Source organism: Scatophagus argus, chromosome 7, assembly GCF_020382885.2.
Source record: "Scatophagus argus isolate fScaArg1 chromosome 7, fScaArg1.pri, whole genome shotgun sequence".
NCBI lineage: Eukaryota > Metazoa > Chordata > Actinopteri > Scatophagidae > Scatophagus > Scatophagus argus.
In genome coordinates, this window is record NC_058499.1 from 2,317,518 (window position 1) to 2,427,160 (window position 109,643).

At 45.2% G+C, this 109,643-nt stretch overlaps 5 protein-coding genes and 1 long non-coding RNA gene across 10 annotated transcripts; 5 read left to right on the forward strand and 1 right to left on the reverse strand.

The window, feature by feature from the left end:
* The first annotated feature begins 718 nt into the window (after positions 1 to 718).
* Positions 719 to 6,430, forward strand: gtse1 (G-2 and S-phase expressed 1). Of its 2 annotated transcripts, none has more exons than XM_046394322.1 (12): positions 719 to 868; positions 1,122 to 1,194; positions 1,295 to 1,352; positions 1,667 to 2,318; positions 3,184 to 3,345; positions 3,505 to 3,640; positions 3,916 to 4,299; positions 4,541 to 4,595; positions 4,966 to 5,190; positions 5,310 to 5,523; positions 5,922 to 6,038; positions 6,143 to 6,430. In XM_046394322.1, exons 2-12 carry the CDS (start codon positions 1,173 to 1,175, stop codon positions 6,230 to 6,232), a joined length of 2,115 nt encoding a protein of 704 aa, XP_046250278.1. In that variant the 5' UTR covers positions 719 to 868; positions 1,122 to 1,172; the 3' UTR covers positions 6,233 to 6,430. The 2 variants fall into 2 exon arrangements, with proteins under 2 accessions (XP_046250278.1, XP_046250279.1); XM_046394323.1 differs by having other exon boundaries at positions 6,146 to 6,430.
* A 1,380-nt stretch (positions 6,431 to 7,810) lies between these two features.
* LOC124061958 (hatching enzyme 1.2-like) lies at positions 7,811 to 16,143 on the forward strand. The gene is made up of 10 exons (XM_046394325.1): positions 7,811 to 8,098; positions 8,468 to 8,708; positions 8,965 to 9,105; positions 10,012 to 11,703; positions 12,079 to 12,124; positions 12,808 to 12,960; positions 13,641 to 13,758; positions 14,181 to 14,359; positions 14,781 to 14,862; positions 15,495 to 16,143. Exons 4-10 carry the CDS (start codon positions 11,452 to 11,454, stop codon positions 15,622 to 15,624), a joined length of 960 nt encoding a protein of 319 aa, XP_046250281.1. The 5' UTR covers positions 7,811 to 8,098; positions 8,468 to 8,708; positions 8,965 to 9,105; positions 10,012 to 11,451; the 3' UTR covers positions 15,625 to 16,143.
* Positions 16,144 to 17,193: 1,050 nt separating this feature from the next.
* LOC124061959 (hatching enzyme 1.2-like) lies at positions 17,194 to 20,590 on the forward strand. The gene is made up of 9 exons (XM_046394326.1): positions 17,194 to 17,239; positions 17,361 to 17,439; positions 17,883 to 17,928; positions 18,176 to 18,323; positions 18,994 to 19,131; positions 19,529 to 19,707; positions 19,946 to 20,027; positions 20,163 to 20,293; positions 20,479 to 20,590. Exons 2-8 carry the CDS (start codon positions 17,374 to 17,376, stop codon positions 20,287 to 20,289), a joined length of 786 nt encoding a protein of 261 aa, XP_046250282.1. The 5' UTR covers positions 17,194 to 17,239; positions 17,361 to 17,373; the 3' UTR covers positions 20,290 to 20,293; positions 20,479 to 20,590.
* Positions 20,591 to 21,746: 1,156 nt separating this feature from the next.
* On the forward strand, positions 21,747 to 27,258 carry LOC124062520. The gene is made up of 3 exons (XR_006843938.1): positions 21,747 to 22,015; positions 26,695 to 26,833; positions 27,129 to 27,258. It is a non-coding gene; the product is annotated as an uncharacterized LOC124062520 (long non-coding RNA).
* On the reverse strand, positions 22,396 to 27,409 carry LOC124062519 (high choriolytic enzyme 1-like). Its single transcript, XM_046395347.1, has 7 exons — positions 27,199 to 27,409; positions 26,667 to 26,760; positions 26,066 to 26,215; positions 24,601 to 24,718; positions 24,257 to 24,435; positions 23,562 to 23,643; positions 22,396 to 23,239 (listed from the first exon to the last, which is right to left on the reverse strand). Exons 1-7 carry the CDS (start codon positions 27,256 to 27,258, stop codon positions 23,107 to 23,109), a joined length of 816 nt encoding a protein of 271 aa, XP_046251303.1. The 5' UTR covers positions 27,259 to 27,409; the 3' UTR covers positions 22,396 to 23,106.
* A 2,157-nt stretch (positions 27,410 to 29,566) lies between these two features.
* Positions 29,567 to 105,765, forward strand: cttnbp2 (cortactin binding protein 2). Of its 4 annotated transcripts, XM_046393474.1 has the most exons (24): positions 29,567 to 29,777; positions 29,892 to 30,022; positions 42,257 to 42,364; positions 69,362 to 69,592; positions 74,355 to 75,786; positions 78,957 to 79,244; positions 82,367 to 82,466; positions 84,278 to 84,428; positions 85,475 to 85,678; positions 86,289 to 86,406; positions 87,033 to 87,323; positions 92,848 to 92,943; positions 95,178 to 95,257; positions 95,931 to 96,017; positions 96,987 to 97,086; positions 97,994 to 98,155; positions 98,531 to 98,703; positions 99,138 to 99,316; positions 100,143 to 100,390; positions 100,499 to 100,690; positions 101,727 to 101,778; positions 101,955 to 102,054; positions 103,406 to 103,528; positions 104,243 to 105,765. In XM_046393474.1, exons 3-24 carry the CDS (start codon positions 42,272 to 42,274, stop codon positions 104,603 to 104,605), a joined length of 4,863 nt encoding a protein of 1,620 aa, XP_046249430.1. In that variant the 5' UTR covers positions 29,567 to 29,777; positions 29,892 to 30,022; positions 42,257 to 42,271; the 3' UTR covers positions 104,606 to 105,765. The 4 variants fall into 4 exon arrangements, with proteins under 4 accessions (XP_046249430.1, XP_046249428.1, XP_046249429.1 ...); XM_046393472.1 differs by lacking the exons at positions 29,567 to 29,777; positions 29,892 to 30,022 and adding an exon at positions 34,548 to 35,131; XM_046393473.1 differs by lacking the exons at positions 29,567 to 29,777; positions 29,892 to 30,022 and adding an exon at positions 34,554 to 35,131 and having other exon boundaries at positions 103,406 to 103,513.
* The last annotated feature ends 3,878 nt before the right edge of the window (positions 105,766 to 109,643 follow it).

The following is a 109,643-nucleotide window of genomic DNA, read 5'->3' on the forward strand; positions in this document are numbered from 1 at the left end:
TGCTTATTAAAATGATCATTATTAGATTTCAAAAGGCGCAAAGCGTCTGAAATTGGTGTGGTGAGAGAAAACTTGAGCAACACTTCATGCACAGCAGCTGTTGTACATCAGGAAATTTCCTGACAACTGGGCAAAGTTCATACACTGTTGAAATAAGAACGAAAGCTCCAAATATGAATGCCGTGGTGGGTTTTTTTGTTTGCTTTTTGGATTTTTTGTCAACTTCAGGCTTGTTTCTGTGTGAATGTGGCACAGAATGTTTTCTTAGCAAGTCTATTTTCTGTTAAACCTGTTTTATTTCTTTCTTTTTTTATTTTGTTTTCTTTATGTCCTTTTAAAGCAACAACAAAAAAGAACAGAATGAAGGAAAATTTAACCGACCAGTTTATAGAATATCAAACTTAAACTAAAGACCTTAAGAATACCCACACAATGCAACATTCCTGTTTTTGGAGTACTGAGATGTGGAATCACTGTTTATTTTTATCTTTTATGAATATCCTTTGAATTTTTGAATTTATTTCGGTTGCTAATTTAAAAGATGAACGACCCCCAAACTAAAAACTAAATAAATACAGTTTTGATTTTGTATTGCTAAAATCAATAAGGCATTGCTGTAAATAAATTATAAATTAATATTTTTTATTGCTTTGTTTAAACCCAGAAATCAATTTTAAACTCTATGGACTACAATCCCCACAACTCTGCTCATCTCGTCGTCACACACTTTCAACCAATTGCGGAGCGCGTCTGAAACACGTGACCAGCAGCGCAGGAGATTTGAATCGTTTGGATGGTTGTGTTTTTCTTCTCGCATTTTGAGTGCGGATTATTAAAGAAGATTTGTGAGTTTTCAGAAGAACTTGAGGTTTGTAGTTTTTGTTTTAATTAAAGAGTGACTCTGTGTACGCCCCGCGAGCCGCCAAATGAACCAAACGTCATGTTGAAAACTCGTATGAGTGATCGTTTGCGTTAAGCTAGCCGATGAACAGGCTAACCTTAACGTTAGCATGTTGTTTGACGCTGTTCAAGTTCGCTTTCTCCGTTGTTTCTCAGAGTATTCGTGTAAAAAACCCAATTGCCTTTGTAGTTTAATGTCAGAGCCGAATGTCCCGCTGCAGGTCTGAACCGGATCCGATTGTTTCCCGTGGAGAAGAACCAACAGCAGCGGGATGAACTGTCGAGCTAACAGCGGTAGGTTAACACTCACTGACCCCGTGTCAGTCACACGGTTAACGCCACGTTAACGCGGTTTATTAACTGATCTGTGAACCGCGGTTGTCTCTGTGAACAGATCTGTTCTTTCTGCCTGATGAGAAGTTCGACTTCGATGTTTCTCTGTCACCTGCCAGGTAGGAAACGCATGACAGTTTTTGCTGGCATTCATACTCACATCAAACCTTCTTTTTATTTAAAAGCGCACATGCGACACGTTTATAATTAATCTGCTAAAAGTATCATCGACGGGTTGCTTTTGAGTACATTTCTTCCAGTAACATCAAAAGGTGACATATCTACAGGCAATGTTTCCAGAAGCCCATTTTGTGCCTACACTTTTCAGTTTCAGCGTGACTTGTTACACCTGTTCACAGCAAAGGTATTTTGTCATCTCACCGATGTCTTTTGTCTGATGATGATGTCAGCGATTTCTCTCCTTGTTTTACAGCTTCAAAGGTGATGAAGATGAAGACGAGGTGTTCATGGGTCCGCTCAGCCATAAAGAGAAGTGTGTCTCTGTTAACGTGGAGTCTCGGCATGAGGGCGGCGTACGGACGAGCTGGAGTCCACTGACCGGAGATCAGCTGGAGGCTGTGTGTCAGGAAGCCCACAGAATAGCCAATCAGCTGCAAAGCGGCGAACTGAGCCGGCCTCATAGTGAGGATGATAAGACCAACAGCACGACCTCTGACCCCACAACTGACAGGGAAGAGTTTGTCCAGGATGCTGAGGCCAAACTGGGTGTGCTCGGTCAGACCGCCGGTGCGCTCAGCCCCATCAAACGCCAGACCTTCTGTGTGCAGGACAGTCCCATGAAGCAGCTGCCGCCGGCTATTCAATACCGCCTGCTGAGAGGAAGCAGCACCCACGCAGCTTCATCCACCCGCGCTGCCAACACAAATTCATTAACTCGCCCAGCTGCATCCACCAGACTCAGCACCTCCAGCCCCGTGGCTGGAGCCAAGTCCCAGCCCAGGACGGGGCTGCGGGGGAAAGCCCCGCTGGGCGTCGTGCTGCCTAGCAAACCGGCTGCCCCAACAGCCTCCTGTTCAGCCACAAAGAGCAGAGTGGAGAAGACCAAACTGCAACCACCGAGCAAAGTATGAGAGGAGATTCTTTTTCACTTTTCAATTTTCAGGTGAAGCATTCAGTCTATTGGCACCATCTGGTGTCAGCCGGTGAAAGCAGCTCTCTTGTAGGCATCCTTTTTCCTTTTCTTTTCTGGTTTTTGTCACTGCAGGAACTCACCAACTTGTAATGTGGTCCGCCCCAGAACCTCATGAGTCTTTGGTATGAGGCTCCTCTTTATATATCTGCTCTGTATTATCAAACCGGCCTGTGGCTCAACACTCCCGAATCAGTAAATGAGGAGGTGCGGTGATGTAGCGTTTAGTTGCAACATGCGTGTCAGATATTGTGGCTCAGAATTTCACCTGCATGTTCACACACAGTCAAAAGGCAGAACCAAAGACTCGTGACAGGTTAAGTTCTTGCAGTGAAAAGTGTGTTTATGTTTTATGATTTTGCTTTGTATGTGTTTGTGTTATCAACTTTTGAAAGCAGAATTTGTCTGGACTAAATCTTAAAGCAGTCGATTTAGGGAAATACTCTGCGTCTCTTTCTTGTGGACAATTGGATAAGAAAAGTGACAGCACTCTTATGTCAGTATGGTAAATACTTCAGCTAGCAGCTTCACTTAGCACAGATACTCAAAACAAGGACAAACAGCCTGGAGTCTGTCACAGGGTCGTCTGCCTCCCACCACCTCGAAAGCTGATTTCAAAACCAGAGCGTAAAAATCCAACAGTTTGCACTTTTACAAGGAGTTATGTGTACAGTCTGTCACTGGCAGAAGTTGCCAGGCCACCAGGCGTCCCAGCCCACAGTTCAGGTGATACAGCGTTAAGCGATGAATGCAGATGCTGTGACGTCATCTCTTGGCTCTTTTTTTTTTTCTTGTTTCAGGTGGTGGGGGGTTGGAGGCGCAGCCCGACCTCTCGCCCCTCCAGCAGGGCAGAGTCCAGTGAGGATCTGCTCTCCGATTCTGCAAGTTTGGCTTCTGACATCAGCGACTCGTCCCTCAACTCCAGTCTGCTGGGAAAACGCACCCTGGCTCCGCCCACCAAGGTAACACACCTGTCCAAAACTGCTACTGGTTGACTTATCCTGGAATTCAAACAGCTCCACCTGCTGGTCAGCCACTGCAGGTCATATTGAGTATGTATTCATGTATATTATGATGAAAAGGTGTGGAGAAAAAAAACATATATTTTTTTTCTCCTTCAGAGTGTCGTTAGGAACCTTTCAGGTGTGAAGGCTCCGCCCCTTCAGAGCAGGAGGGTGACGGATGGGAAGAACACGTCCTCGTCCTCGTCCTCAGTGTCCAGCTTCAACTCCAGCATGTCCCTGTCACCTGCTAAAGGTACGCTAACTGCTGTTACCAGTTAAGTGTTGGTAGTCAGTTTGGCTTCCATAAGAGCGGAGTTGCTTCAGCCACACGTTAGTGTGTATACTTCCTGTTCCTCGCACTGGCAACGCAAACACAAACCAACCTTCCACCTGCAGCAAACCCTAAATCAACTGTGTTTTCACCTGCTCAGACTAAAATGCCAATAAACCAGTTAAATTCACTACGGCAACCTGCTCTCATCATCCAATCAGAACATGCTGCAGGACAGGTGTTTTCTCTCCTCACAGGTAAACTGAACTCTTCTTTGAACCGGAGTCTGAGCAGCTCCACTGCACCCGCCCCCAGCAGCATCACCAGACCGCGCCGCTCCACCGTCGACGCCACCACGCAGCCGTCGTCGTCCTCCGCCGCCGGGCGTCGCTCGCTGTGCGGCCGAGTCAGGAAGCTGCGTGAGGTGGAACCCGTCAAAGCCACAAGGTCCACACCGCTAAAGAGAGCTGAGGCCACGCCCCTCCAGATGACACCCGCCAAGAGAGTTTCGGAGAGGACCCCCTCGATCCCTGCGCCCGCCTCAGCTCGGCAGCAAAGCGGATTGAAGACTAAATCCAAACCCGAGGCCCTGGTCCCACCAACACCCAGCGGAGGAGTCAGGGGACCCCCCCACGGAGGCGGCAAGTTTTACATCAGCTTGTTTCCACATTTATTCAGGAAAAACTGTTTGCCGATCAGAACTGAACTGAGCGGTTATTGAATTTATATAAATTTAAATAATAAATATTGAATATTTATTTATTATTTAAATCTTTTGGTTTAAGCTGAAGTAAGTCTTCACTTTCTGTGATTGATTGTCTGCTACACCTGCTATTTGTTTCTCACTCTGTCTGTCTGTCTGTCTGTCTGTCTGATCTCCAGACGTCTCAAAGACGTTGAAGCCAAAGAGGTTGACGTCAGTGAGCAGTGTGGACAGGTAGACACACACTCCACCTTCACAGTAAACATGTAGTCAGCATAACACACACGTATGGAAAAACCTCCCTTTGGACCTTACTGTTGATAGGCTCTTATTTTAGACATTCAACCAACTGGAAAGTGAGAATACACTTTTATTTTATTTTCAATTAACATATTTTATGTATTTCACAGACACTGACTTGAAACAAAATGCAACTGATTATCTGCTCTGTTTTATCTCTCGGCCCATCACTGGTGATAACTTCACATACTGGGTTTTATTTCTAATATATGTAAGAGTCGTCCGGCTAAAACCACACCTGGAACACCTGTCCTGTTGCTCTGTGCTGTCTTGGATCTGAATTTGGTTCCGTCCTCTCCTGCAGTCTCCCTCAGAAACCTTCTGCTGCTCCTCTGACTCCCTCTGCTGGCAGCTGCAGGTCTCTGCAGGTGAAGGCTCGGCGTCCCTCTGCACTCCCCACCCCAGTGAGGCGCAGAATGTCCGCCATACCTGTCGCCACGCCCACCAACCAGACCCGGAGCACAAGGCCGCCACCTGCCTCTGACTCTGACCCCGCCCCCCTCCCCACCTCAGACAGGAGAGAGAGAAGGTGAAATGCTTTAACGATTTAGGGTGTTGCCCTGCTGCATCCGATCACCCATCTGTTACCATGACAACACCTGCAGAGGTCTGATTTTGTAATTTATTGTGGTGTTGTTTTTTTTCTAGCCCCACCCCCTCAGGCACGCTGGAGGTGGAGCCTGATATCCAGCCCTTCTGCCTGGAGGTGGAGGGGTCTCCTGCTGCCCCACCCAGCACCCCTCCACAGCCTGACCAATCAGAGGTCATGGATCCTGGAGCGCCAAGTCAGGGCAAATCAGAGCCCAGCAGGAACCTGATGGAACTGGAGGCTGCAGAGGAGAGCAACAACAAGACACAGGAGGTCACACACATCTGCTCATGATGTTTGCAACCCGACAAACAGATTCATTAAAACAGTTTTGCAAATTAATGTCCTGCAGATCAGCAAACCATAAAGGCTGGACTTTACGGTTTTCTGAGTTTTTGGCCTTATTGGAAGGACTGACGAACTTTCAGGTGTTCAGTTCAGTTTGTAAGATGTTTGGTGATGAACCTTCAACCAAAATCCTGAATCCAACAAGTTTGTTGCCCCATTAGAGTCTCGTTGGTCCTCATGTAAAGCCTTTACTGGTCCGACTCCTGGGCATGACGGTGTCCCTTTTGTCTCTTCATTGTAAATAAACTTTATGGAACAGATAGGGTGAACTGAGTCTGAACTGAATGTTCTTCACTCTGACGTTCTCTCTGTTCTTTCTTCAGGTTCTCCTGCTGGATCTGCCAGCTCCAGCTCTGCAGCCTCAAGAGAAACTCCTCATCGACTTGACCAACACCCCCGACCTGATCCGGACCGGCAACAAGACCTGCACTACAACTCAGGTAGGTGACATGTGGTTACATCCACGACCTCAAAGGAGTGGATTTGTGTTTGTCGCAGAACATCTCTGCAGGGGATCTTTTACAAAAACCCTTTTTGGTTTCAGCAGCTGATTGACCTGAGCTCGCCGCTCATCAAGTGGAGTCCAGAAGACAAGAGGGAGAACAACGCTCCCCTCATCAACCTGTCCTTCTGATCCAGATCCTCCTGAACACCTGGATCTGGTGGTTTCTGACTTAATTCAGTCAACTTAACCATAGAGTTTATGTCAGTGAAGTCCTTACGTGAAGCAGAGCGTTCTTGTTTTAAATGATGAAAATATTGTACTTTAACTCGTCTCCGTCTTGCTGCTCTTATTGATGTCTGAATAAATGTTGTTAATGTCAGTCCTGTACACGTGTCTTCGTGCGCTGCTGGCCTCAGTCCACCAACACGTGAACCCGACCGAACGTCTCTGAGCTCATTCCAGACCAGACTGAAAAGAAAGAAAAGTAAAATATTAGAGTGAATTTTTTTTTATGAATGGTAAAAAACAGATTGAAAGTCAAACGCTGACTGCAGCCAAAGTCCACACAAAGCTGCCGATTGTGCAATAATGGAAGAAAAATCGGAGAAACAAGGCGTGTTTTTCCAATGAAATGCAACCTCATCGTTTCAGTTGTACCAGAGAGGCGAGTTCATGTTTCTTCATTGTTGGTTTCTTTATGGAACAGATTAAACAGCATTTGTAGTATTCACAAGATTCATTTTAAAATGTCAAAATCGCACCAGCGGAGGTCAAATTTGTGCAGGCTGCATATGAACGAGCAGATGTATATAAACTAATGAATAAGTAACCATAAATATATCACACAAATGAGCTTTTGATCGAGGCAGACTAATTATCTTCGGTCACTAATTTCCTTCTGTTTGCTGCCTTTGCCGTTTCACTGAGCACATCAGAGGTCTGACTGACATTCGGCCCACAGTTGTACAGTCTGATGTGCTTCATCACTTCCTTCTGCTCTGGATCTGCAGATTTCTGCTGTCTTACACTCCACATCTGCTGGAGAAGCGACCACCCTGTCGGACAGACGGCCTATCAGAATCGTAGCACATCATCCATCATTTCGGTTATCAGGTCTCAGTTTGAGTTTGTGCTGGAAGTCCACCAAACAAGAATTCATTCCCAATCAGAGGTCATGGATCCTGGAGCGCCAAGTCAGGGCAAGTCAGAGCCCAGCAGAAACCTGGTGGAACTGGAGGCTACAGAGGAGAGCAACAACAAGACACCGCATGCTCTGGTGTTCTGTGGAAAGGATTTCAATATCCCAGCTGCCATGACTGAGAAACTTTCTTATCAGTTACGTTTCTGTATTCCAGAATCAGGGAGCACCAGCAGCACCACCACACTATGGATGTCTTTCAGACCCCTGAACTCAACACTATTTGAAAAGCTCATTTGTGTGATATATTTATGGTTACTTATTTGTTAGTTTACATACGTCTGCTTGTTCGTGTGCAGCCTGTACAAAGTTGACCTCCGCTGGTGCGATTTTGACATTTTAAAATGAATCTTGTGAATACTACAAATGCTGTTTTCTGTTCCATAAAGAAACCAACAATGAAGAAACATGAACTCGCCTCTCTGGCACAACTGAAAATATGAGGTTGCATTTCATTGGAAAAACACGCCTTCTTCCTCTATTTTTTTCTTCCGTTGTTTTGCAATAATGCTTTATCTCCAATAGGAAGCTTTGTGTCAGTATTTCCTGTTGAGTTGCTGCATCACTGACGAATAAACGTTAATAACGTGTCAAAGTCTGTGCCTATAAATGTGAGCACCCAGCAGCAGTGCAGGACTCAGACTTTCCTTTCAAGGCAGACACTTTATTACATTCTTGGCACAATAACTTGCTGTAAAGATGATTGATAAAGATGTTGCCCTTGAAGCTTTGTGCACACTTTGCCATGCCAGTGTGACATCTGTTCAAAAGAGATCATCATGTGGTGCAAGCCGAGCACAGCAGCAGCTGCTCACCAGTCATTTCATCTCTACAATCTTGCATGCAGATGACAGCAGGTAATTATTGAAGATGTTGTTTATTTATATATTGTTATGATAAGATATTTCTGACGTGAGAGAGTTTGTGAACTTACAGAAAACTGTTTCTGAAAGCAGGTTTAGACACATTAGCGCCTCCAGCACACGGTGGTGGCCATGATGAATTACTTTTAGTAAAAGCAAGAGTTTTCCTTCGTTCCAGTTAAATACAACACAATCATCCAAATGCTCTTTCAGCTGTTTGATCGTGGCCTCTGTTTGTCTCTTCTGCTCCCATCTGTGCAGAGATCAGACACAGATGTAATTCAGATGTGACTGACAGTAAGATTAGGCTAATAATCTGTAATAATCTGCCTTGGCATTTCGTTTCCTTACTTTACATCACAGCCAGGTGTCAGGAAGGAACTTCTGCCGCCTCCAAAGCGCCTTGCAAGGTGTTGATGCCGTAGGAGGCTATGTGGTGAACGAGGTGGCCCCTCCTGCGGGACGAAATTTCATCATCGACGAGGATGAATTTTTTGATCCAAAGTTTGACTATGATTTCACCAATCTGAAAGACACCGAGACTTATTACCGAGGCGGAGAGACATATGAGCGTCCATGTGGTTGGCAGCGTTTTGCAATCAAGGTAAACATGCTTTTACCCTAACCCTAACCCTAACCCCCACAACAACCAGAAGCCTTTAGTAGGTAACAAGTTGTAGGAAAGGAGGTAAGACTGTGAGAACTTGACTTTTTGCTTCACTTTTGGGGAGCTGTCCTGTCATCCAGCTCAACAATGTCAGTTTTGCTTTGCTTGCATATTTTTCCTTCACAAATCTGCGAATGAAGCAGCGAAGCGGCAGGGTCCAACAAAACCATCTGATGTAAATATTTTGTCACAGGTGCTGAATAAGTACAGTGATGGAAACACCTGGCTGGGAACCCGATACCGCAGCACAGAGTCAGTACCTGGAGAGTGGCCTGTGTCCTACCACGGCACATCGAAAGCAGGAGCTGCTGGCATCATCCATGATTTCTTCAAGGTTGGTTGGTTTGAGTCTATACGAATACCTGTTAACCCATTAGAACGTAATACCTTAGTCATCACGTGAGTGCATGAGCTACACTTAGTTATGGCATGACACATTGGGCAAACAAACACCACCCAAATGTCTGAGCTGTCAGAGCTTCCTGTTTTAGTCCTCCTCTAACTTAAATGGAGATTAAACGGTTTAATCGTGCACTTCTGCTAGACTTTTCAATTGTCATCAAACTGTGTGGATCAAATTCTGATACTGAAACGAGTTGTTTTGAGGGAGTTGTGATGCTGTATCCACCATTTTTCAGCCGTTTCTTCACAGCTAAGGGGAAAACTGGTCCGATGTACAACATATGACGATGTAATTACACGGTTTGGCCACAGAACGTCCAAAACTTTATAGCTGCTGCTACTCTGGCAGTACAGCAAACAACTAAAGTCACTACTGCTTTTATATACTTCATTGTGTTGGACCTTTTAAAGAAGGTTTTCTGTTGGAAAGCAGCAGAACAGGCCTTTTGAAAAACAGTCCAAATCAGGAATAAGTCTAACAAATCCTGTGGGAGACTTATTCACCTGCTGATGACTTTTCTTTTCAGTTCTGTGTAGGCCTTTTGAAACTCATGACAATCAGTGGAGGATGAAATGCTGATAAAAACAGGTTCAGTACAGATTTTCATGTCAACGTTTGTTTGCAATGATTGGATGAACAAAGTGTCAGGCTCATTGCACATTCACTGACATGCCTTTGCCATCCTGCAGAGCAACATATTACAACTACGGATTGAGGATTACATTTGTACTTCATTCGTTTCGAGTAACTTTTTTCGATAAATCTGCTTTTTAAATCTAATAAAATCACGGAGACCTTTTATCATAAATATTAAAGAATCCTAATTGTTTTTAACAGCCAGGCCCAGGTGCGCGATACGGCAGAGGGGTTTATTCTACTCCACTCATAGCTGAGGCGATCCACTACGCCAAAACATTCACCTACAACAAGACAGGCAAGAAGTACCAAGTTATTCTGCAGAATCGCATCAACCCCAAGTACAGGCAGAAACACTACGGAGGGAAGTACTGGCTGATTCCCATCCCTGCTGGGACATCGAAGGCTGAAGAGCAGAAGATGGTCGAGGAAGCCATCCGTCCTTATGGCCTTCTGCTGAGAGAGGTCTGATTGGTGTCCTGAGCTTTATTTTGAAAATCCAGTGAGTCTGTTGTCCTTGTAGAAGAATCATTTCTTGTTTACACTTCTAAAAATGTTGCCCTCTTTGTTTTTCTTTCTTTTTTCACTCTTTTTTGTTATTTTCATCATTTCTCTCTGTGAATCAGTTCGTATTTTGTTTTGATAAATTCTCTCTCAATAAAGTTTATTATAATCTTAACGACTGTTCCTACTGTGCTTCATTAAACAGCGCAGTAGAATGAACACAAATAGCTTAAGTTGCAGAGCAGGCAGATCTTATGTCTACTGACTGTCAAATAAATATGTAAAGTAAACTGGACACTGAAATGACAGAGAGATAAAATGGTGAAATGATGATAAAATGGCATTTTGAAGATTAAAAGAGAAATTGATAAACCTGAAAATAAATAAGTAAATAAAGTGGATGTGGAGGCTCGAACTGAAAGCTTAAATTGAGAGGCTTTTCAGTTTGTGCAACAGAAAAACGTAATTAAAATGAAATTACAAAAACAATTAAAGATTCATACCTTGACACATAATTTAAAGTAAACTTTTCCACAGCGAGTCCCTCACTTTGTCTGTCACCAACCGACCTGGAGACAAAATTTGTGTTCACCTGCATCACATTAAAAATTTTTTACTTTTGTGGGTTTGGAAGCCCTTTGAATTAAGCATTAACTTTAGTATTTTTCAGCCTGGACTCGTTTCACTTGTTCTTGTGTCTGAAGTGTCTGATCGGGACGAGACTCTCTGAAACTGGTCCAGTGCCGAGTGAGAGCTGCTGCAGCCCAACAGGCTCCACATGTGTTTCTTCGAGACAGTGTGAACAGCACAAATCACATGGAATCTGGTCTGCTCAGGTCTGATCAGGGCCACTTTCATATGTGGGCACAATGAGAGACAGATCAAACCAGTCGTATCTGAACTCACGAGACTCTCGAGGTCGACGTTTGTCATGATTCTGTGCTGAAAAATCAGCCTCCCTTTGTGTAGTCCCAGTTTTTGAGTTAAGGCCAAACAGAGTCCTCATTTTGTACCATAAACATGTAAATGTGAGCTGGTATGACAATAAAAGTTCCTTGAATCCTTTAAAAGACTGACCTGGTTTGTCCATCGTGCAGCTCAGGATCCAGCAGGTGTCTGGAGGGCCTTCAGTCTCACATGGTCAGAACAAGTTTTCACTACCACATTTTATTTAACTTAGTTAAGGTGGGAATTGACAGCATGTTTTCAAGGCAATGGACATGTTATCACCGAGGGGGGTGTTTTTCACAAACTGCAGGCTATAAACTCCGACTGCAGCAGGACTCAGGTGTTAACTCTGTGCACCTGCAGGCTGCCGACATGGTTTTCTTCAGGCTCAGTGTCCTCGTCCTGCTGCTGGTCTCCGACTGCTCCTGGGCTGACGACCAGGTGTGGAAGTTATACATAAAGATAAGTCAGGATGAAAGATTTCTTATTGGAGGAAAGAATTTAGTCGTCCTGTTTTTTGCTTTGTGACATCAAGATGATTCTGTCCCTTTAGTCTCTTGGTTGATATACATGCCCATATGCTATCATTATATTAATACATGCATGTCATTATCTGCTGTTTCTAAGTATTAATTAGCCTTTATTACTTGCTGATTACTGTGAGGTCAGAATATACAGTGATGTAAAACAGTGGAGAACATGTTATCATACTTTGAAGCAGATTACGGGACAATTTAAGCAGAACAAAGAATATACAGCAGACTGTGCACACCAGCTTGCATAAATGCTAAGAGTGATGTCATGTCCCTGATCCAGGATCTGCCTGTGTCTGAGCTCCTGTGGAGGGCCAACAAAGATGTTGGTAAGACACCCAGCGTTTTGTATAACACCGACAGTGTAATTAATAAACAGCACTTTAAAATTCATCTGTAGTCCCTGCACAGATTTATTAAAGTCTTCGCCATAAAGGAAGCTTGAAATGACAAGTTACTGTATGTTGTTTCAGTTTAATTCCCACATTAAGCTGCTGCTAACTTTAGCTAACAGCACCAGCAGTGATGGTAGAAATCCCTGCGAGATGTCGTCGCAGTGGTAGTAGTAGTAGATTCCAGTAGATTTCTGCAGGATGTCAATCCTAATCTGTTATAACTTTTAGCGCTCGAGAAGAGTATTAAATGTAAGCTACTGGAAGTTAAAGTATTGAAATGTGCTGTGGATGATGTAAATATAATGCATGCATTCCGTACCACATTTCCGAGGGCTGCTGCCAGTTGATTAGCTGCTTTGTGCTTTATTAGTAAGCAAAATTGCTCCATTTAGCATCCCTTTTAGGGATAAGCTACGCTAAAGCTAATGTTGTTAGCTTCTGCGGCGTTGTCTTAAAAGCTAAATTGACCCATCAGGGTTTTGTATGACCAGCATGGGTGGTTTCCATTGCAATCCAATCAGAGAGAGGAACATGACTGATGTGGATCAGATGGAAAACAGATGAAATGCTAAATCTTATACTGATACATTTGGCCTTTAATGTCCTCCTTCCCGCAGTGCGCAGAGCGGACGAGCCGTTGGTCATTGATGACATTGCTTATGACAGCGAGAATGAGAGAAACGCTGACCCCTGCACCTCCTACAGCTGCATGTGGAGCAAATCGGCTGATGGAAGGGTCTACGTGCCCTACGTCATCGCCTCACATTACAGTAAGTACGTCAAATGGATGTCATCAAAACAGGTTGACCAAAAGATCGGCTGCAATCTGGAGCCCAGTTTATAAACCCTGTATGTTTTGAAGGTCCCGTGTGTAGGATTTAGGAGGATTTGGGATCGAGCCATAGGGTGTTTGTCCTTGTGCAAAACTGGGTTGTAGTATACAGTCGCCAGAAACTAATGTTGTTGTTTTCATTACCTTACATTTAAGCTTGTACATCTACAGAGCGTGCAGGTCATCTTCCATAGAGTCGGCCATGTCGCAGCGCCATGTTTCTACAGGAGCCCAGAACAGACAAAACAAACACTGGCCTCCGAGAGCGACGGCCTTTCAGGTTTTAGCAGGCCCTGCAGGGGAGGGTGACACAAAGGGCACTAAACCCTCAGATGACTGACGAAACGTTGAACACTTTCATCTTCATTGCTGTTCCTCAACTGTAGTCACGAGTTTGTTATTGCAGCCGTGATGATGAAGGTCCCCTCACTTAAATGAAGAAGGAATTTTCTTTCCCTGTCCGTGACGTTTTCCCAACCTTAACTAAGTAAAAGGATCTTGTTTTTGTGCCTAACCTTAAGCGTAGCGTCGTCGTCGTCCTCTTGAGGGTTTGTTGCCTGCAGGTGGATGTACGTGTTGTACACGTGTGTGTTGTCTTACCTGTACGTGTCTTCCCAGCTTCTCGTGAGCGCTCCATCATCGAGCGCGGCCTGCAGTCCTTCCATGACGTCTCCTGCATTCGCTTCACCCAGCGCACCGGCCAGAGGGACTACCTGTACATCCAGTCCGACAGCGGGTAACAGTTTACTGTGGGCAGGCTGCACGCAGCTCACCAACTCAAACCTCCAATTGAACTCTATGTGCTTTCCGTGAAAAATGTTGCTCAGCATGTATTTATGGCCGTCCCGTTAGCATATGTCTTATGTTCCATGGGTTTGAATAATTTCTACTGAATGTGAAGCTGTTATGAAATCAGAATTTGTTAAAATAAACTAAAATTAAAAAATAATTTTGTCATTCAATACAATACATGCAAGTCACAGCTGTTTTCATCTTCAGAAGGTAAACCCTACATAAGTTCAAGTCTTTTCTTCAAATATTTCTTTAACATTTGAAATCGTGTCACTTCCACAGTCCCCGTAAATCTTAGAAATGAGTTATGATCTGTCCCTGCCTGCTTCAATTATTGATGTCTTTTATGTCATCGCTTCAATGCAGCTGTTACTCATACGTGGGCCGCCGTGGTAATTCCCAGACGTTGTCTCTGGACCGTCAGGGCTGCATCTACCACAACACCGTCCAGCACGAGCTGCTCCACGCCCTCGGCTTCAACCACGAACAGTGCCGCTCCGACAGGGACCAGTACATCCGGGTCCTGTGGGAGAACATCCAGTCTGGTCTGACCTGCACACACACACACACACAGCATTTTAAATGATCAAACTAATCTGAGCTGCAGCTAACTATTATTTTATCTATTGGTTAATCTGCCAGTTCTTTTCTCAATTAACTAAATACTTGTTATGTGTTCCTGAAAACAGAAGTTAATGTAAATCACACAAAAACCGACAAAGTTAAAAACCTGTTGTTGCTTCAGAAATCTAAATTTTCAGCAAAATTATCATTTATGAAAAACCTTGAGCAACTTTATCTGCTTTAAACTGTCCACCTGACCAGAAGAGATTAATGCACTAATCACAACAATCCTTATGCAAAACTTACTTGCAAAGATCAAATGTTCTAAACAGACACACTAAAAGACGGTTTAACACATTTTCTTGTTTCTTTGCTGACTCTATGGGACTTTTTTCTGCTCAGGTTTGGCGTACGCCTTCGACAAGTTGAACACTCTGAACCTGAACACCCCCTACGACTACAACTCTGTCATGCAGTACCACAGGTCAATAATGCTACCATTCATTTAGCAGCTTTTTGATTTAGCTAAACTCATTGACTGCATATAAAGATGGATGACATGAGAGCTCCCTAAAAGTGAACCCAGAACATCTGGATCGCCTCCTGGTGGCCAACTGCAGTACAGGACTGGTGATTGGGTCAGATGGACATGTGGGCGGGAACTCGATACTGTGGCTCCACCTCCCAATCGCCACTGGACAGACTCTGGTTCTAAATGACATCACCAGAACAAGATGGCAGGCCCCTCGTATCCAGGATATTTTGGCTTAACTTTACAGCGTACATTGGGAGGAATCTCACAGTATTATAACCATTTCAGCCACGGAGCTGAATGAGCTAACACTCAGCAACGCTGTGGCTGCTGGCGGATTTGAGCTTCCCAATATTTTCTACCCCACCCCGATTCTGCTTGATAAAAATAAATATGAATTAGATCAGATGATTTACGCCCCAATAATGTAAGTTCACAGATGTCCAAAGTAAGGACTATATAACAGTGATATAGTATCCATGTCAGGTGGTCATCTACACATAGGAAAAACTAGCTTACAATGCTTCAAACAGTACAAGTTTCTCTGATAAATATTTCAGCCTCTGTACTCTGTATGATTGCAGGTATGCCTTCTCCAAGAACGGTTTGCCCACAATGGAGCCTATCCCCAACCCCAATGTCGAATTCGGCACGGGCACCCAGATGAGCAGGAATGACATCCTGAGACTGAATACTCTGTACAAATGTCACTAGCTTTAAAACACTGATGATGTTTTCTAAGCCTTTAATGTGACAATAAACCTTCGAACACAGAAGAAGCCTTGTCTGTTACTGTGCAGACACTTTTGTACCAAATGTTCCTCAACTGAAGTTCGTATAATGAAGGTCTAAATGCATTCAACCTTAAGGAGTTTCCTCCGTAGGGTGTCTGGACTCAGTCTTAGAGACAGGATGAGGAGCTCAGAGTGGAGTCGCTAAAGGAGCCATCTGAGGTGGTTTTAGCATCCAGATATGCCCAAGTAGGTGGAGACCCCTGGCGTAAACCCAGACCTCACTGGGGGGATTAGAGATCTGGCCTGTGAACAACCAAGGATCCCCCTGGAGGGATCCTTGGTTGCAAACAAAAGCGTAAGCTGTGTGTTGTGATTGGTTAATATCTAACAAATTAAACAGGTTGAGTTTGAACCTTCACAGGGAGCCACACAAAATGTGATAAATCACTTGAGTCAGTGTCAACCGTGACTCATGTAGGACAAAGTATTAGAACAGTTAATAGCTTCCTGTGTTTTCTTATTACAAACATGGAATGATACTTAGAATCTGAGCCACATTGTTAAAATTAAGTCAATTAATGCAGATCAGTTTGTGGTTTGTTGTTTTTTTTCATGTAGCACCTCTACAAGTTTAATGCACTCTCTCCGTTCGTCCACCTCTAACACGGACATCAGCCAATCACAAGTCAAGACTTTGGGGCTGCTGCAGCTGGGTTGGCCACTCATACGCTGTGTTTATCTCTCTCCTGGAGACACCTGTCAGGTTCCTAAGCCAGGAACACACCACAAGATATAAAATGAAACATTGAGCTAGTTGGGTCTGGTCAGACTGAGTCAGATGGCCTTGGCCAGCTGGAATCTGGACAAATCTGAATATGAGCCCACGCTCTGAGCTGCTTATCAACCGACGAGTGTTTACACAGTGTTGTCTGTTGGCTCTCAGCTTTAGTCTTTTTCATTGTAAGCTTAAACGTTCTTTGTCCATGAACGTCTTCAGTACAACCAGTTTCGTCCCCGTGAAAAACAAGCATCAGTAATTACATTCCTAAAAAGATTATTCTAAATTGGACATTTAGCTTATTGAGTACTTTTACGAACTTGTGTGTGACAATGAAGTGAATCCATTCAAAAGTCAGAAAACCAGATGACAAAATACAGCATGAGAAAAGTAAAGGAACAGCAAAGTGTACAAGAGAAAGAAATGATGTTCAGAAAGAAGAATTTTTTCCGGTGCAGTAGATTATAAGTAGATTGATAAAGATTAAATGATACTGTGCTACTTATACAGTTTCAGTGAATCAGTTTTCCTTTATTTATTTATCCCCGAGGGGAAATTCTTTACTGAAATGATGACAGGAAACATTTGAGGCCAGGAATCTGGTCCAACTCAAACAGGATGAAAAAGGCTCTTGTTGTGGGATAAGGCAATGTGGCATCAAGGTGAAATATTCTTATCCAACGCTCACTTCTGTTTCCACTCCGTTTTCCCCCTCACCGTCCAAAATATCCTTATAAGGATTTTATTCCGGTGCAGCCGATGCTTTAAAATGTGATGCAGCGGCGATCACTGCATTTCTATCGCCTCAGGGGTGGCAGTAAGTATCATTCATACATCTTCACCCAAACTGTTTTAAACGCTCTTCTCAGGTTTCTGACGACAGGAAAACGAAGCCACTGATTAGATGGTTGGATGTTCTGCTGGTTTTCTTGCTGCAGGTTATTTGTTGACATGGAAGTAAAGTGCATTCTGGGACTTGTGGTCCTGCTGGCTGTGTCAGCTTGGGCTGAGGAGGAGGTGAGTTTTACTCCAAATATACAACATATGCACCGTTTCTTCTCTTACAAACATTTACTCAAGTGCTGTACTTTATTTTAGTCATTCCACTTTCCTGCTACTTCATACTTGCTTACTTGAAGAAAAGTAAAGAGAAGTAAAGTAAAGAGTGTTTTTACACTGTAGTATTGCTACTTTTACTTAAGTGAGTGATCCAGCTCTGGTCCAGCACTGATTAGAAGTATATAATAATAATAATAATAAAGATTTCTTAGTTTAATTTGTTTTCCTTCCTCCTTTTTGTCTTCATATGTAACATCTGGAAATCCCCCGATCCTGTAAGTTTGCTGTCTTTTATGTTTCAAACACAATCCTGAGTGGTGTCAGCTGAAAATAACATGCACCATATGATATTAATGCTAAAAACATTGAACATCTCAACTGATTTCCTGTAGGTCGTTAAGCCTCTGCCAGCTTCAGTGCGGATTGAGAGAGTCAACAGGGATATCGGTAAGGATTTTTATAAAGTTTAGCTCAGGTTTTAACCAAAAAGGAGCTGTTTTTTATTTGAAATATGTGAATGTGTTTTTCATGTTTAATTTGTTCGGATACTAAAATCTAAAAATGTTTGAGCCCAATCTATGAAATGTCCACCCTGTGTTTTTGTAGTCAGGAGATCACATTCTTAATCCTCAGATTCAGTCAAATCTTATTGACTGAATGACTCAGTAAAATGTTTTCCCCCCGTGTGCTGCAGTCCGTTCTCCTCTCGAGCCCTACGTAGAGGACGACATCGCCTACGACTTTCAGGATCAGAGAAACGCTGACCCCTGCACGTCCTCTAACTGCAAGTGGCCCAAGTCCTCCGACGGGAAGGTCTACGTCCCCTACATCCTCTCCAGCGCGTTCTGTGAGTTTCTCATACTGTCACTCTTAAAGGTCCAATCTGAGATTAAACCAGGAAGTGGAAGTGAATCCACAGACAGCAACTGTTTGTGTGTTTCCCAGCAGCACATTGAAAATGAAGGCTCATTTATGAACGTCAGTTGTAAGCAAATCTCTAAGAATACACAACAGCAATAAAACAATAAAACATAGATTTATTCTGTCATTGACTTTGCAGTCCCAGATATCATGCTGTCTTTGGCGCATCTTCATTCCTCAGATGTTTGAGCTGCAGTCAAGCCGTTTTAACCCTCTTAAATTAACTTGCAAACACCTGGTTGTCCATTTGAGGCACTTAATTCAATGAATAAAACTAACACATAAAGCTATAAAAGACAGAGAAAAGACATCAACACTTTCATCCTTAGCCTTTCTTCCTGTATGTATAGCAATCAATTTTCATCCGCCATCTTGGTTAGTGAAGACTCACGAACCAGTGCAGAGAGGAAAAGTTTGGCCACACTAACAACAGGAAAAGATACAAACAAATGGACATGATGGCGGCTTTTGTGAAGCTTCTCGACAGCAGCTGTCCAGCTGTGTGTCAAAACAAATGACAGCAGAATCCAAAGCGCCCACTGACACTGTGTAAAAGAATCATACGTATTGTCATTATAAAATGTCTTTTAGATTTTGTACATTTGGTCTCACAGGATCATGTTGGTCCGTCATCGAGCGCGGCCTGCAGTCCTTCCACAGTGTCTCTTGCATCCGCTTTGTGAGACGAACCAACCAGAGAGACTACCTGAACATCCAGTCCCTTAACGGGTCAGCGTGTATTCCAGGACGTGCAGAAAACACTCTGCATGTCATCCTGATTTGTTGTGGATTGCTTGTAGCAACCAAGCCAGAATATCCAGGATACAAGCAGCACTCAGCTGTCAGTCATGACGTTTCACCTGCTTGTTATCGCATCAAATAGCTAATTAAAACTGAACAGAAAATTGAACACTTGAACAAACACCAGCGTGATAAGAGCTAGCTAAAATGACAAAAACCACCTTTGGGAAACATTTATTTGACTTGTACTTTGAGTTTTTATTTTGGCTCATATCCCATCTGCTAACATGAATGGGAGGATTTTATGAGCTGTACTGCAACCAGCCACCAGAGGGCGATACAGATGAAACGACATAATCAACCATGCTGTCCTGAATTGTCACAGGTGCTACTCCTACATTGGTCGCCGTGGCAACGGGCAGGCCTTGTCCCTGCAGCGCTCGGGCTGTGTTTACCACGACACCGTCCAGCACGAGGTGCTCCACGCTCTGGGCTTCCACCACGAGCAGAAACGCTCTGACCGCGACCAGTACATCCGTGTGCTGCTGGAGAACGTCACCTCTGGTTTGTGATTTAATAATTTAATCACTCATTTGAAATGCTTTAATTTTGTGTACGAGGGGTGATTGATAAGTCAGTGGCCTAAGGATGGCAGCATCAGAATTAAACTGGAAATTTGCTTGTGATTAAAATACTATGTTTTGATCGTGTTTTGCTGCTCCCTAGCGATGATAATGTGAGCCCCACGTTCCACTTAGCTCATACGTGAATAATGAAAGCTGTTCTGTTTTCACCTCTTTAGGAATGGAGCACAACTTTGACAAAGTCAACACTCTGAACCAGGGAACCTCCTACGACTACGGCTCCGTCATGCACTACTCCAAGTAGGCCACACACTGTGATGGAGAACATTTCAAAAGCAAGCAAGAAATTTGATCCAGGAAGTCCAGTTTCGGTCACAGATTTAGATATTCAAAGAGCATCAGCTCTCACTCATTGTTTTTTTCTTGTGCTTTCAGGTATGCTTTCTCGAAGAACAACCAGCCCACCATGGTGGCCATCCCCAACTCCAGTGTCCAGTTTGGTACGGCCACCGAGATGAGCCAGAAGGACATCCTGAGGCTGAACAAGCTGTACCAGTGCTGAACAGGTGAACGCGTCCTTTCTTCACTTTCTCGTTGTCTTCATGTTGATCTGTGTGGTTTTTTCCATTGGTGCAGCAGCCAAATGAAAGATTAATCTTCCTGCTTTTGACTCCTCTATGCAAATACGCTCATTAGATTAAGTAAATATGTGTATAAGTCAAACTTTGTTTATCCTTCTCTTATTAAACAGGTGTCAATGAGACGCCGCAGCACTTCAGAAAGAGAGTCCTCATCATCTTCTCTGTGTCAACAATAAATTCAAAATGATTTAATGAGCATCAATAAAAGTGGCATAAAGCTCATTTCAGTTTCACTCTTTTACTTGTGTATTTGCTTGGCGTCCCCACCAAAAGCAATCGATCACTTATCAGTACAACAGAGCAGGGGATCATGACTCGTAGTCTTCAAAACAGCTTATCGTACAAACTAATGAACTAATCATTAAAATGTGTAAAATAAAGCTAAAATATATATATATATATATGTAGCTGAGACTCAAAACTACACATCCTGAAGGAAGTTAATATGAATCTGATGCCAGTAAAAAAAAAATGATACGAAGTGATGATGATACTAATGATGTGGATAAAACATATCAATAAAATATCAATATTATGTTGTTCTACAGTTTAAGTTCCTGTCCACATGTTAATAATCCCGCAGATCACGTCCTTTAGATTACACAGGACACAATGCAAACTGTGATATATGAAATAGAAGACAGATTAAGTGGAATATAATTTGAAATCAAAGAAAATTAAGTATGTTTAAAAATAACTTACAATTTCTTTTAAAAATATGTTAAATAATTGCTAATCCAGTGAATATGATTGTGGATTGCTTGAACCCTTTCGACACGTATTACATGTCTACATGCCAAATCTACTTGGTTGTCCATCATTTTATTCTTTGCGTGTAAATGGGATCATTTACTTTTCAGATTGTTTATAATTATGAATATGATTGTAAAAGAAAACCCCACAATATGTTCCAAACTCTTTTGGGAAACAACATCACGGGAACGAGCATCTGGCATCAAGGTGAAATAATCAGTAATCAGCTTCGACAGCTTTATTGACATTTCCAATCATTTTTCTCCCCAAAGTTTGGAACCCAACACAAACCTGAAAGAGGAATCCAAACACTTCTGGTGGCCCATTTGTTGTTTTGTTTTGTTTTTGTAGTTTACCATTCAGAAACCTTTGTGAACACACCATTTTTTTATTTCAATGATAAAAACAACCTCAGGAAAAGTTTTAACCCCATAATCTTCACGTTGTTGTTCAGTACGATAAAGACGGTTACAAAACCCAGAGCCTCCATGTTCCAGCTGTGGTGGAACAGCTGACTGTGTCAACAAAAACAGTCTGCCGATAGAGCAGAGCGAGTTATTCTCACGGCACGGCTCAGTAACGAGCACATTTCATTTGCTCTAGCTGGTTTACAGCTCAAAGAAAGCTTTTAATGTGGCCGGCAGCAGGAGTCAGTAGATCAAGGCTGAAGTGTGAGGCCACAGAGAGTCGCACACACACACCTCGTGTGGTGGCGGAGGTTGGCTTTGGCCGTGGACGCAGTGGAAATACATGTGATCAAGGCTGGGCGCAGCTTAAAGCTGTGGAAACAGATCTATAGCCACACTTAACTTGTTTGCTCTCCTCGCAGGCTGGGACCAACACTCTGAACTTGGCTACGCCCTCCGACTACGACTCTGCCACGCACCACAGCGAGTAAGTACAGAGACGCCATGCACAGTTTGTCTTCTTGACTTCTTCTCCTGCACACACACCACCACGTTTTTATACACCGTTTATCACCGGATGGTCTCAGCGAAGTGTCCTCCTGAGGGCTTTACAGAACCAACACTGCATTACACTGGAGTTATCGATGTGTTCCACAGCATTCCAGCTATTGAGGCTCTGAGTCTGGCCCACGTTTAAATACAGGTGTGTCTTCTCCAACAACAACCAGCCCAGCATTACTGGCAGTCGGCCTCCAGGTCGTCCTCCATGTTGTCCTCCAGGTCGTCCTCCAGGGCAGCTCCCTCTCTCTTGTTGTTCCCCTGACCTTCCTCCAGCTCAGCTCTATCTGCCAGAGTCCAGACCTTCACCTTCCAGACCTGCTCCAACCATCGGTCCTGCCCCCAGGCTGTCCACTGAGGACATTTTTGGTTTTGTTTTTGAAGGGACATCTAAGAGCCATAGGTTAAATGAGTGCTTTATTTATTATGCTGAAGGTTTCACTCTCATGTCATATTCTGTCCTCCACTTCCTGTCACTGATAAGTTTCACCTGTCCCTGATTAGCCTCCTGTGTATTCAGTCCATGTGTTTTCCCTCCTTTGAGTGTATCAGTGTTGGCGTCCCTGTTGCAAAGACAACAGGACCAGCGAGGTAGGACGAAAGTGTGAGTTTATTCATTCATTTAGTCTGTGATGGAGACCTGAAGGCAGAGTGAAATGGTGCCAGCCTGACTGGATCATCAGTCAGCCTCCATTTTCACTGGAGTTTTGGTACCCAGTGGCAAACAGAATGAAGTCAAAGTGAGGTTCATAGGGAGCCGGTCTAAACCCTGATGGTGTTTTTGTTTTATAGCCGTCCTATTGTGCAGTCAGCATTCACTTCATAATGAACACGTTAAAGTAAAAAGCGTCTACCGTCAGTTTAAAGGCATCTTTGAAGGAGTAAGTGATCATCTGCGTAGCTCTTTTAAATGATTCATCGCAGTGTGGTGGCATCTTGTTGAACCCGCCGTGATAACAGATTTCTCCTACATACGTTCACAATATCGAATGAGTACCGGTCAAAGAAGCTGAGGGAGGACTAGTTTGTGCAGTACAGCAGGTTGATGCGGTCGATGTCGCTCTGGCTCATCTGCCTGGCCAAGCCGAACTTGATGTTGGGGTCTGGGACAGCCTCCATGGTGGGGCTGTGGCTGTCCTTGGAGAAAGCCAGTCTTCAAAACAAAGGATGACCAGAGTCAGTTATTTTAAATTGGATTTTTTCCTGTTCAGGGAGTGATGTTATATACAGTACAGATGTTTAACAGTTCATCAGTTGATCCTCTTGATCTGCGGAAAATAGTCCCTGACAAATATACTGACTCTGGAAAATAAACCAGGCTCTGTCGCCTATGAATCACAAAACAAGAATAAAGTTTACTTAGGCAACAAAATAATGTGTAGCATGAAATTATGGATCACACAGTGTTGACAATTAAAGTGCTAACTGGAAAGAGAATTTTAAACAGATTAACTGGATTTCGCAGTCGAACTGACCTGCCGTAGTGCATTACAGAGCCATAGTCATATGGAGTCTCCTGGTTCAGAGTGCTGACCTTTCTGAAGTTGAATTCCTGACCTGCAGTGGTGGAAGAGTTACAAAGGTGTGATACCTGAGTAAAGGTAGCAGTGACACTGTGTAAAAATACTAATCACAAGTAGGAGTCCTGCATTTGTGACTAAACTTTGTGAGTTTTTGTGCATCAAAATGTACTTAAAGCGGAAAGAGACAAAGACGACCTGATCGCAGTGCGGCTGCTGCGAGCAACACAGGACAAAAATGTGAGTTTATTCATTCATTTAGTCCATGACTGAGGCATGAAAGCAGACTGAAATGGTGCCAGGATCTCGATCACCAGTTAGCCTTCATTTCCTTCAAGATTTCAGACCCAGTAGCAAACAGAACTGCATAGTGAAAGGTTCAACTAAACCACCAATGTTGGAATGTATTTTATTTTATAAGTTGATCGTAAGGGGTTTTGTCAGAATCTCTAATGTAACTGCAGCTGCCATTTTAAAGGTATTCCTCACTCAATGTTTTAAAGAAGAAGTCGGCGACTGAAAGTCAGTGAATGAAGCAGCACAATGAGGACTGTGGTCGTCTTTATCACGGCTGATCACAAGTCACAAATGCTGTTCACTGCACTGACGATTAGTGTAAAAACAGTCCCGACGTCCCGGCTGCAGCCTACCTTTGATGACGTTCTGCAGCTGGACCCGGATGTGCTGGTCCCTGTCGGAGCGGCAGTGCTCATGGTTGAATCCCAGGGCGTGGAGCAGCTCGTGCTGGACCATCCCATAGTGAACGCACCCCTGCCGACTCAGAGAGACCGTCTGAAGGTTTCCCCGGCGGCCCACGTAGGAATAGCATCTGCACAGATGTTGGATTGGACAGTTCCTCAACAGGACACTTTTAAACACAACTGCTTCTTTACAGCATGTCGTTCCGGATACGACTGCCACTCACTGACGTGAATGAATGAATATGAATTGTATACGTTATTTGTATTATATTACATCAACAGAACAGGCGTACCCATCCAGAGACTGGATGTAGAGGAAGTCCGTCTGGTTGGTGCGGGGGAAGAAGCGGATGCAGGTGGAGTAGGAGAAGGAGTTGAGGCCTCTTTTGATGACATCCAACTCCTGAGAAGCTGGAGGGGAAAACACAGAGATGGAAACCACACTTACACAGTACAGTACAGTACAATCCACACAATGCAGTATCTTCCAGTTGTTTTCACATTTCCATCACATCTCCATCAAAAGTGAAGTACATTCCCAGACAGTGCAAGTAGAAGACTTCAGCAGGGAAACTGGCTGCTTTGCTTGTACCTTCCGCGTCTTTGTATAACAACAGCAGACAGCGAGGTGGGTGGGACTTTCACCCAGGTGGAGGACGGTCTAGTAGCTGAAGGAGGTGCTGTGTCAGAGGACCTGACCTGGACCACCAACACCTCCAGTCTTGTGAAGAAGGCTCACCAGTGCCTCTTTTTCCTGAGGACACTGAAGAAACACCATCTGTCTTCAGCCATCCTGGTGAACTTTTACCGCTGTGCAATTGAAAGTATCCTGACCAGCTGTGTCACAGTATGGTATGGGAACTGCTCGGTTGCAGACCACAAGGCGCTACAGCGAGTGGTGAAAACCGCCCAGCGCATCACAGGGACTCCACTTCCAGCCCTTGAAGACACCCAGAGGAAACGCTGTCTGCGTCGAGCTCGCAGCATCCTCAAGGACTCCTCCCACCCTGCTCGTGGTCTGTTTGCACTCTTGCCGCCTGGCAGGCGCTTCAGGAGCCTCAAGGCCAGGACCAGCAGGCTGAGCAACAGCTTCTTCCCCAGGGCTGTCTCCTGACTGAACTCAGCCCCCCACTAACACCCTCACCCTACACCACACTCCACTACTCCACCCCATCCTAACTGAGTACTACGTACTGAGTGTTGCACTAGTTCCTCCACCTCACTGTTAATATAGTTAGCCTACTGCCTATCGCTGTACACTCCATATTGTCCACTGCACTAGTGATTTATAGTTAATTTAACATCTGTAAATATCATTTGTAAATTGTGTTATAGTTTCCGCCTACACTGGATGCACATTTAAGCACATATCCATCTGTATAGTATGTTCATAGTACTTAGAAACCCTGTATATTATGACAACTACCTGTATATCATGTTTATAGTATATCTGTAGCATAGACACCTGTACATACCCTGTACATACTGTAAATGATTGTATACCTGGCACTTACTGCTTATTGCACTTCTGGTTAGATGCCAAACTGTGTTTCATTGCATTGTACTTGTACATGTGTAATGACAATACAGTTGAATCTAATCTAATCTAATCTAATATGGATAAATTACTTATGTAAAGGCGGAACCACTAAGGAGGCGTTTCAGCCAGAGGATAACTGTGGACTTTGGACTTTTGTAGGAAGTTGAGCCTTTAGAGTTACTGCAACAGTTTACAAGGGAACACATGGATGTACTCACTGTAGTGCTTAGCGATGGCATAAGGAATGTAAACTTTGCCATCGGCAGCTTTAGGCCACATACAGTCACGCAGGACGCAGGGTTTGGTGTTCCTCGGAGTGCGGAGATGAGGCACAGCTACACCACCAGTTACCTCAGCGCTGTTCTGATCTGCAGAGAGTGCGAGGAGCAGTGACAACAAAGCCAATCAGAAGTTACATGTGACAGTTACACAGACACTGGGTCTGTGCGGTCATTATTGGGCTTTAAAGCACAGAACAGAGCTTTGTTAAACGGTTCAGGCGTGCGTCTGAAAGTCAGAATACTGATCAGCCTTCCTCTGTGGATTTTAAGACATGTTGACATACCAGGGAAGGAAAAGCACAGGTGTGAAGGACAAACCTGACGGCTGAATTCCATTTAGCCGCAGCAGTTTCACTGGGAACAGTCCAGGTTTATACAGCTGTGACTTGAGAAAGGTCACGCAGCTCCACCACATGCAGTGAAGTCGAGCTGGAAGAAGCTGTAGTTTGTTGTGGTTCCTTACAAGCTAGCAGTGACCCACTGATATTTTCATAGTCTGTGTGGTTTGAGTGAGTATGATGCATTCACTGTGCCTTACCTGGATTGTTGTTGTTGTTTTTCTCCAGCTTCTGTGCGACCTTCAGGTCTCCGTCATCTTCATCGTTATCGTCACTACTCACTTTCTTCACAACCTGCAAACAGAGAGTGACGGCATGTCTGTCACGTCAGGAGACGACCAGCAGAGGAGGAAAATATTCCTGACAGGTGAGGGGAGTGTGTATGAACTGGAGGTTAGATGATTATGTCCTACGAGTACTGATATGATATTTGTCTAAATGTGTTTATTTTCGTATTATCAGATATTTGTGACTTTCAAAAATATTGCAAAAATAATGAAATATGTCTATGAGACTGTTTTGTCAACTTTAAACAAGGTCAACAATGAGCTTTTAACCCCAACTTTAAGCCAGCGTGGATGACAAACATAATTTCAATCCCATCAGCACTCAGCAAAGATCATGTGGCGAAGCTCATCGACTTTCTGCTAATATGTCTGCAGCCAAAGTTTCCTGCTGAAATCACTCTTAACGTGTTAGCGGAGAGATAAGGAGACCAGTCGTGGTACTTACCCCGGACTCGGTCCAGGCTGAGACTGAAAGCAGGACCAGGAGACTCAGACCGCACTTCATCGCTGCAGCCCGAAACAAAAGACCAGTCAGAGCAAAGCACAAAGCAGCTTTAACGTAAACGGTGTGAGGAGCTTACGTCTTCATGTCAGGTGGGACAGTGAAGGCACAAAACCTACAGAGTCCCACCTTCAGCAGAAGCTTATATGCAGGCCGTTGCCTCCTTAATCCTGCAAACAGGGAGAATGTTTACCTTGTTAAACCTTGATAAACTTCAAGTTAATTTTTCTCCTTGTATTGAGGTCCACCCTTAGCAGATAAGGTACGGTACTAATCCAGGGAAACCAGGACGTTGTTTAAGTGTTTAATTGACATTAATCTTGACAGAGTGCCCTAACTGCTGTGAGAAGTGTTCACTCCCTGGAGAACATATAGAAGTCTGGTCACAGTTGCTTGAGAAGAATTGTTGAAGGCTGACAGCAGGATGTTGTCTGGAGAAAGACGGCCAGCAGGTCCATGAAAAGACTGAAACCAACAATCAGGTCCCTCTTAAGTATGTCACAGTTTCATCTAAGGAAAAGCCTCAAACAAAGACCATCTGTTAGGATGCAGAGTGTGTGTAAATACAAATGAAGGAACATGTGTGAACGGTGTGGCTCGCCGGTTGTGTTTTTAACAGTTTTAGGACAACGATAGAGCTGACCTGACACCCAGCAGCAAACAGGACTCTGGTGGTTCTGTCCACCACCTCCTCCGGTGAAGACATCAGAAAGGTTTGTTCATCTCCGTTCTCCATGAGCTCCATCGTACCAAACCATCAGAGTACGACTGCACTACGAAGTATGCGGAATTTGAGGTTCAACGGGGAACTTCAGGTTTGTTTTCAGGGGCGCATCGACGTGACAACACAAGCTGCTCCAGTTAATGGAAACAAAATACAATTTAGTTTGATTGTTTCCCAGGCCTTGAAATAAACTGCTGGAAATGCTGGACAAACTTCTGCCCATTAACCAGGAACAAAAACCTCTACACACTCTGCATGTCAGAAATATAAATAATAGATCAGACCCCTCAGATTTTCTTATATGTTTTTGTTTTTTCTCTACCATTTAATCACCTTCACCTTCAGAACTCCAGTCTGAGATTTTGAAAACACACACCCCTCCCCTCCACCCTGCAGGAGAGCGTTTGTTTTTCCTCACCAGCTGCTTTTATTTCCTCTGAAACCATCGCAAATATGACAAGAGTGGGCGGAGGGTTATGGACATGCTCTGCCACGCTGAGATCCACTTACCTCGGAGCCTCCTGGGGGCCGTGCAGTATCAGTTACATGGACACTGACAGCTTTGGGCCCATAACGTGTTCTGCTGGAACAGACTGTGATCACAAACAAAGTAATGCTACCATGCAATCCAGAGTAATTACACCATCACATCATGATGTAAAGATAAGGCTTGTCTCTGTCAGGTGTGTGAATTTATGGCTGCACTGAAATACCAAAATCACTCATATGTGTGTGTGTGAGAGAGAAATTTTGAACTGCTGCTGCCTAAATGTCCCTCCTTGCCACTAGGGGGCGATGCATCATCACATAAAACACTTTACAGGCTGGTGGAAGCAGGCGTTTCTCTTCAGCCTCTTCAAAGCTTGCTTGCAGTAGTTCTACACTGCTGCTTTGTTAAGTCAAATCTCTCAGCACTTCTTGTGATGAAGACTCCTGAAACAGTTCGACTGCACTGAAAACGTGCGATGGTTCCTCCTCTCGGCCTGTTACATCATTTCTTTAAAAGGCCGTAGTTTTAAGACGAAAAATGGCGTCTCTCTCTCTCTCTCTCTCTCTCGCTCTCGCTGTCACCTGATGTCCCCTCGTCCTGAACTGGATCTCCAAGATTCTTCACTGACTGAAGCTGTGACTGACAGGCCTTCTGAAATCAATGGCCGCCTGTCACTGTGGCAGAGCTGACGGTGCCCTGAGGCATGAAGTGTCACGTCAGGAGTTTTACTGAGAGGAAGCGAGGATTATTTGCAGAGTAAACAATGTAAACCTGCCAGAACTGTTAGTGTTGTGTTACTGTGGCAGCAGATAGCAGGCTGCCATGTTGTGTGTGCAGCAAGGAGAGACGTGCTGACCCGCCTTTAATCACACACAGGATGCATGACATTTAGAAAATAGCAAGATACTTCCAGCAGTCTTAGAATTGGTTAGGATTCCCACAAACTAACTGCTGTCACCTTTTGCCCTCATGTCAGTCTCGGGCCCCCGGGCAGTTGGCTGCTCTTCTGCGATGGTGAACCAACCTTGTAGTACAGCAACAAAGTGAACAGACTCAGCAGTTAGTTAGTAATTAGTGGGCAGTTTGCCAGTGGCTGTTACAAGATGTTCCTGTTGATTATAAATTACCTGAAGAGTCTCTATATGAATAAGAGCAGCCAAGGCGACACGTTGGCAGAACACTTTGGGAAGCGGAGAGCGCCGAGGGGGATGACAGCTCCATCAAACGCTGAAGTCGTCAAGTTTAAGGATGACTCATCTTGGCATCTGAAGTCGGAGCAGGTTGCTCTACCTGCCGAGTATCGGGGAGGTGAGCCCGACCACATGCTGATTGTTGTGTCAGTGTTGCTGTTATTCTCTCACTTTCACTCCTTCTCTCTTATGCCATTTTACATTCCTCAAATGTTTAACATCCCTTTTTCAGATACGTAAAATGTCAAGGTGGCTGTCTGGAGTGCCGGCTACATCAGTGAGCATTCTGGCCGTTCTTCTGACGTGAACACAAGAGATGCCACAGAGAAGGACAAGAAGAAACAGATTCCTCAGCGCACTGTGGTGGGTTTGTGCTATCGCTGCTTCAAATCTCCGAGAACAAGGAGATTATCAGGTTAAACACTAAGACAGAAAACAGACACACAATTTAGATCTTAGCTCTTATGCACGAATGAAGTAGTCATTTATAAAAGCTCACGCAGACGTGGAAACGATCTGATTCCTGAGCGGAGCGTAGACTTGTTGTACGTGGTTCTCCTGCTGGTTATGTAGAAGTGCTGCGGTATGGATGCACATGTGAACAAGCCTGTGGTGAACTTTGCATGAGCTTTATGAGCGACGTGATCTGAATAGTTAATCATGAGGAGCCCGTCTTCATTCACTGTAGTGAGGACACACTCCCGACTTTGTCTTTGTCTATCAACCCACTTTATGATCCACTGAACAATATGTGTTGCATCCTCAGCTTCTGTTCACTGGAAGCTTCCAGTTTCCACCTCAGACTTGTGTAATGCTCATGCTCATATGCATACGTGTTAAAGTGAGACTCAAAGTGACAACAACCTTCTGGTGTCAAGTGTCCTCATTCAGCTTAAACATTAAGCAAAAACTCTTCCAAGTGGAGGTGCAGGACATGACCTCGATGAGGTCACTCACTGACAAGCGTTGGTGCTTCTTCCCTCTTCTTCTGTCACTGAGTGGATCCTTGAATTTTGGACGCAAAGCAGCGAAAGCAGCCTTTCACTATTTAGTCGAAGCACCTGCTGCCTCCATTCCACAGCTGAGACAGAGAGAGACAGTGTGAGGGGGAAAGTGGAGGGACGGCATGGAGCTAAACTGAGAGATCAGAGCTGACTTCAGATCAGCAGGGATGGTGACTGAACAGAGGTCTGGTTCAGCTACTGGCAGCCACCCCCCAGGGACAATCAGACAGAGATGTGGCCCAGATCCCGGCTCTCCTCCTCCTCCTCTTCCTCCAGCTCCATTTCCTCCCTCTCTGTCAGTGGAGTCACTATCTGGACCTTCCATGCCCTCCCATTTGAAGCTCTGGCCAGGATATGGGATCCGGGGCTCGCTGTTTAACTCTTGTTATTTCCTTCCTGTCAGCGTGCTGGCTGACTCGGCACACTGGACCCACTGACTCTCAGTCCGCTGTGCCCTCGATGGCAAAATAGGAGTCATTGTGCCCGCTGCGTGTCCCAACAATGAGCGAGTTAATACGAGCCAAGTATTCCCACAGGGCTGAGGCCTGGGTGGTGCTGGTGGTGGGGGGGGACTCTGGCTGAAGGACCCTGCCGCTGCTCCCCGACTCCAGCCTCATCCGTCAGTGTCTGTTCTGTCGTCTCTGGTTGCTTTCTCTGGGACCTCCTCTGATGGGTACCATGTGAGCTGCTGGCCTGACCTCCCTGCAGTAGACCCTCTGGACAGGGTCTGTGGGTCACCTACTACATGTAGGGTAAAATATTCCCAGTGACTCCCTGTAACATTAAGTACAATTTCAAGGTCCTTGTATAAGTACAGCACTTGAGGATTTTAATTTTAATGCTGCTTTGTATGTCTACTCCACAATGTTTCGCTTATTTTGAAGGCTCGGGTGTTGCATAAAAACATGTGATCAGTTTAAAAAATCTGATGCGCTGTTACGGAGTGAAGCTGAGCAACGTAATATCAAATCATGCAAATGAAATGAGAAAACATTTTGTTTGTGCCCTCCTGAGCGACACAAGGAAGCCTTTTCCGATCTGTTTGCAGCACAGCTCTGCTTGTCCCTCACATTAGCTTTCACATGCTTTCACAAGCCACAGATGTTCCTCAGGTCCTGACATCATTTCAGATGGTTTACCCAGAAATGCTCTGCCTCATATCAATAGTTTCCCCTGTGCCTGCCCAGAACCTCCGCCCTTTAAGCGCCGGTCAGGCCAATTACAGCAAATCTGATTAGTCACGTTGGTGTTCTGTTAGATCAAGTGAGCTGGAACAGAAGATCCCCTCAGCTGCTCGTAAACAATTCATCTGCATCCCGGGTTCACGCAGAGTACGGGACAGATCAAAAGGTCGCCGACAGAGCGCCGTGATGCTGACAACGGAAGGACACTGTAAGAGAGGAGAGTGACGGACAGCTCAGGAGGTTCAGCGTTAAAGGAAAATCTTTCAGCGAATGAAGAGAACAAACCCAACAACGTGTTGGCTCAGCTTCTCTGGGAGGCTGCAGCTGAGGGACTTTTACCTGTAAAGAAGGTCAGTTATGACTCTTTCTACCATGAAGTTTTGACCCACGCAGGTTTTACGTTTGGAAAACAATTATAAAAACTTTGGACATCAACACAGTGTGGACCAGCGGGAGAAACATTACTGCACACGTTCAGTGGTCTGCATAACCGCAACGTAAAACCAGGAGATGCGAAACCTTCTTGGCGCCTTTTCAGGCAACCAGTTCTCACTGGTCTCAATGGGTGCCATCTCTGGAACCAGTATCTAGTTCTTCTGTACAAAACTATGCCCCAGACCAGTTTTTTGTTCACTGTACTTCGACACACCAGCATGGAGTTACAGGAGAAAACATGAGACGGATGTCAGACGATGAAGTCCACTTCTTATGCCGAGCAAAAACTGATTTGTCTGATCTTCACAGGTTCACCATCGGAGACTAACATCAGTTTGAATCCATCAATCTAAGGACTGAATCTTTAAACATAATCTGCATGTTTACCAGAAGGTTTTTCCGCCGTTCATCACGCGTTTACACAAATCATTTTATAAACGGCTGCTGTGGAAAACAATGAAAAAACGCACTTTGATGTTCACACATGAGGACTTGTTGTCATGTTTACATGCTGAGATATTCACAGTGAAACAACCGAAGAGTTTGACTGGGGAAATGATGTTCATGTGCTGATATCAGTTCCAGTGTTCAAGTTCACAGTCGCAGAACAGGCCTGGTCGGAGATCAGTTTCTGCACGCCTCCTGCCACCTCCTCCCACCTCAGGATAATAAGCCCACCAGAAGGTCCTGAAACCCACTGAATGACAGGATCTCATGCAGGGAGAAACTTTTTCTTTTAAGGTCACAGCCAGCTCCAGCTGAGGGGAGGCGGAGGAGGTATGGGGGAGGTTGTTGTTTCCAAGCCACATCTCCGGAGTCCCCCCCACGCCACCCGCCCGCCGTAATCACTGGCTAATGACAAGCTTCCTTTCAGAGGGTGAGATTATCTCCACATGACAGCTCCATCGCCGCCGATCTGCCTCACATTCAGACACGAGTTTGGGATTTGACACATGACAAGACAGTAAGAAAAGCAGATCTCTGTGGGAAAGTCGGGAACTCACATCTGAAATTCCCCACGTGGATAACAGAAAAAGTGAGTGACAGCCTTGTGCAGATATGAGCCTAAAGCGTGTTGGATCAAGTAAACGTGTAGAGCAGAGAGAACACCTCAGAAGAAAGCATCGCGGAGTGGAAAAATCTCATATTATCTCTCATTAGTGAGCTGTTTACACTTCAGGGACTTTTTTAACGTGTGTGTGTGTGTGCGTAGTTTTCTAAATCTTTTTGATTTCTTCCTAAATACAGCAGTTGGTGGCTGAAACTCTTGCAGGTCAGGGATGTTCAGCAGGGTCTGAAACATATACCTGAGCGTAAATGTTGAAAAATGTTTTAATTAACACCCAGAAAGTCGTGTAATTCATTTAAGCTTTAAAAAAAGGTATATTTTTGTGCAACATAATCACATGCCACCACTACACATCTCATAAGTCCTCACACGCTCGGTTATGTTCTTCCATTGTGAATGTCGATGGTGCAACATTTGACCTAAATAGGGACTTAATAACCTCATTCTGGACGACCAGGCTGGATCAGCGTCCGTTAATCCTAAACGGCACATCTGGGAGCCCAGAGTCCCGATCCTCTCTCTGCTTCTCTGGGATAAACAGACGCAGAGCTGAGATATCTGAACCCTGAGCTTCCACTCGTCTAACATTAACATTTGGCTTTTGGTTTTGAATCCTCTGCGTTCTGGTTTCAGTTTATAGCCGTCACATAAAACTACCTGCAATGTGAGTTTATGTTGCAACGAGACATCTTGTGTTGTATGCATAATGTGCAGCCAAACCTTAAGATCTGAAGGCGTTTGACCACATTAGACCCATTCGGTCTAATGTGGAGTCGTGCTTCCCCAACGTTTTCACATCAAGGACCCTGAAAATGACATAAATTACACCACAGGCGCCCCATTTGGTAAGATTTTGCCCAAGTTACTAATGGATGAAATTAGTAAAAATAAAGGATTCCTCTTTTTGCTGGGGACCCTGGAACCCCCTCAGGGACCCCACTTAGAGAACCACTTGTTTAGAGGTTCTGTGAAGGCTCCTCAGCAATAGTAAACCAATATAACATAGACATGATACTTTATTATAATCTAATATTATTATAATATATTATTATAATATGATGCTGACATGTGATTGTATTGGACTATTTTTTTATTTTGTATCTCAGCCAGCAGCTTGTTTTGGGGGATCACATTTCCAAAATTCTGGCTGCGACCTTTCATGATTTTATACTTGCTTAAATAAGAAAAATGAAATAAAATAAGTGGGATTTGGTGAAAGTGAAAGGATCCAAGAAATTTCAAAATGGCTCTTAAATAAGCATTTTTCCCATCTTTTATTCACGTGTCTCGTGCCTTTAATGCACCGGAGCCCTGAAGGTCCCTGAGCCCCAGTTTGGAAACCACTCACCGGTTTATTTTACAGCCACAGAGGCCAGCAAATGCTGTTGTCAATCAGTCAGTCGAGACGCACCTCCTTTCCAGTTGGGAGCGCACCGCGGCTTCGCATCTGGATTTTACGCGTCGGTCGGTCCACGCCTACAAGACTGCCCGCCTCCCCCGCTGCAGCCCGCACACTCGGCTGTGGGCTTTTCGCGGCGGAGACCTGTCGTCCTCTCACCCTTCACGGCTCCTCCAATTTGTCAGATCTCGTCTCTCTTTCCTTTCCAATGGCCGTCCGTGGCGTGATTTGCATTCAGCAGCGCAATAGTTAATGAGTGCCGGATGCGCCCTCACTCCAGCAGACCGCTACAGTACGAAGATGGCGTCGGAGGGAGCCAGCGGGGAGCACCCTCCTCCGGTACAAACACTGGCAGCCGCCGTGCTGGGAAGTGTCGACACGGTAAGACACGAGGGCTCGACTACGTTCGGGGGCCACACGGGTGTTTCGCTTTCTTCTTATCGGCGTGGCGTTGAGGTAGCCTCGGGAAAAGAGGGAGACGTGCAGTGCGCATCTTTTCCGCACAGGCTCGTGAAGCAACAGCGGTGGCCAGCGGGAGCCTCGCGACGGCGTCTGGAGAAAAACGAGGGTTTCGTGTTGGTTTTCTTTAGGGTGATAGACGGCTCTCAGATGCTCTCGGTGCGGGCTCAGTGGTTTGTCCTCTTCAGTGTGGACGACTCGGTCAATTCCGTTTGCTCTCTCGCCTCTCGCTCGCCGGCTGCTGGGAACAGACACCCCGCCGTCGTAACGTTATCCTCAGTACCCTGCGCCTGGCCGTCGCTGCCTACACACACTGTAGCTCATGGAGCATAACACGGTGAATGGGTTAATACGCAGAGACTTAAAGCGAGCTGACCGGCTGGCTGCAGGAGAGTTAAATCAGAAAATGTCTCAGGGCTGGTGATTGATTTGTTATTCCGATTGACAATCACCTGGCCCGTGGAGCTGATTGTGGCCTGAAAAGTGTTATTTACTGAAGTGGTCCTTCACCAGTCAGGCGTAGGCGACATGGATCCTCACGGGCTTGTGTAGGTTGTAGCAGCTCACCTTACAAAGCACCGAGTCCCTCCACAGGTTTATTGTCAGGCGGGAGGACTGACTCGAGACAGTCAGACCAGGCAGTAAGTATTTTGTTAAAAGTGGTCCCTTGTTGTTACTAACTGGGGTCGAGCTTCACTTGTTTGCACGCACCCAGTTGTGATTTCTCACACTTGCCCCTTTTACAGGTTTGCAGTTTATGTGCCGGGCAGACGCTCCTCTGTTGCCCCGCTTTTCCTTTTCCCTTCTCTTAGTCGGCTCCATGAAGAAACCTGTCACGCTGTTGTTATCAACCCATCGGCTAAAGCAAAATGGACAGCAAGGCTTTTGCCACTCGAGCTTTTGTCCTCATTTCGTTTTAGAGAACTCAGCCTTTGTGCCGCATCCAGTGAAATAACAACAACCACAAAAACCGCTTCTTTGGATGTGAGTTTGAAGAGGAAGGCTGGTGCAAATGTGTGCTGGAATAGAAAGCAGCCATGGTCCCTGAGCCGGGTGGGTGGTAGTGTGGAGGTGGAGGTGGGGGTGGGTTTGTGCGGCGAGCTGAGGAGATGGTAGAGAAAGAGGTGGGAGAGGAGCTGCTGCGGGGGTGGATGGAGGGCAGAGGCAGCCCGGTGGAGGAGGGGGTGGAGGCCTTGTTCACCAGACACCTTTCTAAATTGGTCTTAATTTCAGTGACTCAGCTGGCATAGCTGGGAGTACCGTGTCAGCCAGCCCCCCTTTCTGAGCGTGCTCAGAACTGCCTCGAGGCTACTTTACATTTAGCGTTGAGGTGAACAGGTGCTCCAGAGACATGGGAGCCGCAGCCTCCTCAGCTCACTCGTTGCTCTGCCAGCACACTGGTTCTTCTCCGGGAGGCTCCCGAATCCATGCCCTCCTCCCCCACAGCACCACCACCAGCACCAGCACCACCAGCACCATCATGCCTGCTGTGGTTAAATAAAGCACTTTGCTCTTTGCTCACCCCTGGCAGATTCTGTTGTTGGCCTGAGGTGGGGGAAGTTTCTCGTTTGTGAGGACTCTGAAGGACTGGCCCTCACGGTCCAGGGAGAGTTCAGAGGTCAACGAAAGGCACGGCGCTGGTCACCTCCCACCCATTTACCATAATGCATGTTACTGTGGCACACAGCAGGTTTACAGCCTTTTCTGTTGAAGATAAAGGGAAACAGTAGTAGTAGTAGTTCTTATTTATTTTCCCTTTGAGTCCATGAGAAACACGAGCCAGTCAGGGATGGAGCTCTGTCATTTTGTCAGGTTTAAAAACAGGTTGGAACGTGAAACCTTTTGAATCAGCTTTCAGATTTTATTTGATTAACCTTTTAGTGTTTACCAAGAGATGCAGGCTGAAACAACTACTTTAAGTCAAAGATGTCCAATCACCTTTCGGGCTTCGTCCACATCTTCGTGTGATTAGCCAGTTGGGGAAGTTGTTGTTGGGGATAACGTTGCTTTTTTCATTGCATTGGTTTCACTTTAGCATTTTTCTATTAGTGCTAGCCAACACGTAGGTACTGGTTGTGCAGGAAATTGTTTTTACCAGCACGCTATTTAGTGTGCTAAAATAGTATGTGAAACGGGGCAGGCCACCATTGGGTACTGAATTCCAGGTACCCGTAACGGTTCATATGTGAGCCATCTGTATTTTATCAGCCACAAATACTGAAGGTCCAGCTTCAGAACGGTGAAGATGAACCGGAAGAATCTTATTTCTCTTAAGAAGAGTTGAACTACAGAACCACAGGTTCCCCCTGGCTGTTCCACATCTTTGTCTGAGCACACACACACCGGCTGCAGAGAGCACATTGACAAGACAACAGGCCATCTTTTCATTTTAGCTGCTACAGAATGAATGCTAATTATCTGCTGCTGATCTAATCTCCTGCTGCTGATGTCTGTCATTTGAAGCAGTGATAGTTAAAAATGAGAAGCTGCTACCTCTTTGTTTTCCACCGGAGACAAACGGTTTGATTTGATGTTTTGGCATCAGAGCTTAATGAATCCATGTATTCTGCAGATCTGAAATGGAACCAGCTGTCGTAACTCATCCGCAGTGTTAGCAGCCACCTACTTTAGCCCCCTTTAGGTTAGTACATCACACTGTGATCAAATGTTGGTTTCAGTCTCTCATTATAAAGAGAAATTGAATGCACACAACTGCAGTGCAGCAGGTCATGTTAGTTTATCCACGCAAGGTTGGTAAAACTGGTCTGATTGTCTGACTGTTTTTTGTTCTTTGTCCTGTTATACTCACACTTTAAGTTCACAAGGAAAATGTTATGACAACAGATATGAGTGATGGGCGAAACTACAAAAATAAGACCCGGGTTCTGCCATTTAAATGTCGCCCAGCTTCCTGTTCAGCTCCATCTTCAGACCTCAGTGTCTGGCAGGACTATTGTGTAATGGAGAGAGTGTTCACCGGTGGCTATGTGGGACGTGCTGCCATGTTGGAGGAGTGCCATTAGCATGAGTGGCTGTAATGTCATCGCTTCTTATTCCTGACAACAACATTTCTTGGCCACATACCCGCGGGGGCTCAAATGACCCGGTAAACAACTCGGAGAGGTCATCCGACAAGATTTAGTATGATTGAACAATCTCTTGAAGGGTCAGTTAAATCACATTATAGAATATATGTGTTTCTTCTGATTAAATGAATCAGGTATCGATTGTGATGTGACCGATCAGTTAGTCATGCAGGAGGAAGTGAATGGGACAGTATATCTTATCTTAACTGAACCTTTTACAGTTCACGCCCCCACCCGCCAACTTGGAGGCATTTTTCTTGCAACCATTGGTAACCCCTCACAGGCGTCTATTCACAGGCTGTCATTTTGAGCCTGCAGGAACAGAACCTGCGCCCCTGAGAAACCTGCACACCTAAGAAAACTTTTGCCAGCAGAACACTGTGGAAGATGTCTTCCCTTGCGACTCAGAGTGAAATGACACAGGCCTCATTAAGTGGACCAGGGCTAACGGCGAGCCTCAGAGTGCTGGCCAGGCTGCTCGTGCCCTTGGCTCAAAGCACACGGCTCATGGAACAAATTAGTGTTCGCTCGTCTCACCTGCTCACTGTGCAGAAATGCCAGAGAGGAGCAGCCCTCCGACCCCCCCACCCTCAACTCACCCACCACTCGAGGCCCCCTGACAGCTCAGGGCTCAGGGCAGCCGTCCATCAAGGCTCCCTGAGTCGTCCAGATCCTGAGCGGTGAAATTGCTGCCGGGAAACGGGGCGCTCGGGGATTGATTAGAAGGCTTGATGCGAATGAATCAATCCCTTGGAATATCTCCTGCTTTTATTTCACTGCTTGCCCTGATGGCATCAGAATAAAAACGTGGTCTGACTAAACTGAAACATGTGATTGACGCAACACTTTCCAGCTCGTCGTTCTGAAGAGAAAAGGGTCCAGATGCAAATCTTCCTTTGTTTAAAAACTGATTTCTTGATAAAACTTGGCGTTTTTTTTTTGTTCAGCACTCGTCTTGAAAAGGCCTTCCTGGCTAAAATGTCAAAGCTTTTAAAGGAGAGACATTTGGCCTGTTTATCCATAAGGATTTATGGCCTCTGTTGCCATTGTCTGAGTGTGAACTTTTACCCCCTTATTGTGAACGAGTGTATAAAGAACACGTAGAAGGCAGCAGAGTGTTCAAACACATGCTGTGTGCGAGGGACCTCTGGAGACATGTGGCACTCCTTGATGAAATGGAACAATCTTGGCTGAGGTTTTGATGTAGACTTGTAAATCAGAGCTAAACGGCTGCCTGTCGAGTGAACGGAGCGAGCAGGTACCAATCTGGCTGGTGTGCAGCGGAGGCCGAGCTGCTCTTCACCTCCGTTTGACTCTACCGTCTTTGGTTTGTTACAGTCTTATTGAATAAATAGCCTGGTGAAAAGCTTCCAGATATTGGTAATGCAGCTGGATGTGGCTTTCTCAGCAGATGGCTGCAGCAGTCGCCAACATGGTAATTGGGGGAAAAAAAAGTCATCTTTCATCGGGCTCCAGTGTTTATCTTTTGGCTCCTCCGTGTGACGTTACATCATTTTTTTTCTTTGACTGCCAATAATTCAAGTCATTTTCCTGACTTAGGTTTTGCCTTGAATGAATGCAGTCCTTTTCAAGGTCCCTGAACACAACAATTTGACGCTAGGCTCAGGAATGTTGAGTAACCAGATGCTGTTGTGATGTTCAGGGATGTGACCTGGAGAAAAGCTGTTTCACTCTAAGGACTCACATTGTCCCAAAGTCATGACAGCTTGAGAAAAATCACCTCTTGGTTTATTGTTGAATTTTACATTTTAACTCTAGAAAGGTCAAACTTGTGTCACATTTCTTATATTCTGAGTCACTAAGCTGTCATTGACTCCATGTTAGTGCTACTTGTGCTTAGATGCACAAGTAACAATAACAGCACATTACAAAATGTGACTGTAAGTAAAAAAATATTATCAAAATTCATAAAATTTGCTGCTCAGGTAGACTTTGTTTCTATTCTGTATATTCACACTGCAAATAATAATTTGTTACTGATTAATCTCCCAGTTCTTTTCGAATAATAATCATCTGTCATTTAATAATAAACTTATTAGTCTTAAAAATGTAAGTAACCTCCCAAATGGGTACAAAACTGTCCCGAGAACTGCAAATCTTCAATTTGCAGAGAGAAAATTAGCAGATTTATGAATCCAGAGTTTATTTTTGTTTGACAAATGACTAATCAGTTGGCTTTATCAAAATAATTGTTTCAGGTGTACGGATACCATATACTGATTAATTTTTACTGTTATGCTGATAAATTAACATTGAAGCAGCATTTTAAAGCTGAAGCTGGTCTTAAAAGTGCAGGTTCCCCCTGCTTTTATATATTTTGGGTGAATGAAATTATGATTTGATTTTATATTTGCTATGTAAAATCCTTCATCTGCAAAACAGCTAGTGACTTTAATAGTCATATGTGTTTACAGACAACCTTGGCACCCACAGGAGATGGAGATGACTGGACATGATTTTACTCGAGTCAGGCCTTCGTCCTATCAAAACACAAGACAGTGGCAGCACACAGCCGTTTGGCTTTAAGTAGACCGAAAAAAGCTTTTAACTGATATGAGGGGAAGCATGAAGTGGTCTGGTCATTCCCAATTACAGTCATCTCCTCCTGTTAGCCCTGCGGTCGCTACTGACCAAATAGGTGCTTAATGACCTAGCTAAATGTAATTAGACCTTAATAGCTCTGAGATATGCCTGGACATCTAGCCTAATCTGAGGGCTGCACTTAATGAGACCAGTTGGAAACTGGAAGTAAATGGTGCATGGTTTTCATGATTTCATTCTTTTCATAAATTTTGTCTCACATGTTTAATATTTTACTTATCTTTATTTTTACTATACGGGTTATCGTGTATTTGTATTGCGTTTTCTATTGTGTTATTGCACATGTGTTTGTATCGTGTCTCTTGTTGTGTTGGCCAAATATGTCAGATAAGCAACTTTATTTCTGCATGCACAACATAGCTGCAGTGTTGCTACTGTCATAGCTGGTTAGAAGTTTTTACATTTTGGACTCAAGCTGAAAAAGAAGATGATCTCCTGACTTTCCATTGAGAGCCACCAGTCATTCAAACGTCACCTTGTACCTTGAAGTGGACACACAGTCTGAACTGTGTTTAGAGAGAAGTGCTAACATGCTGTGATGTCATGTTAGCATGTTTATATGGGTCTTTTGTGTGATATCAGCAGACTCATTTTTGATTTCATTGATAATAATAATAATAATAACAATTAAAGCATGTTGCCTCCTGCAATGAGGATGAGCTCAAGTGGCTGCTGTATTGATGAAGAAACAGTTCGCTAATATGCTACATGTTCACATGCTTGATCTCAGTCATTTAAGAAGCATTAAATAAAATTAATAAAACTAGCAGTACAAAATATGCCATAATTAGTTAACCCCAACTAGTCTTTTTATTTATTAAACAAACCTAATCAACCATCCAGCAGTGATGCTGCAGGCTAACGTTAGCACGTTCTGATCCTAAAACCTGGATACTTCAGAAGGGATGCAGGACAGACAACAGAACAGACACTGGAGGCATACATGTGTCATTCGTGCTGCGTGAGTGCAGATACTACACGTCAGAACATATGCAAAGAAACATAATGAAACTCAAATATCTGCACATATTTACATGCTAACATTAGCATACAGACGAGCTAAAGGTCAGCATGACACCAGAGCTGCTAGTTAGTTGATGAGATGATTGAAAAGAAATTAGTTGCTGAGTATTTAGTTATTGATTACTTGTTTTCCATCATTTTTCAAGCAAAAATGTCAACAAACATTTGCCGGTTTCATCTTCAGTTTATGATACTCGTTATCATGAAAACAGTTTGATTTAAGAAGTGTCGGGATCTGATACCAAGCACCAACTTGAAAGTGAACTGTTGATTTTGTTGTAAGACTCTGACATGTTATTTCTGGCTTGTGTTGCAGAAATGTGAGTTCAACATGGATAACCTGAGCAAGCCAGAGCTGCTCACCCTGCTGAGTATCATGGAGGGAGAGCTGGAGGCCCGCGACCTGGTCATCGAGGCCCTGAGGGTGAGTCCAGTCAGCACACTAACGAACACACTCTTCTGCTCGTTAGCTAAGCCTCCGTCGTCTTGGCCTTTGTCTGAGTTAAGTCGAACACAACCTGTTTTGAGCAGATTGTCGTTGTCAAAGGCTTCAGATGAGATGATTAGCTGTAATTGTGACTCAGGATTGAGGTGGTATCATTTTCTTATTATATGCGAGACGAATGCTGCTAAATGAATGCGATATCACAAAATGTGAATTGGAGGCTTTTTGCCAGAAATGTGCAGAACACTTGTGTGATCACAGTGAAAGACTCTGCCCGACTGTTTCTGTTTTTCTTTTGTAATCACCCACTGATAGGCACGGTCTCTAATTGCCTTGGTTGAATGGGAGCTGGCTGAGCTACTGGGTAGCATTTAGTTTCTTGCCAGAAAGGCCGGCATGATCAGATCCATGCGTCCACCCAGCACCACCTGCTTAGCTAGCAGTAATAAATAGATGATTGTAGTCACTGGTCCTGGCTCTGGTTGTTCCTCAGTGACTATTAGAAACTAATTAGAAAGGTGGTGCTTGAGTAAAAGGTGGGACAGTTTTTATTTGCTGTGGAAATATTCTGCCCGGCACCGTCTCTTGACTGATCACTGCTAAACTATTTGTGTCAGGTGGACAAGAGACGGATGGGTAAAGTGTACCTTTTTATCCAAGGACTACATTTATTTTTTTTGTGACAGGCCGGGTTTTTGTTTCTAAGTGTTTCTTTCTGTCACAGTAGCTTGAAGGTGTTTGCAGAACATTGTAAGCTCCTTGAACTACAGCAGATGACTGATGAAATGTCTTTACATTTAGCCCTATTCAGCACACCCGGTCACATAATTAACTAAAACAGACTGATGTTTAACTCGACGTCTTCGTTAAGGACACCAATCAGGAATCCTGCAGTGAAGCTGTGAGACAGTTAAGAAACTGAAGCAGAGGGAGTGAAAACAGGTTCCAGTGGTCACACATGGCAGAACAGTACATGTGTTTGGACCAAAGCTTAAACGCTGTTGAACTCAGCAGCTTACAGTGTGCAGGGGAACTACCTCTCATTATACTGTAGTCTGCTCTGTCTGGTGACTCTGTGTGTATATTTTGTACGACGCACATCGTGGAAGAGCGATGGGTTTAGTTGGATGATGCGTTGATCTGTGGTTACTCTGTGGCGCCCTGGCGAACCTGTCTCACCCTCACGTTAGCGGTCACTTGTTCTCCGAGTTATTTCCCAACAAACTCTCGCATGTCCCCCTCTCTCGCTCTCTCTCTCTCTCTGCAGTTCTGTATTTAGGTCAGGATCTGCGCCTCAGTTTGTCCACGCTCCACTTTAAGGCTGTCCTCTCAGGCTTTTTTGATAGGCTGTTAATGTGCAAGTCATTCACAGTGTTGGGACTACAGCGAGATGTTCTTATCAGACGTGTCATGTTAAGTTTTAAGAATTGTGGGTGATTCTCTGAAGCAACAAGGAGTGCCTTGATGTCTTGCTTCGCTGCACTTTAAACATGCTGCAGGGATCGAACCGGTGACCTTTCTTTTGCAGCCTTCTGTTGCTGTTGTGCTGTTGGAAAGCAGTTCAGTCTGATTTTAGTTCAGTTTTCCTGATACTGATCCACTGGGCGTGTTTACAGACATCGACCCTGCTGATATTGAACAGCCCTTTTCTTTCTACCTCACTCAACATCGCAGCATTGGCTTAAAATCTTTCATTCACCCCTTCATAGTCTACCGTTTCTGCTGCTTCCTCTTCTTTGAATTTGGGACAGTCTGTGGCCCCATGTCACCTCCTTCCTGTCTCTTTGTGTTTCTGGTTATTGGTAGTTATGTCTGTTCCGTCCTCACCGCCACCTCACCCATGTTTTCTGCTGGCATTAGGAATCCCTGTAGGCTCCATCTCCCCTGTGAATGGACATCCTATCCAGGTTTCAAAGAAATAAGCCTCCTCTCTGTGCCCTGTCTGCTCTCGCGAAACACAATGAGACCGTTTGTTCTGATGCTGATAAGCCCTATCTGATGGAGGAAGAGAGAGAGAGACAGGAGGGGAGAGAAATAAAAAAAGGAGGCACAGTTAAAGGAGAGACATCTCGATTGAGAAGCCCAGATTGTCAGTTCGAATCAGAGCGAGGAAGACGGAGGGCGGGTGAGATGCAGGAAGAGAGTGGGGGGAAAATGGAGGCCTGATATCGTCTCTGACAAAGCGGGACAGTGTGACAGAGAGGATTAAGCCTACTCCCCCATCCACTCGCTTTTCGGTTCTCTAACCACCCCCCCCTCCCCCTCAAAATAGCCAAAAAGAGAACCATCATCTGGCCACCAGCTGCAGGGCTCTCAATGTCACTGCACAAAGCAATCGCTGTTTCAAAAATCAAACCACAAATCAAGCTAACTGACCTTCTTACTCAGCATTTCCAAAGCACCTTGCAGGGAACTGAAGCCCGACAGTTTTAACGCAGGTCCCCTATCTACATACATCCAATTCCCCCCGCCATACCACTTCCCTGCTCCCACAGCGAAAGCTTGGCCCAAACTTCCATGGCTTGGCACGACTACAGCGATTGTTTGTGGTGTTGGGGTATTATTAGGAGGCTTTGGTGCCGCAGATTAATTAGCGTGTGGCTAAAGCTGGCTGAGCTACCATATCAGGTTTCATCCTGGAGAAAAAGAAAGGAGGCCGTAAGCAGATTAGCCAAACGACAGAGATATCACATGATTACCGTGGCCGACGGCTACACAAGTCTCCCATTCTTCTGAGCCGAGAGCTTTCAGAGGGCATTTGGAGACTACATCTTTACCCAGTTCTCAGAACAGCAGTTAAATCAGTTTTGTTTGTCTCTGCATTTCCAAAATGACGTAGCTGTTTTCACCGTGTTACGAATAGTAGATTTTGGGAGTGACGGCTGAGTCAAAGTGGATAAAATCCCCAGCCAGAACCAGCCAGCTGGCTGATGGCCAACTGTAATTTCCCCACTTAAAAAGAAATAGTTTTACAAAGGCGCAATGTGTAAGGTCTCTTCAGTGTTGATGTTATGCAGAGAATACAAGGAGAAAATTCCAAGCTCATTAAAGTTCTTTTCTGTGTCCTTGATATATTGAAGACCCTCTTCCATTCCCACAATGACAAGGAGTTAATGTTTGGAAGCTGCGGGACAAGACTGGCAAACAGTTTGCAAAGTAATGATTGATGAACAGCAGATGATGTGATTCCTCCTCTTTTAGCTCTTGTTTGCTCTCCACCAAATGCTGAGTTAAAGATTTGTCCTTTTTAGCTTCTAGATGTTTGCATCGTTTGCTTTTGTTATCTGCCTTGTCGTTGCGGGGCAGATGGGGGCGGGCTGAGAGCTTTGAGATTCACTCGTACATGCCTGAGTGGAGACGGAAAGCCAAGACAATGAGCTAATAGAAGCTAAACCACACTAAAAACCACACAGGCCTGCAGAGTTTGGTGTTAAGTTACAAGTTATATCTGATTACATGGCCAGTATGTGAGTTACAAATCAGTGACTTGGACAGGGCAGAGTTTTAAAGAAGCAGAAACTCAAACACACACAGACATCCTGGCCAGTTGGACAGTTTGTCGAACAGTTTCTGACTGTCAGGCAGTTCTGTTCTCAGGGCTCAGCAGGAGGGACGAGCTGTACAGGCGGAGGTGTCCAGACTGGACGTCTGTGCTTTTGTGAAAATGACTTGATGGGATGATGGCGAGTGATCAATGGAAGGCCAGTGAAACGCATCATAGCACATGTCAATTGTATTTTTGCACAGTTGTTAAAAGGAGTGTTGTTTTTTCATTTCACTGTGGATGCACATCCACATGTGACAAATAAAGAATTCTGATTCTGATTCTGATTCATAGCGACGAGCACCGAGTATCACTGTGTGTCGACACACGAAGAGGCAGCCTCTTACCTCGTGAGCTCGAAGCTTTGTTTTATTTACTGTTTTTTTTAAATAAAGCTTTGCATTATTTATTCGCTGATTTACATGAATTACTGGCACGTGGTGGCGTAGTTAAATCCACTGTATGTAGATTCTGTTGCTAGTTGTCTTCTGACTTGATGAGTCTCCTGGACGTTTAAAGGACAGGTGACCAAATGATGTCTGGATAAAGTTACAGATTTTGAACTTTGTTGGAAACATTTGGCATAATGCAAGGACACAACTCAGCAAAATATATCCTGAAGTCTCGTCATTCCTTCACTCACATTGGAAGACATTGCTCACCTTTTGTTTGATGCCGGTTACGCACTTGAGGGGCTTCTCTCTAAGGAGGGTTTATACGAGCATAGCCGGTATTTGCTGCATGTTTTCAGGTGTGTGACTGTTGCATTTTCAGTACATCAGTGTTCTTGTTCAGCTTGAGGCGTAGCAATAAGCAATTTTGCACATTTAAGCTGCTATAAACATTCAGTGCTATAAACATTTTCTCTGTCACAAAGACAGAGTGCTGTTCTTGATGTGGAAACATCCCCGCAGACGGCGGTGTTCGGGAATCCAGATGGGCGGTCGGCGTTCCTGCCCACCAGCGTCCGGCCTCATGCGAGCAGGCCTCCTCGGGAGGTCATGTGATCTGCCATATGACTAAGAGAGCCCATGGAGCTGCTGCCAGCGCTGGGCTTGTACATGCTTAGCACAACACAACACATGCCCCGAGCCATCAGGCTTTCTCCAGCGTCACGTTATCTCCGACCATCTAGCTATTTAAGGCATGCCCTGTTGCTGGGCTTTTCCAGCTCTCCTCACCACACACACACACACACACACACACACACACACACACACACAAACAGTGTTTGCCTTCTTCTGTATCTCTGTTCATCTCCTTTTGTTCCTGTAAGTCTTTGTTTTTCACTCAGTGTTGCTCTCCATCCCTTGCAGCTTCTTTTGTTTCTCTGTGTCGTCTTATCGCTTTGGGCAGACAGTGTGGCAGCTCATTGCTCATCATTACTGTCTCTCTCGCAGTCCCTCTCTCTGTTCATATAAATCTGTGAATGTCTGTCCTTCTCTTGCTGTGTCTCTCCCTCTCTCTGGCTTGTGCAGCTAATCCGAAATATATTAAAACTCACTGCCTGAACTAGCAGAAGCTGCTTTGGAAAGCTTCGCTCAGTGAGTTCACTTCTGTGCTGTGCAAAATTCGAGAGCCCTACAGATGAAGGGAAATAATCTTTTCATTTTATTCAAACTGAACAAAATACTGAGCAATATTATCATCATCTACACCTGACCTATCTTTTTTGGGCAGGTTTTGTAGATACTGGAAATGAAATTGGGATGAGAAAGCCCTTCAGCCAAGAAAAGTAATTTTTTTTTCTGCTGGCATCTGTCAGTGTTGACGTGGTTTTTATTCAAAACCAGTGTTGCTAAGGTAGTTTGCCAAGTAAATTTTTTACCGTTCAACAATTTGAAAGCCCCACACAAAGTGCATGTAATAACTAATATCTGTAAAGTCCAAATGTGCAAATATAATGGAAAATACATAAAGGTTTGTACATTTGTGTGCGTTTTTGTACATCGGAGTTAACCCTCTCTCCTGACACACAACCCAATCAGCATCCTGCTCTGATTGGCTGGCTGCCTAGCAACCAGCACCCCCCTCCACCGTCCTTACCGACCTGGACCCTCCTTCACGAGCTCCCAGGCTCGTGTTTCGCTGCCACCCACTGACATGACACTTAGGAATGAGGCTACAAAGACTCAGAGAGTCAGTCTTAAGCCGTTTTTGCTCAGCCTGTTCGCGGCGGGAATGTGCGTCGTTATTCTGCCTCACGTCTCTGCGTAAAAGGTACAAACACAGAACGGAGGAGGGTGGAGGTTACTCCACCATGAAGCCACGGCAGAGGTAGTCATGAAGTTCAGCTGAGGGTGTGCAGGCAGGACGTGTGCAGCTTCCTGAGCACCAGCATCACACACTTCAGAGTAATGATGGGTAAATCCATAATGTTATGTTATGGTTATTCATCTGTTTTCCCATGTTGAAAACATTTGGTTTGGGGAATCTGTCGACCAATCATAAGCTGTGTTCCTAACTAGGCTCCGATCTGTGTGTGTGTGTGTGTGTTCGGGGGGGTGTGTCATTCAAATTTTTTTTGGAATGACTAATGACGGGTCTTTTTCACAGCAGTATTTCAGGAACTCACAAGCTTTTCTCTCAACCCTGAACCCCCCCCCTTTTAAGGAGAAGTGGTACGACCCAGGAGTGGTACGACCCACGTCCCTGGAGAGCCAGTTTCTTATGGCTCTTCTTTTTGGTGGGCTGGTTTTTGAAGTGCTGTCAGTCAGCACAGAAGACGCGATGAGTCCCGGTGGGGGGGTTGGACTGTCTCTGAGTTGAAAGAGCATGTCTGAGTGTATGTGTGTTTATGTGCATGTATAATGCATGCAGGGCTGCAGCTGAGGATTACTTTCGTGTGGATGAATCTGTTGGTAAATTTTGATGAATCAATTAAGCGTTTAATAGAGCCCAAGGTGACATACTGGATTTATTTGGCATTTATGCTCGAGTAAATGTCAAAATAATTGATTCATTTCCTGTGAGTGTTTGATGCAGTGTGTGTGTGTGTGTGTGTGTGTGTGTGTTGGTGTGGGGTTATCTGGAGAAAAAAAGTCTGACCCTCCTCTGCAAAACGATTCATCCCTCAGGGTGCTGCAATGGCCAGTAAAAAGATCATTTCATTTGATTGGTCAGCACAGCACACGGCAGCCTGTGGGTTGGGGGGAATTTGACGGTGGCGCAAATAAAGAATCAGAAATGGAAATACGCGAGCCGAGTGTGCCGCCGCCGCCGCCATCAGCCTGAGCGCAAGCATGCAGTTTGAAGCAGAGCAGAGCAGTTTGAGTGTGAGGGCAGGACTTTGAGGGGAAATATTAAGAAATCTGTGCGTGAAGCCAGTGAGTCATCTTCTCACACTGGAAGACCTCTTGAATAAATAAAAAAGGCTCATTAGAAACCCCGACTGCCTCCGCACATCCAGGTTTGAATGAGGACATAAATTACCGCAGTAGCTGTACCTGTTTATATCACATCATATAGCACATCAGCTGGATTTATTACAATGCTGGTTGTGTTAATGTGTCGATAACCTCGCGTATCAGCTGTGATCCATCTGCTTTAATTATCTGACATTTTAAACCGTAATTACGTGCGGCTGAATAAAAACTTTGACATAATTTAGCTTTTCTGCTCGCTCTGCTTTAGGGCACCTGAGGAACACTTTTTTTACCTTCCACCCTGTGATTCTCTCTTTTTTTTTTCTTTTTCACCTTGAAGAGCAGTCAGGGCTGAAGAATTTGTCCAAATATTATCGAAAGAGCAACATCCAAATGGCAGCAGCTGCAGTTTTGTGGGTACGAGGCGAAATGTGCTGCAGTGATGCTCCGACCTTCAAACCGCTTTCTCCACGCTGAAGGTGGAACTCGACCCCGGAAAGAAACTCACATCCTCATCGCTTTGTGCATTTTTCATTGAAAGTGAAATGCAGATATTATCATACCCACTAAAATCACGACTTTCTGCTCCTCATGTGACATATGAAGCACGTCTTCGTGTGCGTGCGTGCGTGTGTTCACTGTGTGTGTCTTGTGCACACAGAAATCTTCGCTGTTAAACGAAGCGATTGGTGAAGTGCTCAGGAAGTAGGTCATAGCAGCCGTCCCGCTCTCTTAAGCCTCCCTCCCCGACTGTAAGCCCCTCCCCCCTCCTCTCACACGGGCCCATATTTCACTCCTCAGCCTCCCTCATCTCTCCACTCTCCACATAATTATATAACATATGCTGTCAGATGGAGGCTTTTATCTAAAGTGCCTCACGGTCTGTACCATGAGGTGGCCCCCGGCGGGAAAGCGAACCCGAAGACCCTCCCCGTCCCCGGCGGCGATCGGGAATGTGGGACGTTCATGCGAAGTCGGACACCTGACTGAGTGTTTTTGTGTTTCTGGGGCAGAAATAAATTCAAGCGTGATAGGAATGAAATGTGGTGTTTTTCTGGTTGTTTGCTGTGCGTGGCAGTGCAGCCATTTATCCAGTTAAGCCATCAGTCACGTTCAGTGTGGTGATTATTATTGGAGTTAATTGATGAATTGTTTAATTTATTAGTGAGAATGCTGAAAACAAGTTCCCAGAACAGAAAGTTGATATCTTCAACAACAAGTGATAAATTCTGTCCTGTGTTGAGTAGCTGATGGAGAAGAAGGAGGTGAGACCCTGCAGACAGTGTGGCGTGACAATACGCTCAGCCGAGCTTTGACAGTCAGGCCTCCCAAACGTTGGACTGATGTTGAGTTTCATCATAATGTTCATCCTGTACAGTAAATGTAGTATATTGTACATGATGTGCATTAATATGCAGGGTTCACACAGAGCGAAAGCCTGGAAAATACTTGCTTTGAAGTGTTATGTTATGTTTTTAAGATTTTTGAATTCCAAATGTGATGAATGAAAAATGTTTGGAGACCCACTGGATTTAGTTGGCACTTCAGCAACCTGCCAGGAACATCCGGTAATTCCGACATGACGATGAAAGCCGCGGCAGCGTGGAGGGTTAGTTTGGGTACCCGTCAGGGTGTGTGAATTTGACTTGAATCCGAAAATTGGATTTCATTTCATTTCATTTGGTGTTGAATCGTCCGTGACGATTGGACGGTTTGTCTCCCCCCTTTGCTGCAATCTGTTTCCGTATTATTGTACAGTATATTAAACATCAGATGGACTTTATCTCTGCTCAGCCCGTCCTCCGCAGTTTCCTCCCTTTATGTGTATTTTTTTTTAATTTTCTTTTATATTCAAGTGCTTCATGGAGCAGTTCAGTCCTAAATCTTCCTGTTCCTGTAACTCCTTCTCCCTCTCAGAGTCTCTCGGGCAGTTGAGTTGATGACATGGCTGCTGTTTGATGTGGACTGAAAGTGTCATGAACACACACACACACACACACACACTCTGCAGCTCCACGTGATGAGGGTGGAAATGAAACGAGAGATGGTGACACAAACACAGAAATAGTCAACTCCGTTCACCTTACTCAGTCCTGCACGAAGGAATTACTGAAGCAAAATCTCAGAGTGGTTGGAAATGGAGTTTGGGTTTGTAACAAAGTGTGTGTGTGTGTGTGTGTGTGTGTGTGTGTGTGGCGAGGCCTGTGTGTTTGTCTGGTGTGAGAGGCGTGAAGCTGAACTGGGAAGACCTGACCTGACTTCTCTGTTTGGTTGGTCTGTCGGGAGTTGAAGTAGCAAAATGCAAAGTAAAAGCTTTTGGAAAAGCTTGGATTTGTGTCTAAAAATGTTCTGTTATAATGCAGCTCATTTCAGGGTGACAGTATAAATCACAGGACTGATGTCCTGTTTCGGCTGGGAAGCGGTTTGTTAACAGACGGGAAGGAGTTCGGCCAATCCGGTGAGCTGGATGTCCGTGTGGTGTGTATGGGAAACAAAATGGTAGACGTTAAGATAACTTAATGCACACATTCTCATTGTCACTGTTTCACTCTCTCTCACTCTCTCTCTCTCTCACACACACACACACAGTGCCTTTAGGTGTGTGTGTGTTTAATGTGGTGTGGGTGTTCAGCTGGAGTCGAATGAGAGCAGCAGCTGCGAGTGTCCAGAGGAAGAGAGGAGCACTAAAAATATTGTTCAGTTTTTTTATTCTCTCTTATTTTCCGTCCATGAATCCATCGCTGTGGTTATCTGCTGGGCGTGTGAACCTGCCGCGGCCGCCGTCGCCGATGTAGCCGGGGGCGGCAGCAGAGCAGCGTGGGAGGTTTTCCAGCTGCAGCAGGAGGAGCTCAGCGCGAACACGGCAGATGAAACTTCACCTCCGTTAGCTGTGGCAGGAGTTAGAGCAGATGCAGTTAACGCAGAATCACAAACCAGCACAAACGCGGAGTGTGTGGTGGTGTCACCAGTGACGCTCTGAAGGACGTTTAATGCACCCAAAATGCTGTGCGACCTTCCGTCTAATCGAATCTGTTCTGCTCCTCAGCGGCTCGGCATCACTTTTCCAAACGCAATCCCAGATGATTTGAAGGGTTTGTCTGAACAATATTAAACAGCCGTCATTGGCTCATCTCTATATATCAGCGTGTGTGTTCTCTGTTCTTTGTCTTTTTCAGCCTCTACTCTGCATATTTGTTGCAAGCTGCCATCTTGAATCTCTGTATTGCTTCAGGGCACAGAACAGGAAGAAGAAGCCTTTACTTCTTATTCCTTCTTATTCTTATACCTTATTCACGTTTTTGTCTTTTAATCAGCAACGTTTGTTGTGCTGTTGAGCCACAAAGTAGTCAGGAAGAAGGAAGAAACGGGTTTAAATGTTCAGGCTCACACCTCCTGAAGTGCCCTTGAGCAAAACGAGCTGAACCACCCACCTGGTAGTAGTCAGGTGAGTGTACTCTTTGTGTGTGTGTGTGTGTGTGTGTGTGTGTGTGTGTGTGTGTGTGTGGCACTGAGGGGTTTGTCAAGAAGCAGATTCGCTGAGCTCGATGGTGGGAGAAAGATGGCGACTGAGCCTCAACATGCGTGAAGTGACGGGAGGAGAGGAGGTGTGTGAGAGGCTCTAATCGAAATGTCAAGCAACGGCTCTGAATCGGTGCAGAATGGAGGCAGTCGGTGGTGTGGGACTGTGGGCTGAAGCCGAGCGAGCACAGGATGTTGATTGGACGCTTTCAGATCCATCGCTTTGGCCCAGACTGAAATAAACCAGCAGATGTGTTGTTGAGATCTGACAGACATGTTCCCCAGAGGATGACACGTTTTACTCGGATTACTGAGTATTTCTCCAGGTTTATATCATATTTGATCCAATTCCAAAACTCTTTAGGTTACTTCCAGTATTTGTCGTAGGGTCCTCATGTTTGTTGTGTTATTTGTTAAAGCGGTTGGTTCGGTGCCTCCAAAATCTGCTGTTTGAACCTCCATATTTTGCTGCTTGTTTTAATATTCAATATTTGTCTGTTTGCATTACTCACCACCATTTGTAATTGGTTATAATCCACACATTTATGATGGCAGCACCAAATCCCATCCACTGACCTCCCGTTTGGTACTCTGACCCCAGTTGTTATTTGTTGTAGTGCCAAAGTGTACCAATCTGTTCCACTGCCGAACTGGAACAAATAGCATAAATAGCAAAAAGCCAATGGCTTGATAGAGGTTTCAGTTGAGTCAGTGTGGGAATCAGGGCCACCTTCTCCGTCTCAGCCATTAATCGATTACGCCTCCTTCCACCTCGGCTTACTCCCTCCCTGCTGGCTTCTCTGTAATGCATTGTAGCGAAAGCAATTAAATTTACAAGCACTCAGCAGCGACTACAGCACTCCATCTGCGTTTCTTTCTTTTTCTTTTTTTTTGCTCTCATACTGGCCATTCCTCTCCAAGGCAACGGCAATAACAAACACCCGGCCCTCCTCTCCATCTCTGCCGCTGTGTTCTTCACGGTGCGATGCTCCTGCTGTTCTGTTCAGGCCGAACCCGAGCGCTTTGCCCTGCGAGTGGGCTGCAGGTCGTGACTCGTGTGGGTGCAGAAAGTGCAGTCGAGGGGCTTGTGAGTCCCGCTCGAGCACAGCCGCTGCTTTGTCTAGACCGTCGTGTTCCTGAGGAACACTGGCTGCTCTGTTCTGCAATTTGTGCTCAGATTGTCGGGGGAAGAAAAGGCTTCTGTGAGGGGGGGAAGCACTCTTACACATCTGCTGCTTCTCATCGTGAGATGTTTTGTATGCGAAAAGACAGCAGGTCACACCTGTTGGACGAGACAGACGAGCTTTGGTTTCGTTTTCATCTGAAACCACAGAAATTGAGATGTTTTTGACTAAGTGAGAAACACAAACACATGCTGGTGCAGAGTGATGCTTCACATATGGCAGCCTTACTAGTTAATCACATCAAACACCTGGAATTAGAAGTTTGTTTAGTGCAGTGTTAACTGTGGATGCAACTGTCGTAGTCATTTTGTCATTTTCACTGTTATTTTTCAGTTCTTTATCTTTAAACCGTCCAAACATCAAAAATTCAGTGGAATCAGTGAAAGGTGCTCAGCTCTTTGGAAGGTTGTTGAAATCCTGCTGATCGACTCATGTTGACAAACAGAAGATGCTGGTGGACTTGAGGCTGAATTCTGCAAATCTGAGACATTCGTGCAAAATCATACAACCCTGATGCTCCAGTTCTTTGAGGCAGCAGTCCTGGTGTCACTGAGGCCTGACTGCATGCAGGCTTTTATTCCACTCAGCTCTAATTAGTTCTCCCTCCCTGGATGAGGACGTGCTAATCAGCAGAGTCAGCCACTGTGCTGGTTTGTTGGAATGAAAACCTGCAGACTCCGGAGCCTTGGTGGCGCAGAGTAACTGTTTTGCGTTTTGAGTGCCAGCTCTCCTCTGAACGACAGTCGAGTCGAGGGCGTACCTGCTGCTTCGGCGCTGCCTCGCTGCCAATGACCCTCCGTTTCACACCAGAGCTGGTTCTCGCCTCGCCATCGGGCCACGTGGCAGGACCGGACTGTGCCAGAGTTGTTTGGACGTCCAGGTGAAAGGAGCTCCGTCCTACAGAAAGTGTTTCTCTGCATCAGCACATGGTGACAAATGAAACACATAATATTCAACAAAAAACAGGTTTCAATTGAAAAATGTTTAACGACGCTGTAAGAGACTCGTTGGCAGAAAAACAAGTAGGAAGTGCACCTTGTGTGCATCACCTCAGGACTTTTGCTGACACTCTTGGATATAAGATGGTCCGTATTTTGATAATTGCTGCTGGCATTAAAGGCTTCATTCTTAATGGAACGGCTGGCATCAGCGATCACGTAGCAGTACAGGAGACGTCTGTGACAACATCCTGTGTGTCACTGGGAGCAGAAGAGGTTAAAGCTCCAGATGAGCACAGAACTTATCTGAAATGTTTTCAGTTTTACATTGACTAAATCTTTGGATTTTGGATTGCTAGTTGGAATGTCACTTCGGTCTGTGGGAAGCTGTAAAGGGCATTCCTCTTATTTTTTTAAACTAATTGCTTTAACTAATCAACAGATTAACCCACGAAGAATGTTAAAGTTTCTTGCAGCCATGCAGCAAAGGCCTCATTATACCCATTCAAAACAAAGCCAGAATCAAATGCTCGTGAGTCCGCAAACCCAGATTTAATAAAACCGTTTTCCACGATTATTGTTTCCCATTAAGCTGAGTACCGGTGGAGACGTTTAAAGCCAGTTTATGGGCAGGCCAACGCCTTTTACTGCCGCGTTTACACCGCAAGCCTTCATCGCTGGGGTTGGTTTTATTCTGCTCCTCCCAGGCTGTTTTAATTCAGCTCTGTGAGATGGTTTTAGCAGTGCTAGGCGGCACCGCGTCATTACGCCGTGGTCTCTTTATGGGAAGCCCTGGTATGTACATTAGAGGCTTTATGAGGGGAGGGGGTCACCAGGGGTTGTCCTCTGCAGGTATTTCTACCTTTTGAGGACCGGTTTAGGTTTCAGGCGGCAGAGTGAAGACGTTTTTGCAAACTGATGGAAGTGAAGTTAGGATCGGGTTGAGACACATACTGCAGCGTTAAGTTGTGAGCGCCGAGAGCGAGTCCTCAGAGGAACACACTGATTCAGTGTGTGTTGGCAGCGTTCCCTTCGCTTTCCCTGAATATGATGCACTTTACTGAATGCATTTAACCCTCATTTGACCTCTTTCACATGCGACTCCTCGCACAAGCCGGCATTTCATCACTTCTGCTTCTAAAGCACAGCATTACATACATAGAAACGTTCCTATTAATGTTCCCAGGTGTCATGGAAAGGTCATTAACAATAAACAAAATTCCCGTCCTGCTTGAGGCCGGCCGTTTTTCTGTTTGGACGATATTGAAGCCCGGTTGGATGACATGCGTTGACCGATTCAGATGGTGTCACGTAGCCCATTTACACTTCGACTTCTCCTTTTACATGCCACTTCATACAGCAGATTGGATTCCTGTGCACTTTTGAAAAAGGGACACTCTGGCGTCTTGATGAAATAAGCTCTCCCCAGGTTCTCCAAAGTAAATACAGATTTTTCTATCTGGACTTGTCTGGAATGTGTTTGGGTTTACAAAGATTTGCATCTCGTGGCGGATAATCCAAGATGGATGCAGGCAGGTTTCTCATCTGTCTGACGGAGCTGAATATGAAACGTGGATGCCAGTTTATTTGGAGCTGCTGCTGCTTTGAAAGTGTGAAGATCTAATGAATGATGGGGGATGCAGCAAGCAGGTGAGGAAAACATAGTTGAATGAAGTAACTGAATTCCATTTTAACTTAGAAGGTGTCACAACCCCACAGTCACTGCTGAGCATTCATTCAGTTTTTTATCTCCTTTTGTGCTGCTCTCAGATTTCGGCTCAGTCGCATCAGCTAAACCTTTTCAGGTCCTCGACAGGACGGGAGAACCGGACTGAGAACAGAACCATTCCTCCGTCCTCACTCTTCGCGGCGTGAGCTTTTTGTCTGCCGCTCACAGGCCGAGATTGTTCACAGAAAAGATGCCTACAGAGGCTGACCTTCTAGTCAAAGAGTCAGATCTTTTTTGTTTGATCAGGAAGACAAGTCTGGTTCTGAAATCTCCAGGGAGGTGATTAGTTGTGTTTGTTTCCTTAACTACATTGTTGAAATCAGCTAAAAACTGACATAATTTAACGTTACTTTGATTGCAGTCATTGAAGGTGAGCTGATCTACTTAACTGCCTCCTAAACTTTTGGTAAGTTTGAATCATTTACACACCAGAATATGTAAATCTAAGACCCCGGTTTAAGAGCACCAGGTTTCTCTCCAACAGGCAGCATAGTGATCCTTCGGCAGGACTGATTTTATTTCATTTCCAAAAGGCCTAACAGCTCAAAACTCTCCTGAGCCCCTAATCTGTATCCTTTCCCTCCTCCTTCTCCTTGCGAGTCACTTTAAATAAAAGCAATGAAGTAGCCAAAATGCAGAAGGCTGGTGGATAATCCCGTCAGCCCACATGAGAGCAGGCCGGGTCTGCTCTGGGCTGCCTGTCAGCGGGATCCCACACCATCACGGCTAATAACGGCGAGCGACAGATCCCGACTCTCTTTTTCTGTCTTCTTCCTACTCCACAGTTCGCGACTCTGAGCCTGAAAGCCTCTCGTTTCGCTTCTGCGTTGGATGGTCCTCACCTGGTGGAGGCTGCACCTTCTTCCCTTCACTCGGGTCTCTACCCGCCAACATTTCCGCGTCAACATTATGTTCATATTTGGACGTTTTATCGGTCAGAGCGACTGCGCTGAGCAATGAGCGACTAAGCTTCAGAGTTTAGATCGCTGACTGTGACGGTCTCTTTTAGTTGACCCGTCCACATTTGTGTTTGTCCCGTTGTTGTTTGTTGTTGTGATTTAATGAATTCATTAATGAAGTCATTCATTCACTCTTCAACCCCTTGGTAACAAAACAACACTGTCTGACTATACGTTTTCATTTCATAATCTTTCTGTAATAAAAGAGACTGAGGACAAAAAGTTGAGGAGTTGCCGTCAGAAGTAGTCTGGGAACCTGTGGCACTGGGACATTTTTTATTCTTTAAATTTTCTGGTATTTAAGTCCAGATGAAACGTGATTTCGAGAGTGTGAAACGGGACACGCCGTGTTACATAATGTTATTTGAACAATTACGTTTTGGGGAAACCGAACACACCAACACGCAGCGAGTCTTAGCTCTGCAGCTTATAGCTGAGGGCGTCGTGAAAAGGAAGAAAAGATTCATTTGGGAAAGGATTTTTTTGTATTTTATAAATCAGACGTAATACAAATATCCTTGTGATATTTGCTGCTGCAGACACATTTCAGTCGGTGAGTCGAAAGCTGATGTTTGTCGTCCTCCTGCTGGGAATGTGAACACACAGCCGTCTTTCCCAGGGTGACAAGTGACCACCAGCCACAACCCAAATGCTCTATAAAAAGAGGTTGGTTGTGGCTGCGGCATTTGGTCGTTCCCGCTCGCCTCTTTGGCGGGCAACCCGTCATTCAGACGCCCCCGCTTTCCTGGTGTCATTTCTGGTAAAACAGTGAAACTGGCTACTGCGGCCTGTCGACAAACAATTTCATTTCCTGCCTGGAGCATCATGGTGTTGTTTTCCTGTCTATATTTGTGTGTGTGTGTGTGTGTGTGTGTGTGTTTGTGTGGTCAGGTATCCAGGCTTGCTGAGCGCTGTGATTTTTAACTGATGTGTGATATCAGAGGAGCTGCTGGATACGAGCCCTTTGGCTTGTAGCTCAGCCTTTTTCATCTGCCCTCTCTTGCCAAGCCGGTGGTAATACACACATTCAGGTTCAGTGTGCGAGTGTTTACATGAGGTGCTTTGAGGTGTGTGTGTGTGTGTGTGTCTGTGTGGGCATGTATCTATCTGTTTACCCACAAACCAGCCATAAAACCTTCCCTCGATTTTTGGTTTTGTCCAATTACTGCGTGTGTTTGTGTGTGTGTGTGTGGGTGTGTCCATGCTGGCAGGGGGTATCCTCACTTTAGAGTCATGTACTCATGTCAGTGTGTGTGTGTGTGTCCATTTTTATGCTTGCAGGATTTTTTTTTCAGCACAGGGTTAAATCAGCCGGATATAAAGTGCTGATACACATTTAATCAGAAAAATAGATATGCATTCGCATGACTGCATCACACACAAACACACACACACACACACACACACAGTATGTAATAAACACACTTGCAGCCCTATCAGATGTTGGGGGGCTTTTTGTGCTTCTGCCCACAGGGACTGTGAGGTTTAATCAAGCAGCAGGCCTGTGTTGGTTTACTGTGGCATTAAGGATAAAAATAGGCTGCAAGGAGCTGACTCTACAGGGCAGCACAGCCACACAGCTGCAAGTCATGCTGTGTGTGTGTGTGTGTGTGTGTGTGTGTGTGTGTGTGCACCCAGCAACTTAAATACATACGTCTGTCTGCTTGTTCTGAAGCGGTAGACCTCAGTACATTTCGTCTTCTTCCCTGCATTATGTTTTTCAAAACAACATTTGCATATCGCTGAGGGATTGAAAAGTTCTTAGTGTGTGTGTGTGTGTGCGTGCGTGTGTGTGTGCGTGTTTAGGACTGTGTTTGTGTGGGTGGTTTGTCGTAGAGCCTGAACGGCAGATATGCATAAACAGATTTATAATCTTTATCGTGACTCTGATTTGTTTGAGTATAATTTAAAGTTCAGTGTTGCTGTCATATTTCCTGTCACTGTCGTCTTTCATAAGTAGATCTGAGGACCGTTTGAAGCTGTTTGATAGCTCTCCTAATATGCTTGTGTGTTGAAGCATTAGTTCTCTGTTTTGAGAAATACACTTCTGAGACTGAGATGACAAGACTGATATCAGTCTCATGCCTGTGACTCAGGTACAAGGCTGCAGTCTGGACTTGTTTAGCATAAAGCCTGACAGCAGTGCTAAACTACTGCCTGGCCTCCGTCCAAAGTTCAAAAGCACGTCTGCCGACAACCTTAAAGCTCAAACAAACATGTTGGTTTGGAGCTGCTGGAGAGCCAGGAAAGCTTTTTACCAAATTCATGTTATGCTAAGCTAAGCTAAGCTAAAAGTCTCAAGCTCCATAGTTAAGGATACAGATGGTGTCTATCTTCTCATCTCACGGAGTGAAAGATGGAGCAGCAGATCATTATCCAAACTGTGTCATTAGCCAAGCTAACGGTAGCACCGGTGCCAGTCCTGGAAAGTCCCAGGAGCAGCATTCAGACCACCACGGGTCACTCGAGACAATAAGTTTCAGGTCCTCTTGAGCTGTGGTGAAGGAGGAACCTCCATCTTTGCCTGAGTGTGTGTGTGTGTGAGCGACAGATGGGAGGGTTGCGAAGCCCTGGGAATGTTGACTCATGATTCTGTCCTGTGTGGGACAGAGAGGGACTCGGTGCATCAGGATTACTTATCATTTCAACGTAAGCCACTTTCTCACAGCAGATAACTCAGCTGTGAGAAAGTGGACTTACAGTGTGTGTGTGTTTGTATTGGGCTGTTTTCTCGTGTGTGTGTGTGTGTGTGCAGTATCTGGGGCTTCATTAAACTTTCATTGAGGCTGTCAGCTGTGCTCATTAAACATGAGTGGAGGAAGCCGTCACCGCGTGGGATTCTGGGTAAAAATATCAGCACGTTAGGCCTCCTTCAGCCTCTCGTCTGCATAGCAACACACGTGTTTAGTGTGATCTGACAAGCTGGAGGCATTTCAGCTCCAGCGTCGTCCACGTTGAGGACGTGTGGCTGTTTGGAAAAGGATTTTTAAATTTTATGGTGAAATTGTCTCATTTTTTTAAGTGACCTCCTTTCTTTGTTAAGAAATGACTCATCATGGGTGGATCGGCAGTAAGTCTGCTAAACTGATTGTGTCTGAGAAATGATCAGTTATCCTTTAATTACCATCTTGATCCTGCTTGTAATTCTTCAACACACGTTTTGTTGTTGACACCCTTCCTGTCCTGTTTGTTGGTTATGTAACTGTGCCCCGGCCTCCAGCCAACCACAGAAACCACAAAGATAAATGACTGATGGATTTTGGAATCGCAGCCTCGAGTGGAGCCGTTCGAGTTGAATAGTTTGCAGCCGCGACGCCGCCGGCAGGCACTGAGCTTTGGGTTTGTACAGTACGAACACAGAAAACCAGTCCGACTTCTGGCTTTAGACAGCCCGGATAAACTCTCTGTTTGTGAATCCAGCCACACAAAGAGCTGCCTCCTAACACCTGAGCATCTCCCACACACACACACACACACACACACACACACACACACACACACACACACACACACACACACACCTGGTTCCTGAAAGGTGGCACACTCGTCGGCGATCCATCAGTACCAGTTTTCTGCTGCAGCCGAGAGCGTTTGGTGATTCCCTGACGACACGCTGGCCCGATCCTCTGCATTCGCTCCAAGAGTTTACCCATCCGGTTTAATCTAAGGCTGTGACTGCTGCTTCTGTGATCATTCAAGCCAGTTTTGGGGGAGGGGGAAGGTGCAGCGTGGGAGAGCAGCAGAGCGTTTTTCCACCACATGATTATTTATTTGTACTGGGAAGCGGGTGAAGGAGGTTGTGATTGTACAGTACCTACTGTAGTATCTGAAGTGAACTCCAGTGTTTTTATATGATGCTGGGTTTCATGTGGCGCAGCAGCAAGTGCCTTCATTATGTTCTGGTTCTGATCTGATGTGACTCCGAACCAGAGCGGCCATAAGTTGGCACTGACGACAGCAGCATGACGGATTATTTTGACAGATGGGAATCATTTTTGCGCTGAAATTAAAAAAAAGATGAAGGTTTTCTTACAGCCTCCTTACATCTTCTCAATGCTCAGTTTGCTTCTGGTAAGCAACATTTTGGAGCCTCTGGTGGACATTTTTCCCCTTTGACGATATAAAAGGTGATGAGGCCCTCGGATCTCGACCGGCGCTTCTCCCGCCAAATGAAATGAAACCCGATCTCTGTTTCTGGACCAGTTTTGGGTGCTAAAAAGATGATAGCGTTCGGGCTCGGTGACGCTTTGAACCATCCACACGTTGCGTAACTGTGAGGGGGTCGTAGCTTTGTGTGTAGGCGGAAACCGTCTGTTGGGCTCCGTCTCGTCTTTCATCCCCCCCTTCCATAACTCTCTCTCTCTGAAAGGCTCGTTTCTCTCCTCTTTTTCCCTCTGAACCTCCACTCTTCCCTTTTATCTCAGTCTAATTTATCCTCCCCCTCCTCCCCCTCCTCCCCCTCCTCCCCCTCCTGCTCCTCCTCCCGTGTCCGAACTGTAGCTCACGCTCTGTTATCCGCTTCTCTTTCTCAAATCAAATCCTTTTGCTCGTATTGATCCCTCCGGCAAAGTGAAATCCCTCGTGATCGCAGGTCATCGAGTGTCTGCTGGGATGGAGATGTGATTCAGCGGTGGAGTAACCGCCGTCCGTCACCTCTCTCTTTCACAGTTAAAAACACATCGCTGTTAAATAACAATTTGAAAAACAGAAAAAGAATATTTGCATCTGCATGTAACCGGGATGGTATGTGGGCTGTCTGTTCCCTTAGAGAGAGTCAAATGCTTGGTTAAAAGAGTGGGATTGACCAGTCTGTCAGATTAAAGCCCAGACTGGCTGAAGTGGTGGAGGTGAGATGGTGCGTTTGTGGTTGTAGCTGGTGACCTTTAGCTTCTCACCACACCAGCTGTAGGTGACCACTCGTCAATCCTGAGTGTCCTTTACGTTCGTTCGTTTATTGGGTTTAAATGTCAACGCCAAATCACAGCTCACTGACTGATAATGTTGATGGGTTAACTGGTGTGTGTGTGTGTGTGTGTGTGTGTGACAGATGGGCTTCAGGATTGCTGCCAACATCCCTGGGGTCAGTGCATCCTACCCGCCCCCTGCTCACACACACACACACACACACACACACACACACACACTGAGAGGTTTCTACATCTCAGGAGACCAGAAATGGATCCAAAAAGATCCTCCACCCGCGTCGTCAGCCAATCGCGGCTCGTGCTGTGCTCCCCGCTCGATGCCGTTTGTCAGCTCGTCGAGGCTCTGACCTGGAAAACCAAATCGAGACTGGAGTCAATGATGAGGCACCTCAGGTGTGACATAAATCAGGTCGGTTATCGTGCAGAGAAGCTGCGGAGTCGTCGACGCTCTGAGGTCTAATTTACCACGTTTGTGCGGATGTCTCGTAGCGATGGCACACTTTTGTGTTTACGAGCACACAAAGAGCCAAAGGCAAAGTGCGAAGTTGTTAAATTCAGCACAAAAATTGAGGTTACGCTGAAGACTCAGCAGACTTCAGACTAAGCAGACTGCTGTTATTATTATGGTTACTCTCAAGTGTGGGAAATTTTCCAGAGCCTCAAACTCTTTTTATTTCCTCGTGAACTTTTGAACAGAGGAACATCCAGTTTTAGATTTTGCTGTGTAAAGTTCCTCACTTTAGGTTCTTAAAGTCACTCAAACAAGATGATTCATTGACTTGTCAGAGTTTTGGTTCTGATTGATCGCCCTCTGGGTCGTGTTCGACTCCTGTGCGACAGCCGCCTTTATTCTCGGTGTCAAACAAATCCATAACTCGAAACTGCTCTCATTAAGGCTGCCTTCAGTTGAAAAGAGGTTAAAAAACATAAAAAAATCTCACAAAACAAATTCCACAGAATGAGCTGAACCACCCGAGTGTCCTTGAGCTGCTGTCACACACTCCAGCAGTCACAACGCGAGCAGAAAAGACGGACGTGAGAGCTGCTTCAGCTTGAAGGTGGAGGTTGGACTGAACAGTCGACCGGCCCGTCACACCGAGCCGACCTCGTGTGGCTGAAACAAGGACCCGCCGAGGGGAAGGTCGATATATTGACGGCGGCTGTCGCAGCCGCGGCACGGCGACTGACAGGAAGTGCTGATTAAAAGCCCAGTGGCTGGAAACCGGCAGCGATTTACAAATAAACCACTTAAGCTTTAGTAGGTGTGATGGTGCTGCTGCGGGCTCTTTGCTTCCTCCATCGTGCTGTTGGTGTTGAGGCGTTTCGTCGCCCTGCTGGACTGACTGCACACAGAATTCAGGATGTGTGTTTTCTTGAATGTATTCAAAAAATTCCAGTTCACAGAAAGAAGTCGTCTTTCTCGTTTAAAATTAAATTATTCTTGTGTTCCTTCTTACGTTATAACATTTATTGTTCTGAGCCGAATTGGCAGACGGCCACCGACTTGACATTCGCTTCAGTCCTGAATGGAGTGAAACGAGACACTCGAATGCATGCTGCTCTCTTCTCCGCCACGTGAGCTTTGGCGTCCCCCTCCGCCTCTCTGTGCCCAGGGTCTTCCTGCGCCCCAGTTGTTGCTTGGCTTTTCTCCGTCTCTTCTCTGCGGTTGCATTTGATGGCTGCCGTCCCTCCTTGCAGCGTTTGTCGTTTCTCTCTCGTCTGTCTTCCCGCTGTCCTCCCTCTCATCCTGCAGTGGTCCATCCCTGCGTTTGGCTGTGTTCCCTGAACCCTCTCACCCACTGAGGGCTGCATGCCTGTAAAGGTTGATGCTAATAATACTGAGGTCTCACTCAGTGCCCTCCCCCACTAATGCGCTTGTAAATACTGTAGTTTTACTGTAGTATTACTCCTGCTCCTCTTTTCAATACGGTACCCGCCGTCCAAACCAGGGGGTAAACATCCTCTGTGAACCTGTGATTGCTTGAGGCCTCAGTTAGCTGCGGTTCAGGTGGTGAAACTGAACCCTGGACACATCTGACCTCAGCTGCCGGTCTGAGGTTTCCGTTAGTCTGCCTTGAAGCGTATCCTTAAAGCCGCGTTGTTTTGTAGGTCCAAAAGGCTAACCTACCGGATGCTGGTGATGTGGTCACTTGTGGCTTATAGTGCATTCATGTGGTGTCTGAATGATCTGAAAAAGGTAGTTCCCGAGTGGGAAAAGTCAAACCGCGGTGATGTCTGAAGGTACGGGACTCTTTGACACCATGTGGCACTTTGAGTTTGGCATAACGAACCAAACTTGTGTCAAAGATGAAAGTGAGCAGACCGAGTGGTGGAGTCGTGGCTTCAGGACACAAAGACTTCAGGACTGAGACGTCTGAGACGTTGTAAGTAAATCTGTCTTGTTGTGTCGTTTTCATTTTGTGTAAAACTTCTTCTTCTTCTTCTTCTTCTAAAAGTCTAATTGGTGTTTTTATTGCGTCACAAATAAGCAGCAGTTAGAGACGACCATAAAGTAAGGAAACTTTGATCAATGACTGGCATCGCTTGATTGCTTCCAGTGACTGGTGATCGGTCCCAAAAATCCTGACTGGATTATTGGGTTAATTGTATGCACACATCAATAAACGCACTGCAGCAACAATCTGATAAAGATGCAGGACGAAAGAGCAAACTATTTTCACAAACTGCTTCAGCCTACAGAAGCTGCACCGGTCACAGTGTAGCTTTCCTCTAATGACAACCAATGGATCCATGGGATCAATAGAGCCTCAGGGGAGCTTAGTGCTCGACAGCTGATGAGGTCTCAGGGGATTTAGCTCGAACCCGGACGTCCTAACAGGGTGACCCGTGACCCTGAGCTGCAAAAACCGGAAAATATCGACCAACCTTTCCATAGCTCTGCACAGGAAGAGGAACAAAGCCGAATGAAACTTTACTTTGATTTGGAGTCACTGAAGATGTTTAAATGTTCCATGAGAGGCAGCGTCTCGTTTTCAAGGCGGGCTGACATGCACAAAGACAAAACGCAAAGAAATATCACATAAACAAGCACGCACACGACCCGCTCGCCCACTGCCACCCCCGGCACTCAGCTACAAGAAAAACGGAATAAAACAACCCGGATAATAAATCAATTACATCGAGAAAACAGGGCAATAGAAGCAGTTTGTCTGATTGAAGTACACGCAAATTAAAAGCATAAACAAGCAGCTTGAAGGTGAGAACTTGAAGCAGCAGAGACAGGAAACGGATCTCGTAAGAGGAGGAAGGGTAATTTAGCAGTTAAAGTAACACAACAGGCAAGTTAATGTCCTTGGCTGCTTCATTAGGCCGCTCTTACTTTGAAACATCAAAAGTTTCTGGTGAAAAGAAGCAAATTACATGTCGAGATCATCTTCAGAAACTTGCTTCTTTATGAGCTGGTCACGAACCTTTTTCAGATTAATTTGTTTGTCACTGAGTTCATTAAATTAACAATAAAATAAAATCGAAGGAAAGAAACAAAAGCAGAAGCAGATCAAGATGACTAGTTTGGGGCCTGTGGGTTATTGCAGTATTTTGTTGTTTTTTTTTTCTTGGCTGTGAATACATTTAAACAACTGAAACCATTCATGGTGATGAGCGGTGACCCTCGTCAGCAGTTGGAGAGCCGAGATGAAGGCATTCTAGTCTTGTGTAAATATTTACAGGAGCATCCTGGGAGTTAAAGGCCAGTTTAAAGATGGCAGCGAGTCTCTCTCCATTATGTACTCTGGAGCCTTCCGCAGGATTCCACAGCTTCCACTCTTCTGTGAAGACTTTCCACAACATGTTGGAGTGTTTCTGTGGGAATTTGTGCCCATTCATGCAGTAGAGCATTTGTGAGGTCACACACTGATGTTGGACCAAAAGGCCTGGCTCACAATCTCCGTTCCAGTTCATCCCAAAGGTGTTGGATGGGGTTGAGGTCAGGGCTCTGTGTGGGCCAGTCAAGTTCTTCCACACCAAACTCATCCAACCATGTCTTTATGGAGCTTTGCTTTGTGCACTGGGGCACAGTCATGCTGGAATAGAAAAGGGCCTTCAACAAACTGTTGCCACACAGTTTGAAGCATAGCATTGTCCAAAATGTCTTGGTATGCTGAAGCATTAAGATTTCCCTTCACTGGAGGTCAGGGGCTTTTTGTCTGTAAAGTGTATTTGAAGATAAATTTCGGCTTCACTTCCCCTTTTTTGTCCACACTAACTTCTGTATATTTCTGTTGGTTTTCTCTTACACACTCATACACACACACACACACACACCCCTACCCCTCTTTGTGTGTTTATATTGGCCTGCTTACAGTCAGCCATCAGCATCAGGAGCTGCCTCAGTCTTCTCGAGCTTCACCATCAATCTTCATGGTGTGTGTGTGTGTGTGTGTGTGTGTGTTGCTTGACTCTCCGAGCTTCATCTCCTTCTTTGGCAAAGCATCTTGCAACACCTTCCTGCGTTTGTTCGTGCTGGCCTCTGCTGTCTGTCGTTCAGTCTCTCCCACTCTGGCTCTTTGTCTTGTTCTCGCCTCCACATTTAATTTAAACGTCTCTCGCCCAGTTATTAAATATTCCTCCCTCACCAGCCTCCTGCCGCTGATAGATATGAATCATGACTCTTTCAAATAAAAGCTGTTTTATTCACGCCTGCAGTTGACATCGTGAGAGGGAAACGACACGTGACTCAGTGATTTAAATCATTTGAAAACCTGCTTCAACCCGTCCTGATGGTTTTTCTTATTCGTTTACCTTTTATGACATCGACACTTCAGCTCCATACGAAGTCTGTGTGACGTGTTTCCTGCAGGCCTGTTGGTGTGAACTGCTTTGTGAAAGTTTCCCAGTCATTTCTTTCTCTCTCTCTCTCTCTCTCCTCTAAAATAAGCCGACACTGGAGCTGACACAATTGGTCGATTAATTGATTTGTCCATCGAAAGAAAATTATTTGCCAGCTATTTTGATAATCCACGAATCGTTTTTCAGGCAGAAATAGCACACGTTTGCTGGTTCCAGCTTCTGAAAGGTCAGGATTTTCTTCGTCACTCGTGACTTTTGGGTTTTCGACTGTGTTGGACAAAAGAAGCATCTTGAAAGTGAACCATGCAGAAGACACGTACAAAGCTGCAAAGCGAACACAAAACTCAAACGTCACTCCAGTGACTTTGCACAGCATCTGAGCTTAATCAGAACACCTTTACTGCATAGGTTTTAGCGGCACGCTGTTTTTCCTCCTGCTCGGCGCCACTTATGGTCACAGGGTTTGGTCTCTGTGCAGCTGCTGTGCTGCGGGCCAAGTGGGTTTTGGTCGGGTGTTATTTGACCGTTGGATTACTGCGAGTGGTCATCTGGTTGTGGTCTGAATGATTAAGAGCAAGTTTTGACGGGGCTAATGTTACGGAGCTGTGGCGAGGGCCAGCAGTTTGGATAACGCTGCACTTTACAGCAGCTTTATCCCGCTGACTAATCGGCGGGATCTCACCAAACGATCCCCCCAGCTGTTTAGGGCGAGCACCCACCTCGAGTCCTGGCTGGGTTGTTGGACGGGTGGGAGGCTGACGGGGAGGGCAGGTTTCGATATTAAACCCAGCTCAGTTCAGCTTTATTGTGATCACATGTGTGAACAGCAAAAGTGGTTGAAATGCTGAGAGAAGATGAGTTTCATTAATGTGTACATAATAAATATTTGTGTAGTGAATAAATTAAAAGGAGGACATACAAATACTTAAAGATGATACTAGATGACAGTAAATCCGGTGTTTTTAAGGTTAAACTTCCTCATTTGACCCCCCAAACTTTTATCTTTTATTTTTTATCTTTGTGGTATTTTCAGAGGCACAGCACTTCCTCATTGATACAGGGATGTTTTTTCTTTAACTTTATTGGTTTGTGGTGCTCATCCCTGTGAATGTGTAAAATGAGATAAATGTTGACCAGAAGAAAGTTTAAATCGGATTTTACACAAGATTTTAGATTAGTTTTTTTTTCATCGGGCCGTCTTGGGCTTGCGATTCGTCTGCTGAATGTCCTTTTATTTACATTCTCTGGGAAGTCAAAGCTGGAAGATGAATGATAAACACGAGAGGCTGCAGCTGTGCAGCTCAAGGATTTTTCAGTCATGGTGGTGGTTCACAGTCATTCAAGACTCGTCTAGGTTGTCCACAAAAAGCCAGTTTTTGTTTGGCCTTTGCAGGCACTTGGTGGAAACACCTGGACTGGGACACCTGGTCTGGGATACCTGGTCTGGTCTGATCTACGTCACCCTCCGACCAGCTCAGATCTCCGTCTGTCGGTGTAACCTGAGAGCTGCGCTGCCCGCTGCAGTGCTGAGTGGTTGTGGAGTCGGGCAGGCGGCTCATGGTGGTCTGGAGGGAGTCGTGTGGGGGTTCAGGGTCTGCATCATGGCCTGATACTTTGCTGCGTGCTGTTTTTTCAGTCATGAGCGTTTAATTCCTGATACCAAATGTTCAGCGGCTTTGGAAAACACTGATGTCTCATTTTGATTTCATCAAAAGTTCAGGGGACGGCAGATTTTTCCATCTTAGATTGTCTCATTTGAATGATTTTTAGAGTCCTGGAGAGATAAAAAATAAAAAAATACCCTGTTGTTTCATAAGTTAAATGTACTCATTAATGTCCACATTCACATATAACACATAGACTGAGTGATGAGCAGATTCTGAAACACGGCGATGAAGAACTGATTTTATTGATTCTTGATCTGAATAAAGAATCAAATCCAAACCTTTGGTCCATATGATGAACCAGTCCAATAACATTTTCTCCCCATCGTGTTTGTTCCAGGCTCAGAGGAAGGAGGTGTTTCTCCAAGAGCGATACGGCCACTACAGCCTGACCGACCCCTTCCTGGCGCTCCAGAGGGACTTTGAGTGCGGGGTCCCCGGAGGAGACAAGGAGCGGCGGCCCCTGGGCTCCAGCCCCATCTCTGTGCTGGAGGCCGTCATGGCCCACTGCAGGAAGATGCAAGAACGCATGTCAGCCCAGCTGGCCGCCGCCGAGAGCCGCCAGAAGAGGGTAAGACACCGAGGGGGAGGAGGAAAGGGGGGGACGGGGTTCTCTTAGCGGGTGTGGTTTAATTTGGGAATCCACACTTTGAAATTGAATTTAAACTAACTTATTGATCCATTATGGCCTCTTTGGCCAGCTGATACACTGAAAGCTCAAGGCGGTGCGCACATTTCAGTCGTTGGAGCAATAATCGTTATGTTTGGACGTCACAACGGATCTGAGCGAGTCGACTGCGGTGCTTTGCAGTCAGTGCCATGCACTGATATGTTTCTACGGTAGCCCAGAGCAGACAAACCACACAGTGGCTCTAGAGAAGATCTTTGACGCTTTAGCAGCCACTGACGAGGGGCGTTTGGTTGGCTGCGGTCTGCGACCTCACCTCTAGACGTCTCCTACACACTGGAGCTGTAAGACCAGTAGCTCGGCTGAAAATCAATTGCATTTTAAAATATGCATCATTTATGACCTTTTGTTTGTGTAGAATCTGTTTAATGGCAGCAAATGAATCAGTCTAATTTTAAATGAAGGTAAACAAAAATAAGACATGTCAGTGTTTACATCAGCAGGGATTTCTCCTGCTGCAACACAGACTGTGTTTATTTACTCACGACTTAAATCTCTGCAGAAGACGACATGGCAGAGAGAAATTTGTATGCTTGTCCGTGTGCATTAATGTTTTTGGTGTGTGTGCACAGGGTTATTATTTGAATTTGAAAGATAGGAATATCAGTGTGTGTGTGTGTGTGTGTGTGTGTGTGTGTGAACTTAATTCCTATTTTCTGGTGTGTCGTTTCTGTTTCTGACGGTTACTTGTGTGTGTTTACGAGTGTGTGTTTTGTTTTGGGTCTCTCTGGGATTATGTGGCCATGATTAACTGGGCAGCCAGATGCCTGCTATGGCCCTGTCCCATTTTTCCCTCCCCTCTCTCTCTCCCTCTCTCTCCCTCTCCCTCTGTGATGAGGAATATGGATGTGTGAAAGCGCTTGGGTGAGAGGCTGACAGGATGAACGTGGGTGAGGAATAGAAAAGAAAATACTGTGCGAGTGTGTGTGTGTGTGTGTGTGTGTGTGTGTGTGTGTGTATGTGTGTGTGTCCTGTCCGTGAACTCTGTGATGATAACAGAGATGATGTAGTTTTGAGCCAAATGGAGGAGGAGGTATGGAAGAAGGAAGCAGTGGAATGAAGGGAGAGGTAGGAAGCGGCTGTGCTGACAGGAAGGCTGGTTAAATGGATTTCGGGGCTGTGGTTTAGTGTGTGTGTTTGCTGTTGGCCGTCTAATGCGGATGTACGATGCACAGTTTTTATTTTGGTGAGCTCTGGCCCCATCGTGACCCCTCGTCATGGTACTCTCGCCTACACATGCCGATGTGCTTTTCCTACGTTTGTTTTTCCTTTTTCGTTTAAAGAAAAAAATGAGCTCACAGAATCGATGTTAGAGAAGTTTAATAAAATTTAGTCCAAGGTTAGAAAAGTTTTCCTGAAGAAATTGAATCCTGAAAAATTCAGAAATATGATCAAATGCATGATAAGTGAACAAGCCCGAGAGTCTGACCAGTTATTTAACTTTTAATAGTTGGCACTTTCTGATGCTTACGCCTTGATTTGATGCTTACGCTGATCACAAACAGCCTGGCAACACAACTTTGACCTTGAGAGGTTTCGCTCCATTTGAGCCTCGAAACGGAGAGGCAGCAACCACAAAATAACGGTTTACCCTCTCGAGCACAGAATAAATCACCGCTGAGTGCACAGTTGTACCTCACTCGTCCACAGCAGGGTAGGAACCCGTCAGGCAGGGATCAGCGGTTTTGTCAGGACCTTTCAAAGTGACCAATGACACAACAAGAGGCCGACGCTGCTGAAAGACACAGACTCGGTGCACTCAGAGGGATCTTCTGGTTGCTGGGTAGAGTGAATTACACCAGGATTGTCCGTGCTATCTTTATCCCCTCCAACCGTTTCCAGTCTTGTGCTTCTCCTGTGAGTAAGTTGTTGAATTATCCATGAGGTCTTAGGCAAGCTGAAGGCGGGACAGCCAGTTACACGTAACACACTCGGAATCGGTTTATGGGCATAATGAAGACGCCCCTACTCCCTCCCTCCCTCCCTCTTCTTCCCTTCCATGAATCAGTCATGAAGTTTGAGGAAGCCCCTCCACCCTCCCCAGTGCGAACAGCGATGAAGAAACACTGCATTTGTTAGGTTTTGTGGGCAAACATGGCTGCTGAAGTGTTGTTGATATTGTGTTGGGAGGCTGAATTCGGAGACAAGGTCGTGACCGCTGGTGCTGAAATTCCTTCATCTTAAAATAGTGTTCAGGCCTCCTCCTTGGCTTCCTTCTTCTCTCACACCCAGTTTTCCTCAGTAGCTGAATAGGCTGCTTCAGCCTGTGAGCTCATACCTCGGTGCTTGAGCCTTTCAGGTGTCAGGGTAGACCTCTGAGGAACGATTCAACTTGTAAGCTTAATTTAACTATTTCATTAAGCAGAACCAGAGGTGCCACACGAGGTGCCCGCAAGGTATCTCCGCAGAAATGAGTTCCACTTAAATGTCATTATTATTTCACTGTAGATGATGGCAGAATGAACTCATGCATACGGATGAGAAGTATGAGCAAAGATTGTACACATTAAAGAAAAGTAAGAAAGGTCAACCACTCCAGTGTGCTGCATTATGTCATGTCAAGAGGCTCGAGTCCTTCTTTGTCATGATCAAGTAGGACTCCTCAGCCAGACCAGCACATGCGGGACCGATCACTGACTCAGCTACGCCTGTGTTGGAGAGCACTTTGAATACTCGATAGGATAGAATTGTAACGTAGCTACATGATTTAAAATTGTTTTAATCCAGTCTGTTGTCAGTCTGCACTGCTTTACAACAGGCATGGTCCTCACCCAGTTAGCGGCTAGCTATAATACCTCATTTTGAGTAAAAATAATGGTGTTTTCTTGACAGTCCCCATTGCTTATTAACCCCTTGCCCCTCCTCAGCATCATCTGGTGGTGATGTGTCCCCCTTGATGGTAGGGGAGCGGAGAAACAGGGGTCTCCTCGGGGACACGGGTGGTGGGGGTGTCAACTCTTTTGTTTAAAGCTTGTTAGAGTGATGGGGGCTTGGCAATTGGGTGGAGAGCCCCAGTTAAGCCTTGTTGCCCTCTGTGAAGCCAGCTCTGGGCTAACAATAGCAGCGGCGCTCCAGATATAGAGACCAGGGCTTTGACAAGTCATCAAAACTCAACCGTGTGCAGAGACGCCGTGTCTCTCTGGGTGGATAAATTAGACTTTTCCCCCAAGCCACCCCGTGGATTAATAAAGTGTCTTATTTGTGTAAATATCCATTTATCTTGCCTGTCTGTTTAATGTAGCGATTTTGTCTGGCTCATTTGATTAATCTGGTTTGTTTATGTTCTTCTTTACAAAATTGTTCGGCTCATTTTAGCTTTGTGACTAGCGAATGACTCAGTATTCAAATATGGATGGTTGTGTCACCCCAGGATTTAAGCAGTTGCATGTTGGAATGTAATAGTCAGTTACAGACTAAGCTGAAACGCTGTTTGTGTTCAGGTGATTGATGAGGTTTTCAGGGTGCATTTGATGCCCGGTGTGCTGAGCTTGGCAGTGTGTCACAGATGGGTTACTGATGAAACAGGTGACTTCATGGTTGCATCTGAAGTGTGTGAAATGGGCCTTCCCATTACATTACAGTATGTCGGTTTGATTTGTTCCAGATGAAAAAGTGTGAAAAAGGCAGGAAAAGGTGTCACATGTCTGTCACAGTCATGTGGTAATTCCTCAACTGAAGACACTTAATTTATGACCCTTGAATTTGTTCACATGTGATGCTGAAGCTTGGGATGGAGATGAAAATTTATTTAGTGATTAATTTCTACTTTTTGTTTTTTTTTCCCCCGAAATTAATGTTTTGTGGTTAAAATATAAAAAAATACACTATATAGACAAAAGTATTGGGACACTTTTTGTCTACAAAAGTAGACAAAACAGGGACAGTGACATCTCATTGTAAACACACAGACAGCTTTGCAGCTCTAACAGCTTCCACTCTTCTGTGAAGGCTTTCCACAACATGTTGGAGTGTTTCTGTGGGAGTTTGTGCCCATTCATGCAGTAGAGCATTTGTGAGGTCACACACTGATGTTGGACCAAAAGGCCTGGCTCACAATCTCCGTTCCAGTTCATCCCAAAGGTGTTGGATGGGGTTGAGGTCAGGACTCTGTGTGGGCCAGTCAAGTTCTTCCACACCAAACTCATCCAACCATGTCTTTATGGAGCTTTGCTTTGTGCACTGGGGCACAGTCATGCTGGAATAGAAAAGGGCCTTCAACAAACTGTTGCCACAAAGTTGGAAGCATAGCATTGTCCAAAATGTCTTGGTATGCTGAAGCATTAAGATTTCCCTTCACTGGAGGTCAGAGGCCGAGCCCAAACCCTGAGGAACAGCCCCAAACCACACCTGAATTCAGTAATTAAGAGATGTGTCCAATTACTTTTGTCTTAAAACATTGAATTTTCATGTGTTTTCCCTGTAAATGAAAAATAATTAACTGATTGTGAAAGCTGTTGACCATTACTTTTCCCTGGATCACCTAAGGGATCAGCGCTAGTTAAAAGCTGTGTTTGTGCAGATCGATCAAGCCCAACAAGGATGCCTAAAACCTGTGTTATGATCTCTTGATATCCTTTTTTGTGTGTGTGTATGTGTATTGATCTGTGCTGCTGTCCTCTGATTTTATTTGTATTTTTTCTTCTAGCTGGAGATGGAGAAGCTGCAGCTCCAGAGTTTGGAGCAGGAACACCGCAAGCTGACGGCACAGCTGAAGGACGAGCGCGAGAAGAACAAGCACATTGTTATGATGTTGGTGCGCGAGTGCAAGCAGCTTGCCACGCGGGTGGTAGAAGAGTCGCAGCGCTTTGACGAGCTCCAGGCTCGCCTGGATGAGGAAAGTCGCACCTCTGGCCGGCTGCAGGAAGAGCTGAGCACAGAGCGGCAGCGTAGCCAACAGATGGAAGCCAAGATGGAAAAGCAGCTGTCGGAGTTTGACACAGAGCGGGAACAGCTGCGCGCCAGGCTGGGCCGCGAGGAGGCCGAGAGCCACAGTCTGCGGCAGCAGGTGGAACAGCTCAGGACTGAACAGGGCGATGCGAAGGATGTTTCCGCTGTCGCCAAACCTGCAGCTGCTGGAGCAGAACCTGCTGCTGCCACCAGCCCACCACCCAAACCGAAAGCTCTGACGTCTGTTTCTGTAGCCACGGAGCCCATCAGCTCCCGAACGGCGTCTTGCCAGACTGACCTGCCCCCCACTGAGGTGGAGGGTCCCAAGAAGACCCCCCTCACCATACCCGTCAAACCAACCCCTGCCAACTATGTGGGCCTGAGCCTGCCAAAGACGACCGGCCGTGGGATCGTCCACAGCAGCTCAGGAGGACTGGCACAGGCAGAGAATGGCTCGGAGGGCCAGGTCCCTCATGGCCTGCCTAGCGGAGTCAGCCCCCGTGTCCAGGCGGCCCGTTACAAGTTCCAGGAACAGGACCAAAATGGCACGGCATCCCAGAGTCCTCCAGCCCGTGACCTCTCCCCCACCAACCGAGACAACTTTGCCGCCAAGCAGCAAGCACGCCACACTGTCACGCAGGTCCTTTCACGGTTCACTAGCCCTCCTGCAGGAGGTGCCGGACCCCTGCGTCCAGGCCTGCCCCACTCTGCCTCAGAAGGAGGCCCTTTCCCCGGCCGCCTGAGCCATCCCATTGGCCTCAAGTCACCCACAGTGGCCAGGATCGACCGGGGAAACCCTCCCCCTATCCCTCCCAAAAAGCCAGGGCTTTCCCAGACCCCCTCTCCTCCTCATCCACCCATCAAGGTGGTGGGGGACAGCAGCCGCTCCCCTGGGGCTGGACTAAAACCAGCCACGCCCCAGCTGCCGCCCAAACCCGCCCTGGATCTGGTCCCAGCCCTGGCGGCCTCTCAGGTGGGTTCCTGTTCCCCCTCTCGCTCCCCGGGGCCTGGCCGGGGCCCTCAACGGCAGCCAGCAGCAGCATGTGCAGAGTGTCCTCCCATCGTCAGCCCTGCCACCGCTGTCAGTAGTCCCTCCTCCATAAACCCCCCCTCCACCTCCTCATCCATTAGTGCTTCATCCTCCCGTAGCTCCCGTGCCTCAGCAGGCAGCCCCCTGGCAACAGCATCAGGTAAAGGGGCTCCTCCATGCTCCATCTCCCTCCAGTTCTCCCCACTGCCTCTTTTCTTTGACTTTCTTTCCAGGGCACTAGCCTAGCCTGGCCTAGCATAGCGATCATGCCACAGGGATACTGGTCTAACCTCAGGAATGCAACACAGAATAGCACATGGGTCAGTTCAGTTTATGTCGCTGACTCTGTTCCTCACCTCTAAATTACCTTGCGAGATCCGATGTCGCTCACTGCATCCTCTCTCGACTCATCTCTCTTTCTCCTAATATGTCCTCCCTCTGGGCACCTTTTGCCTCCCATGTTGTCACGTTAGCCCTTTCATAATCAGTATCAACAGCGGACAGTGACAACATGTCACTAACATGTGCCTGACTGTTGCTCAGAGACTAGAGGTTAGCCATATCAGGGCGAACTGAGGCAAAGCAGATGTTCCCCACCGGTTTGTAGGCTTCCCTACCAGTAACCCCTGTCCTCTCTGAAGCTGATGCCAGAGGCTGCTCTCTCCTCCCCTTCCCTTTTCCGTCCTCCGGTAGCATGCCGTGACCGCACCTCTGCTTCCTGCACTCTTCCTGTTACAGCTTCCATTAACTCGTCCATTGACATCCACTGGCTTCCTGACCTCTTTCTCTTCTCTGTGTCGTTTTGTATGCATATATTAGCATTTATATTTGCCCTGTGCTGTGTTTATAGCTCTATGCTTGGTTCTACTGTGTGGTATGATTAAAAAAAATATAAAAATAATTCCAGTTTATTACAAGGATGGGCTTGGGAGTCATTTCCTTCTGCAATAAACTTCAACTTGGGCCAGGTGGGGAAAGACACGAGAGCGTCAGATGGCCAGACAAGTTTGGAAGAGGAGACAACAGAAATTATTGGCTAAACTGTCCATTGTCCACTTCCATCGCAGTTTAACTTCTTCCTGACCTCTGAAATATTTGGCTGCGTTCCCCAGTCTTCATATCTGAATGAAATGACGATGAAGACAAAAAGACGCAAGTTGTTATAAACTGGAATTAACCTCAGATCCACTTGTGAAATATGAGACAACAGATTTGTGATCTGTGAGAGTCCTGTTCTTTGCATGCAGATGATTTAAACATGTTAAATGCTGCTGTTAAAGCTGCTCTATCCGGTCACTTAACGGAGTGCTTTGCCAAAGACAAAACACTTAACATGACACAAATCATTAATGATGTGCAACTTCACTGAAACTTAAACATGTTTTAGTAGATGGTCGTATTATTGCCCCTACAGACTGTCTGAATTCTTTAGTAGTAGAATGTTCTTTAACATTCCAATACTAATGTTAAAGCTCACTGATCTCATGTGAACATCGAGTTAGCGCCAACATTTTGGATTTGATTGATTTTCACTGCAGCATCTCTCAGGTAGAAATGGGATGGATCTGATAAAGCTGTGGTGCCGTTCGGAGACGTTCTGCTCTTTCCTTCCAGACGTATTTATCAGTCTAAAAGCAGGTCCACAATCTCACCTGTTTTCATAGCCTTTGTACTTTTTCTATTGCTCGCCACCACCCACCCAGAGAGAGAGAGAGAGAGAGAGAGAGAGAGCGCCGCCGTGGTGGCTGCCTTTAGCATTATTTATGTCCTTGAGATGCTCTGCTGAACGTTTTCTTTAGTCTCGTCTGTATACCCTTTCAGTCTGTGGGGCAAATTTCCATTCCTCCTTTTTTCTGAGTTATTTCTGACCTTCCTGTCTCAGAGCAGCCATATAAAGCCACGGTTAAAAGTAGCATCTCTGTCCCAGTTAGCAGTTTTAGCAACTTAAGTCTTTTTTTCTGCTCTTTACTTCCTTTATTTGTTGTGCTTAATCATTTAAAAAAAAATGCTGCATAACTGCAACCACATCCTTCTCAATAATGTGTGTGTTTTTATCCGTCCACTGTGTGATTATCACGAGTGAACGATTGGACAGGAGGATCTTCATGCGATGACGCACTCTTTTGTCAGCAGCAGCAGCAGCAGCAGCAGCGTACTTCGCCTGTAGATTCAACCGTCAGAGGCTTCTTGTGTTGTGACAACAGCCGAGAAAAGCTTTGAATTTACTTCCAGTGCAGGAGTGAAAAGTTGCATATTCTTAAGCTCAAAAATATGTAGATGGTAAAGCTTTTTGTGGCAAACCATTCACATGAGATTTCATCATTTTTGGTATGCTAGTGGTGACTCCAGAGTGTCCAAAAATATGATGAACAAGATTCCCGGAAAAGTTTGGGGGAATAAAGTTTTCTCTGCATTTATAGAAACTAAATATGCAAATGACTGAAGGAAGTAATCAGGAGTCTTGTACTTTGTTTTATTTTTAAAGCTTTGAATTAGAGTTTGAAATTTTTGTTAAATGTGTTTCTAGCAGATCTGAAGATAATCTCAGCTCAACCACAGTGCTGCTGGATGACTTCCATCTAAAGCTGAAACAAAACCCGACTACCTGCTTCCTCACAATCCTCCCGTAATCCTGTTGATTTTGTTCAGAACGTAACCGTCCACCACATGGGATTTGGCCAAGAACAGCAACAGAAATCAGCTGGCTGTGTGGCTTCTTCCATGAGCTTCAGTGTTTGATTTCACCGGCTCTTGTTAGCATAGCAGTTAGCATGTCAGGACACACTTTGTTAATGTTCAGTCAAGTCAGCTAACTGGTGAAAAGCGAGTGATTATTTTCAGTTTTACATCAAAGTGAGTTCTTCTGAAGGGTATTTAGACTTATTAGATGGCAGACTTTGCAGTTCAACGCAACATGTGTTATTTTGCACATACAAACACCATAGCTGAAACCATAGCTGAAAGCTGTACTGTTTATTAGCACTTTCTGTCCTATTTTTATCTCGTTAAATCAGACATACGTTTAATCTGTGTACGTGTTATTATGGTGTTTGCATGCACAGAATACAGTTTCTTTCAAAGTGTCTTCAGGTTTAATTTTAATTTTACCCGCCCAGCGGGGTACATGACAGTAACTCCCTGCTGCTCAGACAGAACACACTGTATTACTGTATATGTGGAACTGAAATGTGATCTCCTGCCCCGCCAACCCACCCGCCTTTGCACACCCTCGCTCTACCTGCTCAGCACTTCTAGAAGTTTCCGCTTCCTCCTGCTCTTCCTCCTCCTAGTTTAACCTGTGCTGCTCCTGCTCCTCCTTCCCCCCTGCAGGCTGGTGTCCCTCCGTAGTCTCCTCTCTAAGCGGCGGTGGGCCTGCTGCCCTGGACGGCGGGCGCCCCCTGCTTCCCCAAGCTGCTTCCCAGGGAAATGTCACTTTATTGTCAATGCTGCTTAACCAACCAGACCCGACCACCATCGCCAACGCCACCTGTACCACCAACACCACCTCTACCACCGCCATGGAGAATAAACCCAATCATCTTGACCGAGAACGCCAGATCTACCACAACCACAACCAAACCTCTGCCTTGTTTGCTGCTGCTCAGAATGGACACACAGGTAACTGACATCAATCAATACTGGTGGGCTGCTGTAAGTGGACTAAATATTACAAAAAACTTTTTTAGTGAGCTGAGAAAAACTTGAATTTGTGGCTTAAAATTTTACAAGCTGATTCCATTATTCTTGGCCCAGGTTTATTTTCTTAACAAAATCTCATTCCTGAGATGCTGCAGAGGGCGTAGGAGCTAAACCGAAACTCTTTAGATCGTCGTGTTGGGAAAATGAAAATGTCAAATAATTAAGCAGAGATTAAAATATGATGCAGACTTGACGGGTCAAAGTCCTGTTGGAAGTGGCTGCAGGGGAGCTGTGTTTATTACTATAGCGATGATATGACTCTCACAGACGTGCAGATTTCTCAAACTCTTGTATGCCCAGTATTGGTGTTTGGGTAAATAATATTTTGTGGTTGCAGAAGGACTGTGTTTATCCTCCTGCAGCGAGCGGCTGAGTGTAGATGGAATCCCTGTCTGTGGTTCTGGTCAGTGGTTTTCGATTGATTTGAAAAGGTAGCCTTGAAGGAACGCCCGCAGGCTTGTACTGATGGGTATCGATTGATAAAGAGAGGGTGATGCATCAAAATGCAAAAGATTTCATGCAGGATTGATTGTTCTGTGAGCACCGCTGAATGAAATGCATGACGCTTTCCTTAGAGGATCATAAGACACCCACATAATAATGATTATAAAGTAGGTCTGTAAGAAGATATGCAGTATGTGTACACACACACAGTTACACATGTGTTTTTACTTTTACTGCGCTTAAATGGAAAATGGACCCTTGTTTACATTGTTTAATCATTATTTACTGAAAAATAAATTTTGTTATTTTCTTGCGTGATCAGTCAGCGGTTATGTTTACAGACTGAGGATAACATGAGATCCTTCAGAGGAGTTCACTTCCCTCCTTCATTCACTGACGTCGTTCTTACCAGCACAAACAAACCGTGTGGAGGCTCTGTAAACACACCTGTCTGTCAGCAGCCATCAGGTGTGGCACTGGAGCAAGATTCTTTCCTCAGGTGTGACACTGCATTGTGTGTTTAGAATGAGACGTCATCAAAGTCCCTGTTGGTGTGATGGCCAGCTGTCCCAATACTTTTGTCCGTGTAGTGTATTAAAGTTGCTCAGCTGACCTTCTGCTAAGTGAAGAGCAGGAAGATTTACTCCGATGAGAGAACAGAGTCAGTGGTTGGACACTACAGGCCTCCCCTAAAGGAGATTCATCTGTTTCACTCATTCAGTCGTTTAGTCACTTTCCCAGAGCAGCTCACTGTGGGTGATCCAAAGTGAATATCGTGCAAAAGAAACCTTCAGAAGGAGCCTGACTCAGATGTTTCAGACATCAAACCTCCAGCATTTCTGTTTGCAAGAGATTCTAACCACAACCGCCACCGCCGCCGGATTTCTGACCGCAGCTTACAGACTCTGTAGAAACATGGTCTGGGATTATCATTTCAGCCGAATCAAACATGGTTTTTGTGTTTTTGTCACTGAAGAGCCTTTATGGAACTTGACTTGTTTTATGTGTTGCAGTGAAGAAAATTCAGTTCAGGCTTCTGTAAAGGTTTAGCATTAGAAGTGTGCGCTCAGACAGAGGAAGCATGTCATAAACTCACCCCTTTTTGCAGCGATGACAGATTAGTTCAGCACTGACAGAAAAATGTTTTGCTCTTGGTTTGAACCTTTCATTTGTGCGATTTTGACTCTTATTTCTTGTGATTTCTTGTGGTGCCAAACGGATCATCAAAGCAAACCACCGAAGACTGAACACGCAGGAGCCTTGGCGAGCGGTAAACCTGTGTGTGTGGACGAAGGGGACAAAGACGCGGCGCTGATAAACGCTGTCCGTGTGCTGTCGTGAATCCTGTAGTCGTATGAGCTGCGGCTGATCACGTTATGCTGACTGCCGTTACATGAGATGGGCTGTCATGTCACGCCTGTAACCTCGGAACGGATGTCCACTGCGAGCTCGTTCAGCTGACACGCAATCAGCAGTGTGCAGTCACACACACACAGACACACACAGAATAATTAATTCATCTGTGGACACACACGCACACGCACACGGCAGTTCAGTCAGGATTTCCCTCCCTGCTGAGACGTTCAGGAACGCGGTGGGGAAGCGTTGATCCATTGACGCGACTGATGCAGCTGAAGGGCAGCTGTGCTGTGAGGTGGACAGGTGGACCTACACAGAGGACACACAGACTGTCATTTTTCCGATCAGATGACAAGTTTTCCATGTCGTCTGATTGGCTGAGCACCGTTTTCCCCCTCCGTCACTTCCTGTGTGTGTCCACGTTTAAGCCCACGTGCAGATGGTTGAGTTTTCTGATGCGGAAACCACAAGCTTTGCCGTAATGACAGAGTGATGCGCGTTTATTTTTACTGTGCAGTGGTACTTGTACAGTACACAGTACTATAGTGGAAACCTGAAGCATACAGGAGGCCAATAAAAGGAGACACCTGATGTATTCCGCTCATCTGCCTCGTCTGTGTGGATCCTGTATGTTGTTCTGGTGCCTTCGCAGCGCCCGGCGTGCCGCTCAGTGATCTATATGGGAAACTATTTTAGTCCGGGCTGGTGTCACATGCAGCACTGAGAGCTGGAGTCCTGTCCCACTTCTGCTCCAGCAGCTTCTAATGTGCACAGTAATTTCTCATAAAGGCTTTCTTTCATCAGTCTTTGGGAGAAGCTGGAACATTTTGCTGGGAGTTTCTGTTCATATTCGGAGATGAATGGAGACTCAAACATGGACAACCTGAGGCTAACGCTCACGGGACACGTAGCGTTTGAATGCTAAGACGGTTGTTCGCTTTTCGTTGTTGATGGCAGTTAATGCAAGCGGTTAATAAAAAAGCTCTCGTTCGTAAAGTACTAACAGATTTTGGAGGCCGTTTGCCAGCATATCTGCTGCGCTACCTACCGTATCCATGGCAACAAGATGAAGTGGATGCTGTGCTCTGCTGTCAGTCAGTCGTCTTTGTGAGGTTGCAGGCTGTGATTGTTGTGTTTTTACTCATCGGTCTCCCCGTGGCGGTGGAGTTTTGACTGTGTACGACAGAAGGCCTCCTCATCGCCGTGTTCCTCTCTCTCTCTCTCTCTCTCTCCGTCAGAGTGTGTGAAGCTGCTGCTGTCTTCAGGGTCGTCCGCTGATGTGTCGCACGAAAATGGATTCACACCTTTACACTCTGCTGCCGCCCACGGCCACAGCAGGTGAGCTCACTCGGCTCTTCCTCTCCCGCTGTTAACGCCTCCAGCCCGACTACACGTGCACACGCACACACACACACACACACACACACACGCAGACAAATACATGAAGCTAAAATCATGCTTTTGCTCCCCACAGCCTAACCAGCAGCTCTTACATAGTTTACAGTGACTTGTGTTGAATATTGAATTTTGCCTTTTTCACTACAGGATGTGCTTCAACAGTAACCTAAGATTAATCTTAATCTGAGCAGAACGATTTAAGATCCTCAAATCAATCTGTCAGCTTCCTTTCCATTAATGAGTTAATTGTTTAGTCTTTAACATGTCAGGATTGTGAAAAATACCACCTGAAAGTCCCAGATTAAATATTTCATTTACAGATACGTAAAACAGAGAACATCATTGTCGCATGGAGAAGGTAGAACTTTTGCGTCTTACTGAATGATTATAAAAGTAAAACGTTTGCTAAATTTTCTTGGTTGACCCAACATTTAATGAGTAATATTTGAGTTTTATCTATAAATACTAATACTGTGTATTTATAGCGATACTCGATGACACTTCTCACTATAATTTGATGCAAAGGTGTAACATGAAAAGGTGCGATGAAATTTAACGGTCATAACATCGTTCGTGGTCACCTCCTGGCAGCGTAGGCTGTGAGGATGAGGACGGTTCTTCATCACGTGGGGAAGCTTCATGGGTCGATTTCAGGACTTAAAGTGGGCAGCTGTCACTCGTTTTCACAGTTTGATTGAAGTTTCCCTCCTCGAACGTCACCAGAGCTGTCGTGATTCTCAGTGACGCGCGCAGCTCTGATCACATGGTATTGATCCTGATGCATTGTGGGCTGGGATGAAGCTCAGGCGGCGGACGCTTCTGTCAGCTACTGTGTTTGTGTGTCTGTTCCTGCCAAAAACACGATGCCGAGGACCAGCTGGGGAATGTGCAGTGTTGTAATATCTGATCACAGTGTTATTTTTAAAGTCGGGGGGAGGGCAGGATATCCAGAAGGCATGCTGACACACACGCGTGTGCACACACACACACGCAGTGTGAGTTTATTTTATGGGGTTTTTCGGTGGTCGTGTTAGCAGGCAGACTCGGTTCTCCTCAGATGATCTCCTCTGCTGCCGTCCTCCTTTGTGTCTGGGCAGCAGCTGCTCGGACTCGCGGCTTCAGAGTGTGTTTGTTCTTCGTCTCCGGGATCGCGGGCAGAGCGCAGCCAGCGTGTGGATCCGTGTATTATGTGTCACGTATACCCATCATCGTTAACTGAAGTTTTTTGAAGTTTTTGTCAAAAGCACAAAAGCAGTTTTGGAAAGATTCCTGGTTGTTAAAGTGTTAAAGTCTAACTGTTACGGGTTAATAACCAGAACACATTTGCAACAAAATGTATGAAAGTTTACCAGTAAAAGAGTGACGGTCAGATAACTTAAAATCGCACGGCCACAAAACAGGAACTGCTGCGGCTCTTCGGTTTTCTTCGGCATCCGCCCTCCTGTGCACTGATGTCGATGAAGGTGTCAGTGTAGTGTAGCTTGAGTCTACTTTTAGACTTTGAGTTCAGTGAAGCTGACTGAAAGCATAAAGTTGAAAGAGACATTTACTTAAGTCTTTACGATGTTGTACAACACATAAAGCAAACACTGAAAGGGTCTCAACACAAAATTAACGGGTGTTAGGGACAAATAAGGTCCATGAAATAAATGCGCTGGTCAGATTCCTCCTGCGTGTGTGAGTCACTGTGTGTATTTGTGTAGTGTGGATGTATGCATGTCTTTCTCATGTGTCCCTCGCCCTCCGTCCAGCTGCGTGGAGGTGCTGCTGGCTGCAGGAGCTGCCGTGGATTCGGCGGCGGCGGGGGGACAGACTCCTCTCTTCCTGGCCTGCGAGGCCGGCAGGCTGGACTGTGTCCGCGTCCTGCTGAACGCCGGAGCTGACCGCTCGTGGACCACGACGGTACAGTGAGACAACCTGCAGTTTGAACTGGCTGCTTCTCAGATGTTAATGTGGTCTTTGTTTGTTTGTTGACAGGTTGTCACTGTGTGAGTTAGTCACTGTATTCAGGTGAACATCTTAGCTTTGATTTTAGTGCCTCAGTTGTGTTGGGCTGGTTTTGTCAGAGGTGAAAATGTTCATAAAAATGCCACTGAGCTTCTGATGATTGTGTGTTGTGACATGTTGGATTTTTATTATACAATTCAGACGATAAATTTAAACATAGACACATTTTATTTATCGTTCATGAAGTTTAAATGAGTTTTGACAGACTGCACTGAGCAGATATCAGGACAAACTGATGTAACTGAATGTAACACCTTCATCAAGGTGAACCGAATCGTCGCCTCGTTTCCTCTCGTCACTCTTTGCTGTTTCACACTTCTGCCTCACTCAGAGGGTCTAAGTGTTCTCGAGGGTCCTGTCGTCTGATTGGTGCAGGCTAATTGATGTATGGGCTTCCTGGGTCTCCATGGTGACTATAGGGCCCTGTTAGTTGCCGTGGCAGCATGTGATGAGACCCTATATTTAGTCACCTGCTTTGTTCCACTTTTAGCCTCCCTGCTGAGCCACAGAGCTGCCACAGTCTCTATAGCATATCTGACCTCCGCAGCACAGGCGTATTTTTAGACACCAGAAAATGTTGGCCAGTGTGTTGGGCCAACGTAATCATTTAACATGGAGGAGGAGGTACTACAAACTGAGTTAAGAGTCTGAATGTGCAGTGCAGTCAGAGCTCATTTATGTGTTCAAACTGTTGACGTTGTCATAATGCAGAAAACATGAAAGATCAGGGTGAAACTGTTCTGTTTTATAATCACTCAGCTGCACAGTCTGCAGCCGATTTGCATTTTCTGCCATTTTCTCATGTCCGCTGAGATGATCCACGAGAATTCTGAATGATTAATAATCAACATGTGGTTTCTTTATTTCTTTTAACGTGAATCGGAGACTTTTGCGTTAGCAGAAAACTGTGCGTGGACGTAAACTGGCCTTTACCTCCGCAGGACGGCTGCACGGCTCTGCACGCGGCCGTGCGCTCAGGACACGTGGACACGCTGCGTCTCGTCCTCTGCCACCCGAACCCCGAGGGTGACCCCACTGTGGCGCCCGACCCCCCCGCCACCCTGGCTCTGCCCGCTGCCCTGCTGAACCAGGCCAACAGTGACGGCTGGACTGCCGCACACATGGCCGCCGCCCTCGGCCTCAAGGTGAGAGGAGGCGTGGTTAGAAGACGTTTTGCCGAAGCTGTACACTACTGCGCCTCCTTTAGCTCATTGATTTGGCTTCAGGGAGCGTTTAACGTGTGCTCTGAGCGTTCAGGTAGACACAAACTCAACTCTGAGGTGATGCTAATGTTGCTCTTCTGGGCGTCATTAAGTTTGTTTTCACTACTGATCGACTGCTGTTCCACAGTCCTTATTACGCTGTTAAAATGTTTCCACTGTTATGTGTATTTATGTGCGCCACACTGGCTCTCATTATAATCCGTCTGTGCTCCTCTAATGTCCAGTCCTGCCATCAGTCTCCGCAGTGGCAGGCTAATGCCACCGCTGACCTTGCTGGCTGAAACGTCCTGCTCAGTTTAAACGAATGCAGGAGACTCCAGGCTGGACTGGACTGAACGTCTGACCTGAATACAAATTATGACCATTAATTGATATGTGCTTTCATAAGACACAAGAGCTCGTGTTGCAGAAGTGCTTGTGCTTGTGTGTACGCCCATCTTTACAGGAGGAAAAGCTTTTATGCCTCTGATTGTTTTATGATTGTTTTATGATTGTCGTGTGTGTGTGTGTGTGTGTGTGTGTGTGTGTGTAGGAGTGTCTGGACGTGCTGTGCAGCCACAGCGAACAGGACATCGAGAGGAGGGATAAGTGTAATCGCACCATTCATGACGTGGCAACTGATGACTGCAAAGATCTACTTGAAAACCTCCGTGAGTGGCTTCCTGTGTGTGTGTGTGTGTGTGTGTGTGTGCGTGCGTGCGTGTGTGTGATGGACATGGATTTTATGCCCAAAAGATGAGTTTTGCTTGTATTATCATCAACATGCTGAGATCTCGGCCCCTTTGAGTTGCGACCATATTGACAGCTTCCCCAGTATGAATCTGGGAAGGTGGGCTTTGAAAGACGTGTCGGCCATCTTTCTGAACGCCGGTTCAGCGCTGAAGCTTTTTCTTATCATGTTTTCCTTCAACACGTACAAGATAACATGCTTAATGTTGTCAGCTGCTGAGATGTATTACACTTCTGGAGCAATTTTCTCCCTGTTACCTCGTTCGTTTTTGGCTAAATTGGTGTTGGATACCAGCGGGACAACACAAATGGTTTTTGCATTATGAAATTCCTGTCGTAGCTGATGAACGGCGTCCATTACTGTAATATGATTATCTGTTAGGGATTGGAATCAATATCACATTATTATTACTTTTTTGATGTTCTTTAACAGTTTAAAAAAGATCCTTGATTGGCTCCAGGCAGTTTAAGTCACTGTTAGTTTCTGTGACATTATTTCATGGTACTGATGAGCTTCTCCTTCCTCCTCCTTTCCTTCTTCCTCCAGACTCTTACCGGGTCCTGGTGCGTCTCCAGTGTTCAGGTGGAGGAGGATCAGGGTCCATGTGTCCTGTGGAGGCCCTGGAGGAGGAGGCGAAGGGAGTGGCCAGCAGCCAGTTGGTGCTGGGCAGAGTGTCAGTGGACCGGTCCGTGGGTTGGTCCCAGCTGAGCTCCACCCTCCGCCACACCTTCACCTCCTTCCTCCAGACCCTCTGTGGAGAATGTCAGACGTCCAGAGAGGAGGTGCAGCGCCCACCGCTGGGCCTCAGCCCTGCCAGTATCGCCTCCATCCTTATAGGTGAGGAGCCGCAAGTGTTTTTACAGTGGCTTGCGAAACTATTTGGCCCCCTTGAACTTTGTGACCTTTTTCCACATTTCAGGCTTCAAACATAAAGATATAAAACTGTAATTTCTTGTGAAGAATCAACAACAAGTGGGACACAATCATGAAGTGGAACACACTTTATTAGATATTTTAAACTTTTTTAACAAATAAAAAAACGAAAAATTGGGTGTGCAAAATTATTCAGCCCCTTTACTTTCAGTGCAGCAAACTCTGTCCAGAAGTTCAGTGAGGATCTCTGAATGATTCAATGTTGACCTAAATGACTAACGATGATAAATGGAATCCACCTGTGTGTAATCAAGTCTCTGTATAAATGCACCTGCACTGTGATAGTCTCAGAGGTCTGTTTAAAGCGCAGAGAGCATCATGAAGAACAAGGAACACACCAGGCAGGTCCGAGATACTGTTGTGGAGAAGTTTAAAGCTGGATTTGGATACAAAAAGATTTCCCAAGCTTTAAACATCCCAAGGAGCACTGTGCAAGCAATAATATTGAAATGGAAGGAGTATCAGACCACTGCAAATCTACCAAGATCTGGCCGTCCCCCTAAACTTTCAGCTCATACAAGGAGAAGACTGATCAGAGATGCAGCCAAGAGGCCCATGATCACTCTGGATGAACTGCAGAGGTCTACAGCTGAGGTGGGAGAATCTGTCCATAGGACAACAATCAGTCGTATACTGCACAAATCTGGCCTTTATGGAAGAGTGGCAAGAAGGAAGCCATTTCTTAAAGATATCCATAAAAAGTGTCGTTTAAAGTTTGCCACAAGCCACCTGGGAGACACACCAAACGTGGAAGAAGGTGCTCTGGTCAGATGAGACCAAAATCGAACTTTTTGGCAACAATGCAAGACGTTATGTTTGGCGTAAAAGCAGCACAGCTCATCACCCTCAACACACCATCCCCACTGTCAAACATGGTGGTGGCAGCATCATGGTTTGGGCCTGCTTTTCTTCAGCAGGGACAGGGAAGATGGTTAAAATTGATGGGAAGATGGATGGAGCCAAATACAGGACCATTCTGGAAGAAAACCTGATGGAGTCCGCAAAAGACCTGAGACTGGGACGGAGATTTGTCTTCCAACAAGACAATGATCCAAAACATAAAGCAAAAGCTACAATGGAATGGTTCACCAAAAAACATATCAAGGTGTTAGAATGGCCAAGTCAAAGTCCAGACCTCAATCCAATTGAGAATCTGTGGAAAGAACTGAAAACTGCTGTTCACAAACGCTCTCCATCCAACCTCACTGAGCTCGAGCTGTTTTGCAAGGAGGAATGGGCAAAAATATCAGTTTCTCGATGTGCAAAACTGATAGAGACATACCCCAAGCGACTTGCAGCTGTAATCGCAGCAAAAGATGGCGCTACAAAGTATTAACTCAATGGGGCTGAATGATTTTGCACACCCAATTTTTCATTTTTTATTTGTTAAAAAAGTTAAAAATATCCAATAAATTTTGTTCCACTTCATGATTGTGTCCCACTTGTTGTTGTTTCTTCACAAAAAATTACAGTTTTATATCTTTATGTTTGAAGCCTGAAATGTGTCAAAAGGTCACAAAGTTCAAGGGGGCCAAATAGTTTCGCAAGCCACTGTATTTCCCTCCTTCTTTATTTAACTTCTTACTTTCTTCTTTTCTTTACCTTCTCCATCATTTTGTAGTCATCATACTCCTCCTCTCCTCATCCGCCCTTCTCCTTTCCTTCCTCTCCCCATCTCTGCTTGTCTCTTGTCCTGTTGGTCCTCACTTTTTCGTCACTCTGTCGCTCATTCCTTCCTGCCTTTTCCTTCCTTCCTCGTGTCCTTCTTTCCTATACTTTTATTCTCTTCCTGATAATCCTCTCTCCCACCTCTTGATTTGCTCTTTCCTTTCTTCCTCGGTGACCTCATTGGAAAGAAAGGACAGACGCCGATGGACTCTTTAGAGATCAGGTCCATCTATTTGTTGATTTTGATCTGTTGATGTGGCGTACTCGCTCAGTTACAGTGGCTGGCTCCACCTAAACGTGATAAAGAGAAGGATAAGGTGTATGTTGTTGGCGGTGGTCCATTCCCTCCTGTTGTCTCTCACTCTGTTTAACTGCAGGTTCATGCTGCCAAACCCTGTCTGTGTAGAGTAATCTTAACAGTCTTCCTAAATTAATGGACCGTAGCATATAGAAATCTGTCTTATGTATGGCAGCTTTTAGCAAACAGTGCTTGGAGCTGATGAATGCATGTCTTGGCCGCCTCATAAGACATGAATTGCTTATTTCTGTGCCGACGATGAGGAAAGGATTGTTGATTTTTGACCTACAGATCATTTGCCTGTTCGGTCATATCGCAGGTTGCTTTTCATGTAGTTCTAGTTGTTGTGTTGTGGCTGAAGTCAGTTATGCTAAGTAGCACAGTTAAACTGTTAAATTTCCTGAAACTTCTCCAGTGTTATCTAATCTAAATGCATCTTTGTTAACAGCTTAGATTAAAAGGGTCTATAGCTTGCAACCATAGCCTTAGCATGGACTTTGTTTCAGTTTTTTTTCTGCCTTTAAATATCTGTTTACATAACACGGTAATGGAGTTGACTCTTTACACGCCTTTTTAGTAGACCTAGGAGAGATAGCACTAGCTAACCATTGCTAGCTAAAGTTGAAGTTTAGCTGGAGGTTATAGAAGCAGAATGGTTTCTTTAATTTTCAGTTTTTGATTGAAATTCAACTTTAGGATTATTTTTGAGGCTGTCATTTGTGCTGTAGTTTGTGACATAGAGATGTTTATATATAGAATATGTATATGTATATATATATATATATATATACAATATTGATACAACATTTTAGCAAAGTACAGCCTCCGCTAATTAAAGCTAAATAAAGTCACTGACCGGCTGTAACCTGTTTGTGTTTTAGCTGTAAAGCCTCTGCTGTTTCATGTGACGCTGCTTCCATTATGTTCAGCTGGAACGTGATGTGTGTGTGTGTGCGTGTGTGTGTGTGTGTGTGTCGGAAGAGACGCTGTTTGTTTGGCTGATGCTCAGAGCCTCACACACATGATACTGTCTTTCTTTGAACTGATGAATAATTAATCTGTCAGTGCATATGTTGCTTCTGGGTGCGTTTATTTTTTTCTTGCTGATCAGATGTCGTGTGTCAGTGTGTGGTTGGCTCTCTTCAGCTAGAGGCTGGTTTAGGGTTAGAGTTACGTGTGTGTGTGTGTGTGTGTGTGTGTGTGTGTGTGTGTGTGTGTGTGTGTATCCCACACTGATAAAAAGAAATCGATGTTCTCGGCCTCCTTCTTCTCTCTCTGCGTTAGTCTCTCCTGTACATCTATTGTCACATCTCTGTGTCACGTTTACGCTCTCTCTGCTGTCTTTGCCACGCAGCAAGAAAAGAGACGTGTGTGTGTGTGTGTGTGTGCGCGTGTGTGTGTGTGTGTGTGTGTTGGGGTTGATGATGAAAGACAGCCCAAGCAGTGGAGGGATGCATAATGGATGAAGGGGATGGAGGGAGGGGAGGAAGATGCCAATTTAGGAGAAAATGTCTGTCTTCTGTGTCAACCGGGATCAAACGGCAGACATCCACACACTCTTCGGTGTCTGGTTTTGTGTCTCGTTTCCCTCCGTGTGTGTGTGTGTGTGTGTGTGTGTGTGTGTGTGTGTGTGTGTTGCTGTATACTTCTGTTGCTAATTCATCCCTTTGATTTCATCCAGTTTGACGGCAGCCTTTTTGGCAGCACACAACTTCTAACATGTTTCAGCTAGCGCTCGACCCAGTAGTCAGTAAGTCAGTCAGAATGAGACGAATCAAACATTTTGATATGTGGCTCAGCTTTACAGAAAAGTCTCACGTTAAGGTTAAAGAGTTCCTGACTGAGCGAGCAGCAGCAAAAGAAGAGCTTAAGGCTATAAAGCACATTTGAGTTGAAACAGTCGGTTGATTTAGTCATTAGTCAAAAATACCAAAACTCTACTGTTAAGCTGCGATGTAAAGTCAATTAACCGACAACATCAGTGGAAAATTGATCTGCAGCTATTCTGATAATCCATTAATTGTTGAAGTCATTTCATTCAAGCAAGGATTTCAAACATTTGATGTTTTTGTGCTGTTTTACAGGTCAAACAGTCAATTTATTGTGATTTTAACAGGCAGACTAATCAGCCATCAAAATAATGGTTAGTGTAAGCCACACTTGGCTTGGTCCAGCTTTTGAAATCTGGAAACTTGCTGGTTTCTTAATATTCTGTGATGTAGCTTACGCTGAAGATGTAAACTTGACCTCAGGAAAACGATGATGGGCGGTTTTCTTCCATTTTATTTTATTTTATAAAGGATAAACTGGTTATTCTGAAAAAATAACTTGTGAAAATTAATATAATTTGCTGCCCAGTCCACATTGCTGGTTCCAGTGTGGGTACAAGCAGAGCCCAGCTGGAGCTGCAGGAACACACTTAGACTTTAACAACACCACAGAAATTGACAAGTGTTTTTCTTTGTTTGTAATGAACAGAAATGATAGAAAGCGTGTTGTTCAGCATGTTTCTCAATGTGCTGTGACCTGCGAGTGCCCGGCAACAGCGGGAGCTGACTCACCTATTGTTTTTTTTTTTCTGTGGAGGGAGTGAAAGTGGCTCAAAATAATCTGCATGAACATCCACTGATTAGCATGTGATGTTGAGTTTAGGTTTGCAATGAAGCATAGCTCTCGTCTCTCTTTTCAAAACAAACATCGGGGTTTTAGAGCGATTGGATTGTAATTTTTTTTTCTCCAGGCAGCCACTGGTTTCCATTCATGTCAGCATGACATTAAACACAACACGGAGAGAGCAGGAGCTGGCTTTAGAATCCATTAGGCTTCATGTTCTGTTTTGTTTTGTTTTGTTGTTGCACGGCGATGCAGTTGAGAGCACTGACTGTTCTGAAAACTGTCATCGATGCATTCAAGTGCACGTGGGAAGTAGAAACTCTCATGCATCAGATTTGATTTGCAGCTGTGCTGTTAACAGTGTTTGATCATGTGATGGTATCATAGCAAAGTAGCTGAAAACTGTGTAAAAATCTGTTTGGCATCTTGTGGTTTCCTCTAGATTCATTCTCTATTCCTGGGATGGTGTGGCAGGGACCTGCTCAGGAAACGTATTTTAATTACTACAACACCTCTTATGACGCTTACATGTCCTAATGTGATGGGTATTTGCTCTAATTAGATCCTGTGAGAGAAGCAGTGACTCCGTCTCTCCTGCTTCATGTGTTGGAGAGTATTTTGTGTTGTACCTCTAATGCAGTAAAGTACATTGTGTGCTTTTAGGTATTAATGTGAGTGTGGCAGAAATAGACATGTAAAGATAACATGCAGATAAATTACACACTGTGGTGCTGATGATTTATGCATAGACTGCGTCCACGTTGTGTGTTAGGAAGCCAAAAGCACCCTTTGGTTTTTCATTCCGTTTGTTAGTTACTACCCTAACACGTCTCTGCTTTTGTCTTTCAGGAGACACCGAGTGGTTGCCCGGTCAGGAGCTGCCCGTATCCCCCTGGGACCTGGTCCGAAAGCCTCTAAGCCAGTGCATCACCATCCGCCTCAAAGGTACAAACCTGGCAACCAGAGCCAGCCTTCATTCTGCAGCACCGGGCCAAAAGCAGAATCAGAGCTACCATCACTGATAACAGGTGCCATTTGGTGGATGAAAGGGCTTTTACAAATCAGTTTGGATCCATTTGCAGCATGGGCAGATACATGCCAGGGTCTGCCCGGGAACATTTAAGCCAGAACATTTTTCAAGTATCAGTCTTTATCAGTCTAAATCTAAATTAAATCCAAATTAATGGTTGCAGCTGATCAGATTAAATATTTTGATCATCATTAATAGTCCAGTCATTTGACTTAAAGCAGATCTGTACCATTGATTGTATATAAAAAGGGGTGACATGAGAGCTCCCCAGAAGTGAATCCAAAACATCTGTATCGCCCCCTGGTGGCTGGCTGTGGTGCATATGATAAGCTCTTCCCCCTCCATGTTAGCAGATGGGACATGGACCAAACTAAAAACTCAAAGTATACTTCAAATAAAATTTTCCCAAAGATGATTTCTGTCATTTTAGGTAGTTCTTATCACACTGATATTTGGTCAAATGTTCTCTTCTCTGATCAGTTTGGTTTTAATTAGTTATTTGATGCTGTAAAAAGTGGGTGAAACACCATGATTGACAGCTGAGTGCTGCTCCTGATTGGGTCATACGGGCGTATGGGTGGGGACTCGGTACTGCGGTTCCACCTCCCAATCACCTCCAAATGATGTCATCAGAACAAGAGGCAGCGCTCGTTCATATCCGGGATATTTTGGCTTCCCTTTTGTACAGTGGGAGAAAGAGAGGCGTCGGCCATCTTTAGACATGTCAGTCCAAGTCACAGTCCACACATAGACAAAACAAACAGCCAAGTCAGATTTCACAGAGTGAAAATAAAAATTAAGAAATTGCTTTTATTCTGCAAACTTTTATTTCAAAATAAAAGTTCTGTCCGACCCGGGTAGAAACCGTCATCACGTCTGCTTGCGTATCTGTGATGAAGCTCTGGAGATACTTCATACGGTTAATCTGTGATGTGATGGTGTTGAGTGATGTTGGCACTGGCCCTTTCTGACGAGGAAATATTAGCTGTCTAAATGAAAATGATCTTGTTTTACACCACTTTCAAAGACATGAGCGAGACCAGAACAGGAGATAAAGGCAGCACGGCTGCTCCGACATCACCGTTAACGATTATCGATGAGTCACGGCAGCGGACGGGCTCGCTCACAGATATTGGAATCATCTTTCTGACTGTCTGCTGCTGCTTCTCCTCCGTTCCTTGAATTGCTTCATCTGGTGCTTTTTCTCGTCTCGGTGAGTCAGGATTAAAAAGTCAAGACTGAACGATAGTCTGGCACCGTGAAAGTCAGGGTGAGCAGCAGCTGAGCTCTCCGTCGCTCTCCACCTCCTCCTCACTCGTTCATCTGTTCATTTTCTCCATCCCTGCCTTTCCCTCAGTGTTTCTGTGTAGCCTTCTGGGTGTTTGTCCTGACTTAGAGAGTCATATCGACCTGAATCTCCATCACTGTGGCTGCAGGGGGAAAGAAAAAATAATACAGGTCTTTGTGACGGCTGCATTAAAGGAGTACTTATTGTCTCAAAGAAATTTGATCAAGAGATAGTTTGTTTAAAAAAAAAAAAAAGGATAAGAAAGATTGAAGGTTATCACTCATACATGTAAGATCCAAACTTATTGCACCCCTGAATTTTCTGCTTCGTTTTCTTCATAGTTTCTCCAGATTTCCCTGAGAGGAACTAATAGTCATGTAGTTCCTTTATAAGGAGGAGAAGACGGACGTCTCTGCAGCCGACATCTTGATGACTTTAAATTGTATTTTGAGGCAGATGTAGATTCATCAACATCTTAAACTGCATCTACAAAAGCTTTCAAAATTAACGTTTAGAAATGATTCTGTGAGTGTTTTAGTGGGAATCTTTGAGGAAGGATGCGTAAGTGTTGTGCTTCATCCTGCTCACCGTTTTAAAAACAGGAAGAGCGATCGTTCTGAGTAAACGCTGTTAGTGCTTATCCCTTAGCCGAGAAGCACCTGAGGACGACCAGCTGTTGCACGCCGTTGAACCTGTGCCGTGGCACTTTCAGGACCAGCTAACTACAAGGGCACCTTGAGACTTTGCAGCTTTGTGGTGAAGATGAAGAGCTGAGGAGCTGCTGTCGGCCGCCGACGCCGAGCATGTAAACCCCGAGCGGATCTGAGGATTTACCGTGTGAATTTTGTGTGTGTGTGACAGGTCTGTCTCAGTCGTGTCTCGATGAGTTGGCTCTGGAGCACCTCTTCCCCCTGCCGCTGCTGCACAACTACGTTCGCCTGGTACACACACACACACACACACACACACACACACAAATATGCATTCATTCACACACAAAAGACTGCGAGGGATTAGATGAGTAAGATGCTGAAAAATAGTGAGAAAGCTGGAAGGCTGCAGCGAGCGAATGGAAAGAAAAGCAGGAGCGAGAGACGAAGTGATGGACAGATGAAAGGACACAGAAAGAGGATTAAAGTGCAAGTATTTTTCTAACAGCCACACTGCCCCCTGCTGGCTGTGTGGAGGTGAAGAACTGAGAGCAGCAGGGAAAGCAAAGGCAACATTTTGTCTTGACAAATTGACGTTTTGCAGAAGCAATAAAACACATGATGGCACATGTGGATAAACGACACGCGACTCAGAGAGGAGCTGAACGCTCGGAAAGCTGAGATGTTACCAGCAGCATCACGACTGACTGCAAGTCGTCGCTTTAATCCGCAGAGGCCGACACACTGACATGTTTCACAGCTTAGATCGTCACTGCAGAGAAGATTTGAGATTTGGCCGCAGCTCTCGTGCTATTAATGAATCCATGTATTATAATTAATTTGATCGATTAATCATCTCATCCTTAAAGTGTTGCAAATAATGACAATACAGACACAATATTTCTCTCTTCATCACATTCTTCTCAGCACTAACATCCAGCGGCTTCTCTCTCTTTCTGTCCAGGTGGAACAGTATGGAAACCTCATCTTTCACGGGCTCGAGGGCAGCTGTCAGGAGTACATCGCCAACATGGTGGCTCGCTGCATCAAGGTACGTCCAGCAGTTCACCGACACGGACCCACAAAGCTCCCGTCTTGATGTGCAGTGTGAGGAGCGAAGTAACAGCTCATAGGTTTAGGAAAGACTTGAGCTACTGTGGGCTTCCAGTTTTCAAGTTTGACTTAAATACACACGAACGATCTGCCGCACAGCCATCAGGTGGCGCCTCTTCAAAGCAAATCTGTCATCTCGGAGGGTTTTGACATTAAAAAGTTTGGGGAAAGTTACATTTGTCCTTTAAAACCACAAAAAAAAAATCTCACTGCAACCTGATGAAGCACACTGCAGGTCAGCCTGCTGGTCCCATCCTGCTTCGGCTCCAGGTCGGGGATCTGAGGACTCGTACGCTAGAAAAGATGAAACCGTTCGAGATGACATTTGTGTAATTTGGTGGACATGCTGGTGTCTGACAGGTCGTCCAGTCTGACGTGTTGCCAGGTGTGAAACGAAGGCGTCACGTGTTTTTCTGCAGTGAAACACAAATCTGATGTCGGCAGTGAACGTTTTAGTTCTGACTGAGCGTGACTGCGTTTGTAAGGCTCTGATGGTAAATGTATGTTAGCTGACCTCTCTGACACAGCTTCTCTGAAAGTGAAACTTGCTAATGATTAATTAGCAATGAATTCAGTGTGAAAACATGTTTATTCTCTGTCACTTCAGGCGGAGCTGCCTCAGCTTTGTCACTTTTTCACATTGTTAGTCAAGTCATTTCAAACTTGTATTTTCCTGATAAAGGAAGGGAAATGTGATCTCGAGCTGCGTGCCGACTCTCTCTGATGGCGGCGATGTGCCTGGAAAAGCCCTTCCTGCTCATTCAAATTCTTCTCTTGCTCCATTTCTCTCGGCGCCTTGTAGAAGTAGTAGATTTCCTTTGTTTCCATGACAACGTGCTCCCTTCTTACCTCTCTGTCTCCCCCTCCTCCTCCTCCCCTCCCCCACCAATCTCTCTTTCTCCACCAGTCAAAGCAGGAGGCGGGGAGGCTCGGCTGTGACGTGGTCCGGGTGGAGGTGGAGGAGAGCCTGACCAAAGAGCAGCTGCTGGAGGCTTTCATCACCTGTGGTAGGGACACACACACACACACACACATGCACACAAGCAAAACATTCACCGGTTCAGTCATCCATTCTGGTTCCAAATGTGAACGTTTTCTTTGAAGTTCACTGCTGACATGTTTTAGACCAAACGATTTAATCAAGAAAATAATCAGAGGATTAAGTGACAATGAAAACATTAGTTTTAGTCAGAAGTTTCACTGTGACAGGACGCTGTGAGTGTTGTGTGTGGATGAAATGAAAAGCAGAGGCTGATCTGAGATAACAACCAAGTTTGAGCTTCTCGTAAAATGCCTGTAATTGAATCAGATTTCGTACTGTGGGAGCAGAGTGTCATCATGGGAAAGATGTTATTGTGCTGCGCTGGATGACTTTGCAGCAGTCGAGGAGAAACTGTGAAAAGATTCAAATCAGAAAAAGATTGGAACCCACTAACGAGAGTAAAAATAATAAACCAACTTTGTGTAGGAACATCAAAAGTGGATTCACAAGCACGTAGACGAGCTGTCGAGGTTCATTCTTGGGTTCATCGATGGCTTTTAAATCTGTCAGTCCATAACTGCAGACTCATCAAACTGCCTTCCTGTTGCCATGGTGATTTTAAGGGAGAGGAAGAGTCATCAGAAAGCTGCATTTTCACTGGACTGCATCCTCGTCCTTTGACATGACATGAGGTTTTGCAAAACTAAATTCTTCATTTCACTTTTGAAGTTTATTACACACAATGCCTCTGTAAACATTTAAAGGTCCATTCTGTAGGATTTAGCGACGTCCAAGGCCCGTCATCTCACCCTCCCCTGCGGTGACTCCTCCGTCAGCGTCACCACATGGCTGAAACACTTTTACTTTTGTGCTCTGGTTCATGAGTTATTATTAGAAATCTTCCTGTTGACTCCTGACTCTTCTCGTCTCAGGTTTCCTGGTGCCGGCGGTGGGGTCTGGGCGCCACGCTGGTCACAGTGTGGTCGTGCTGCTGGAAGGACTGGAGAAGGCTTCGTCCCTAACAGGCCTGCTGGGAGACCTCTGCCACAGTCTGGACAGCAGGGGCTCCGCTGCCCCGCTGGTTCTCAGCACCGGTGAGACTCACCGCAGCCAGGCTTCGCCTCAAACCAGACAACCCTGGAAAAGCTTAGTTCTCCAGTCAGCATTGCTGTGTTACTGTACTCCACAAAATATGTATAATTCAGCCTTATGTCCAACTCAGATGTGGCTGAATATGGTTAAATATCTGCATCAAGTCCTCATGGTGTCCTTATAAGAGTCACAGCTGTCACAGGATGAGATTAACTGTGACCAACGAGTGCAAAAAAAAACAAACTACAAGATCTGTGCTCAGTGCTTAGCTCATCTCACAAAACCAGATAACCACCAGATAAATGTCTGGCGAGCACAACCACGGAAAATAAATGGACTTCCTGTCCTAGCTTGGCTCCTGTTTATTCGTCCCTCAGGTCCCCACCACTTCCGGGAGGGCAGCTTCCTGATTGCCACGCTGTCGAAGCCACGGCTGCAGGGATCAGAGCTCCGTCTCCAGCAGCATTTCCGCTGGGTAACGCTTCGCTGGGACCAGGAGCCGCTGCACGGCATGCTGGGAAGACACCTGCGCAGGAAGCTGCTTCATAAGGTCAGAGAGTGGACGCTGTGTTCACTGCTGCCGCCAAACACAAAATCTCATCATTGTTGCTGGTTGTAGTTGTTTTTCTACGGGATCAAGTCACATTTCACACCATGACAATGACAGAAGCAGATAAAAACCTAATGGTGAAGATAATCTTATAGTAGACTTAAGAATTGTGACGTTGTTTTAGTCAGCGTGTATGTTGGAGCATCAGAGTGCTGTGACTCTGGAAGAGAGCAGCAAAGTGAATAATTCATGCATGGAGATCCTCATCCTCAGAATACAGAACAAGATCTGTTTTGTTTTGCCAAGCGCTGACTGTCAAGAACATCAGTGATGAACCTCCTTTTGGTTCCATCACGTTCTGCTTTGCTGTGTTTTATCAGTGAGTCCAAAACAAAACACTGAACTTTGAATCCCCTCCTCCATCCCTCCTCCAGGTGGGGACTGGAGTTTGGTCACCCGATGGTGTCATGGAGCGGTCGGTGCTGTGGGTGAACCAGGTCTGGCAGCAGCTCAACGCCTGTTTGTCCCGTCTGGGGACCCACGAGGCCTTGCTGGGCCCGCAGCTCTTCCTGTCCTGCCCTGTGATCCCAAACAACACACAGGCAATCGTCAGGTGTGTGTTGGTGTTAGCGTGTCACAAAAAAAAACCCCCAAAAAACAAACAAACTTTTCTAACTTGTGTGTTATTGTAGAATGAATACAAATTTAACATGCTTATTATTTGAATGTTTCAGGTTTAGCTGCAGGCTAACATAAGCTAGCAAGCTACATTAGTGAACATGTCACAAGCTAACTCCTTTCCCGATTTATTATTTGTCTTTACATCATCACACTTTGCATATACATGCTCCTCATAGAAAAACTTATATATGAGTAAATATAATGTGGGTAAAACAGGACTGTAAAACAAGCTAATAAAGCTCTGTGTGCTAGCTAGTTTACAAATGTTAGCTAATCATTTTAGCTAGTAGGCAGTTTTTAATAAACCGTCTCGCTTGCTTCATTTATTAATATTAAGATAATTCAACACATCGGAGGGGCAAGGATATTCGCAATTACTGAAATTGTTTTTAATCTATTTGTAAGTTTGCTCATTTGGGAGCTTGAGAAGGTGACCAACAGGAGAAAACCAGTAAACCAGAACCTGGAAACAGAGAATGTTTGCCGTTTTTCCTGAATAAATGACTTAATTAACAACTATAACTGATTACTTTTCTCATGATTTAGTATGTGATGAATTTGTAATCAACTAACAGAGCTAAAAACTTTTAAACTTTTAGCCTCATTTTAAAGTTAGGCTGCGGCCCAGTTTAATTTAAGGTGAGTGTAAAGGTTAGCGTTAGGCACATAATGGTTGTGGTTTGGGTGAGTCTACAGGAAATGAAGTCTTTGTTATGTCCTCAGAAGTGATGGAAACACGACTCTGTGTGTGCTTTCAGGTGGCTGGCTCGGCTCTGGAACGCTGTGGTCGTCCCCCGTGTGGAAGAAGCCATCATCTCCCGGGTAACGGCCAAGCGCTCCACCTCCTCCTCCTCCACCATCTCCTCCTCATCATCGCCGTCGTTGTCGCAGCGACCGTCTCTTAGCAACTGTGGGTTGAGCGCCGGGCAGCAGGCTGTGGTAAAAGCCGCCCTCAGCATCCTGGTCAACAAGGCTGTTCTCCTGGGCTGCCCTCTGCCTCGGCACGGTGGGTGGGCGCCACAGGCGACCGAGAGGGTTCATTCACATGTTGCTTCAGTTGGCAATGACCTGCTGAGAAATCAAAATGAAGTAAGACGTGTGCTCCCTCCTGCAGAGATTGACAGATACCTGCTTGAGTTTCGCGGCGGGACCTTCCCTCTGTCAGCCATTGGCTCCTATAAAGGAGGTGGCGGCGGAGGAGGTAGAAAGGGGCGTGACGGCGGCAAGCTGAGGCGATCCAACACCAGCCCTCGGAAGAAGGGAAGTCCCGCCTTAAACTGGAGCTGCGGCGGTTCCTTTAGAGAAGGTGAGAAGGCTGCTGTACTCTGAAGCCGTGTCCTTCAGATCACCTTAAAGACCTGCTGAACCTCCCGCTCCTCAGATGATGTGGTCTCCGTGGACATGGCCTCACAGAAACCAGAAACCTTAAATCCATGATGGACGGTTGGCTATGAAAACACCAGCGGTACATACAGTATATTCACATAACCTTCTTCTTTCTGATTAAGGACAGATGCAGGGTGCAGTCAGAGAGCAGTTAAATCCTGACTATTTACATCCTGCGACTTCATAATATGACACGATTATGTGATAATTCCTGGCTTGACAAGTCAAAGAGGACCTGAATGCTCCATCGCATGTCGTTGCACAAGGGATTATGTGGTATTAAAGGGGTAGTTTGGGTTTTCTGAAGTGGGGTTGTGTGAGGTACTTATCCATAGCCAGCACATTGCCTACAGTCCACAGGTGATTTTAACTGGCTTAGGGTTAGTTTACTGTCTAATGTCAAGATGACGCAATGGAAATACCATATATTTTAATTTATATTTATAATTTATACTGACTATGAATAAGTACCACAAACAACCCCACTTCAAAAAAACCTGAACTGTCCCTTTAAAGGCTGTACAGGATACACCTTCAATTTCAGCTGCATTTGAATGGTTCCTTGGAGGTGTAGAGGCGACTTTGTGTCTGCCGTGTCCACAAGGGGGCGTTGTTTGACAGGCTTAACATGTGCTGCAGGCTCCTGTCGTTCAAATGGTGTTCCTGTTAGGCTCATCCACAGACCTTCAATAGCAAGTTGTTTCTAATTAAACCCGCCGACACAAAGGTGTGCCAGTTGTCCCGAGTGACGCTGTTTGGTTTGTTTGTGACGTGTCAGACCTTTGCTGTGAGCACAACAAACTCAATTCCATTCAGCTTCATCATATTGGAATTTGTCTTCTCAAAAACTCTACAAACCGAACCAAAACTGTTTCCAAGGTCAGATTCCAGTGGGACTGAGAGTGAAGATCCGTTTTTATGATGTGTCAGGTTGTTCACATGTGCTCGTGTTGCAGGTTCGCTGTCGAGCACTGATGTCAGCTTCATCGCCAACGGCAAAGATCGGAGGTTCGTGTTCCGTCTGTGCAGCATTAACTGTGGTACTGGTCCAGATGTGTGTCAGATTCATAAACGAGACTCAGACAGCACCGATGAACGCGTGTGTTAGTGAATTCAGTTGTTGTGATACGAGACGTCCTTGTGTTAGAAGCTTGAACGTGACACACATGTCATGGTGTCTGCAGGGAGCCTGTCGGTCTGTCTCTGTTCTCCGACGACGAGACGGATTTGATCCGAGAGCTGCAGACCATGTGCTCCAGCAAGTCCGAGCCAGACATCAGCAAGGTGAGCACACACGCTTCAGGGGTGTTTAGATCCTTCTCAGTAAGATTTAAATGAATCGATGTGTTGTTTTACTGTACTGTAGCAACAAAGGACGTTAAAGGACACAAAATAGCCTTTTTCAATGTATGTGCTATGGAACACATTTATCTGTTCCTGTCTGTTCTGAGACGAGCTGCAACAGTCGATGACATCCAGGCAACGTTTAAACCAGCAGTCAGCCGTGAGTTCAGTCGAGTGCACAACCTGAAGTTGGTCGTATAGCAATTCAGCACAAACACGACAAAACAGAAGGAAAGACGCGAGGAAACAAATATAACGCTCTGATGCTTTAAAAACGTTACTCGGGCACCTACGATAATGTATGAACTAAAACTGTGAAACCAAAGTGAAGGCTGTCGATGGTAGTGATGAACCTGTTGAGACTCGTGTTTGTGGAGCTTCGTGGTCATTGATTAGCCGTCCAAACCACAACTTCAAAACTCAGTTAGTTGTTTTGTTACGTCTGAATGTACACATGAAAAACTGTGCAGACATGTCAACATTGTGTCAACTGCTTGTTTCTGCTGCCCCCAAGTGGCCAAAAATGTTTTTGCAGTTGATCATAGACTAACATGACATGTTTATAAAGATGCAGATTTTGTGATTTTCTCTGTCTTCATAGCAGTGTAAACAAATTGAGACTAATCTGTTTAATCTGGTACTCATGTCTCTCCAAGTTACAACAGATTAGGGAGGTATACAGTCAGCACAGGTTACTTCTGCACTCTTTAACTCTTTCATCCAGCAAAGTACAAAGTAAATCCCCCGAGAGACCAGTTTTACATCTGAGAAGCCACTCGGGTTTTGGTTAAGCTGACATTTCCATCCCTCTGCTTTTAGGCCACATGTTTCCACTCACTGATTCATCACTGTCATCCTTCCAAATGTAGCGATCATACGCGTCTGGCCTGGGAATCACCTTCACCTTTAACGAGCTCCTGTGCTGTTTGAGGCCACTTAATCGCCGTGATTCATGAGAAAATGAACAAACAAGAATGATTCCAGTGCAGTTACTCGAGAGCTTCGAATCTTTGACAGTCTGATAAGTAGTCTGACATTCGCTGGAGGGTTTAGTGTCCAGGGATGATCTAAATTCTATTTCAGAGATGCGCTCTGGTGAAAAATGATGACTTGTTGGAGGTTTTTTGCAATTCCTGAGAAATGCAAAAAGTAATCCCCTCCCTGATCTTAGAGCTTCTCCTGCACGGCCCTTACAGCTCGTCACCACCCGGTAATTTACTTCAAACACCCCCCTGCAGCACTCGGGGCTTTACCTGCCGCTTAACGCCGGTTCTCGTCCCGTCTCCCGCAGATCTCTCAGGCCAAAGACGACTTGATCCTGTTCTCCAGCTCCCCCAGCGAGGTGGCGCCCGCCCGCAGCGCTGAGCAGGAAACGGCCATCCAGCAGCGACCGCAGACGGTGAGGACAAACGGGGCAAATAAATCAAATACTGTGAATGAGCAACAGTTACTGTGTGCAGACGTGTACTTTATGTTGTCCCCGCAGTAAAAAAAAAATCAGCTCGTCATCCCTCCTGACTCAGCCACAAACTGATGACTCACATGTAAAATGAACACGTGCGGTTGTTTTGGACGATTGCTAATCATGTGTGTGCGGTGTGTGTGTGTGTGTGTGTGATGTTACCTCACACATAATTGACCCGTCCAGTGTTAGCAGTGTGACGACTGTGCTGTTGTACAATATGTCATCGCTGCAGGGTTTACTGGTCGTCGTTTTGGCGTTACAGCAAGTTGACGCAACGATTCAGCAAGCACTGAAATTCCCTTGCATTTCGTAACCGCTATGTCAGTGTCAGTCACAATGCTAATTATCAGTTAACCCATTTGTTAGATTATTTTAAGCAAAACAAAGGACAGCAACTATATTCATGCTTCTGATATCCTGAAACTTACTGTCCAAGGCAGTAACGTGATCGGATGATTAGCAGCAGGAGAAGCAGTGGCCTCATTAACACGTTGCTAGGTAACCAGCAGGGGGCACTGCAGTACACCAAACTCAGCTCAAAACAAACAGCTATACATGTACTAACAGGCAGGACATATTACTGCATTTTAATCAAGTTTTAGTGAGATTACTTCATGGTGATTTAAATGACACAAAGTCACCAAACTCCATTTGTTTGTGCAGACTGTCGCCCGTCAGTCCAGCCGCGGCTCCGTCCAGAGCAGCGACCGGCGTTCGGGCCCTCGCGCCAAGTCGCAGCTCCCCGTTCCTAGCAGCAGGGGGCAGCAGCAGACACGAGCCTCCACTGCCGCCAGCAGCAGCAGCAGCAGCCCCAGCCGCACCCAGACGCCCCCCAACCGCAGCAGAGCCACCAACAGCAGCAGCAGCAGAACAAAGCACGTTACCCCCAACAGCAGCAGCAGCAGCAGCAACAACAACAACAACTACTACCGCAACAACATCAACGACAACAACCAATCACACGAGGACATCTGGATCCTCCACAGAGACCTGCATGAGAACAACAACGGCAGCAGCAGCAAGTAGACATCCTCTCCCCCTCCACGATTCTGCTGTGAACGACCCTCCATAATGTAAAGACTGGGTACCTGACGACCTTTGACTCTTAGTATTTGTACTTGTTATCCGTACTTGTTACACTGTACTACAGTTGTGTACTTGGGGACCATAGTTTTATTCTATTACAGTATTTGAAGTATTTGATTGCTTGGTTTGGTGAGATCTTACGTGGGGGGAAGAAACGGCCGAAGGTAATGCAGCAGGTTACTTTACTGTTGCCTTTTTCCAGTGTGTCAACCTGCATATTATGGGATAGTATTCAGTAGACAAGATACAGCGTAAGAATTCACTGAGTATTTGACTGGTTGAAACTGCCTCCAAACAGTACTGACACAGTATTTTTGTGTACTTACAGTAAAATACTGTGTTTCTCCTACTGGTATAAGGCCATTGAAGAGTAACTGAAGGTACTTACAGATGTTACCTTTTAGAGGAAAAAGTGTTTTTGGATCAAAGAAAGAGACGAGCAGGTTTTTATTTTCTTGTTGTTTTTGCTATTAAGTATTTTGAGATATTCAAGTGTTTTATCCTTAAATAGTTGCAAGGTTGGTTTAAATACTGTTGAAATTAATCAGGGTTTTACCAAATATATTTGTAAATAAGAATTAGTAAGTTTAAATGCTCTATAGATTGGTGTATGTGGTATGACGCTTGTACAGTGATGAAACCTCGAAGCAAAACTGCTGAAAAAAGAAGACTTGTACATAGTGTTTGTAAAACGAGTTTGGTTTTGAACTCTTCACTTGTTTCAAAGTGAAGGGGCTGTGGCAATAAGTAATAGAATTGTATAAACACAGGATGTCCTCAATCAACTGTAAGCCATAATAAATATTTTAAATGCCCATCATGTCCCTCGAGTCACGTTCACTTTCACCCCGGCTGAGCCCTACAGTGTAACTCTTATTTTTATTTGATTTTCTTGCTTTCCATTATCACTGTGTTCTTCGTATGTTTTTACTTTTAAGGACTTATTTTAAGCGGACATTGTTTATATATAAATATATCTATACATATGTACAGGAGAGATTTTAGTCAACCTATGATTTTGATCTGTACGATAGCTGTTTGAGGTTTAAAGAATTGTCTTTCAAGCACAAACATTAAAATGGCACTGTTGAAAATCCCCATTGGACTTTTTCTGTTCTTTTATACTTCACTTTTAAGAAGACACAAGACCTTAAAGAGCTTAAAAGTCCCAATATCTTTTTATGTACCACAGCCCGTCTGCAGCCTGTCCACTCCCTATTAAAACCCACTGTACCGGAAGTTGGCTGCAGTTCACTTAGGGGGCACTCGCGAGTTACTCCACCATGAACGGGAGTAAATGTAGCTACGTCGCAAAAAAACAACTATTTGCGCCGACTTCTAGGTTCAAAATGACAAACATAGTAAATAGTAAAGCAAATATGGTACCGATTATATATCAGAATAGAAAAGAAAAAGTACTAATGCGGGCGGCAAGTTGGTGCAGTGGTTAACGCTGTCGCCTCATAGCAAGAGGGTTCCGGGTTCAAATCCCGGTCTGGGATGTGTGTGATGCATGCGGTTCTCCGGCTTCCTCCCATAATAGCAAAAACATGCACGTTAGGTTAATTGGCTGCTTCTACATTGCCCCTGGGCCCTGCGATTGACTGGTGTAAATAGCAGTCCGCCCCTCGGCTCCAGCTCCCCCGCGACCCTGACGGATGGATAGAAGGAAGTACTAATGCTAATGCTAATGTTCGTTTTCCTTACAGGGCAGATGACTTTGCCCATAGAGCGCTAGCATTGTGCTAATGTATGCTGATTGGTCGGTTAAAGATTTACGACTAGCAGCATTACGTTACCTCCTTCAATTATTATTACGTGAACATAACCACAACAATACGGGTTTGCGTATTATAAGCCTTATGTGTTTTCCTAACGATAGCTACAGCAGACGTTAGAAACGTGTTTACAACAAAACGCAAACGTAGTGCTTTATAGATGTGTGGAACCAAAATGGCGACAACATGAAGAAAATTGTTAGAAAAACATTTTTACATCATAAAAGTTACATTTTGGGGCTACAGCTCCATGAGCTCCCGTTCATTTTGGACGATCTCGCGATCGCCTCCAACTGCTAACTGCTACCAGCTGCAGATGCTGCTAGCTTGTTAGCTGAGTTAGCCGTGCAACTAGCTGCTTAGCTAGCTGGCTGACTAGCTAGCTAGCTATGCTGTTGTCCCACTGCAGGCCTGAAAACATCTTACTCCCAGCGGTCCAAAGCTCCTGTGCTAGCAAGTTTAGCGCTAACCCTCCTCTGCTCTCGCATGCTACTGAACTGGGAGAGTCAGCCAGCTAGTCAGCTAGCTAAGTACTAGCTAGCCGGCTAGTTAGCTGGCTGAGCTGGCAGTGGGATAGCAGCATAGACAACCACTGAGCTAGCGGCAGCTACAGTTAGCAGCGAGTTCCATTTTTTGTTTTCCATAAAACAGGACTCAGATGTGACGTAAAAGTGAAATTAACTCTGAAGCTGTACATCAAAAAGTGCTCTTTAAACAAATATGACACAAACACTAAAATTCTCAAAATCTTTAGTTTTACTGGAAATACGAGTTGATTGAACAAATACATTTATACATTTTTGGACACGTGTCCCTTTCCTATGAGTAAGAAACAGTTTGTTTTTAATTTACTCTTTAAAAAAAAAAAAAAAAAAAAATCTGTCGTCACAGTTAACACATCAGTCATTTCTCAACAGTACCTTAATTTTCTTCAGTATGAAAGGAGCAACACACACATCCCTCGACCAAAAGAAAAGAAGATGATGTTAGAGGAGTCAAAATGGTTTCCAGTTTCTGAGGGTAGTACAGAGATAACTTGCAAAATGATTTCATTTTTTAAAAAAGGTAAATGTTTGCTTTGCGTTTGTACAGCATTGGCTCTGAAAAAATATACTTTATTTTACATAGATTTTTTTCTTTAATGAATTTCTGACTTTTAACAGGGGTTGCTGTTTTTGTTGTTTAAAGAGGTCACAATTCTACATTTATACTTCATTTAATGGAGGAATTTAAAAAAACTGTACAGCGTTTTATCACTTGAGTGTTTCCTTGCTGTGAAAGCTGATGAGTACCTCAGGGCGTCTCTAAAGTGCATTCAGATAGAAAAATAAGATTATCTGAGTCATCACTCGTTAACAGAGTCAGCCAGCAGCATCACTGTTGTGTGTTTCCATGGCAGTGACGTTACTTCAAGGTCGTGCTGACTAATCAAAGATACAAAAGCAAATATTCAGAAAATACTTCAACCCAGTACACATGAATCCACGGCAGAAATCTTGAGGAGATGTACTTGCTTTTTAACCACTCGTTCAGGCAGGCAAGCAGCTGTGTCGTGCAAGTAATTGTTCATGGTTTATGTACTGTGTGTGATACTGGAGGATACCCCTAGAGGGCACCCCAGAGAAATCAGACTGCACACAATATCCAGCTCTGCATGATATAAACATAAACATGGCGACACTCAATGAAAGGGCTGCAGCCAACAGTTACTTTCATTATCGGTTAATCTCCATATTATGTCCATTTCTCACTGAATTATTTAGTCACGAAAATGTCTAAAAATTGGGAAAAATTCTTATCACAATTTCCCAGAGTCCTAAGTGACATCCACCTCCTTCGAAAGACTAGTCGCTGCAGCTCGAGGAGATTTTGAGAATTCTCACATTAAAACCATTTTAGATGGTGTGTAAGGCCCACAAATCATACCGGTTGCGATAATGCTGAGAAGGATTCTCTCATTCTGGCAATGAGAAAAACTGATGATGAGAAACATCAGTATTTTCAATGAAATATGAATACTTGAGGCAGCCACCGCGTGAACGTGTACATAAAATCAAGTACATCTCCAGCTTTACTCTCTTTTGGTTTTGGTTTTGGAGCTTTGTTTTGCTCATCCTCACTAAAATGTGACAACAGTCCTGTCACATTAATTCGAGTTGGCTTACTATCAACTTTAAAAATTACTTTTTTTTCTTTTCTATCAGTAACTTTATCTGCATTGCTAGGAATTTGTTACCGAAGCTGACTGGATTGGGTGCATGTGATGAGTTCAAGTTTCTGAGCTCTTACTGTCTGCTCGCAATAATAATAATTACGCTTTCGGAGAAAACATCCAATCTGATCACATCGAGATACAAACAGGAAGTCAGACATCCTACTAGTATGTGTTCAGTCAGAGTTAGAGACTGAAGGCGCCAGTGTAAACTAGCTGGTTGTTCACTGGTCAGAACCACAGACGTATAAAGATGGACGACACGCCGCCACTTCCTGTCAATCATGACATTTCACCTACTTTTAATAGCATCAAATAACTAATTAAAAACAAAATGATCAGAAAAACGAACACTTGAACAAACATCAGTCTGATAAGAATAACAGAGACCATTTTTGATAAAAAAATTATTTGACGTGTACTTTAGTTTGGCCCATCTGCTAATATGAAGGGGGAGGGGCTTATGAGCTGTACTGCAGCCAGCCACCAGGGGGCATCCAGATGTTTTGGCTTCACTTTTGGGGAGCTCTCATGTGGTCCATCTTCATATACAGTCAATGGTCAGAACAAAGCTTTTTTTAAACAATTGTGCAAAAAACCTAACGTGATTCATGCTTTTTCAAAGCAAATACAATTCTTTGGCCTCAGAGGAGAAACACTGAGGATTATCTGAAACCTGAAAAGGCACTTGAAACGTCCAGTTATTGAGAGTGAACCGCAGGTTTTTCTGTTCTGTAAAGTAAGACACCTCCCTGCAGTGCGTGTCCGTTTGTTCTTATTTATCTAATTCAGTGACAGATTTACAGCAAAAACCTGGGAGTCTGGGAACCTGAAGGTGTCTGCATCTGTCAAAGAGCCTCATTTTTAAATTTCCAATTCACCTGCATGCAAATGGTTTTAGCAACATTTTCTTTAAACTGGCAGCTACATTGTACTGTGTTGGTTAGTGTTGGTTCTGTTCGTGCACATTCATATTCATGCAGAATTT

What these genes read in the sequence shown, in the direction of transcription:
- gtse1 (XM_046394322.1), top strand. Translation starts at nt 1,173, where the DNA reads ATGAACTGTCGAGCTAACAGCG. An exon ending in GAACTGTCGAGCTAACAGCG is followed by an intron (nt 1,195 to 1,294) that starts GTAGGTTAACAC and finishes CTCTGTGAACAG; the next exon opens with ATCTGTTCTTTCTGCCTGAT. An exon ending in TCAGACAGGAGAGAGAGAAG is followed by an intron (nt 5,191 to 5,309) that starts GTGAAATGCTTT and finishes TTTTTTTTCTAG; the next exon opens with CCCCACCCCCTCAGGCACGC.
- LOC124061958 (XM_046394325.1), top strand. Translation starts at nt 11,452, where the DNA reads ATGGTCAGAACAAGTTTTCACTACCACATTTTATTTAACTTAGTTAAG. An exon ending in GAGGGCCAACAAAGATGTTG is followed by an intron (nt 12,125 to 12,807) that starts GTAAGACACCCA and finishes TCCTTCCCGCAG; the next exon opens with TGCGCAGAGCGGACGAGCCG. An exon ending in CGTCATCGCCTCACATTACA is followed by an intron (nt 12,961 to 13,640) that starts GTAAGTACGTCA and finishes GTGTCTTCCCAG; the next exon opens with CTTCTCGTGAGCGCTCCATC.
- LOC124061959 (XM_046394326.1), top strand. Translation starts at nt 17,374, where the DNA reads ATGGAAGTAAAGTGCATTCTGGGACTTGTGGTCCTGCTGGCTGTGTCA. An exon ending in GAGAGTCAACAGGGATATCG is followed by an intron (nt 17,929 to 18,175) that starts GTAAGGATTTTT and finishes CGTGTGCTGCAG; the next exon opens with TCCGTTCTCCTCTCGAGCCC. An exon ending in AACATCCAGTCCCTTAACGG is followed by an intron (nt 19,132 to 19,528) that starts GTCAGCGTGTAT and finishes GAATTGTCACAG; the next exon opens with GTGCTACTCCTACATTGGTC.
- LOC124062519 (XM_046395347.1), bottom strand. Translation starts at nt 27,258, where the DNA reads ATGAAGTGCGGTCTGAGTCTCCTGGTCCTGCTTTCAGTCTCAGCCTGG. An exon ending in TGCCATCGCTAAGCACTACA is followed by an intron (nt 24,719 to 26,065) that starts GTGAGTACATCC and finishes TTTCCCCTCCAG; the next exon opens with CTTCTCAGGAGTTGGATGTC. An exon ending in GCTGCAGAACGTCATCAAAG is followed by an intron (nt 23,644 to 24,256) that starts GTAGGCTGCAGC and finishes CCACCACTGCAG; the next exon opens with GTCAGGAATTCAACTTCAGA.
- cttnbp2 (XM_046393472.1), top strand. Translation starts at nt 35,003, where the DNA reads ATGAGTGCCGGATGCGCCCTCACTCCAGCAGACCGCTACAGTACGAAG. An exon ending in CCGAGAGCCGCCAGAAGAGG is followed by an intron (nt 69,593 to 74,354) that starts GTAAGACACCGA and finishes TTTTTCTTCTAG; the next exon opens with CTGGAGATGGAGAAGCTGCA. An exon ending in TGGTGGCTCGCTGCATCAAG is followed by an intron (nt 96,018 to 96,986) that starts GTACGTCCAGCA and finishes TTTCTCCACCAG; the next exon opens with TCAAAGCAGGAGGCGGGGAG.